The 144,179-nt window shown below is 47.5% G+C and overlaps 3 protein-coding genes across 5 annotated transcripts in view; 1 reads left to right on the top strand and 2 right to left on the bottom strand.

Moving 5' to 3' along the window:
* SSR1 (signal sequence receptor subunit 1) overlaps positions 1–7,334 on the bottom strand; it is a 20,757-nt gene extending 13,423 nt beyond the window's left edge. The window contains exons 1-3 of one of the 2 annotated variants that reach the window (XM_073567266.1): positions 7,084–7,334; positions 5,752–5,864; positions 4,855–4,948 (exon numbers count right to left, since the gene is read on the bottom strand). In XM_073567266.1, coding sequence (XP_073423367.1) covers positions 4,855–4,948; positions 5,752–5,864; positions 7,084–7,150 — 274 coding nt within the window. In that variant the 5' untranslated portion in view covers positions 7,151–7,334. The remainder of the gene's footprint in view (positions 1–4,854; positions 4,949–5,751; positions 5,865–7,083) is intronic. The other variant, XM_073567277.1, reaches the window with a different exon arrangement.
* Positions 7,335–24,687: 17,353 nt separating this feature from the next.
* On the bottom strand, positions 24,688–46,195 carry RBM22 (RNA binding motif protein 22). 2 transcript variants are annotated; one of them, XM_073567248.1, is made up of 11 exons: positions 45,834–46,195; positions 38,183–38,236; positions 37,310–37,339; positions 36,798–36,930; positions 36,073–36,173; positions 35,772–35,944; positions 35,305–35,505; positions 35,029–35,193; positions 25,610–25,698; positions 25,223–25,345; positions 24,688–25,024 (listed from the first exon to the last, which is right to left on the bottom strand). In XM_073567248.1, the coding sequence occupies exons 1-11, from the start codon at positions 45,885–45,887 to the stop codon at positions 24,897–24,899; spliced, it is 1,251 nt and encodes a 416-aa protein (XP_073423349.1). In that variant the 5' UTR covers positions 45,888–46,195; the 3' UTR covers positions 24,688–24,896. The 2 variants fall into 2 exon arrangements, with proteins under 2 accessions (XP_073423349.1, XP_073423354.1); XM_073567253.1 differs by lacking the exon at positions 45,834–46,195 and adding an exon at positions 45,683–45,793.
* A 35-nt stretch (positions 46,196–46,230) lies between these two features.
* On the top strand, positions 46,231–140,897 carry RIOK1 (RIO kinase 1). The gene is made up of 17 exons (XM_073567237.1): positions 46,231–46,368; positions 50,788–50,959; positions 51,209–51,299; positions 53,808–53,877; positions 54,112–54,154; positions 54,584–54,676; positions 65,191–65,303; positions 76,477–76,557; positions 77,663–77,749; positions 86,335–86,472; positions 93,421–93,524; positions 95,868–95,974; positions 118,514–118,579; positions 118,766–118,885; positions 119,277–119,330; positions 139,378–139,515; positions 140,512–140,897. The coding sequence occupies exons 1-17, from the start codon at positions 46,340–46,342 to the stop codon at positions 140,620–140,622; spliced, it is 1,617 nt and encodes a 538-aa protein (XP_073423338.1). The 5' UTR covers positions 46,231–46,339; the 3' UTR covers positions 140,623–140,897.
* The last annotated feature ends 3,282 nt before the right edge of the window (positions 140,898–144,179 follow it).

Genomic DNA, 144,179 nt, shown 5'->3' with positions numbered 1-144,179 from the left:
GAGGAGGGTGTCAGTCTGCAGTTGCAGAGCTACTCACGGTCCGGTGTCCTGTGGATGCTTCCAGTGAGCGCTGCTGCACAGCTTGTCCGTATCTGCAGGGCCACAGAAGAGGCGATGGAGTCCGGCTTTCAGGCTGGGGAAAATGGCGGCCGCCTGAGGGGAGCCCGGTAGAAAAAGCATGCGCTTCCTTGTGGAGACAGGGAGGAGGGCGGGGCTAACTGCAGCCAAAGATGGCACCGCCCGCTGCTGATAGGCAGGCTAGGAGGCTGAGCGCCGCCTCCGGAGCGCAGACGTCCTAGAATGGGAGGGAGTGAGCGGTGGCCGGGCTTAGAACGGGCGGGAGAGAAGCCCGCCTAAGGAAAAAGGCGGGGGGCGTGGCCACGATGCCGAACAAGGCCGCAATAGAAGCCGGGACCTGGAGTAGATGCGGCGGCCGGCGCGGAGGCAACACTGCACTGCCGCACGATCGCTCCACAATGGATACATGTCTGCCGCCTGGCTGCTGAGCAGAAACAAGATAAGTGCAGCTGGAGAGAGGAGGGGAGGGGGGCGCAGAGAGAGGCAGAGGCTGCTGAAAGGAGCCGTGATATCTGGGGACATGTCACTCAGGGCGCCCGCTCCGCAAGGTCCCCGAGCCTGCAGCATGGCTAGCCAAAAGAAAAAAAAAAAAGAGAAAGGAGCAGCCGGGGAGACATGGGAGGCAGGGAGAGGAAGGGTCCCATACTTACCTTCCATCAGCAAAAACCTGTACCTTATCAAGATCGTGTCTTCTTACGAAGGAGGTCTGCGTCTCTGCCAGACTGACAGGCTCTGGGGGGCGAGGACCAGCTGGATTGCCTGACACGCGTTCGTGCTCAGGGCTCTTGGTCCTGCCGTGGAGAGCTATGAGGATACGGGGTGGCAGTACACGCCATACTCAGTCTCTTTGTGGGACTACAGATGTGACCCTTCACTCTGTATCCCTCCGAAAACCTGAAAGAAAACGACGCACACGGAGGTAGATATGGGTCTAATGAAAGACCGTGTCCACCTCCTACTGACACTAAGCTAAACTGAGGAAATTAGTGCCGGTCGGTGGGGTGTATACAGCGAAGGAAGAGCTAACCTTTTTCTGTACATAGTGTCAGCCTCCTAGTGGCAGCAGCATACACCTATGGTTTCTGTGTCCCCCAATGAAGCGATGGAGAAATGATACCAATAAAAATGTCAACTCATCCCGCAAAAAAATAAGACCTCACATGACTCGGTAGGTCAAAATATGGAAAAATTATAGCTCTCAAAATATGGTGATGCAAAAACTATTTTTACAATAAAAAGCGTATTTTAGCGTATGACAGCTGTCAAAAATAAAAGCCTGCCATAAATCGTAAATCAAACCCCCCTTCATCACCCCCTTAGTTAGGGAAAAATAATAAATTTAAAAAAAAAAAAAAAAAAAAAAAAAAAAAGTATTTCCAATTTTCCCATTAGGGCTAGGGCTGAGATTAGGGTTAGGGGTGTGTTGGGATTAGAATTGATGGGTTTCCTCTGTTTGGGTACATCAAGGGCTCTCAAAACGCAACATGGCGTCTGATCTCAATTCCAGCCAATTCTGCGTTGAAAAAGTCAAATGGTGCTCCCTCCCTTCCAAGCTCCGACATGCGCCCAAACAGTGTTTTACCCCCACATATGGGGCATCAGTCTACTCAGGACAAATTGCAAAACAACTTTTGGGGTCCAATTTCTCCTGTTACCCTTGGGAAAATAAAAAATTGGGGGCAAAAATATCATTTTCATGGAAAAAAAAACATGATTTTTTATTTTCATGCCAGGGCGTTATAAACTTCTGTGAAGCCCTTGGGGGTTCAAAGTGCTCACCACACATCTAGATAAGTTCCTTGGAGGGTCTAGTTTCCAAAATGGGGTCACTTGTGGGGGGTTTCTACTGTTTAGGCACATCAGAGGCTCTCCAAACATGACATGACACCTGCAGACCAATCCATCAAAGTATGCATTCCAAAACATCACTACTTCCCTTCCGAGCCCCGACGTGTGCCCATACAGTAGTTTTCTCCCACATATGGGGTATCAGCGTACTCAAGACAAATTGAACAACAACTTTTGGGGTCCAATTTCTCCTGTTACCCTTGGGAAAATAAAAAAATTGGGGACTAAAAGATCATGTTTGTGGAAAAAATGATTTTTTTTAATTTTCACGCCAGGGCGTTATAAACTTCTGTGAAGCCCTTGGGGGTTCAAAGTGCTCACCACACATCTAGATAAGTTCCTTGGGGGACGGGGGTCTAGTTTCCAAAATGGTGTCATTTGTGGGGGGGGGGGTTTCCACTGTTTAGGCACATCCGGGGCTTTCCAAATGCGGCATGGCGTCCAATCCCAATTCCAGCCAAAAAAAAGTCAAATGCGCTGCTTCCCTTCCGAGCTCTGCCATGCGCCCAAATAGTGGTTTACCCCCACATGTGAGATATCAACATACTCAGGACAAATTGCACAATAACTTTTAGGGTCCTGTTACCCTTGGGAAAATAAAATTTGGGGGTGAAAAGATCACTTTTGTGAAAAAAAATGTGACTTTTTAATTTGATGGCTGGGAGGTTCAAAGCTCTCACCACATGTCTAGATACGTTCCTTGGGGGGGGGGGGGGGGGTGTCTAGTTTCCAAAATGGGGTCACTTGTGGGAGGTTTCCACTATTTAGTCACATCAGGGGCTCTCCAAACGTGACATGGCGTCCAATCTGAATTCCAGCCAATTTTGCACTGAAAAAGTCAAACTGCGCTCCTTCCCTTCTGGGCTCTGCCATGCGCCGAAACATTGGTCCCCCCCCCCCCCACATATCAGGTATCAGCGTACTCAGGACAAATTGCACAATAACTTTTGCAGTCCAATTTCTCCTGTTACCCTTGGTAAAATAAAAAAAAAAAAAAATTGGACCTGTGAAGTAATTTTTTTGTGAAAAAAAATTAAATGTTCATTTTTTTTAAACATTCAAAAAATTCCAGTGAAGCACCTGAAGGGTTAATAATCTTCTTGAATGTGCTTTTGAGCACCTTGCAGGGTGCAGTTTTTAGAATGGTTTCATTTTTGGGTATTTTCTATCATATAGACCCCTCAAAGTGACTTCAAATGTGATGTGGCCCGTAAAAATAAGACTGTGTTGTAAAAATGAGAAATCGCTGGTCAACTTTTAACCCTTATAACTTCCTAACAAAAAAACACAAACATTTTGGTTCCAAAATTGTGCTGATGTAAAGTAAACGTGTGAAATGTTATTAAGTTTTTTGTGTGCCGTATCTCTGTGATTTAAGGGCATAAAAATTCAAAGTTGGAAAATTGCGAAATTGTCAAAATTTTCGCCAAATTTCCGTTTTTTTCACAAATAATCGCAAGTTATATGAATGAAATTTTACCACTAACATGAAGTACAATATGTCACGAGAAAACAATGTCAGAATCACCGGGATCCATGGAAGCGTTCCAGAGTTATTACCTCATAAAGGGACAGTGGTCAGAAATGTAAAAATTGGCCTGGTTATGAACGTGCAAACCACCCTTGGAGGTAAAGGGGTTAAAGGCTTGTTTCTGCAAGGCAATCAGTACCATTCTTGGAGTAGATAAGTTTTCATCACTTCTTATTAGAGCAATAATGTTTATAGCACTATTACAGCAATAATAAGTTTTAGCCAGAAATAAACACACTATTGTGGTATTAATTTTATTTTTTTTTTTCTTTATGGTGCTTATCAATAAAGGTTAATTTTATATCTTCATAGATTGGACTTTTACATACAGTGATATAAAGGTTTTTTATCATTTTAAATTTCTTTACTTTTGATGGGGGAAAGATGTGGTGTTAGGAAGGGATTCAAAATGGTGTATCCCCTGGGCCACACGCTTTTAAATGGTAGCGATCCGAGCTCAGCTCGGATTGTTGCTGTTACAGGCATATGTGACTGCATAGCACAGCAGGCTCAGTCACTGAGCCAGTTCCATAAGCCCAGAACAGACATGTGCAGTACATGGATAGCAGATAGGGAAAAGGTTAAAACCAGAAGCTCTCTGCAGATAAGGAACCTCTCTCCTTCCAGTGCAGTAGTGCCAGACATAACAGGGCGCATGCCCTTTTGATCAATATTTTGTAGATAGGAATATATAAAAAAAAAAACAAAAAAAAAAAAACAAACACACACACACACACACGTCAGCTAGCAAAAAGTGAACATGCTCTGGCATAAAAGTTGATGCAACTGTGAAGCCCTACGTGTTTTTTTTTCCAGCACAGAGACTGAAATTTGTCCCAGTGATTTATTAGAAGGACATGACTGATCATATTAGTATGAAAACTATAAAAAAAATTAAAAAAAAAAAAAAAAAAAATACACAGCTTAACAAATCCCAGTGTTCCTCTGGCTTTAGTATAAAGGTGTGCCAACCACATGAGAATTCAGGAAGGGCAATAAGGCTTGTTGGGAATGCTTTTATTATGACAAAGATGTGCCATGACTGTATGATTGCTGGTGGTCACACCTTATGGTACATCAGGGAACGAAAGTCACACAGGCTGTTGTAGTACTGTGACCCCTTCCGAATTCTCTGCACAAGAGCCTTTCCAACCAGCCAGCTTTCAGGGAATTCTAGCTATGGCACAAGCTGCTGGCCTGGGTTCAGGAAAGACAGCGATATGGTCGCTATGCGATACCAGCAGCACCCCATGCCCATAATTCTCAAAAACGGCAGGGGGCTCAGAGGTCAGAGCAATCAAAGTGGTGACATATTGTTAGGGCAGTCACTCTAGAACATGTGAATACCCCTTTACCGAAATGGAAGTAATGGCTAGACAGAGGTTATAGTGACTTACCTTCGCCTTTAACAAACAAAATGGTGGTGTCAGCATTGGGAGAGGCCTTCGGTTCACCTGAACTCAAATCTTCTTCTTCCTCCTTTTCTTCTGTCTGTTAACAGAAAAAAAAAAATTTCCGATGTACACAAAAGGTTTTGCAGAAAATCCAACACAGATGCACCAAGCACTAGTTACTCTGAGACACGCACAGATATTACTGATGGAAAAAGACTGTGAGCTAAAACAGTTACTCTTTATCCAAAAATCAATACTACATGTTAGAATAAGAAACTTTCTAATTCACCTTGGAGAAATCTGCTTCTTTGTCCGCCTGAGTGGAACATTCATTCTCAATTTGCTGGTAAAATCTGTCTTTAGTGAATAAAGATTACCCCATTACTCAGATAGGAGGTGACAGTTGGTGCTCATAAAGTTCTATGGAGAACTGTAGCTGTGGTTTCAGGAGAACTTGTAGCAGAATATGTCTAGTTCCTCCTCCCCATAGACTTTTAAAGGCACCAACTGTCATCTGCTATCTCATACTTAGGAAAATCTTCACTGAATACAGATTATATCCATGAACTTAAAGTGAAAGACCAGTCGAGAAGAAAAAAGAAGCAGATTCCTATGATAAGATATAAAAATAAGCAAGTTTGTGTTATATTTACTAATGATTAAATTAAAATGATGGCTAAGATGGGGGATTGGAATTCACAATGTTGGAAGATAATTATGACATTGCATGGCTAACGGAAGGTAACGCAATTCAGTTAGTTACAACATTCTGCGCTTTTGGTGAAAAATGTAAAGTAGCTGAAAGAGGAGGTAGTAGGAGGAAACGGAGGAAAACATTCTGGGATGGTCTCCCTGCTCAGGCTACAGCCCATCCATCCTCTATTATATATGCACATTTACCAAGTCTGTCGTCTCATCTTCTTCCACTTCAGCCTCGTCATCATCATCTTCTACTACAGAGTCTTCAATGGCTTCTTCATCTTCCGTGGCATCTTGGGCAGCAACTAAGGGACCTACGACAAAAGAAAGCGGTTTACATTTGAACACTCCAAGAGTCAATAAGGAGATTGTTAAGTGAAGTTCTAAAACTCAAACAGTGACGTGGAATAGGGCCAAAAACGCATGATGTCAAGAGGGTACCAAATGTGGAGCCATCACCTGCTGCGGACTTTTTGAAGGACATCCAAAAAAGTTTGAAATAAACTGGACAGCTTTGCCAAGAGAAGACACAAACGCTGAACAAAAAAACCCACCAAGGTGACTTATGTCAGAGGCTACAAAGCATAGTCGGGCACACGGTACATTGTGGCACCTTCCTCTCTCCATCACTCATTACCTTGGGGCCCTCTGTGTGGTCACCTAGAGGACACAGAATCGGCTACTCCGGGTCACTGATCTCTGCCAAGAAACAGTAATAGAACTGCATCAGTTCTTCATGTAAAGATGAGAAGCAGAGGAGGTGGAGGGTCTCCCCTTACAGAGGTAATTATTGAGGTGGAGGGTCTCCACTAACACTTCCTGCTCTCCATGGACAACTGCTTACCATAAGGCAGGGGGCCTCTGCCGATCAGAGGATTTCATGACGCCCATTCATTTCTCTGGGAATCACACAAGGATTCCCTTTGCTTATTATAAACTCCACACTTGGGGTCTCACATCCATCTAGAGAGGACATCTGCCGGGTCAGATCTGTGTATTCCCGCAATTATAAAGACCCTAATACACAGTAGGTGGCTAAACCCGCTGATCCCGTCTGCCAGTCTAATATATGAGGGCGCCCCTGATGTCAGGGAGATAAGAACCAGGCCAGGGGCGGACACTGACGGGGAACACTAGAAGAAGGGCCGTCTGCAGCCCAATAACGCCTCACTATGCACAAGTCCACCTGCAGAAGTGGCCCCACTTGGGCCCCCGTGCGGATCCACCAGTGTTGCGTCTGCCCCCCCAGCGCCGATCCTGCAGCCACAGACGTGGCCATGGTGTGTACAGGGACCTAGGACCGGTCACATTCTGCCAGGTGCGGGCCAAGGGGCCACTGAAGTGAGGACCCCCATCACTGAAGACCCCGCTGGTACTAGAGGGGGAGGAGCCCAGAATGAATGGGCGCAGTGACACGTCAGCCACAGGCCGGAGCACCGCGCTCCTCCTGCACGGAGCCGCACCGGATGGCGACACCAGAGCAGCCGCCACACACGTCCGCGCCACTAACATCCCGCCACACACGACACGTACCTCTGCCGAGCAGGGTGGCCGGGAAAGCCAGCAGCAGTAACAGCAGCAAATGGCGCAGCGAGGTCATGGCGGAGCGCGGTGTGTGTCGCAGCTGTGGAGCCCAGAGAGACGCGGCTAGAAGCTCAGGCGGTGGAGGCTCTTTCCTTACGTCGCCGCCTCTTACACAATTATCAGCCCCCTTCACTCAATAGCGACGTGCTACGTCTCCTCCAGAAATGGGAGGGCGTGGGCGTGGCCATCTGGAGGGGCGGGCATTAGGAAGACAGACAGAACCCGCCTTTTCCGGCTATGAGGGAAGTGGACGTGGCTGTACGATCCAGACGATACTCCGCATGCGTAATGAGTAGGTGTGGCCTATTCATACAGAGACTCGCGCCAGCCAATGAGGTGCGAGCAGTGCTAGGAACTTGTATTGCCTTCTCATTAGACTGGTGTGGTTCTAATGGACTGTTGGGGCGCTCCACCACCTGTGTGAGGGCGGTATATGGGGGCGCTCCACCACCTGTGTGAGGGCGGTATATGGAGGCGCTCCACCACCTGTGTGAGGGCGTACATAGGAGCAGTATGGAGGAGCTGCACCTGTCCTGTGTGAATGCGGTACATAGGAGTATGGGGGCGCTGCACCTGTCCTGTGAGTGCGGTACATGGCGGAGTATGGGGGCGCTGCACCTGTCCTGTGAGTGCGGTACATGGCGGAGTATGGGGGCGCTGCACCTGTGAGGGCGGAACATGGAGGAGTATGGGGGCGCTGCACCTGTGAGGGCGGAACATGGAGGAGTATGGGGGCGCTGCACCTGTGAGGGCGGAACATGGAGGAGTATGGGGGCGCTGCACCTGTGAGGGCGGAACATGGAGGAGTATGGGGGCGCTGCACCTGTCCTGTGAGTGCGGTACATGGCGGAGTATGGGGGCGCTGCACCTGTCCTGTGTGAGGGCGGTATATGGGGGCGCTGCACCTGTCCTGTGTGAATGCGGTACATAGGAGTATGGGGGCGCTGCACCTGTCCTGTGTGAGGGCGGTACATAGGAGTATGGGGGCGCTGCACCTGTGAGGGCGGTACATAGGAGTATGGGGGCGCTGCACCTGTGAGGGCGGTACATAGGAGTATGGGGGCGCTGCACCTGTGAGGGCGGAACATGGAGGAGTATGGGGGCGCTGCACCTGTGAGGGCGGAACATGGAGGAGTATGGGGGCGCTGCACCTGTGAGGGCGGAACATGGAGGAGTATGGGGGCGCTGCACCTGTGAGGGCGGAACATGGAGGAGTATGGGGGCGCTGCACCTGTCCTGTGTGAATGCGGTACATAGGAGTATGGGGGCGCTGCACCTGTCCTGTGTGAGGGCGGTACATAGGAGTATGGGGGCGCTGCACCTGTGAGGGCAGAACATGGAGGAGTATGGGGGCGCTGCACCTGTCCTGTGTGAATGCGGTACATAGGAGTATGGGGGCGCTGCACCTGTCCTGTGTGAGGGCGGTACATAGGAGTATGGGGGAGCTGCACCTGTGAGGGCGGAACATGGAGGAGTATGGGGGCGCTGCACCTGTCCTGTGAGTGCGGTACATGGCGGAGTATGGGGGCGCTGCACCTGTCCTGTGTGAGGGCGGTACATAGGAGCAGTATGGGGGCGCTGCACCTGTCCTGTGTGAGGGCGGTATATGGCGGAGTATGGGGGCGCTGCACCTGTCCTGTGTGAATGCGGTACATAGGAGTATGGGGGCGCTGCACCTGTCCTGTGTGAGGGCGGTACATAGGAGTATGGGGGCGCTGCACCTGTCCTGTGTGAGGGCGGTACATAGGAGCAGTATGGGGGCGCTGCACCTGTGTGAGTGCGGTACTTGGAGGAGTATGGGGGCGCTGCACCTGTCCTGTGTGAGGGCGGTACATAGGAGTATGGGGGCGCTGCACCTGTCCTGTGTGAGTGCGGTACATGGAGGAGTACGGGGGCGCTGCACCTGTCCTGTGTGAGTGCGGTACATAGGAGCAGTATGGGGGCGCTGCACCTGTCCTGTGTGAGGGCGGTACATAGGAGCAGTATGGGGGCGCTGCACCTGTGTGAGGGTGGTACTTGGAGCAGTATGGGGGCGCTGCACCTGTCCTGTGTGAGTGCGGTACATAGGAGCAGTATGGGGGCGCAGCACCTGTGTGAATGCGGTACATGCCGGAGTATGGGGGCGCTGCACCTGTCCTGTGTGATGGCGGTATATAGGAGCAGTATGGGGGCGCTGCACCTGTCATGTGTGAGGGCGGTACATGGAGGAGTATGGGGGCGCTGCACCTGTCCTGTGTGAGGGCGGAACATGGAGGAGTATGGGGGCGCTGCACCTGTCCTGTGTGAGGGCGGTACATAGGAGCAGTATGGGGGCGCTGCACCTGTCCTGTGTGAGGGCGGTACATAGGAGCAGTATGGGGGCGCTGCACCTGTCCTGTGTGAGGGCGGTACATAGGAGCAGTATGGGGGCGCTGCACCTGTCCTGTGTGAGGGCGGTACATAGGAGCAGTATGGGGGGCGCTGCACCTGTGTGAGGGCGGTACTTAGAGCAGTATGGGGGCGCTGCACCTGTCCTGTGTGAGTGCGGTACTTGGAGGAGTATGGGGGCGCTGCACCTGTCCTGTGTGAATGCGTTACATAGGAGTATGGGGGCGCTGCACCTGTCCTGTGTGAATGCGGTACATGGAGGAGTATGGGGGCGCTGCACCTGTCCTGTGAGTGCGGTACATGGCGGAGTATGGGGGCGCTGCACCTGTGTGAGTGCGGTACATGGAGGAGTATGGGGGCGCTGCACCTGTCCTGTGTGAGGGCGGTACATGGAGGAGTATGGGGGCGCTGCACCTGTCCTGTGTGAGGGCGGTACATGGAGGAGTATGGGGGCGCTGCACCTGTCCTGTGTGAGGGCGGAACATGGAGGAGTATGGGGGCGCTGCACCTGTCCTGTGTGAGGGCGGTACATAGGAGCAGTATGGGGGCGCTGCACCTGTCCTGTGTGAGGGCGGTACATAGGAGCAGTATGGGGGCGCTGCACCTGTCCTGTGTGAGGGCGGTACATAGGAGCAGTATGGGGGCGCTGCACCTGTCCTGTGTGAGGGCGGTACATAGGAGCAGTATGGGGGCGCTGCACCTGTCCTGTGTGAGGGCGGTACATAGGAGCAGTATGGGGGGCGCTGCACCTTTGTGAGGGCGGTACTTGGAGCAGTATGGGGGCGCTGCACCTGTCCTGAGTGCGGTACTTGGAGGAGTATGGGGGCGCTGCACCTGTCCTGTGTGAATGCGGTACATGGAGGAGTATGGGGGCGCTGCACCTGTCCTGTGAGTGCGGTACATGGCGGAGTATGGGGGCGCTGCACCTGTGTGAGTGCGGTACTTGGAGGAGTATGGGGGCGCTGCACCTGTCCTGTGTGAGGGCGGTACATAGGAGTATGGGGGCGCTGCACCTGTCCTGTGAGTGCGGTACATAGGAGCAGTATGGGGGCGCTGCACCTGTCCTGTGTGAGGGTGGTACATAGGAGCAGTATGGGGGCGCTGCACCTGTGTGAGGGTGGTACTTGGAGCAGTATGGGGGCGCTGCACCTGTCCTGTGTGAGTGCGGTACATAGGAGCAGTATGGGGGCGCAGCACCTGTGTGAATGCGGTACATGGAGGAGTAGTGGGGCGCTGCACCTGTCCTGTGTGATGGCGGTACATGGAGGAGTATGGGGGCGCTGCACCTGTCCTGTGTGAGGGCGGAACATGGAGGAGTATGGGGGCGCTGCACCTGTCCTGTATGGGGGCGCTGCACCTGTCCTGTGTGAGGGCGGTACATAGGAGCAGTATGGGGGCGCTGCACCTGTCCTGTGTGAGGGCGGTACATAGGAGCAGTATGGGGGCGCTGCACCTGTCCTGTGTGAGGGCGGTACATAGGAGCAGTATGGGGGGCGCTGCACCTGTGTGAGGGCGGTACTTGGAGCAGTATGGGGGCGCTGCACCTGTCCTGTGTGAGTGCGGTACTTGGAGGAGTATGGGGGCGCTGCACCTGTCCTGCGTGAATGCGTTACATAGGAGTACGGGGGCGCTGCACCTGTCCTGTGTGAATGCGGTACATGGAGGAGTATGGGGGCGCTGCACCTGTCCTGTGTGAGTGCGGTACATGGCAGAGTATGGGGGTGCTGCACCTGTGAGTGCGGTACATAGTAGTATGGGGGTGCTGCACCTGTGTGATTGCGTGTAGGCAGAGGGAAGTATGAAATGCTCTAAAATTTCCTGGTAGACGGCTGAGCTGACTTTGGTCTTGATAAAACACAGTGGACCTACACCAGCAGATGACATGGCTTTCCAAACCATCACTAGTTGTGGAAACTTCACCCTAGATGTCAAGCAGCTTGGATTGTGTGCCTCTCCACTCTTCTTCCAGACTCTAGGATCTTGATTTCCAAGGTCTAGTGTGAAGTTTCCACAATCAGTGATGGTTTGGGGAGCCATGTCATCTGCTGGTGTAGGTACTCTGTGTTTTATCAAGGCTAAAGTCAGCGCAGCCATCTACAAGGAAATTTTAGAGCGCTTCATGCTTCCCTCTGCAGACAAGCTTTTTGGAGATGGAACTTTCCTTCTCCCGCATGACTTGGCACCTGTACACACTGCCAAAAGTACTGAAAATAGCAGTATCACTATGCTTGATTGGCCAGCAAACTCAACTGTCCTTAACCCCATAGTGAATCTGTAGGATATTGTCAAGAGGAAGATGAGACACATCAGACCCAGCAATGCAAATGAGCTGACAGCTGCTATCAAAGTAACCTGGGCTTCCATAGCACCTCAGCAGTGCTACAGGCTGATCGCCTGCATGCCATGCTGCATTGACGCAGTGATTGATGCAAAAGGAGCCCCGACCAAGTATTGAGTGCATTTACTGAACATACATTTCAGTAGGCCAACATTTCAGATTTTAAACTCATTTTTCAAGCTGGTGTTTTAAAGTATTATAATTTACTGAGATAATGACTTTTGGGTTTTCATTGGCTGTAAGCCATAATCATCAACATTAGCTGAAATAAACACTTGAAATACACTGCTCAAAAAAAATAATGGGAACACTCAAATAACACATCCTAGATCTGAGTGAATGAAATATTCTCATTGAATACTTTGTTCTGTACAAAGTTGAATGTGCTGACAACAAAATCAAACAAAAATCATCAATGGAAATCAAATTTATTAACCAATGGAGGCCTGGATTCAGAGTCAAAGTAGAATGTAATGTCCTTAAAACAAGTCAAAATGAGGCTCAGTATTGTGTGTGGCCTCCACGTGTCTGTATGACCTCCCTATTGTGCAACGCCTGGACATGCTCCTGATGAGGTGGTGGATGGTCTTCTTATTCTTGAGGGATCTCCTCCCAGACCTGGTCTAAAGCATCTGCCAACTCCTGGACAGTCTGTGGTGCAACGTGATGTTGACGGATAGAGTGAGACATGATGTCCCAGATGTGCTTAATTGGATTCAGGTCTGGGGAATGGGTGGGCCAGTCCATAGCTTCAATGCCTTCATTTTGCAGGAACTGCTGACACACTCCAGCCACATGAGGTCTGGCATTGTCCTGCATTAGAAGGAACCCAGGGCCAATCGCACCAGCATATGGTCTTACAAGGGGTCTGAGAATCTTGTCTCGGTACCTAATGGCAGTCAGAATACCTCTGGCGAGCACATGGAGGGCTGTGTAGCTCTCCAAAGAAATGCCACCCCACACCATTACTGACCCACTGCCAAACCGGTCATGCTGAAAGATGTTGCAGGCAGCAGATCCTTCACGGCATCTCCAGACTGTCACATGTGCTCAGTGTGAACCTGCTTTCATCTGTGAAGAGCACAGGGCGCCAGTGGCGAATTTGCGAATCCTGCTGTTTTGTGGCAAATGCCAAGCGTCCTGCACGGTGTTGGGCTGTGAGTACAACCTCCATCTGTGGACGTCGGACCCTCAGACCATCCTCATGGAGTCGGTTTCTAACAGTTTGTGCAGACACATGCACATTTGTGGCCTGCTGGAGGTCATTTTGCAGTGCTCCTCCTGTTCCTCCTTGCACAAAGGCGGAGGTAGTGGTCCTGCTGCTGGATTGTTGCCCTCCTACGGCCCCCTCCACGTCTCCTGGTGTACTGGCCTGTCCTGGTAGCGCCTCCAGCCTCTGTACACTACGCTGACAGACACAGCAAACCTTCTTACAAAAGCTCACATAGCTGTGCCATCCTGGATGAGCTGCACTACCTGAGCCACTTGTGTGGGTTGTAAAGTCCGTCTCATGCTACCACGAGTGTGAAAGCACAACCAACATTCAAAAGTGACCAAAACATCAGTCAGAAAGCATTGGTACTGAGATGTAGTCTGTGGTCCCCACCTGCTGAACCACTCTTTTATTGAGGGTGTCTTGATAATCTAATATATAAAGCTCAATTTGGGTGTGTATGTATGTGTGTATGTCTGGGATTGGCATCCGCACCGTCGCAGCTACAGCCACAAAATTTGGCACAGTCACACGTCTGGACCCCGAGAGCGACGTAGGCTATGTTGTGAGGCGAAATTTTAACCCCGCGCGTTCCAATTCACCAAACAATTTTGCCCCTAGGTACATAATGGGGAAAAAGTGTATGTATGTATCGGGTAACTAAGCGCGCGTCACTTAGTTACCCGCTGTGTACCTTGGATACCAGCTCCCAGCGCGAACACGCAGGTATCCAAGGTACACAGCGGGTAACTAAGCGACGCACGCACTTAGTTACCCAATATTTACCTTGGATACCAGCTCCCAGCATCTGCTTACAGCGTGCTGGCCAGCGGGAGACCAACGATAAAAAAATGGCCCAGGACATTCCTGCACAATCAGCGATACCTGGCGGGGGGGCCAGTCGCTGATGCGTGTCACAGCGAAATCGCTGGCGAGATCACTGTTGCGTCACAAAATCAGCGATCTCGTTAGCGATCTCACTGTGTGTGGCGGGGCTTTTACTCCTTTGTGTGAAGTGCTGTTAAAGATAACAAGTAAGCCTCCGCTATTTGAAAGATCTGATCAAACACTGTCATTAGGAACCCGTACTTGGTTCTGCCCTGATGATCTATATAAGCAACAGTTAAGCTGTTGTCTGACAAGATTCTTGCTTGGTGACCTTGTATGGATGAAGGGCGCTTTCTTAGGGACTGCCTTAACTCCAAGAGCTTCTTTAGGTTGGTGGAACCGGATATTTCTTCAGTCTATCATTTACCCTGGACCAGGAGGTCTCGCAGATGTGTCCTGCGTCTGTAGTAATGACCCACGCTGTCTGATTCATCCAAGGAACTCCTCTGGACATGTTTCACGGCTGTTAAGCAATTCCCTCATGTTTTGTGGCTGCCTAGCAAACATGGGCAATCCCCACATTTTGTGGCTGTCTAGCAGCCATGAAACATGCGGGCATAGGGACGCACACATATCACTTGCAATACTTGGTGCATACCCGGGCATCTTATGCAAATTTGAGTAATGAGCACTTGCACTCATCATAGGTTCTAACCTTGACTTTTTTTTAAAGTTAAGTAGCCAACCTAGTTTTGTCAAGGTATCCCTGATCTCTGCCAACTGAACTCTGCAGTGCTCGATGGATCTGCCCACTATCAGGAAATCATCAAGGTAAGGTATCACCAATTCTTCTTTCTTCCATAGGCAGGGCTGGGGCAAGGTATTTTGGTGCCCTAGGCAGAAGCAGCAAATGCCCCCCCTCCACCCTAAGCAAAGGAATGGGTCAGAGACTAAGGTAAGAGGAAACAACACACATCCCTCCTTCTATGAGTCCGGTAACATGCTTCAAGGACCTTTTCCACTAGAATTGTTACCTTTATCATTTTTTTAAGGTTAAATATAGAATCAACGTTTGCGAACCATTTACAGAATACAAGGGACGAATAGCGATATTCGTCCCTGAATCCTATATTTTAAACGTCAGACCCAAGAACAGTCATGTAGGTCAACTATAATTTTTTTTTTTTTCAATTGAAGTGTCCAGCATTTGGTGGATACCCTAATGGAAAGTAAACAGACCCCATTATAGATCAAGTGATACGTATGATGGTTTCTATGTCGGACATAAGACAAATACATCTTGCAACAAAACGGATGGTGCTTCTGGTGCCATAGCCCGGTACGGATGGTGCCGTATTCCTGTTTTGATGGTTCTGGTGCCGTATTCATTTACTGCAGGTGGCTCTGGTGATGTATACAGTGAATGATGATGGTTTTAGTAATGTAGTCATCACCAGAACCATCATAAGTACAGTTGTGGCCAAAAGTATTGACACCCCTGAAATTCTGTCAGATAATACTCAGTTTCTTCCTGAAAATTATTGCAAACACAAATTCTTTGTTATTATTATCTTCATTTAATTTGTCTTAAATGAAAAAACACAAAAAGAATTGTCCTAAAGCCAAATTGGATATAATTCCACACCGAACATAAAAGAGAGGGTGGACAAAAGTATTGGCACTGTTCGAAAAATCATGTGATGCTTCTCTAATTTGTGTAATTAACAGCACCTGTAACTTACCTGTGGCACCTAACAGGTGTTGGCAATAACTAAATCACACTTGCAGCCAGTTGACATGGATTAAAGTTGACTCAACTTCTGTCCTGTGTCCTTGTGTGTACCACATTGAGCATGGAGGAAAGAAAGAAGACCAAAGAACTGTCTGAGGACTTGAGAAACCAAATTGTGAGGAAGCATGAGCAATCTCAAGGCTACAAGTCCATCTCCAAAGACCTGAATGTTCCTGTGTCTACCGTGCGCAGTGTCATCAAGAAGTTTAAAGCCCATGGCACTGTGGCTAACCTCCCTAGATGTGGACGGAAAAGAAAAATTGACAAGAGATTTCAACGCAAGATTGTGCGGATGTTGGATAAAGAACCTCGACTAACATCCATACAAGTTCAAGCTGCCCTGCAGTCCGAGGGTACAACAGTGTCAACCTGTACTATCCGTCGGCATCTGAATGAAAAGGGACTGTATGGTAGGAGACCCAGGAAGACCCCACTTCTTACCCCGAGACATAAAAAAGCAAGGCTGGAGTTTGCCAAAACTTACCTGAAAAAGCCTAAAACGTTTTGGAAGAATGTTCTCTGGACAGATGAGATAAAAGTAGAGCTTTTTGGGCAAAGGCATCAACATAGAGTTTACAGGAGAAAAAAAGGCATTCAAAGAAAAGAACACGGTCCCTACAGTCAAACATGGTGGAGGTTCCCTGATGTTTTGGGGTTGCTTTGCTGCCTCTGGCACTGGACTGCTTGACTGTGTGCATGGCATTATGAAGTCTGAAGACTACCAACAAACTTTGCAGCATAATGTAGGGCCCAGTGTGAGAAAGCTGGGTCTCCGTCAGAGGTCATGGGTCTTCCAGCAGGACAATGACCCAAAACACACTTCAAAAAGCACTAGAAAATGGTTTGAGAGAAAGCACTGGAGACTTCTAAGGTGGCCAGCAATGAGTCCAGACCTGAATCCCATAGAACACCTGTGGAGAGATCTAAAAATGGCAGTTTGGAGAAGGCACCCTTCAAATATCAGGGACCTGGAGCAGTTTGCCAAAGAAGAATGGTCTAAAATTCCAGCAGAGTATTGTAAGAAACTCATTGATGGTTAGCGGAAGCGGTTGGTCGCAGTTATTTTGGCTAAGGCTGTGTGCACACGATGCAGATTTGCAGCGGATCCACAGCGGATTTTACCACGCAGAAACGTTGCATATCCACATTGTGATGTACAGTAGCCTTAAAATCAGTGAAAAAAAAAAAACGCTGTGCAGACGCTGCGGATTTTTTGCGCGGTTTTCCTGCAGTACAAAATCCACAGCATGTTACTTCTTTTGTGCGGTTTTCCATCTCCCCTTTCACCTAATCCGCAGGGGGAAATCCGCAGTGGAAAACCGCACAAGAACTGCAATAAAACCGCAGGAAAAATGGAAGAAATCTGCAGGAAAAATGCAGGTCATTTGACCTGCGGATTGCTTCCATTCTGCGCGGAAAAATCCGCAGGGCTAAAAAGTCCGTCTGCACTCAGCCTCAAGGTTGTGCAACCAAGTATTAGGCTGAGGGTGCCAATACTTTTGTCTGGCCCATTTTTGGAGTTTTGTGTGAAATGATCAATGTTTTGCTTTTTGCTTCATTCTCTTTTGTGTTTTTTCATTTAAGACAAATTAAATGAAGATAATACCAAAGAATTTGTGATTGCAATCATTTTCAGGAAGAAACAGTATTATCTGACAGAATTGCAGGGGTGTCAATACTTTTGGCCACAACTGTATATAAATATGAAACCAAAATCATTAGTACATAAATACACCGGAGCCATCAATAGTACATGAATCAAAACCACCAGAAACATCATAAGTAAATACAGTCAGCAAAATCAGTACATGAATACGGGACCAGAATCACACTCAGTACATGAATACGGGACCAGAATCACACTCAGTACATGAATATGCTACTATCACCAGTAATGTACGAATGTGTCTTCAGAAACACCATCAGTATATGAATACAGCTACAAAACCATCATCAGAATATAAATACAACACCAGTACCATCAGTACGTGAATACATCACCGGAACCACCATCAGTATGTTAATGCATCACCAGAGCCATCATCAGTGCAGGAATACATCACCAGAACTACTTGAATACAAGAACCAAGCTTAGTACAGCAATGTCATATCAGTCCCATATACATTTGTATCGCATAAACCTACAATTTGCAGTATGTCCTTAATAATGGTAAGGAAGTACTGAGAGTTAACAGTCAACAAACTGTGGACCATATAGGAACTACAGGACGGATGATATGTAGGCAGGATCACAGAAAAACATTTACACCCAAATATCTTATAGATAACCTCTTCCCTGATTGAATCACTCTTTCTTTTCAAAAGGGAGATCCAGCGAAGGGTGGAGGTTGCTAAAAAGTAACTTTTATTCCAAATAAATAAAAATTATGCTAATGTGTGTCCAGTACTATATCGCCCTTGTAGGGAAAAAATCAATGTGTTTCGACTTGCATTTTATTCATGATCTGACCAGAAGACATTTTGTTACAAATATATAGCATTTCAGAAGTTTCCAGTTGGTTAATTCCTAAAGTGATTTACATATATGCTGAATAGGACAATTAAAGGTGATTAAAAAACAGGTGCAACAATAAACAGAAAAACTGGCAAAGTGCCAATAAACAATTTAAATGTATATATGAGTTTTTAAAAGAATTTTGTGTGTAAAAGAGAGTCAATACTGTGTGATTAATTCATGTCTGGAGTTTAAACTGTTTAAAGTTGGCTACACTGCCACTATGTACATTTGCAAAATAAAATGTTTTGATATCAACATTGCCGTAGAACTGGTCGCATCCAAAGAATGATGTCCGATACGGGCTTTTAGTGCACACGATGTACATTCTGTATACTGTAATTTACATTCTGTGCACTCAGGTATATTACAATTAATAAAACATGTATCGTGTAAGTGATGAGTTATGTGTGGAATAGATGTGCATTTTCACAAGCTTTACCTGGGTTCCTTGGTTAGAATGGTGAATTCACTTACAAAGAGGCTGGGACACCGAATGGGAGCCCAGAGGAGGTGAACGCTTTGCTGCAAAACGTATTTTTTTTTTTTTTTTTAAATCTCTCTCTGAGTTTTTTATCTTGGTTAAGAATGGGTGCAAACTTTTTTTTTATTATGCCAGTTACCGTATGTCTTTGTATTGTGGTATAGTTGGTTGTGAATGTGATCATATGTTGATCTCTGTTGGTTGCTGCACTTGGTGTGACTTTAGTTTCTAGTAGTTTTTTCATAGTCCAAATTGAATACAATTTTGTGTGCTTTTTTTGAGAGACCATTTAAGGTAACCTTGTTTTGATAGTCCGGAGCCAGTTTTCTCAGATTCTATCAAAATTGTGCTCCTGTTGGAACAGTTTTGTTTACTTCTTATCAATTCGCCGTATTGGATATTGTTGATAATGAGGGGAGGATGACAAGATTTGGTGTGTTAGGGTACCGTTACACTTAGCGATGCACCAGCGATCCCGACGATATGGATCACTGGTGCATCGCTAAGTGGTTGCTAGTGAGCTGCCACACAGGCAGATCTCACCAGCGACATAGCAGGGGTCGGGGGTCGCTACTTAGGCCTGTTTCACACTTCCGTTTTTGTGTCCGCCAAACGGATCCGTTTCCGTTTTTTTGACGGAAACTGATGCAAACGGATCCGTTTTTAAAAAAACGGATCCGTTTTTTTGACGGATCCGCGGTAACCACTAATGGAAGTCTATGGGACAAAAAAAACGGATCCTGCAAAAAAATGGCGGATCCGTTTTTTTACGGAAACCAACGGATTTTGACGGATTTGAAAAAACGGAAGTGTGAAACAGGCCTTACCTGTCAGACGCGGCGATCCAGACGTCCTCCGCCCGCGTCGCTCGTCGGCGCCACAGGTAGCGCCCAATGAGAAATGATCCAGGACCTTCTCGCGCGACCAGCAGCTGGGGAGCCGGTCGGAGGTAAGTATCACATGTAGCAATATCGCTAGCAAAAGGTTATATTGACAGTTAGAATGAGTTAATGCAGCAAGTCAATATTTGCAGTGTTGACCCTTCTTCTTCAGGACCTCAGCAATTCTCCCTGGCATGCTCTCAATCAACTTCTGGATCAAATCCTGACTGATAGCAGTCCATTCTTGCAAAATCAATGCTTTTATTTAGTCTGAATTTGAAGGTTTTTGTTTGTCCACCCGTCTCTTGATGATTGACCACAAGTTCTCAATGGGATTAAGATCTGGGGAGTTTCCAGGCCATGGTCCCAAAATCTCTATGTTTTGTTCCCTGAGCCATTTAGTTATCACCTTTGCTTTATGGCAAGGTGCTCCATCATGTTGAAAAAGGCATTGTTGATCGCCAAACTGCTCTTGGACGGTTGGGAGAAGTTGCTCTTGGAGGACATTCTGGTACCATTCTTTATTCATGGCTGTGTTTTTAGGCAAGACTGAGAGAGAGCCCATTCCCTTGGCTGAGAAGCAACCCCACACATGAATGGTTTCAGGATGCTTGACAGTTGGCATGAGACAAGACTGGTGGTAGCGCTCACCAGGTCTTCTCCGAATAAGCCGTTTTCCAGATGTCCCAAACAATCGAAAAGGGGATTCATCAGAGAAAATGACTTTACCCCAGTCCTCAGCAGTCCACTCCCTGTACCTCTTGCAGAATATCAGTCTGTCCATGATGTTTTTTCTGGAGAGAAGTGGCTTCTTTGCTGCCCTCGAGACCAGGCCTTGCTCCAAGAGTCTCCGCCTCACAGCGCGTGCAGATGCACTCACACCTGCCTGCTGCCATTCCTGAGCAAGCTCTGCACTGCTGGTAGCCCGATCCCACAGCTGAAACACTTTTAAGAGACGGTCCTGGCGCTTGCTGGTCTTTCTTGGGCGCCCTGGAGCCTTTTTGGCAACAAGGGAACCTCTCTCCTTGAAGTTCTTGATGATGCGATAAATTGTTGACTGAGGTGCAATCTTTCTAGCTGCGATACTCTTCCCTGTTAGGCCATTTTTGTGCAGTGCAATGATGACTGCACGTGTTTCTTTAGAGATAACCATGGTTAACAGAAGAGAAACAATGATGCCAAGCACCAGCCTCCTTTTAAAGTGTCCAGTGGTGTCATTCTTACTTAATCATGACAGATTGATCTCCAGCCCTTTCCTCATCAACACCCACACCTGTGTTAATGGAGCAATCACTGAAACGATGTTAGCTGGTCCTTTAAAGGCAGGGCTGCAATGATGTTGAAATGTGTTTTGGGGGATAAAGTTCATTTTCTAGGCAAATATTGACTTTGCAAGTAATTGCTGTTAAGCTAATCACTCTTTATAACATTCTGGAGTATATGCAAATTGCCATTAGAAAAAATGAAGCAGTAGACTTTGTAAAAATTAATATTTGTGTCATTCTCAAAACTTTTGGCCATGACTGTATGCCCTAAATAAGCCTCTTATGGTATGTGGACTCCACACAGTGACTTAATGAGCTATAACCAATCCACTATCTGTCATTATCAGCTATAACCGCCACTGCATCTGCGCTTATGAACCATGGCCTATACCCTAGCTGTTCCCTCTCCGTTTTCTCTTACACTGTCACCCCACCATCCTCCTACAGGGTATGAGGTCCACCACAGCTCTCTTATATGATAGAAATGCCAAATTAGGGTAGCCCTTTTTATTGTCACATGCTTTTTCCCAAGAGGTCATCCGATACTGGGCCAAACAAGTATTCTCCATGACAAAGAATGGAAGTCTAGAGTTTGAATGTCCCCAGGCCAGCGCTTCAACCATAGAGCTCAACGGGCCACATTGGATAGAGTTGCCGAATTAGCTGCCAATCGCACTGAGTTTGTGGAAACATCAGCCATAGACGCGGCTGTCTTCTGCAACATGGCGATCGATAGCAGCTAAAATACTTTCCCTCAATATTTTACTTAGTTTTCCAACTGGTCCAGCCATACCATCAGGGGCCTGGTTGTACATCTTGCTGAAATAGCAGAAGGTTCCCAAGCTCTCTTAAGGAGACTATCTGCCTTTCTAGCAACGGGGTCTTTTAGAGTTCCCATATTGTTTTTCTTGAAGCCGCATCAATTTTAACCTTGTTCTATACAGCCCAGGAATCCTCCTTAAAGGGATATTTGTGTTTTTTAAGTGTAAGAACCCCTTCCTAGCAGGCTTTTTCCACTCCCTTTTTATGAGGGACAGAACGGTATTATTCACAGGAAAGGTTCACCGCTTCTGCTTTTCCAGCCTCCCAATATTATGACCTGTACTAATTTAGGGGCATTAGGTTCTTCTATATCCATACTGGAATTTACCACCTTAGTTTGTTTCTTCTGCCGGACCCCTTCTGACAATCAGCTCCTCAGAATCTGAAGATACAGTTCTGGATTTCATTATCTTTCCCCTGTATGGTGAATCAGCAACTTAACTGCCGCCCTAAAGATCTTATATCTGAGGTGAAGTTAGTGGATTTCTCACAGATAGTCTTCTCCATACAAGACTAACAACCTTTTCTGCCATGAGCTTGGTAACCTTGTTTTGCACAGTGCACGGTTCCCTGTGCTTGGTTGTTGCACCAAGAAACCCTAATTATAAGGTGAATATTCATGGAGATCACTTACCACTCAGGAGCAGTTTAGGTACCGCTTTAGTAGGAGGAATCATTTCTTCTGAATGATCTGGAGGCTGTGGACTCATCCATCTTGCTGTCACAGTCCACGGTCCTGGCGCTGCCAAGTGTCACAGGCTGCCACTTAGCTGCTCCTCCACTGGGCTGACTGCGTTTATTTAGCAGTCAAAATACCCTACCAAATGCAGTGCTGTCATTCGAATTTTGCACCTCTCCCGACATTCATCACTTCTGGCACTCCTGACATCACCAGTGCGCCTTCACAGACCGGAATTAAAGAGAATCTGTCACCAGCATCATGCAGGGACAGAGTCTGTGATTCCAGGTATGTATCACTTACTGGGCTGCTTGCTTCAGTTTTTATAAAGTCCGTTTTCTCTGCCGCAGATCTAGCAGTTCTCTGAATGCTGAGCTCTGTATAACCCCACCCACACCACTGATTGGCAGCTTTCTGTGTACACTGTGCATAGGGAGAAATCTGCTAATCATTGATGGCTGCAGCATTACACAGAATTGGAAGACTACATGGCACAAGACAAGTAGTCCTCTAATGATAACAGGTTTACAAAAAAAAAAAAAAAAAATTCAGGTGCCTAGGTTTTCTTCAATGGATTTAGGGAATTTTGAGGGTGCTGAATTATTTAAAAATCTCATTAATTTTGCTGAATTAGTTCTAGAGAGGATTCATCCATGAAAATAATGCATTCCCCCAATGTCACATGTGTGATAACAAACGCAATAGCTTTTGGCCTTTTCACTTTATAATGTCTTCGGTAATTAAATATCCCATAATTATTTAGCATTTCATTGTGTAAGCAAATAATGCAACTTCTTGAAGCCAGAATTCTACTGTAATTATTACTGGCTCTAGTTTGAGAGACATCTGGAAAAACCGAAGTCATTCATACTAGCACTATAAACTGTTCAGACATCGTTGGCGCCAAAATCACTGTATACCAGTGTAGTCTACTGCTGATAAAACCCTGATTTTATTAAAACTACAACAAGCAGCCCAGAATCAGTTGCTGGAATCAGTGTGTCTGCCTCTGCGTCATGCTGCCCTCAAGATTAAATAGCAAAAACATGGTGAAACATTCCCTTTAGGCTATGTGCACACGGTGCGGATTCTGCTGCAGATCCGCAGTGGATTTGGCCCTGCGGATTCGCAGCAGAACTGCAGGTGATGTACAGTACAATTATTGGCTATGTAAAACAAAATCTGCTGTGCACATGCTGCGGATTTTTCCACGCAGATTTGCTGCGGATTGAAAAAAGCAACATGTCACTTCTTTTGTGCGGTTTTGCTGCAGTTTTCCACCTGCTCCATTCTAGAAATCAGGTGGAAAACCGCACAAAAAATGCAGTAAATCCGCACAAAAAAAATGCACTAAATCCGCAGGAAAAATGCAGGTCATTTGACCTGCGGATTTAGTAAAATCTGCGCGGAAAAATCCGCAGCAGAAACCGCACCGTGTGCACATAGCCTTAATGCAAAGAAAAAAAACTTTTTTTTTTTTTTTTACTATAATTTTGCTTTGGCCTTAACTTTTTCATTGTCACAAAGGTAAGAAGAGAAAATGGGCCCAACAGTTTTTGTGCAATTTCTCCTGAGTGTAGTCAGAAACTATTTGGACACATGGCAGGCCTCAGAAGGGAAGCACCAGCATTTGATCAGTGGACAGCAAATTTTGTTGGAATAGACTGTGGACGCCAGCTCATACTTGCAGAGCCCCTTTTGAAAAATACACCTCTTAAGTCATCTAGAGTTGCAGTGAGCATTTTGAACACACAGGTGTTTCACAAAATTTTTATAGCATTGGGCTGTGAACAGGAAAAATTACATTTTTGTTCCATTAAATTTTTCTCATTAAGACGTTCCCTATCAGGGCAATCACACATGCAGGTACTTTTGTTTGTGTGTAATCATTCATTTTCTCATTATTTGTCTTATAACTTCTGCTTTTACATAGGCCTCTTTCACTGATCTCTATGGAAATGCAAATGGCTACTGCGCAAGACTATACAAGGGCAAACATTACTAAGGGTATGCTCACACCTGGAGTTTTATTACATGAATTTTAAGAGTATTTGAAGCTCATTCACTTCACTATCTGTGCTTAAAAAAAAAAATGTAATTTTTTTTAGCCTATAGACATTTACTCTGCTTCTAGGAAATGTATGTATTTGAATAGCACCATAAAGTATCTGATGAGTCACAATTTATGAATACTGTTTAATATTCTAATGCCTCCAAATATAAGCACATATAAAAAGTCAGCTCTTGCGAGAGAAAAAAAAAACATGAAAACTTCTGTTTTGATAATTTATTAAAAAAAAAAAAAAAAAAAAAAAAGGAAAAAAAAAAAGAAAAATGACAACCAAACAAGTAAAAGATTTCCAAAACACTTGATGTTTTTTCTTTTTACCAGGATGAAAACATATACATTTTGAGAGCCTGTGAGTCCCATACAAGTAATTCCACCTCCACTCCTAGAGGGATTCGTAGTGGACTGATATACATTTGGTGCACTTTATCCGCTGTGGCAGTTATGTGAAGTCTCTGTCCACTGATTTATTACAACTATTACTTTACATTGTTCCAAATATCCTCAGATTTAGACACTGCTAGGCTTGCCTGTATGTGCGCCCATACGTTGGGGATCTTGTGAAGGGTAATGAATATGACCAGGAGCACGGAGGAATGGTGGCGGAACCATTGGAGGAAACATGTGTGGGCTGAATCCTGAAAGAGAAAAATAATGTAAGCCTATTAGTACAAGACTGGCGACTTACTGACCCCAATCATGAATGGCTCCCAGCAGTGCCAATCCAAGGTCCCAGAATGTAAGAACAAGCCCATCATGAGCAGCAGTTTACAAACATACTGCACGGCATTGTCACTGGCAAACTGAGTGATCAGTGGGTGAGGAATCAAAATTACCTGGAGGTGGAGCAGCTAAGCCAGGAGGAGGCAGAGCAATGTTAACCAAAGCAGAGGATCCATTTGGAGGAAGGTTAAAATAGTTTGCAGAAGACTCCTCTTCTGTAGGTGGAGGTGGCAACACTTAAAAAAAAAAAATTACTACCTTAGTACAATTTATAATTGGATGTTTTGCATCATTTATCTTTTTTCAGACTTCAGGAAAGGGGTCAAGTTTAACCCTGACCTCATTACTTGTAGCTAGTGCAAGTATGAGGTTAAAAACAGAAAAAAGCTATAACAAAGTATTTTCAAAGTGAAATGAAATAAGAAATTTATAGGTATAGAAAAAAAAAAAAAAATGTAGGGCAGACTAGTTTTTGTAAAATAAATTACTGTTGTACATACCTCCAGGTAATCCAGGAACAGGTTCAAGTTTCAATCCAGAGTCGGCAATGCCTTCCCGCTCTCTCTCTTTCCCTCTCGCTGCTTGAGATCTGCAAAAATATACAAAATAAGCAATTTAGAGTCAGACCCACGACACTTTACATGAGACGTTATATGCAGCGCAGGTTTTAGTCTAAAAATCTATTTGTGAATTGACATGGCTTTTTTAAAAAAAACAAACAAACAAAACATAACAGATTAAAACCATGCCTTAAAAACAACATGACATCAAATACATGGTGTGTGATCAGCATTAGAGGGAATCTGCGGGCCAATTATATAATTTGGAAGGGGGTCTAATGTGTGCAATCCTAACTATAATTTAGTCACTGTTTGGATTCTACAGATCCACACTCCTGAAGTTCGCTATCTGACCACGTAATTGCGATCATGTTCCGATCACTTACGGAGCATTAACACTTCAAAATGATCATGAAAGAGCGGTGTTAGACTCATTTCACGATTATCTTGCTGTGGAAACAGGCTGACGATCAACCAATCAACGCAAAAGTGCAACTTTGTTGGTCTGTGTAAAAGGGACACTCTTCTGCTTCCCTAAAAGTTGACAGGTTCGCTTTAAGATTGGACTAGAGTGGATTAAGATAAGCAGTAAAAAAAAAATAATCAGGACAACTGCAGTGCAAGATTCTGGAAAAATAGAAGTCCCTCAGTACCAAATATAGGTACTATAGAAAACAGCAGCAATAGACTGTAAAACAGGATTTTTGGGTTGCTTACCGTAAAATCTGTTTCTCGGAGCCTTCATTGGGGGACACAGAAACCATGGGTGTATGCTGCTGCTACTAGGAGGCTGACACTATGTACAGAAAAAGGTTAGCTCCTCCTCCGCAGTATACATCCCACCAACCGGCGCTAATTTCCTCAGTTAGTGAGAAAGTAGTAGGAGAAGTAACAAAATAGAGTGAAAACAGAATAGACAACTCAACTGTAATCAACAAACAACAAAAGAACAGAAGTTGCAAAACATGGGAGGGTGATGTGTCCCCAAATGAAGGCTCCGAAAAACAGATTTTACGTTAAGCAACCCAAAAATCCTGTTTTCTCTATTGCTTCATTGGGGGACACAGAAGCCATGGGACGTCCCAAAGCAGTCCCTGGGGAGGGAGAAGCAAACTTCCATTAGGTCTGAGAACTCACCACCGCCGCCTGCAAGATCCGTCTGCCTAGGCTGGCGTCTGCCGAAGCATAGGTGTGGACCTTGTAAAATTTGGCAAACGTGTGGATCGAAGACCAGGTTGCAGCTTTGCAAAGCTGCAGCGCAGAGGCTCTGTGGCGCACCACCCAGGAGGCACCCAATGGCCAGTTAGAGTGAGCTCTAATTCCAGGAGGGGGCACTCGATGCTTGACCCGCCCGGTAGGCTTCCAAAATTGCCAATCTGATCCAGCGAGCAATAGTAGCCTTGGAGGCCGGCTGACCTTTCCACGCACCATCTGGAATGACGAAAAGTGAGTTTGTCTTCCGCAAGGGAGCCGTCCTAGCCAGGCAGACCTTCATCGCCCTGACCAGGTCTAGCTTGTTCAAGGAGTGCTCAAGAGGGTGGATTGGACCCGGACAAAAGGACGGAAGAACAATGTCCTCATTTAGGTGGAAAGTGGACACCACCTTAGGAAGGAAGGCGGGGGCCGCAGGACCACCTTATCCTGGTGGAGCACCAAGAAAGGAGGCCGACAAGAAAGGGCCGCCAATTCAGACACGCGCCGGATGGAGGTGATGGCCACTAGAAAAGTTACTTTCCAGGAGAGAAGCGAAAGGGAAACTTCCCTGAGAGGTTCAAAGAGTGAACCTTGTAGAGCCTCGAGGACCAGATTGAGATCCCATGGATCCACGGGAGTGCGGTACGGAGGTGCCACATGAGCCAGTCCCTGAAAAAAGTCTTGACTTGTGGACGGGAGGACGTCTTCTGGAAAAGAATGGAAAGCGCCGAGACTTGACCCTTTAAAGAGCCGAGGGCAAGGCCCGCATCTAGGCCTGCCTGGAGGAACGACAGGATAGAAGGGAGTGAAAAGGACATGGGCGGAATGTCATTGACCTCGCACCAAGTGAAATAGGCCTTCCACGTACGATAATAAATTCTGGAAGACGATGGCTTTCTAGCCCGGATCATGGTGATAATAACCCGATCCGGAAAACCTGACCGTTTTAGAACCGCGGTCTCAACAGCCACGCCGTTAAATTGAGCGGCAGAGAATTGGGGTGGCAGATTGGACCCTGAGATAGCAAATCTGCTCTGTCTGGAAGCTTCCAGGGGGCGTCCGCGAGAAGGTTGACGATGTCCGCGAACCAAGACCTTCTGGGCCAATCCGGAGCGATGAGGATGACTGGTACCCCTTCCGCCTTGATTTTCTTCAACAGTTTGGGAAGAAGAGGAAGGGGAGGGAACAGATAGGGGAGCTTGAACTGAGACCAGGGGATGGTCAGAGCATCAGCGCCCACTGTGAGAGGATCTCGGGCCCTGGATACGAACTGTGGGACTTTCCTGTTCAGGCGAGACGCCAGCAGATCTACGTCCGGAGTCCCCCAATGACGGCAAAGTTGATGAAAGACGTCCGGATGTAAGGACCATTCTCCCGCCATGAGACCCTCGCGGCTGAGAAAATCGGCGGCCCAGTTGTCCACGCTGGGAATGTGCACCGCGGATATGGCTGGGACTGATACCTCTGCCCAATGGAGAATCTTGGACACCTCCACTAGAGCCGAGGAACTCTGTCTCCCCCCTTGGTGGTTGACATATGCCACCGCCGTGGCATTGTCTGTCTGAATCCGGATCGGCAGACCCCTGAGAAGCCTTTCCCAGTGAATGAGAGACAGAAAAATCGCCCGTATCTCGAGAACGTTGATCGGCAGAGTTGTCTCGAGTCGACCACCGACCCTGAACAGTCTGATTGCGAAACGCCGCACCCCAGCCGAGAAGGCTGGCGTCCGTTGTCACAATCTGCCAGTGAATCGGAAGGAATGACTGGCCTAGGGAAATGAGGGGTGACGTCAGCCACCAATTGAGGGACTGTTTGACCCGAGACGAGAGGTGAATTGGACAGACCTGTTCCAACGAGACAGGATGGCCTGTTGAAGCGGTCTCGAATGAAATTGAGCAAAGGGAATTGCTTTGGCCGTCGCCATCATCTTTCCCAAGACTTTCATGGCAGACCAGAAAGAGGGATGCTGTAGGCTCTGCAGCGATCGTACATCTCGCCGCAGAGAGATCATCTTGTCTTCTGGGAGAAAGACCCTCGATCGACGGGTGTCGAACAATAAGCCTAGAAACACAAGACGTTGAGTCAGAACAAGGCAGGACTTTCTTTTGTATGCGAGCCACCCGAAACTGGACAGGGTGTCGAGAACGATGGTAAGACTTTGGAGAGTCTGATGAAAAGACAGAGCTTTGATTAGAATGTCGTCGAGGTACGGAAAGAGGACGAGACCTCTGATCCTCAGCAGGGCCATCAACGCCGCCATGATCTTTGTAAACACTCTGGGCGCGGTGGCGAGACCGAATGGCAGAGCGACAAACTGGTAGTGGTTCTGATGAATAGCGAAACGCAGGAATTTTTGATGCCCGGGAAAGATGGGAACATGCAGATAGGCATCTTGAATGTCTATTGAGCACATGAATTCCTGTGCTTCCATGGAAGCGATTACTGAACGAAGGGATTCCATCCTGAAATGCCGCAGGCGGACCCTTTTGTTCAGTAGTTTGAGGTCCAGAATGGGCCGAAACGTGCCGCCTTTTTTCGGCAATACAAACAGGTTTGAGTAAAACCCTGTGAATCGTTCTGTATCGGGAACGGGCACAATCACCCAGGAGCTGAGAAGAGAGGCGATGGATGCAAAGAAACCCGGAACTAAGGCAGGGTCTTTTGGAGGTCGGGACTCGAAGAAGCGATCCCGGGGCCGAGAAACAAACTCTATTTTGTATCCTGAGGATACAACTTCCCTGACCCAAGTGTCTTCCACCGAGGCAAGCCAGACGTCTCTGAAGAAAAGGAGTCGGCCGCCCAGTTGGGAAGGCGCCACGGAACTTTGTAGATAGTCATGCTGATGTGGACCGTCCAGTTCTGGACCTGGAGGATCTGCCCTGGGAGGAGTGAGATCGCCAGGAGGGAGTGGGCCTAAAGGAGACCTAACTATCCTGGCGTGCTTGTGGCCTTTGTTGGTTGGAAAAAGGTTCTGCCGCCGCGACACGGCGGAAGGACCGAAAGTGACGCCTTGGACGAGGTCTACGAGGCTTGGACTGAGGGAGAAGAGAACTTGTACCCCCAGTGGCGTCTTTAATAATCTGGTCCAGCTGGGATCCGAAGAGATGGGCTCCCTGAAAAGGCAGATTGGTAAGGGACTTTTTTGATGACAAATCCGCCTGCCAAGCCTACTACGTTGCTGGATGCTTGAGCTGCGCAAGACGTGGCATCTAAGGAGGCAGAGACTAAATATTCCCCTGCATGGGAGATCTGGTTGGCTAGCTCGGCCAGACGCTCTGGTTGGGCTCCATCAAGAATGCCTTGGAGGAGATCCTCCGCCCAAGTAGCTATGGCTTTTGCCACCCAAGTGGAAGCGAAGGCCGGGCTTAGCACCGTAGCAGCCGCTTCGAATGCTGACTTTGCTAAGGATTCTATGATCCTGTCGTTAGAATCCTTCAGAGACGCCACAAATGAAATCGGAAGGACCGTGTTCTTAGATAGCCTGGACACAGGAGCGTCTAGAGGGGGAAGCCGACCAGTTGTCGGTGAGCTGTTGAGAAAACGGATACAGCACGCTGAGACGCTTCCCTCTTTGAAAGCGCCTGGTCGGATTTTCTCTTTTCCTAGTAAGGAGCTTGTCAAACTCAAGAGTGAGAAGCGAAGACTCTGGAAGGTGCTTCTGCCCGCCTGAACGAAACCTCCTGAACTGAGGGTTTTGCAGGGGAGTCTGTGATCTCGAAAGTGTGTTTAATCACTGCAATGAGGTTCTGTACCGTAACCTTCATGTCCGTGGCATGGTCCGAATCCAGCTCTAAAATCTCTTCGGATGGTGCATCCGAGAATGCTTCGCCTGACTCGGGTGAGGAGGCATGGGAAAGAGACTGCTGGGAAGGACTATGTGGTGAGATGGGGTGAGGGGAGGAATCCGGAGGAGGAAGCAGGGGGACGAGCACGATAAGGCTTAGAGTTAGACATAATGAGGGACAGTCACTGAAGGAGTGCTGGAAGGTTGGGGGACAGGAGGCAGAGGAGGGTGTCAGTCTGCAGATGCAGAGCTACTCACGGTCCGGTGTCCTGTAGATGCTTCCAGCAAGCGATGCTGCCCGGCTCGTCTGGACCTGCAGGGCCACAGATAGGAGAGACGGAGTCCAGCTGACAGGCTGGGAAAATGGCGGCAGCCTGAGAGGAGCCGCGACGCCGAGCAAGGCCCAAACTGAAGCCGGGGCCTGGAGTAAATGCGGTGGCCGCCGGGAAGCGCGGGGGTAACACTGCCCTGCCGCGGCGACCGCTCCTCAAGGATCCATGCCTGAAGCCCGGCTGCTGTGGTGAAATGAGAAAAGAGCAACCGGGGAGGGGGGGCCAGGGAAAGGAGAGGCTGCTGAGAGGAGCCGTTGGGGGAAAAGCCACTCAGGGATCCCATACTTACCCTGTACCTGATCCTGTCTTCTGAGGGCAAAACCTGCGGGGGAAGATGGTACCTCAACGTCCAGAGAAGGATGTTTGCGTCTCTTCCAGACTGACAGGCTCTGGTGGGCGAGTGGGTGGGAGACGGGGGGGGGGGGGGTGAGGACTAGCTGGAACGCCTGACACGCATCCGTGCTCGGGCTCTTGGTCCTGCCGTGGAGAGCTATGAGGACACGGGGTGGCAGTACACGCCGTACTCAGTCTCTTTGTGGGACTACAGATGTGACCAATCACTCTGTATCCCTCTTGCGATCTTTGTACCTGAAAAGAAAACAACACACACTGAGGTAGAAATGGGTCTAATGAAAGACCCGTGTCCACCTCCTACTGACACTAAGCTAAACTGAGGAAATTAGTGCCGGTCGGTGGGGTGTATACTGCGGAGGAGGAGCTAACCTTTTTCTGTACATAGTGTCAGCCTCCTAGCGGCAGCAGCATACACCTATGGTTTCTGTGTCCCCCAATGAAGCGATAGAGAAAATTATTTTACAATTATTACTCTAAATACATAGAAAAGTAGCAGAGTTCGTAACATATGCTCCTTAACCCCTTTCCTACATTGGACGTAATATTCCGTCCATGTGACCGGGGCCTGGACTAGATTCGGCGGCCGGCGGGGAGAGCGGAGGCAACGCTGCACCCGCGCGATCGCTCCGCAATGGAACCATGCTTGCCGCCCGGCTGCTGAGCAAAAACAAGATAAGTGCACCCGGGGAGAGGGGAGTGGGAAGCAGGGAAGAGGCTGCTTAAAGGAGCCGTGACACCTGGTGGACATGTCACTCAGGGCGCCCGCTCCGCCAGGTACCAGGGCCTGCAGCATGGCAGGACAAATAAGAAAGAAAGGTGCAGCCAGGTAGACGTGGAAGGGCTTGATACTCCGGGGTCCTTGTGGGAGTACGGATGTGACTGTTCACTCCGTATCCCTCCAGAACCTGCAAAGAAATGACGCACGCTGAGGTAGATAAGGGTCTAATGAAAGACCAGTGTCCACCTCCTACTGACACTAAGCTAAACTGAGGAAATTAGTGCCGGTCGGTGGGGTGTATACTGCGGAGGAGGAGCTAACCTTTTTCTGTACATAGTGTCAGCCTCCTAGCGGCAGCAGCATACACCTATGGTTTCTGTGTCCCCCAATGAAGCGATAGAGAAAATTATTTTACAATTATTACTCTAAATACATAGAAAAGTAGCAGAGTGGTAACATATGCTCCTTAACCCCTTTCCTACATTGGACGTAATATTCCGTCCATGTGACCTGGGACCTAAGTACCAAGGACGGAATATTACGTCACAGGTGGAGCGCCGCTGATCGCGGCCGGGTGTCAGCTGATTATCACAGCTGACACCCGGCACATTAACCCCTGGCACACTGCGATCAAACATGATCGCAATGTACCTGGGGCATAGGAGAGAAGCGCGCAGGGAGGGGGCTCCTTCCGTACTTCCCTGCGAACCCGGAGCGACGCGATGTGCTGCTTCGCTCCAAGAGTCCTCCTCCCTGCAGGCCCCCGGATTCACTATGGCCACGGGGGCCTTCGGGGTCCTGCAGGGAGGCGTCTTTCTCACTGCCTGCTGAGAGCAGGCAGGAGGAAGCCTGCAGAGCGCCTGTCAGATCGCCGATCTGACACAGCGCTGTTCTAAGTGTCAGATCGGAGATCTGACAAATGACAGTGCTGTCCCCCCCGGGACAATATAATAAAGTAAGAAAATAAAAAAATAAAAAAAGTGTAAAAATTAAAAAAAAAAAAAAAAAAAAATTAATCACAAAATAAATTTAAAAATGTTCCCTAATAAATTGTTTTTTCTAAATAAAAAAAAACAATAAAAGTACACATATTTAGTATCGCCGCGTCCGTAATGACCCGCCCTATAAAACTATCCCACTAGTTATCCCCTTTAGCAAACCCCTAAAAAAAAACACAAAAAAAACAAAAACAAAACAAGCAATAAACAATGCTATATTATCATACCGCCGAACAAAAAGTCCAATAACGCGCGATCAAAAAGACGTATATAAATAACAATGGTACCGCTGAAAACGTCATCTTGTCCCGCAAAAAACGAGCTGCAATACAGCATCATCAGTGAAAAAATACAAAAGTTATAGCTCACAGAATAAAGTGATGCAAAAATAATTATTTTTTTTATAGAAAATTGTTTTTATTGCATAAAAGCGACAAAACATAAAGAGGTATCGCTGTAATCGTACTGACCTGAAGAATAAAACTGTTTTATCAATTTTACCGCACGCGGAACGGTGTAAACGCACCCCCCAAAAGAAATTCATGAAATGCTGGTTTTTGTTCATTCTGTGTCCCAAAAATCGGAATAAAAAGCGATCAAAAAAGTCACATGCCCGAAAACGGTACCAATAAAAACGTCAACTCGTCCCGCAAAAAATAAGACCTCACATGACTTTGCTTCCAAAATTGTGCTGATGCAAAGTAAACATGTGGGAAATGTTACTTATTAAGTTTTTTGTGTGCAATATCTCTGTGACTTAAGAGCATAAAAATTCAAATTTGGAAAACTGCGAAGTTTTCAGAATTTTCGCCAAATTTGCGTTTTTTTCAAAAATAAACGCAAGTTATATCAATGAAATTTTACCACTGACATGAAGTACAATATGTCACGAGAAAACAGTGTCAGAATCACCGGGATCCATGGAAACGTTCCAGAGTTATTACCTCATAAAGGGACAGTGGTCAAAATTTTAAAAATTGGCCCAGGCATTAACATGCAAACCACCCTTGGGAGTAAAAGGGTTAAATAGATCCCATTACTTCCTGGGAAACCTTATGAAGACATGGGGGGTATCGATGAAATCTGCAATCATTTTTCAGTGTAAATCGGCTGCTGATCACCAGAGCAAATGGATTTGGCACAGTTTTTTCCTTGAACTGTCTATTGTATCCCTGACCACCAAACCCAGATGGGATAGCAGAGAAAGGATAGGTTGCCAACCATTGTATCATTTGTGGCAAGCCCTGATGAGTGTTATGATCCTAGCATGACCCACAAAAGTGAGAGATCCAACTATACATTTTTTAATGTATGTACATATGTCATAGATCAGGTCTGGGTGTGTGGAAAAGCTACAGGAGCAGTTAACTGTTTATATAACATTGTCACTGACAGCAGCATTAAAATGCTTGTGATTGACAGGCGTAACTGGGTCACTGCAATCCCCCCAATAAATTGTAGTAGTATTTATGTTTAAAAGCTAAAAAAAAATTAAATTAAAACCAAAAACAGTAGAAAGTTCACAACCATAATCATCCGGGCCTGCAGAATCACGTTGCTGGGTCAGATTTTTATTTTTACTGCTCAGTGGACAAAGAAAAAATGAATCCCCAAAACAGACATGTAATTGCAGGGCTTTTTTTTTTTTTAAACAATATTTCACCCACTTAGAATTTTTCTCTCTTTTCCAGAGCACTATATTGTAAAATTGTTCCACAAAAAAAAAAGAAAAACCCTCATATGGATATATCAACAGTAAAATAAAGTTATGCTTCTGACTTTTCTTAAAAACAGACCTTCTGCTTCTAAGGACCGAGCACGTGTGTACAGTGGAGAGAGCTGTGCTTGTATCAGGTGAGATCCCTAGATTTACTTTCTGCAGCAATATAATGTTACTTATAATATACAAGACAATCTTCTAACTTTAGGAGCAGTGTCTCCACATGTATAGAGCAAGTATATATATCTTACTAGCTCACCTTCCCCACTTGACATTAAGGCGACGTCCATTCACAATCAGCTTATTAAATGATTTCTCCGCTGCTGTTTCCGCCGATTGCCTAGTGGCAAACTGAATAAAGGCGCACTGCTGACGTTGGACTACTGTAATTGTTCTTATTTCACCAAACTGGTAAAAGTGATTTCTGCAGAAAAGAAAAAAAATCAGGAAGTAATGTTACTGTATATAGTTGCATGCATACACCTCAGAAAATATAGATGAACACAGGCTTTAACTAATATTAAGAATGGCTTACCTAAGCTCTGATTCGCTGATGTTGTCGCCCAGTCCTCCCACATATAGAGTAGTAATGGTCTTGTCCTCTGGGGGGTCCAAACGTGGCATTGTGGAGGCCCTTTTCAATAGCTTATCTGCTACAGGGTCATTGATGCCATAATAACGGTCTTTGATATTTTGATCTGCAAGAGGGTCATCGGGATCTGTGGGTTTCTCGTGCCTATGAAAATTAAGTTTGGAAAGTAAAATAATTGAATATTTACTTATGCAAATGATTCTGACGAAGCAAGAAAAAAAAAGTGACGTCCTAAGCATTGTTTAATGGAGTAATGCCGATAATATTAAAACACGGCCCACCAGAAGCCCACTCCATCCGCCATCCAGAATGTCAAATGCAGCTACAATACTTATAAGAATTCCAGAAAAGCAGGACAAATAATTGAGGCAACCACAGCTATGCTATAACCTCTAAAAACCAATCATTACCTATATGGACACTCTTCGCCTCTTTTACATTCTCCTTTAACCCAAAAAGAGCAAATGTGGGGCCGGTTCCGTTTGTAGTATGGAGTGGTCCGGGCTAGTTTTAAAAGCATATCACTGCTTGATGCGGCTTTTCCAAGACCTCCAACAGGCCTTGTTCCATCGGAATTTGAGATCTAGAATATGTTTTATTAAAGAAAAAAAGAATGTTCCTCGTTATAATCAGGTTACATCATAGTGACAAACATCTGTAAAAGCTTTTCCTGTAAAATATAGAAATTCCTTCAGGTTTTTTGGGGCTCACCTCTCTCTCCATGTTCTGTGTGTAGTATTCTTTATTTACATCCGATCTAGGCATATCATCCTTAAAGGAAACCCCTGCATCACGCACTTGAATTGGAAGCCCTAAACAACACAATGAAGAGTAAAAACTGAAAAAGTAGCAATAAAAAGTAGAGTGCTCGGTTAAGGTGTTATCGAAGTATGTTCGTGTGTTAATAGAGTATCTTTGACGTGCTCGTATACTAAGTTTGAGTCCTCGTGGCTTCATGTCTCGCGGCTGATTGACAGCTGCGAGAAATGCAGTCACGGCGATTCGAACATATAATCCGAGTGCACGAAAGAATCTCTATTAACACACGAGCATACTTAGATAACATCTTATCCGAGCACAATCGCTCATCACTATTAATAAGCAGTAAATTGCAAAAGTTATTTTTATTTATTCTTTTACAAGCACTGTCCAACAATACCCATCTATGAAAATGGGAAAAAACTCGCTAACGCTTCGCACCATAGAGGACCCTACAGCAGCAAGTCAGGTATTTAGTTCTCAGTAAAATTGGTAAGAGCAGACCGAAAGGCCAACTTGCAGAGATTTTTTTTTGTATAGTTGCAATATTTGAGAAGAAAGTGTACTGTGTTTATCCAAAGTATGTATTAGGACAGCTTACATCTGACTGTCAATGTGTAAGCTTCCTTATGACGGAAATTAATGAAAACCTACAAACCTGCCAAATAGTTACTTACCAAATTCCAGGTCTAGAAGGCAGGTCTGGCAGACATTTTTTAACTTGCTACAGGTCTGACACACTTCTGTTTTCTTAAAGCGCATTCGCACCCCTGGGCACCATCGGAATACTGTAAATGGACGTGCACATATCTAAAGAAAAAGAATAAATAATTATGTACCCCTACAGTCAATGAACTAATGCTCTTACAGACAGTTCTTCTGAGATGGCGGCAATAATATAATGATGGCCAGGTAAGGGGCAATCATATCATACCAGACTTGGACATAGTAAGATTACCATTAAAAGAACCAGGTATTCTTTCTCTGCACCAGCGATAGTAATAGGGTCACATTTCGGTTCCAGAATGTGAATAGACCACGTGGTGTCAGTATTTAATAGTAATGCTATATATTATGTTATAGAGAATACAGTCAGTACTAACAGAGGAATATATTTGTAAAAGATTAAAGAAGCCAGCGTCCAAGCAAACCACGGTCCATAATTGTGAAGTGGAATCATTTCTCTTACCTTGCACTCTTTGCCATATTTTTCTTTGGTCTGAAATTAAAAAAAAAAAAAAAAAAAAAAGTAAATAAAACAGTCGTCGGTGTACTCCCTCTGACACCATTTATTTAAACTTTACTAAATTTGGCACAAATTACACCAACACAACTTTTTTTTAAATATAGGGACAATTCAGTCAGTATTAAATTACCCAACGCTGCCGCTACTCGCTGGCCTTGTCCCAGCAGAGACTGTTCTATAGCCCCAATTACAAGGTTACTGTTGATCCCTAGGCCACTATGACAGAGGTCTTTGGGTCAGCATTTGTAAAGCCAAAACTAAGAATGGATCGAAAACACAGATGATGTGTGAATCCTTCCATCATACTTTGTTTTTAGGGTTACACTGGAAGGGGCAAATTCATCATGATGTTTTGCCATTCTGTATGTAGCAACATTGTTCATGTGACTTGTAGTTTGCAAAAAGACTGACTTTTTTCAAAAAGTTGGCAGAGCTTTGCTGGGAGACGATGTGGGAGAACGGATGCCAAATTCACCATAATTTACATCACAAAAGTGGCCGAAATTATGACACAAGTGTACTTCTGCACCTGACTGGAGTAGATTGCTGTACTGGTGCACAGCAGCCAAAAGATGCACCAAATTCATTAAAAGTTGCATATCTGTTCATGAAGTTGGTGAATCTTACTCCAGCTTGCTATTCATTAAGATTTGGAAGCCATTCTTGATAAAATGGGGTCTTCAATCTTGTACTTAGAGCTGCCACGTGTAACAGAGCTGTGTTCTGCAGCTTGTGTATTGAAGTGACAACTGAAGAAGACAAAGCCTGGAGCCCAAATAGACAATTCAACTAGTGGCCTTTGAGGGGTTAACTTACCATCCTGATATACGGGTTTTCTCCTAGACATGTCTGACAAAGAATTGGAAAGTCCTGAAAAGACATTCATGCATCAGTAAAAGTCATATCAGTCAATGTCAGACACAGAATTATTACACAATTGTGGACAGGGAGCGGGTGCAGTTGGATAATGGGGGCACTGATGTACTGATATGTTATGCCCCAGCTGTCTGGTTGGTGGTTTCAGCACATCGTAGATAGCCTTCATTTACCAGCCTGTTCACACAATGATGGCTTAAAGGGAACCTGACAGTTCCCCCATGCCCTCCAGCATTTGTATATTTGTTGTTAAATACCCTGCCTAGCCAGCCCATTATAGTGCTTATCACCTACATACATGCTTAAAAGATTTTATAAACTTCACTTTCCTATGCTAATTAGGCCTTTGACTGGTAGACAGGACATTGTTTCTCCAAACAGCATGTTATCACGCCCCTGTGGGCACGACAACATGGTTTTCTAGGGTCAGAGTCCTCATCAGCTCTCTGCAAATCTCAGGCATGCGTAAAGGCCCATTTACATTTAGCGATGCACCAGCGATCCTGACAACGATGCGACCCGGTCAGGATCGCTGGTGCATCGCTAAGTGGTCGCTAGTGAGCTGCCACACAGGCAGATCTCACAGTGAAGTAGCGACGCAGCAGCAGTCGTTACTTACCTTTCAGACGCGGCGATCCTGACGTCCTCCCGCCCGCATTCACGCGTTGCTCGTCGGCGCCAGCAGGAAGCGCCCGACGAGAAATGGAGCTGCGCGATCAGCGACAGAAAGCGGGGGAGCCGGTCGGAGGTATCACACACAGCGATATCGCTGTGTGTAAAGGCCCCTTAAGTATTTCCTCGGCCACATCATTGCACCTCTGAAGCCAAGTGTACACTTCCCAGCTTCAGAGGCGCACTGCCAAAATGTGGAGAAACTGGAGCGGGTGTTCCAAAACACGCTTGTTTGCCGATTAGCTTCTCGTCTACATGTATCATAATTTAGGGTGCATGTACATTGGCTGCCTGGACTCCCATGCACTCAGAACGCTCGGTAATATGATCATTGTGCATTGAATATCATGATTCTCAGCAGCACATTACTGATTACACAGGACGATGTGCTGCTGAAAATGAGGATTTTTCAGTAAGCTTAAAATGCATTCCACAGAGCAAATCAGCATTTGGCTCATTCATTGGGAGATTGGCAGCTGTTCATACAGGCTAAATCAGGAAACAAGCCTTCCTAGGAACGCTCAAAACTCAGTGTATGCACCCTAAGGCTGAATTCAGACAGCCGAAAACCATATAGGCATATATTATTTACTGTGCTGTCATCATATTCTGCAGCACTTTACAGACATCATCGTCACTGTCCCCATCGGGGCTCACAATCTAGAATCTAGATTCCCCATCAATATATTTGGAGAGTGGGAGGAAACCCAAGCAATCACGAGGAGAACATACAATCTCCTTGCAGAAGTTGTCCTTGAAGGAATTGAACATAAGAGCGCTGCAAAGCGACAGTGCTAACCACTGAGCCACCATGCTGCCCATATATAGAACCTATTGAATTTAGGGCAGGAGAGCCGAGGTTGGTTAGTACACAAACTGTTTGTCACGGACCTCTGAGTTCAGCCGTTGTGATACTGAACATGCCATGATGCCAAGGGCACTTTTTATCTCTTTTTTATACTTGAAGCAACTTAAAAGCATCTGGACATGAACACCAAACAGTGGAAGTTTCTATTTAGATTGAGCTATTCCGAAGTGGAAGTAATTCGACATAACGGTATGGAGCATGCTGGACCCAGATTGTATAATTAAATCTAAGGCTGTTCTCAAATCTGTGTCCGAGGTTCCAGTTATAAAACAAAACATGGGGCAATCACTGATCCTTCTAGGATCATACGGACCACAAGGCTTTATAATGGGATTCATCAGTGCTAATCCTGCCGGTGGAGTGTGCCATACACATTACATGGCTGTAGGCCAAAAGATACTTCGTTAGACTGACAGTCATGTCAGCTGACTGTCCCATACACAGGAGCACTCGTTGGGCCAAGCAGTCCTGTGCTCTCTATGAGAAAGCCGCCATCTGACATATCCTCAGCGATTGGCAGGTCGATGTCAGACATGCCCAAAATGCATCTTTCAAGACGATCCGTCAGCCAGAACCCCCGTACACAGACTGTCAGCTACAACTATCAATATCAGCAGGTTCACCAGACTAGTGTGTATGGGTTCCTCAAGGGTCCTATACACAAATCTGTTGAGCGTTTTACCAGGAACTCCCTCGCCCGGCGCTTCCATACCCAGGAGTGTGCACTATGCTGAGCCCTTGTGTGTTCTCTATAGAGTCACTGTCAGATATCTGTAGCAGTGGCTTATCTCAGGGAGACAAAAGGACTGGCAGTCCAAAATCAGGCATGTCCAATCCTTATATCCCCTGACAACATCTCTTGAGGCCTCCACAGATTCTGGTGGCTGATGCTGCTTATATCAGGATTTGGGACAATAATAGTCCAGTCTACTGTGTATTGGAGACCCAAAACTGATGGAATCTGTAGGTGTAAAATGACTGAAGGCACAAAACTAGTGAGAGCAACACAGTAAATGTGAGTGACCGCACCCTGTGTGCCCCATACTGAATGGGGGGTCTGATGCCAGAGATGTTAGCACTGTATATAGGTGGGCCCCGAGCTCTTCAGAACGTGGGAGGCAACACTGGTCACCATTATGGGCCTTATTCTCAGGAAGGTGGCCTCCATACCAGTGATGGTGCATTACCCCCCCTCTATACTGTACACCAGGAGGCCCCTTATGCTCAGGATGGGTGTCTCCATACTAGTGATGGTGCATTACTCCCCCCTCTCAATGCTGTACACAAGAAGGCCCTTTATTCTCAGGATGGGGGTCTCCATACTAGTGATGGTGCATTACTCCCCCCTCTCAATGCTGTACACCAGGAGGCCCTTTATTCTCAGGATGGGAGTCTTTATACTAGAGATGGTGCATTACTCCCCTCCCTATGCTGTACACCAAGGGGCCCCTTACTCTCAGGATGGGGGTCTCCATACTAGAGATGGTGCATTACTCCCCTCCCTATGCTATACACCAGGAGTCCCCTTATTCTCAGGATGGGGGTCTCTATACTAGTGATGGTGCATTACTCCCCCCTCTCTATGCTGTACACCAGGAGTCCCCTTATTCTCAGGATGGGGGTCTCTATACTAGTGATGGTGCATTACTCCCCTCCCTATGCTGTACACCAAGGGGCCCCTTACTCTCAGGATGGGGGTCTCCATACTAGAGATGGTGCATTACTCCCCCCTCTATGCTGTACACCAGGAGTCCCCTTATTCTCAGGATGGGGGTCTCTATACTAGAGAGGGTGCATTACCCCCCTCTCTATGCTGTACACCAAGGGGCCCCTTACTCTCAGGATGGGGGTCTCCATACTAGTGATGGTGCATTACTCCCCCCTCTATGCTGTACACCAAGGGGCCCCTTACTCTCAGGATGGTGGTCTCTATACTAGTGATGGTGCATTACCCCCCTCTCTATGCTGTACACCAGGAGTCCCCTTACTCTCAGGATGGTGGTCTCTATACTAGTGATGGTGCATTACCCCCCTCTCTATGCTGTACACCAGGAGGCCCCTTACTCTCAGGATGGGGGTCTCTATACTAGTGATGGTGCATTACCCCCCTCTCTATGCTGTACACCAGGAGGCCCCTTACTCTCAGGATGGGGGTCTCTATACTAGTGATGGTGCATTACTCCCCTCTCTATGCTGTACACCAGGAGGCCCCTTATTCTCAGGATGGGGGTCTCTATACTAGAGATGGTGCATTACCCCCCCTCTATGCTGTACACCAGGGGGCCCCTTATTCTCAGGATGGGGGTCTCTATACTAGAGATGGTGCATTACTCCCCCCTCTATGCTGTACACCAAGGGGCCCCTTATTCTCAGGATGGGGGTCTCTATACTAGAGATGGTGCATTACTCCCCCCTCTATGCTGTACACCAAGGGGCCCCTTACTCTCAGGATGGGGGTCTCTATACTAGTGATGGTGCATTACCCCCCTCTCTATGCTGTACACCAGGAGGCCCCTTATTCTCAGGATGGGGGTCTCTATACTAGTGATGGTGCATTACCCCCCTCTCTATGCTGTACACCAGGAGGCCCCTTATTCTCAGGATGGGGGTCTCCATACTAGAGATGGTGCATTACTCCCCCCTCTATGCTGTACACCAGGAGTCCCCTTATTCTCAGGATGGGGGTCTCTATACTAGTGATGGTGCATTACTCCCCCCTCTCTATGCTGTACACCAGGGGGCCCCTTATTCTCAGGATTGGGGTCTCTATACTAGAGATGGTGCATTACCCCCCTCTCTATGCTGTACACCAAGGGGCCCCTTACTCTCAGGATGGGGGTCTCCATACTAGTGATGGTGCATTACTCCCCTCTATGCTGTACACCAAGGGGCCCCTTACTCTCAGGATGGGGGTCTCTATACTAGTGATGGTGCATTACCCCCCTCTCTATGCTGTACACCAGGAGGCCCCTTATTCTCAGGATGGGGGTCTCTATACTAGTGATGGTGCATTACTCCCCTCCCTATGCTGAACACCAAAGGGCCCCTTACTCTCAGGATGGGGGTCTCCATACTAGAGATGGTGCATTACCCCCCCTCTCTATGCTGTACACCAGGGGGCCCCTTATTCTCAGGATGGGGGTCTCTATACTAGAGATGGTGCATTACTCCCCTTATTCTCAGGATGGGGGTCTCTATACTAGAGATGGTGCATTACTCCCCCCTCTATGCTGTACACCAGGAGTCCCCTTATTCTCAGGATGGGGGTCTCTATACTAGAGATGGTGCATTACCCCCCTCTCTATGCTGTACACCAGGGGGCCCCTTATTCTCAGGATGGGGGTCTCCATACTAGAGATGGTGCATTACTCCCCCCTCTATGCTGTACACCAGGAGTCCCCTTATTCTCAGGATGGGGGTCTCTATACTAGTGATGGTGCATTACCCCCCTCTCTATGCTGTACACCAGGGGGCCCCTTATTCTCAGGATGGGGGTCTCTATACTAGAGATGGTGCATTACCCCCCTCTCTATGCTGTACACCAGGGGGCCCCTTATTCTCAGGATGGGGGTCTCTATACTAGTGATGGTGCATTACCCCCCTCTCTATGCTGTACACCAGGGGGCCCCTTATTCTCAGGATGGGGGTCTCTATACTAGAGATGGTGCATTACCCCCCTCTCTATGCTGTACACCAGGGGGCCCCTTATTCTCAGGATGGGGGTCTCCATACTAGAGATGGTGCATTACTCCCCCCTCTATGCTGTACACCAGGGGGCCCCTTATTCTCAGGATGGGGGTCTCTATACTAGAGATGGTGCATTACTCCCCCTCTATGCTGTACACCAGGGGGCCCCTTATTCTCAGGATGGGGGTCTCTATACTAGAGATGGTGCATTACTCCCCCTCTATGCTGTACACCAGGAGTCCCCTTATAATCAGGATGGGGGTCTCCATACTAGAGATGGTGCATTACTCCCCCCTCTATGCTGTACACCAGGGGGCCCCTTATTCTCAGGATGGGGGTCTCTATACTAGAGATGGTGCATTACCCCCCTCTCTATGCTGTACACCAGGAGTCCCCTTATTCTCAGGATGGGGGTCTCTATACTAGAGATGGTGCATTACTCCCCTCTCTATGCTGTACACCAGGAGTCCCCTTATTCTCAGGATGGGGGTCTCTATACTAGAGATGGTGCATTACTCCCCCCTCTATGCTGTACACCAGGAGTCCCCTTATTCTCAGGATGGGGGTCTCTATACTAGAGATGGTGCATTACCCCCCTCTCTATGCTGTACACCAGGGGGCCCCTTATTCTCAGGATGGGGGTCTCTATACTAGAGATGGTGCATTACTCCCCTCTCTATGCTGTACACCAGGAGTCCCCTTATTCTCAGGATGGGGGTCTCTATACTAGAGATGGTGCATTACCCCCCTCTCTATGCTGTACACCAGGAGTCCCCTTATTCTCAGGATGGGGGTCTCTATACTAGAGATGGTGCATTACCCCCCTCTCTATGCTGTACACCAGGAGTCCCCTTATTCTCAGGATGGGGGTCTCTATACTAGAGATGGTGCATTACTCCCCCCTCTATGCTGTACACCAGGAGTCCCCTTATTCTCAGGATGGGGGTCTCTATACTAGTGATGGTGCATTACTCCCCTCTCTATGCTGTACACCAGGAGTCCCCTTATTCTCAGGATGGGGGTCTCCATACTAGAGATGGTGCATTACTCCCCCCTCTATGCTGTACACCAGGAGTCCCCTTATTCTCAGGATGGGGGTCTCCATACTAGAGATGGTGCATTACCCCCCTCTCTATGCTGTACACCAGGGGGCCCCTTATTCTCAGGATGGGGGTCTCTATACTAGAGATGGTGCATTACTCCCCTCTCTATGCTGTACACCAGGAGTCCCCTTATTCTCAGGATGGGGGTCTCTATACTAGAGATGGTGCATTACCCCCCTCTCTATGCTGTACACCAGGGGGCCCCTTACTCTCAGGATGGGGGTCTCCATACTAGAGATGGTGCATTACCCCCCTCTCTATGCTGTACACCAGGGGACCCCTTATTCTCAGGATGGGGGTCTCTATACTAGAGATGGTGCATTACTCCCCCTCTATGCTGTACACCAGGGGGCCCCTTATTCTCAGGATGGGGGTCTCTATACTAGAGATGGTGTATTACTCCCCCCTCTATGCTGTACACCAGGAGTCCCCTTATTCTCAGGATGGGGGTCTCTATACTAGAGATGGTGCATTACCCCCCTCTCTATGCTGTACACCAGGGGGCCCCTTATTCTCAGGATGGGGGTCTCCATACTAGAGATGGTGCATTACTCCCCCCTCTATGCTGTACACCAGGAGTCCCCTTATTCTCAGGATGGGGGTCTCTATACTAGTGATGGTGCATTACCCCCCTCTCTATGCTGTACACCAGGGGGCCCCTTATTCTCAGGATGGGGGTCTCTATACTAGAGATGGTGCATTACCCCCCTCTCTATGCTGTACACCAGGGGGCCCCTTATTCTCAGGATGGGGGTCTCTATACTAGTGATGGTGCATTACCCCCCTCTCTATGCTGTACACCAGGGGGCCCCTTATTCTCAGGATGGGGGTCTCTATACTAGAGATGGTGCATTACCCCCCTCTCTATGCTGTACACCAGGAGTCCCCTTATTCTCAGGATGGGGGTCTCTATACTAGAGATGGTGCATTACTCCCCCCTCTCTATGCTGTACACCAGGGGGCCCCTTATTCTCAGGATGGGGGTCTCTATACTAGAGATGGTGCATTACTCCCCTTATTCTCAGGATGGGGGTCTCTATACTAGTGATGGTGCATTACTCCCCCCTCTATATGCTGCACACCAGGAGGCGCACACACGGATATCATTACCGGCTGCACTGGTGACTGTGAGCAGCCCTGGCCTACTACTACCACGTCCGCCCCCAGGCCTCGCCTCCTGTTCCAGGCTTCACACAGCAGCACACGCCGGTATCAGTCACCGACCCCCATGGTATACACCCGTGCCCCTCCGGTCACTCACCGCGTCCTCCCAGTTCTGCCGGTTGTAAGTATTTGACCCGAGAGACGTCGCCATTCTGTTTCGGCCCAGCCGCCGACTGCTCGGAAATCTCCCCAGTACTGAGCAGGCGCGAGCAGTGCCAGATCACGCGCAGGCGCAGCGTGTGATAGTCGCAGCTGCGCCCTGGTCGTTTGGGTGTCATTGGCGCCACCTCGTGGTCTGCTGTAGTATACACACTTTGGATTGTAGATAGTGGCCGGGCTCACACACAGCGAGATACGGCCGAGTCTCGCAGGTTAAAACCAAGCTCTGGCGCCGGCACTCCGGAGGGAGCGTGCAGCCGCACAGCAATACATAGAGCTGCACGCTGTGCTCCAGAGTGCCGGTGCCAGCTGCCCCGGAAAGTCCAGCGACGCCCTCTGCCGGCACCTCTAGTAATAGCAGCAGAGGCTTCATCCCGCAGGAAGCACGTGGGGGAAGCTCTGCCCCGCCCGGCACACGCTAGCCCAACACAGGAGAGCAGCAAGATGGCGGATGAGCCGGAGCTGTTGGACAGGTAGTGTCTGCCCCGTCCTATTCCTCCATTTATAGGTGTCAGCCCCAAGTGCGTGTGGTGTAACTTGCACTGGGAGCAGCACCGCGGTATAACGGGTCAGTGAGAGGACTCTGGGCCATGGCTGAGGCAAACATGGCAGCTCTCTGTAAGCGCCATATAGGCTTCACAGACCGTGTTACTACATGCGTGTATGGGGCCCCTGGTATATATATACAGGCCCATAGGGTAACCGGGGAATTCCCCGGTGGGCCCCTGTGCAGATCTGGGCCCTCAGCCCCACTGTATGGGCAGTACTTGGCATAATACACTTGATTCGCTCTGTACAGAAATAAAGCAGCATCTCTTCATTCATTAACCAAACTACCCAGTTTATTATATAAAGTTATAGGTACATTTTTGAATGCGGGTAGTGTAATATTTGTCTACAGGTGAAAAGTGGGCCCCCCCAAGTCAATGGTACTCAGTGGCGTAGCAACTGTTTGTGGCGGTCGAAAAATTTGCCGCCCCTTTGGTCGTTGATAATCTGGAAGCATCCGAAGAGCCCACACTACACTCAAGAACTAATTTTTAGTCTGCTACTAACTCTGCTGTTATTATTTCTACATTTCTAGACTTTCATCTTGTTGCAGTTCTCTCTCTCTCTCTCACTCATTCACACACACTCTCTCTCTCTCTAACTCTTTTTATATATATATATATATGTACTAGCTGAAGAGCCCGGCGTTGCCCGGGCATAGTAACTAACTGTAGTTAGTTATAACAAATTATAATTATCCTCCATCCCATAGTCCCGTGCCCATATACCCATCATACATATCCACAATCCCATAGGCCCGTGCCCTTATACCCATCATACATATCCTCCATCCCATAGTCCCGTGCCCATATACCCATCACACATCCTCCATCCCATAGTCCCGTGCCCATATACCCATCATACATATCCGCCATCCCATAGTCCCGTGCCCATATACCCATCATACATATCCACCATCCCATAGTTCCGTGCCCATATACCCATCACACATCCTCCATCCCATAGTCCAGTGCCCATATACCCATCATACATATCCTCCATCCCATAGTCCAGTGCCCATATACCCATCATACATATCCTCCATCCCATAGTCCCATGCTCATATACCCATCACACATCCTTCATCGCATAGTCCCGTGCCCATATACCCATCACACATCCTCCATCCCATAGTCCCATGCCCATATACCCATCATACATATCCTCCATCCCATAGTCGTGTCCATATACCCATCATACATCCTTCATCTCATAGTCCCATGCCCATATACCCATCATACATATCCTCCATCCCATAGGCCCGTGCCCATATACCCATCATACATATCCTCCAGCCAGTCCGGACGGCGTCATGGCAGCAGCTGAGGGGTGAGTGTCGGTGCCCGTTGTCGTGTGAGAGAAATGTCGCAGCTATTTTAGCGAGACTTATTTTTATGCCTGCAGAACATTTGAGTGAGAAAACCCACAGTCCCTGCCCGCTGGTTCAGCAGAAACTGTATGCTGGGACTTATAGTGCTTCAGTACTAGTATGTTGCCTGCTGATGGGATGGAGGATATGTATGATGGGTATATGGGAATGGGACTATGGGATGGAGGATATGTATGATGGGTATATGGGCACGGGACAATGGGATGGAGGATAATTATAATTTGCTATAACTAACCACAGTTAGTTACTATGCCCGGGCAGCGCCGGGCTCTTCAGCTAGTGTGTGTGTGTGTGTGTGTGTATATATATATATATATATATATATAATATAATTTCACAGGATACACAGCCACTAAGGCTGTGTGCACACGCTGCGGATTAGGTGCGGATTTTGTAAAGTCCGCAGGTGAAACCACAGGTCAAAATAGCTGCGGTTTTACCTGCGGATTGCTCTGCGGTTTTTCATCTCCTCAATGGAGGAGATGGCAAACCGCAGCGGAATCCGCAGAAAGAATTGACATGTCAATTCTTTCTGCGGATTGAAAACCGCAGATAATCCGCTCGGAAAATTCCGCAACGTCTGCATTACGGTTTTTGATTCCCATAGGGAATCATTGTACTGTACACCGCAGCAAAAACGGCTGCGGGTCCGCAGCGGCCAAAACCGCTGCGGAACTGCAGCAAAATCCGCAGCATGTGCACACAGCCTAATAGAAGCTATGAAGGCTGTATACAGACATATATACACACAGCCAAATATAATCTATAGTGTGTATATACAGCAACTGTATATATACAGAGCTATAGCTACAGTATAATGTGATATAAACCTTGTATATATACAGTATACACAAATACAGTGGGGCAAAAAAGTATTTAGTCAGTCAGCAATAGTGCAAGTTCCACCACTTAAAAAGATGAGAGGCGTCTGTAATTTACATCATAGGTAGACCTCAACTATGGGAGACAAACTTGAGAAAAAAAAATCCAGAAAATCACATTGTTTGTTTTTTTTTTCATTTTATTTGCATATTATGGTGGAAAATAAGTATTTGGTCAGAAACAAAATTTCATCTCAATACTTTGTGATATATCCTTTGTTGGCAATGACAGAGGTCAAACGTTTTCTGTAAGTCTTCACAAGGTTGCCACACACTGTTGTTGGTATGTTGGCCCATTCCTCCATGCAGATCTCCTCTAGAGCAGTGATGTTTTTGGCTTTTCGCTTGGCAACACGGACTTTCAACTCCCTCCAAAGGTTTTCTATAGGGTTGAGATCTGGAGACTGGCTAGGCCACTCCAGGACCTTGAAATGCTTCTTACGAAGCCACTCCTTCGTTGCCCTGACGGTGTGCTTTGGATCATTGTCATGTTGAAAGACCCAGCCACGTTTCATCTTCAATGCCCTTGCTGATGGAAGGAGGTTTGCACTCAAAATCTCACGATACATGGCCCCATTCATTCTTTCATGTACCCGGATCAGTCGTCCTGGCCCCTTTGCAGAGAAACAGCCCCAAAGCATGATGTTTCCACCACCATGCTTTACAGTAGGTATGGTGTTTGATGGATGCAACTCAGTATTCTTTTTCCTCCAAACACGACAAGTTGTGTTTCTACCAAACAGTTCCAGTTTGGTTTCATCAGACCATAGGACATTCTCCCAAAACTCCTCTGGATCATCCACATGCTCTCTAGCAAACTTCAGACGGGCCCGGACATGTACAGGCTTAAGCAGTGGGACACGTCTGGCACTGCAGGATCTGAGTCCATGGTGGCATAGTGTGTTACTTATGGTAGGCCTTGTTACATTGGTCCCAGCTCTCTGCAGTTCATTCACTAGGTCCCCCCGCGTGGTTCTGGGATTTTTGCTCACCGTTCTTGTGATCATTCTGACCCCACGGGGTGGGATTTTGCGTGGAGCACCAGATCGAGGGAGATTATCAGTGGTCTTGTATGTCTTCCATTTTCTAACTATTGCTTCCACAGTTGATTTCTTCACTCCAAGCTGGTTGGCTATTGCAGATTCAGTCTTCCCAGCCTGGTGCAGGGCTACAATTTTGTTTCTGGTGTCCTTTGACAGCTCTTTGGTCTTCACCATAGTGGAGTTTGGAGTCAGACTGTTTGAGGGTGTGCACAGGTGTCTTTTTATACTGATAACAAGTTTAAACAGGTGCCATTACTACAGGTAATGAGTGGAGGAAAGAGGAGACTCTTAAAGAAGAAGTTACAGGTCTGTGAGAGCCAGAAATCTTGATTGCTTGTTTCTGACCAAATACTTATTTTCCACCATAATATGCAAATAAAATGAAAAAAAAACAATGTGATTTTCTGGATTTTTTTTTTCTCAGTTTGTCTCCCATAGTTGAGGTCTACCTATGATGTAAATTACAGACGCCTCTCATCTTTTTAAGTGGTGGAACTTGCACTATTGCTGACTGACTAAATACTTTTTTGCCACACTGTATATATACACAATAATATATCATATGTTGTACTCACATACATATTACACGCTAATGTAAGCCATGCATACATATGTATACATACACAATATATATCAGTTTATACGTATATGCTGTACAGTATATACACGTTTGTATGTAAATACACACAAGTATAAATCAGTATTCATATATTCAGTACAGCACTACAGTATAAAGGAGTGTTTATGTAGTCCGTACATACTCGCGTACCTATGTGCACATGCTACTATTCAGTGCTTGCACACAAATATATATCTATCTGGCTTAATAAAGGCACAACGTTTTCTTTTTAATTGTTTTGGAGTGCTGCCATTTGCACCCTTTGCACATGTACATGTGTACAAACGTACTAATATAAACCATGTATACATATAAACAGTACAATGTATGCATACACACACTTTGGTAATGACGCTCTATGACTGATGTCACCCTTGCTTCTCCTGTTCCCTGTCCCCTCTGTATTATAGTGATGAGGGCTATGAAAAGTTCCTGCAGAGACGAGAAGAACTTGCTTCTCAACAATATGAAGAGGATAGTGAGGAAGATGTTGACGATGATGATGATGATGGCTGGTACTGGGAAAACAGCGCCACCAATATCATGAAGCATTATACATCTGTGAGAGGGAGCAACACCCAGGTAAGTTAATGGTAAATGTAATAGATTTTTCATGACACACACCTCTGATCTATATATAAAAAAAGTTTTCGGGTACAAAAACTAATATAGCCATACCAGTACTTCCATATATACAAACATGCTGAGAGGTTCCCTTTAAAAATCTGTGGGCTTATCTGGGCACAGTAACTTCCTAATAACTGTGCTCATCAGTAATTGACAGCTCTATGCATAGAAGGTCTTCAGTACACGCTTTTTATTGTTTTCCAGGCTAACAGGCAAGATTTGAAAACTGGTTCATCTAAGGTCTACACAGCAACAGACAAGGTCCTCCAGAAGTATGAAAACAAGATTAATCTAGGTATGATGTCTGTTTGTCATTCTGCGCAAGACAGCATGGTACACTCCTATCTCAGTATCCAACATGGCGGCTCTTCTACATGTCATGTGAACCGGCAGCATGCGGCTGTCACCCGTGCTGCATCTATGTGCTGTCAGTTACCAAAGTATTAACCCTTAAGTGTAGTCCTATGCTGTATTCACCTATGTATTTTCATAATATCGCAACAACAATTACCTTTCTTGGGATTGGTGGGGGGTTTTAGCAGTGGACCCCAGATAATCGGAAAGTTGTCATCTATTCATTGGATATGTGAGCTGACATCTAGCACAACTCAACGTTTCCGGGGCTCAAATCAGCTATGCAGAGGCGAGCTGAGAGTGCAGCACAGTGGTGTGGTCTCCTATGGCCTCTTTCAAACTTCAGTTTTTTACAATCAGTCACAATCCGCCAGGTTTGAAAAAAACGGATCCTCAATTTTCTTTTGAGGATCCGTTTTTTTTCTCCATTGACTTTCATTAATGGCAGATTGTGACGGATTGCTGTCCGTTGCATCCGTTTTTTTTTGAGGATCCGCCAAAAGTTGCTGTCCGTCACCATCCTCAAAGATTTCAAAACGGAGCTTGCAACGTTTTTCTTTCTGGCGGATCCTCCAGACACTCATTTAACCCGAAATTCTTTCTGGGTGCCGGACAAAAAAAAGTCTCTCTCTCTTTCTCTCTCTCTCTTTCTCTCTCTCTCTTTCTCTCTCTCTCTTTCTCTCTCTCTCTTTCTCTCTCTCTCTCTCTCTCTCTCTCTCTCTCTCTCTCTCTCTCTCCTCTCTTTCTCTCCTCTCTCTCTTTCTCTCTCTCTCTCTTCTCTCTCTCTCTCTTTCTCTCTCTCTCTCTCTTTCTCTCTCTCTCTCTTTCTCTCTCTCTCTCTTTCTCTCTCTCTCTCTCTTTCTCTCTCTCTCTCTCTTTCTCTCTCTCTCCTCTTTCTCTCCTCTCTCTCTCTTTCTCTCTCTCTCTCTCTTTCTCTCTCTCTCTCTTCTCTTCTCTCTCTCTTCTCTTTCTCTCTCTCTCTCTCTCTTCTCTCTCTCTCTCTCTCTTTCTCTCTCTCTCTCTCTCTCTTTCTCTCTCTCTCTCTCTCTTTCTCTCTCTCTCTTTCTCTCTCTCTCTCTCTCTCTTTCTCTCTCTCTCTCTCCTCTCTTTCTCTCTCTCTCTCTCTCTCTTTCTCTCTCTCTCTCTCTTTCTCTCTCTCTTTCCTTTAAAATTCTTCATTTTGCGGATCCGTAAAAAAAACGGATGGGTGGCATCCGTTGTCATCAGTTCTAAAACGGATCCAGCATCCGTCCTTTTGGCGGATTTTGACTGATGCAAAAAACTGAAGTGTGAAAGAGGCCTATGCTGTGCTGGGCCTTATTATGGATGACTTCAAAATGCAGTACATAAAGCCAGTCTCATAGTGAGACTGCTGCATTTATGATTCAATTTCTTAACCAATCCACTGTGAGACGACTTGCGTTGCTCCTCTGTGCATCCACATCTTGATGAATGTGACAAATAGTTGTAAATATAGTGAATGTGATTTACTTTCATTGGACGCCTCACTTAGATAACCATTTTCGAGTACAGGTTCTATTCATAGTTTTCACAGCACTCGTACCATTGATAGTCTATCGAGCATTCACATGTCCGTGATTGACCACTGAAAATCAGAGATGTGAAATTCGGCAATGCAATTCTATGGGTGCTTGAAAAAATCGGACTGCACTCTAATAATATCGATATCCACGGACTGTCAAAAAGGAAAAGGTGGAGAAATTTTTTTTCCCTCCACATGCGAGAGAAGCTCACTCCAGCCATAGTCATCATTTTTGTTGTATTTGAGAATATCAGATGTCTGAATGAGGCCTAACATATAGCAATTGGCCCCCTCTTCTTGTTTACTTGAGGAAACTGGAACATCCTGGGGTGATCTAGTGAATGAAAGTGTTCCCATTGTCACCCATCACAGGAGAAGTGTGCTGCTGGAAAATTTGGTTTTAAAATTAGTTTTTAAAATTTAGATAAGGCCACCCATTCAGCTCTGAAGCTGGATGCCCCAAGGGGCAGAGGGAGATAAAAAGGTGAAAGAAAGAAAGAGAAACTTTATTGGGCTTGGTCTGTGAATTAAAATGGTGTTCCCAAAATATTGGTGATCCTGAGATCAGGGCTCTGGAACTTTATGTAGAGCCCTGTCTTGACTGGAGCGGAGGTGCGCATGCATGGCCTTCACTTTACTCCTTATTTATAGCTCTGCCAGAGATAACGTAGCACTGCACATTTTCCCCCTGTCTTTTAGACATTGAATGGAGCAGCGGTCAAGCCTATGTACCTCCCCTCCATTCAGGATGGGGCTCTGCAGAACCTATTCTCACAATTAGAGCCCTGATCTAAGGATCAAGCGATCAGCAAGTTTTCCCATAATCATGTTGTTTTCTTGCAAAGCTTTAATATTTATACAGTGCATTGTGAAAAATATTGCAATTGTAGAAATAATGTTTTCTAGGTAAACTGTGTCTCTCTGACTCCGTTATGAACAAAATCACTGAGAAGTCGAGACAAAAAGAATCAGTCCAGTGAGTATACCCTCTCTATTTATTGTCTGCCTGGATGTGGCGAGTGCTGAGTGTCTCCTCTCTGCACATGAAATATTTATGGAATATCCTTTGGATAACCAGTTATCATTTATGCTCTTAGTCTCAACTTTCAGTATTCTTGGTAATAAAAAGAAGAATCACCCATGTGTTGGCTCAATGCAAAGTGTAAGAAGATACAATCTATTCATATAATCTTTACTTTTCCAACACTAGGTACCGGGTTAAAGACAAGTCTGATAGGGCTACTGTTGAACAGGTATGTTTTCTTCTGGACAGTGTGATAAATGAATACCAGTTATTTAACAAATGCCAAAGAAAAAGATGCCAGTGTGTGCTGGAGTGTATCCTGTATTTTGAGGGGACCCCTCACAGGTGCAGGTGTCTCATGTATGTATGAGATACTGTTTCTTTTGACCATCGGTTGTCGCTCTGATTGTAGTTGACCATTTCTCCTTGTGATATTGGTTTTTCTGTAGCCCTCTGAGTATGTACACAGATATTGATGTCCAAGAATAATCCTGATTCATGACATGTGCCTGTGAGACTTGCTGGCGCATATGTCAGACCCCCACTAGTTTGATTATATTTCCTAAGGATAGTTCATCAATATTTTAGTCCCAGACAAACCCTTAAATTTTATATGAAAATCACCAGTAAACTGAAAGCAATGGGCTTTATTTCTCAGGTTCTGGATCCTCGGACAAGGATGATTCTTTTTAAGATGCTTACTAGAGGAGTAATATCTGAAATCAATGGCTGTATCAGCACAGGCAAAGAAGTAAGTGTGTATGTATGTCTGCATCCATTACACAGGGTAGTGCGCTAGCCTGTATGTTATCGTCTATCATTGGAATAGAGGACAACTGTTTTCACTAAACAGCACCTTTGAGGAAGGAGCCAAGATCATACCCAAGCAGCAGTCGATCTATTTATGCTCTGCTTGCCCTCCCCATCCACCCTCAACTTCTGGAACTATACCTGTACACCTTCTTTTTGACTGGCCACGCTCCTGGACATGTCATAAAGAAACTGCAAATACATGCTGCAATCCACTGCTGTACAAGCCATGTCCCATGAATTGATCTGGGCACGGCTTGTACAGCAGTATATTGCAGAATATAATTGTAGCTTCTTTAGCACATGTCCAGAATGTGGATAGTCATAAAGAAGGTGTACAGGATAGTTCTGCAAGTTGAGAGGGGAAGGCAAAGAGGCCATAAATAGATTGACTGCTGTTTGGCAGGAGCAGGCTGCGACCTCTGATCTTGAACTCCAGGGAGGGGGGATGATGTTTTCAGGGGGCTGGCTACTACTAGAAGCAAGGAGCAGGCAACGATCCCTGATCTGTGATGTAACGTCCTTTAAGGGAGGGGGAGCAGTGAGGAGCAGCTCCAGTGTCACATTGAATTGCAAGTGCTGTGAGGATTACAAACAGCAATATTCATTCTTTATAGTTTATGAAGGCATAGGAATAAGAATAAGGTGAGAATAGAATCGTACGGTATCCTAAGAGGGAAAAAAAGGACTCTCATTACTGAATTAGGAGCTGTATTATTTGGCTCCACAGATCCTGTACTTGGGGAGTACTGAGTAGCATGATAACAAATATAAACTTCCAGCACATAAGATTGAATATCCTCGATTACAGTAAAAAAAGGATTTGGTTATATAAAGCTCAGTTTTTGGACATAAATGAAAATATTATGGAATAAAGAGTGATTATTTTTTTTTTTTTTTTGTTGCACAAAAGTCTAGGTTAATATTTAATTATGTTTCCTTGAATAAACTTTCTGGGTTCACAGAGTGAATAAAGAAAATATATTAAATCTGTGAGGGAGATGACACATGCTCAATCAAAGATCTCCAACATAGATTTACGAACGCAAAAGTTCTTAATATACTCAACCATTTAATTCACCTAGGGAACATTCCATATAGATAATGTTAACAAAATATGCAGCACTGCTGGGTAACTGGCTGAGAAAATACTCTTTCTTTATTGCCTTATTGGGGGACACAGATTACCATGGGTGTATGCTGCTGCTGCTAGGAGGCTGACACTATGCAAAAACAAGAAAATTGGCTCCTCCCCGGCAGTATACACCCACCAACAGACACCAAGTACCTCAGTTTGTGCTTAGTGTCTGTAGGAGGCGGACCGGGATCTTCCCAGATCCGCAGTTATGATTTCTTTTTCCCTTTAGGGTTTTTGGTCGAACTTTTTAATCTTTTCTCATTTATTTTTCAGGATCACCATCGGGAAACAGGGTGTAAGTACACCATATCAGGCGGCTGAGCGAGCAGTGTGGCGCACCCACATTGCAACTCTCAGTACCGCAGGCAGGACTTTTTCCCTATCACTCTCGGGTGCTATGGGCTGATGACAGGTGGCCGGTCCTTGCCAAAACACCTCCTCACCCCTCTCCCGGGACAGGGGTGAGAGGAAGACGGCGGTCGTCTGGGGTCACTTCCTTCTCTGCTAGCAAGAGGTTAACGCCGTCTTCTGCATGATGCGGGTAAGAGGACCTTTCCCAGCGGCCTGCCTCCTATGCATGGGCCCCTGTGGTCATCCTCTTCAGGGACGTCAGGTAAGACTCTGAACGATCCCTCCAGCCCTGCATGTCTCAGGGAGCACCTTCAGTTCATTACCTTTTTTGAATCTCCCGCCTCGGCCAGCCGCGCGCCTCATTCTCAGCCGCGCGCCTCATTCTCAGCCGCGCGCCTCATTCTCAGCCGCGCGCCTCATTCTCAGCCGCGCGCCTCATTCTCAGCCGCGCGCCTCATTCTCAGCCGCGCGCCTCATTCTCAGCCGCGCGCCTCATTCTCAGCCGCGCGCCTCATTCTCAGCCGCGCGCCTCATTCTCAGCCGCGCGCCTCATTCTCAGCCGCGCGCCTCATTCTCAGCCGCGCGCCTCATTCTCAGCCGCGCGCCTCATTCTCAGCCGCGCGCCTCATTCTCAGCCGCGCACCTTTCTATGCAGGGGGACACATCAGCGGTATTTCACACTCGGGGGGGGGGGGGGGGGTCTTTCAGAGCAGTGTAAGCGCAAGATCACCTTTATCGGCGCTGCGGGCATCTTATCTTCTCAGTATAGAAACTCAGTCAGGGAGGAGCCTGCGTTACTTTCAAAGGCTCCTTCCTCCCCGCTGTGAGCGCACTCATTTCCACTATCTGAGCGCGCTTTTTTCGTGCTCCTTTTAGCCCATCACAGGGCGCCTTTCTCTTTAGGGGCGTCAATCTCCCTGCTTACCGCGCCCCTCCGCTGTTTTTATCCAACCGTGCTCTGGCGCTAAGCTCCTCCCACCGAGTTCGTCAGCCAGCTTCCTCTGCAACTTTTTCTTCACTTCCTGCGCTGCTTGGGGACACCTCAGCATCCTGCTACTCGTTAGATTCTCGGTAGGCTCTGCGCTCAGGCTCAAAATTAGCTCTCCCCTGCAGTTTCCTCCCTATTTCATGCGGCCATACGGTGCAGCCTACCTATGCTCAACCCTTCAAGGACTCTCAGTTTTAGACCCACCGCTGCTCACTACGCCTGTGCACGCTGTAAAAAGAAGTGGGCATTAGGTCAGTCGTCTCCCTTCTGCCCGTCCTGCAGCCCTACAGCTATGTCGGCCTCTCAAAAGCACACCGATTTCCCCCCCCCCCCCGAGTGGGCCGTTGCAATGTCTCAGTCGGTCTCTGATCTGATTAAAGTCTCTCAGTCCCTGTTCCAGGTCCTAGAACATTTACCTCAACTATCTACAGCCACCGGTGTGCCGACCGCCTCTCACGGTGAGTCGCCCGCACCTGACCGTGACCATCAGAGAGACAGACCAAGTGGGAGTTCTAGGAAGCGGGCTCTGTCTGGCTCGTCCTCCAGCTTGCAGGGCTCTTCTGCTTCACCCAGGTTTCCTGCTCCTTCTTCAGAGGATGACCTTAGGTCAGACGACAGTTCCCAATTGGGATCTAGTTCAGAAGCTAAAACATATCTAAAACACGGAACATGGTCGATAGTCTCCTTTTGGCTATTTTCCAAACTCTTGAAATTAAGCAAGACAAGGCCCCTCCTCAGGAATGTTCTGTCCCATTTAAACGAGCAAGGCCTCCATCCCGATCCTTTCCAAACCACAAAGAGTTCGATACTACACTATCCAAACATTGGGAGCACCCTGAGCAACGCTTCTCAGGTCGCAGGTACTTAGATGTGCTGTACCCCTTTGATATGGATTTGCTCACAAAGTGGACCAAAGCTCCCGAAGTGGATCCTCCTGTTTCTCGCATAGCCTCTAAGACGGTTCTATCCCTCCCAGACGGGGCATCGCTTAAAGATCTAACAGACAGGCAGATAGAATCTCTGGCAAAATCAATCTTTGAGGCATCCGGCGCCTCCCTCTGTCCTATTTTCGCATCCGCCTGGGTGGCGAAAGTCATTTCTGCTTGGGCTAAGATTCTTCGCAGGGGCATCTTAGCGGCAGCTCCTCAGGATGAGTTGGCAGATCTGGCAGATCAAATTAATCATGCGGGTAAATACCTTTTGGCCGCCTCCTTGGATGCGGTCGGGTGCGTAGCAAGGGCTAACAGCAACGTAGTAGCCATACGCCGAGTCCTTTGGCTAAAGTCATAGAATGTGGATACCACTTCTACAAAGTCACTTACCAACCTGCAATTCCATGGTTCTAGGCTCTTTGGAGCCAAGCTGGATCAGATAATTTCCGATGCCACTGGTGGTAAAAGCACTTCTCTTCCCCAGTCTCGACCTAAACGCTTTTTTAACAAAAAAGGTTTTCGGCCGTTTAGGCCTTTTCGTCCCTTCTCTTCCACAGAGAGATCCACCCAGCAAGATCGGCCTTCCGCCTCTAGGGAGCGGGAGCAGAAAAAAACATCTTACAGACCCGCTCCCTGCTGGAGATCTAGAGGACAATACCCCAGGTCTTCAGGCGCCCGTTCCGGTAGGTTTTCCTCCAAGTGACGGGTCACCCCCACCTGGAAGTTCTTCCATGGTGGGAGGCAGACTTTCCTTTTTCATGGACGCTTGGCTGTCTGTTGTCGATGACGCTTGGGTCAGGGAAATCGTCGCATCAGGATACAAGATCGAATTTGTTCCCTCCCAAACAGACGGTTTTTCCTGTCTCGACCTCCAAGAAGCGGTCCCAGATTCCAGGGTTCCTTCAGGTCATCTCCTCCCTTCTTTCCGCCGGAGTGATCGTTCCCGTTCCTCCAAACGAACGGTTTTCAGGGTTCTACTCAAATCTTTTCGTAGTCCCGAAGAAAGACGGTTCCTTTCGTCCAATCCTGGACCTCAAATTGCTCAATCGCCATGTGAAGATTCTCCATTTCAAAATGGAGTCCCTTCGATCGGTGTTAGCCTCAATGGAACCCGGAGAATTTCTCTCCTCTGTGGACATACTGGATGCCTATCTTCACATCCCTGTTTGTTTGCAACATCAGAAATATCTTCGTTTTGCGATTTCAGGAAAATCACTACCAGTTCACGGCCCTTCCCTTCGGCCTAGCCTCCGCTCCCCATGTTTTCACGAAGGTGATGGCGACAGTCATGGCCATCCTTCGCTCCAGAGGGATCCTCATCATCCCTTATCTGGACGATCTCTTGATCAAGGGCTCGTCCCGTCAAGACTGCCTTCAGAGTCTTTAGATAACCCTGGATACTCTCGACCGCCTCGGATGGATAGTCAACAAAGAGAAGTCCATCCTGAGCCCCACTCAGCGTCTGACCTTTCTGGGTATGGAATTCGACACGAATCTAGCCCGGGTGTTTCTTCCAAGGGCAAAATTTGCGGCTGTTTCCAAGGGAATCCGAACACTCAGACGGCTAACGCCCATTCCCCTTCGATCCTGCATGAAGGTTCTGGGGAAGATGGTAGCCTCCATGGAAGCAGTGCCCTTTGCACAATTTCATCTTCGCCCCCTCCAGCTGTCCCTTCTTTCAGCCTGGGACAAGACCACCTTGTCTCTGGACCGCCCCATTCTCCTCCCTCTCAGAGTGAGGCAATCCCTGACTTGGTGGGCAATGCCAGCGTCAGTTCTACAAGGGAGGTCCGTCCTTCCACTTCAGTGGCAAGTCATCACCACCGACGCCAGCCTTCTAGAATGGGGAGCAGTTTTCCATCAGAAAACTGCCCAAGGACGCTGGAATTCACTGGAAGCTCTCCTCCCCCTCAGTCTTCTGGAGATTAGAGCAGTCTTCCTTGCCCTTCTCCACTGGCAGCCTCTCCTCGTAGGCAAGCCAGTCCGCATTCAATCGGACAACGCCACGGCTGTGGCTTACATAAACCACCAGGGGGGCACGCACGGCAGGCAAGTAATGTCAGAAGTGGCAAAGATATTGTGCTGGGTAGAAAGTTACGTTCCGGCAATCTCCGCCGTTCACATTCCAGGGGTGGGAAATTGGGCTGCCGACTTCCTGAGTCGTCAAGGCCTAGCATCAGGCGAATGGGCTCTTCATCCCACAGTCTTCAATCAGATATGCCAGCGCTGGGGCTCACCGGATGTCGATCTCATAGCATCCCGGATGAACCACAAGGTTCCGTGCTTCGTAGCCAGGTCCAGGGACCCTCTAGCCGTCGCTTGCGACGCCCTAGTAATTCCGTGGTCTCGGTTCCAACTTCCTTATCTGTTTCCGCCTCTTGTCTTGATCCCAAGAGTGGTCAAGAAGATAAAATCGGAAGGCATCCCAGTGATTCTAGTGGCTCCAGACTGGCCAAGACGACCTTGGTACGCGGAGCTGGTGAACATGCTTGCGGACGTCCCCTGGAGGCTTCCAGACCGTCCAGATCTTCTCTCGCAAGGCCCCCTTTACCACGAGAATTCTCAGTCTCTGAGCTTAACGGCATGGCCGTTGAGGCCGTGATCTTGAAAGAATCAGGTTTGTCCAACCAAGTGATTCAGACTATGATCAGAGCCAGAAAACCAGCTTCTTCCCGCATTTATCATAGGTACTGGAAGGCTTTTTTCCCGTTGGTGCGACTATAAAAAAGTTTTTCCAATGTCATTTTCCATTCCATCTATACTTGGGTTTTCTCCAGTCTGGCTTAGATGCGGGTCTGTCCCTCAGTACCCTCAAGGGCCAGGTCTCCGCTCTGTCTATCCTTTTCTAAAGAGAGCTCGCTTCGTTACCACAGGTTGAGACCTTTCTCCAAGGGGTCGCCCATGTGGCTCCTCCTGATCATTCGCCGATAGACCCGTGCGACCTCAATCTCGTTCTTAGCGCTCTCCAAAAGCCGCCGTTCGAGCCTATCCAGGACTTTCCTTTATCGCTTCTCTCATGGAAGATAACCTTTTTGATTGCCATTACATCCATCAGAAAAGTTTCTGAGTTGGCGGCATTATCATGTCGTTCCGCTTACCTGATCCTCCATCAGGATAAGGTTGTCCTCAGGCCCGTTCCTTCTTTTCTTCCAAAGGTGGTATCCTCTTTCCACATTAATGAGGATATCGTTCTCCCATCCTTTTGTCCTGCTCCTTCTCACCCTCTTGAGAAGTCACTCCACAAACTGGATGTAGTTAGAGCCTTGCGTGTCTATCTTGCCAGGACCGCTTCACTTCGTCAGTCAGATTCCTTGCTGGTCATCTCTGAAGGTCACCGGTAAGGGCTTCCGGCATCCAAATCCACGATCGCTCGCTGAATTCGTTCTACCATTCTGGAAGCGTACCGACGTCAGGAAAAATGGCCCCCTCCGGGAGTGAGAGCCCATTCTACTCGGGCTGTGGCATCTTCGTGGGCCGTTCGACACCAGGCTTCGGCTTTACAAATTTGCAGGGCCGCGACCTGGTCGTCTTTGCACACTTTTGCGAGGTTCTACAGGGTTCATACCCAGGCCTCGTCTGATGCAGTTGTTGGTAGGAAGGTTCTGCAGGCGGCAGTGGCGCACGGCCGACCTAAGCCCTTCCTGTTCTTTCGTTCCTTTATTGCTGTTCCCGCCCTTGGGACTGCTTTGGAACGTCCCATGGTAATCTGTGTCCCCCAGTAAGGCGATAAAGAAAGATGGATTTTTGGTTCTCACCGTAAAATTTCTTGGAGCCTTCATTGGGGGACACAGCACCCACCCTGTTTAAGTTGTACCGTGTTGGGTCTTTGAGTCCCTTGTTGGGTTGGTACATATGTTTAGAGTTTTTCGTTGCTTCTCCTACTGCTTTCTCTCCAACTGAGGTAGTTGGTGTCTGTTGGTGGGTGTATACTGCCGGGGAGGAGCCAATTTTCTTGTTTTTGCATAGTGTCAGCCTCCTAGCAGCAGAATACACCCATGGTAATCTGTGTCCCCCAATGAAGGCTCCAAGAAAGAGATTTTACGGTAAGAACCAAAAATCCATCTTTTATATCCAAGAAGAAGTGGAAATATGAGTTGAGTGATATTACGGAATTGGAAAAATTATGCAAGGTGATTTTTAAACCTCACAAAATAACTGTTGTTGGAAGACTTACCATATATACTCGAGTATAAGCAGAGTTTTTCAGCACATTTTTTGTGCTGAAAAAGCCCCCCTCGGCTTATACTCGAGTGAGAGTCCCAGAAGACAGGAGAGCGGGTGCAGCAGGTCACAGGAAGGAGGCAGGAGCCGTCTGCTGCGGTTAAAGCCTGTGCCCACTGCTAAAGAGATAAGAATATTCACTGCGCTCACAGTGAATATTCATTTCTCTTTTAATAGCGGGCACAATAGTCGGCTTCCAACCTCGGCCGGGCACACGTGATCACCCCGCCGCAACAGTAGGATGGCTTATTTTCTTTTGTTTTTCTAATGGGGGTCATGCATGCCTGGTTGGGGGATGAGGGAGGCAATGCATGCCAGGATGGGGGGCCATGCATGCCAGGATGGGGGATGAGAGGGGCCATGCATGCCAGGATGGGGGGCCATGCATGCCAGGATGGGGGGCCATGCATGCCAGGATGGGGGGCCATGCATGCCAGGATGGGGGGCCATGCATGCCAGGATGGGGGGACATGCATGCCAGGATGGGGGGCCATGCATGCCAGGATGGGGGGCCATGCATGCCAGGATGGGGGGATGAGGGGGTCCATGCATACCAGGATGAGGGGGGGGGGCATGCCTGCCAGGATTGGGGATGAGGGGTGCCATGCCTGCCAGGATGGGGGATGTGGGGGGGGTCATGCCTACCAGGATGAGGGGCGCCATGCCTACCAGGATAGGGGATGAGGGGGCCATGCATACACCGAGCTTATACTTTTGTGGTAAAATTAGGTGCCTCGGCTTATACTCGAGAATATACGGTAATTTGTTTGTTTGTTTTTTATTCACCATTACGTAGAACTCCGGGTTTTTCTATCTAAAATTGGCAAAAAAAACCTACTTGATTGCTATGACTATTGATGATTTTTTTTCTATCCTTTTGTTCTTCTGTTTCATTTAAAGACTCATTTACTGTCATTGTTGTACACAATGAAGACAAAGCTTTACACTAAATCCTGCAATACTTCGATATTGCAGTGTATAGTGTAAGCAATGAAACAAGCGGCAGGTTTATCTTCTCTATGGGGACCGCCCTAGTGTCTGTTATTGGCTGCGGTGCAGACTTCACTTCAACAACGCAATAGCTCTGATAGGGGGCATTCTGTCTACATGAGCAGACCCGCAGTGCTCACTGCCTGCTGCACGGTCAATGTAAAGTCGTCACCACAGCCACTAACATACACATCATCAATGGGTACAGTGAGTAAAGTGCTTCTTTTTTTTTTCTTTTATGACAAATTCTGCCCGGGGAAAAGATTTTTCTGAAAGTTGGCAGCCCCTTAAATCTTATGGTGGATTTAAAGGGATTGTCTCAAGCTCATATGTTTAGGAGTGCACCTCTCGTCCAGCTCTCTGCACATTGACAGCTCATTCTGGATTCATGGCTGAGATGCAGGCTTGAACTCCTTCCTCTCTGATGGTGCAGAGTGGAGGCAGCTTTGTTCTGAAGCCTCAGAGGAGCATAGGGGTCATAGCAAAGTGTGTGCTCCTTGCCTAGGAATCCGGCCTCCTCTGAGTTAGCCAGTTACCTTGGCAACAAGCAGTAAACTATAGAATTAAAAATCCTTGATAACACAGGGGAATTTAATAATCCTAAACTTGTTTTTACATGAACTTTGGAATTGCACCTGTTTAAGAAGATAGGATTCTTGGTTTCAACCGTTGTTTCCTGTTATCTACAGTATACTATTGTTAATATAATAGAATCTCATGGCTTTCAGTATCATCTCTATGCTGATGACGCACAGATCTACATCTCTGGACCAGATATCACCTCCCTACTAAACAGAATCCCTCAATGTCTGTCTGCTATTTCATCCTTCTTCTCCGCTAGATTTCTAAAACTTAATAGGGACAAAACAGAATTAATCATCTTTCGCCCATCTCACGTGACCCCCCCCCCCCCCCCAACGGACCTATCCATTAAAGTAAACGGCTGCCCACTCTCTCCAGTCCCACAAGCTCGCTGCCTCGGAGTTATCCTTGACACTGATCTCTCTTTCAAACCACATTTCCAAGCCCTTTCCGCTTCCTGACGACTTCAACTCAAAAATATTTCACGGATCCGTACATTTCTCAACCAAGAATATGCAAAAACCCTAGTCCATGCCCTCATCTCCCGCCTTGACTACTGCAACCTCCTGCTGTGTGGCCTCCCCTCTAACACTCTCGCACCCCTCCAATCTATTCTTAACTCTGCTGCCCGACTAATCCACCTGTCCCCCCGCTATTCCCCGGCCTCTCCCCTCTGTCAATCCCTGCACTGGCTCCCCATTACCCAAAGACTCCAGTTCAAAACCCTAACCATGACATACAAAGCCATCCACAACCTGAGTCCTCCGTACATCTGTGACCTTGTCTCCTGGTACTTATCTGCACGAAACCTCCGATCCTCACAAGATCTCCTTCTGTACTCCCCTCTTATCTCCTCTTCCCACAATCGCATACAAGATTTCTCCCGCGCATCTCCTCTACTCTGGAACTCTCTACCACAACATATCAGACTCTCGCCTACCATGGAAACCATCAAAAAGAACTTGAAGACCTACCTCTTTTGACAAGCCTACAACTTGCAGTAACCACTGATCCACCAAACCGCTGCACGACCAACTGTACCCTCGCCTACTGTATCCTCACCCATCCCGTTGTAGATTGTGAGCCCTCGCGGGCAGGGTCCTCTCTCATCCTGTACCAGTCGTGACTTGTATTGTTACTGTACTTGTATGTATTATGTATACCCCTCCTCACATGTAAAGCGCCATGGAATAAATGGCGCTATAATAATAATAAATAATAATAATAATATACTCGTTTTGCTATCATTTTAGGCAAATGTCTACCATGCTAGCACCTCCGATGGAGAAAGCCGGGCCGTTAAGATTTATAAAACCTCAATTTTGATGTTTAAGGATCGTGATAAATACGTTAGTGGAGAATTCAGGTAAGATCATTATTAACAAATACATACAAATTGTCCCTTTTAACATAATTCTACGACTGTTTTAGAACAATGAAACTAAAATAAGCCAAAGCTGGAATTCCACAGGTACGATCTGAGTCCAGTGAGGATCAAATAGCAGTATGACCCCGGTTCATCAAGAATGATGATTCTCACCAGTCTTGATGAAGTGGACATGTTTGAGCAGGCGCCCATGATTAACCCCTTAGTGACAGAGCCAATTTGGTATTTAATGACTAAGCCAATTTTTACAGTTCTGACCACTGTCAGTTTGAGATTATAGCTCTGGAACACATCAACGGATCCCACTGACTCTGAGATTGTTTTTTTCGTGACATATTGTACTTCATGATATTTGTAAAATTTCATCGATATAATTTGTTTATGGAAAAAATGGAAATTTGGCAAAAATGTTGAAAATTTTGCAATTTTCAAATTTTTGGACACTTAAATCAAAGAGTATTGTCACACAAAACAGTTAATAAATAACATCTCCCACATGTCTACTTTACATCAGCACAATTTTGGGAACATATATATATATTTTTTTGTTAGGACGTTATAAGGGTTAAAAAGTTGACCAGCAATTTTTTTCTTTTTTTTCCAACAAAACTTGCAAAACCATTTTTTTAGACACCACCTCACATTTGAAGTGAGTTTTGGGAGGTCGATATAAAAGAAAATAAACAAATGACACCATTCTAAAAACTGCACCCCTCAAGGTGTGCAAATCCACCGTCAAGAAGTTTATTAACCCTTCAGGTGCTTCACGAGAACTAAAGCAATGTGGAAGGAAAGAATGGAACATTTTATTTTTTTCACACAAAAATTACTTTGGAACCATTTTTTTTCTTTATTTTCACAAGGATATTAGGAGAAAATGGACCACAAAATTTGCTGTGCAATTTCTCCTGAGTACGTCGATACCCCATACTTGGTGAAAAGCCACTGTTTGGGAGCACACCAGGGCTCAGAAGGGAGGGAGCACCGTTTCACTTTTTGAGCACTTAATTTACTTTCTCCATCGCTTCATTGGGGGACACAGAAACCATGGTGTATGCTGCTGCCACTAGGAGGCTGACACTATGTACAGAAAAAGGTTAGCTCCTCCTCCGCAGTATACACCCCACCGACCGGCACTAATTTCCTCAGTTTAGCTTAGTGTCAGTAGGAGGTGGACACTGGTCTTTCATTAGACCCTTATCTACCTCAGCGTGCGTCATTTCTTTGCAGGTTCCGGAGGGATACGGAGTGAACAGTCACATCCGTACTCCCACAAGGACCCCGGAGTATCAAGCCCTTCCACGTCTACCTGGCTGCACCTTTTTTATTTGTCCTGCCATGCTGCAGGCCCTGGTACCTGGTGGAGCGGGCGCCCTGAGTGACATGTCCACCAGGTGTCACGGCTCCTTTAAGCAGCCTCTTCCCTGCTTCCCCCTCCCCTCCTCTCCCCGGGTGCACTTATCTTGTTTTTGCTCAGCAGCCGGGCGGCAAGCATGGTTCCATTGCGGAGCGATCGCGCGGGTGCAGCGTTGCCTCCGCTCTCCCCGCCGGCCGCCGAATCTAGTCCAGGCCCCGGCTTCTATTGCGGCCTTGTTCGGCGTCGCGGCCACGCTCCCCGCCTTTTTCCTTAGGCGGGCTTCTCTCCCACCCGTTCTAAGCCCGCCCACCGCTCACTCCCTCACATTCTAGGCCGCCTTCCTCTCTCTCCCTCCACGTCTGCGCTCCAGGGGCGACGCTCAGTCTCCTAGCCTGCCTATCAGCAGCGGTCGGTGCAATCCTTGGGTGCAGTTAGCCCCGCCCTCCCGGTCTCCACAAGGAAGCGCGTCTTTTTTTTTTTCTACCGGGCTCCCCTCAGGCGGCCGCCATTTTCCCCAGCCTGTCAGCCGGACTCCATCGCCTCTTCTGTGGCCCTGCAGATACGAACGAGCCTTGCAGCGGCGCTCGCTGGAAGCATCCACAGGACACCGGACCGTGAGTAGCTCTGCAACTGCAGACTGACGCCCTCCTCTGCCTCCTGTCCCCCAACCTTCCGGCACTGCTTCAGTGACTTTCCCTCATTATGTCTAACTCTAAGCCTGATCGTGCTCGCCCTCTGGCTTCCACCTGCACCTTAGTCAAGTTTTTTGCATGCTCTTCTTGCAAACGCAAACTTCCCTCAGGTCAGCCCACTCACCTCTGCACCGACTGCAGCAACCCCATCCAGACCGCCGCCCAGGAGCCCCCTATTGCGCCGCGTGAGAGCAAATCCCCCATTCCGGACTGGGCTTCTTCTCTATCTCAATCAGTGGCGGATCTCACCAGGGTGTCTCAGACCCTAGTGGCCGTTCTTGATAAGTTGCCCCTGGACACCTGCAGGACCCAGCAGGTCACAAGAGGTTCCATCTGAACCAGCCAGCATGAGCCGCAAAAGACCCAGGCAGGATCTCCGGCCGGAATCCTCCCCTCGCCCCATCTCACCGCATAGTCCTTCCCAGCAGTCTCGTTCCCTTGCCTCCTTACCTGAGTCAGGCGAAGCGTTCTCTGATGCGCCATCCGAGGAGATTTTAGAGCTGGATTCTGACCATACCGCGGACATGAAGGTTACGGTACAGAACCTCATTGCAGCGATTAACCACACTTTTGAGATCACAGACTCCCCTGCAAAAACCTCAGTTCAGGAGGTTTCGTTCAGACGGGCAGAAACACCTTCCAGGGTCTTCGCTCCTCATTCTGAGTTTGCCAAGCTCCTCACCAGGGAAAGGGAAAATCCGACCAGGCGCTTTCAAAGAGGGAAGCGCCTCGGCGTGCTGTATCCATTCTCTCAAGAGCTCACCGACAACTGGTCGGCTTCTCCCTCTGTAGACCCCCCCTGTGTCCAGACTATCTAACAGCACGGTCCTTCCGATTTCGGGTGTGGCGGCTTTGAAGGATTCTAACGACAGGATCATAGAATCCTTAGCAAAGTCAGCATTCGAAGCAGCTGCGACGGTGCTAAGCCCAGCTTTTGCCTCCACTTGGGTAGCAAAGGCCATAGCTACTTGGGCGGATGATCTCCGCCAAGGCATTCTTGATGGAGCCCAAACAGAGGGACTGGCCGAGCTAGCCAACCAGATCTCCCAGGCAGGGGAGTATTTGGTCTCCGCCTCCCTAGATGCCACCTCTTGCGCAGCTCAAGCGTCCAGCAACTTAGTTGCAATCCGGCGTACAATTTGGCTCAAGGTTTGGCAGGCTAATTTGTCTTCGAAATCCGGCGTACAATTTGGCTCAAGGTTTGGCAGGTGGATTTGTCTTCGAAAAGGTCCCTTACCAATCTGCCCTTTCAGGGTGCGCGTCTCTTCGGATCCCAGCTGGACCAGGTTATCAAAGACGCCACTCGGAAATCTTAATTCCCAGGTTACATCTTTCATATGGGGGAAAACCAGACCCAAACTTAAGTTGTCCACTCTACAGAGGCCTAAAAAGGGAGGGGGGGCGGCGCTACCAGATTTCTTCCTATATTATTTGGCTGGACAGGCTAAAGCCCTAAGTACGTGGATGCCAGGTAATCATCTTCCTAACTCTGAAAGTCACTTGCTTCATACTGCAAGAACCGATTGTCCAATGGGTTTCCTGGAGTTGGAGAGGCCTGGTGTCCCTCGGTTGCTGCCCTTGCTACGCTTGGCACGATTAGTATGGAGGCAAGTTAAGAGGGTGGTTGGATTTGGGGACATCATAGCTGAAATGCCCCTATGGGGAAATGTCTATTTTTCGGTATTATTAGGGCACCCATCCACTGTTTTTTGGACTCAACATAATGTCTCCTCAATAGGAGACTTGTATGATCATGAGACCTTAATGTCTTTCGAGCAGATACCGGCTAAACATGATGTCCCGAGATCTCAATTTTTTCGCTATTTACAATTAAGGTCGGGTCTTCAGTCGTGCATGAGGAGTACAGGTGAGGGCCGTGCCATTTCATCCCTACCATTGATAGGAATCCTTAACTCACAGGGTCCCCAGGGCCTTATCTTCTCTTTATATACGACATGCTGTCAGTGGGAGCAGAATCTGCCATAAATTCAGTTAAAGGGAAGTGGGAAAGACTCATCCCTAATACGCAGGGAGAGGAGTGGGAAGAGATCCTGGAGTCCCCGATCGGAGTATCACCATCAATTAATAATAGAATGATACAGCTGTATATAATCAATCATATTTGACTCCAATACGACTTTTCAAGATGGGTAGACTCCAATCATCAGAATGCTTGCGATGTCACTCACCAGATCCAGACTTTATCCACATGATATGGCAGTATCCTACTATCCTACAGTACTGGAAAGAGGTGACGCTGTTTTTGTCATCACTGGTGCAAACTCCTGTCCTTCTTGAACCACTGGTTTGTTTATTTGGGGTATGGGAGGAGGAGGTTTGGGGTCACCATGTTAGGAGTTCTCTACGTGAAACACTGTTTCTGGCATGGAAAGTATTGGCACTACGGTGGATGGGTAATTCATGTCCTTCTCTTGGAGCCTGGATTGACTTGGTAAACACTATTGTTCCATACGAACGTACATTATATCAGAACAGGGGATGCCTGGGCAAATTTGAAAAGATCTGGGGAGAGTGGAACTCTTCCCATCTCACTTTGTACAATGGAAATATGCAAATAAAGTCCGTGGAGCCTCATTTAAGAGTCTCAAACACAGGGCTAGCCAGATCTTCCTCCAGGGGTGGTTTCCGAAAGGAGCCACTCCTTGGCTGGTTCCTTCCCTGGAGGAAGATCTGGCTAGCCCTGTGTTTGAGACTCTTAAATGAGGCTCCACGGACTTTATTTGCATATTTGTATTTCCCAGGGAGCAATGCACCTAGGATTTCACTGATTGAGCGCCTTTGCCGGCTGCCGCAGTGTTTTCTTTGACTGGTCTCCCTGAGGTTAGTGATTGTTTCGTGTTGTTTGTAGAATGGAGACACTGCATGTGAGCCAATATAATACAAGGTAGTAAGCTGCGGGTTAGTAAATTGTTGATGTAGTTGTAGTTTAGTTTAGGGATTTATAATTAATCTAAATCTGTTAATGTGTATGCTCTGTACAATGTTCACAACCACAAGCAAATATGCATGTTGTGCATTACATCCTTTTCCTGTTTTGAAGTTTAATAAATGAATTTAAAAAAAAAAAAAGATGCCACTGGGGGCACAAGCTCTCTTCTCCCTCAGTCCAAGCCTCGTAGACCCCCTCCAAGGCGTCAGTTTCGGCCCTTTCGGTCTTTCCGCCGCGTCGCAACGGCAGAACCTTTTTCCAACCAACAAAGGCCACAAGCACGCCAGGATAGGAAGAAGGTCTCCTTTAGGCCCACTCCATCCTGGCGATCTCACTCCTCACAGGGCAGATCCTCCAGGTCCAGAACTGGAAGGTCCACCTCGGCATGACTATCTACAGTGTCCCGAGGCGTCTTTTTAACTGGGCGGCCGACTCCTTTTCTTCAGGGATGTCTGGCTGGCCTCGGTGGAAGACGCTTGGGTCAGGGAAGTTGTATCCTCAGGATACAAGATAGAATTTGTTTCTCGGCCCCAGGATCGCTTCTTTGAGTCCCGTCCTCCAAAAGACCCCGCCTTAGTTCCGGGCTTCTTTGCATCAATCGACTCTCTTCTCAGTTCCGGGGTGATTGTGCCCGTTCCCGAAGCAGAGCGATTCACAGGGTTCTACTCAAACCTGTTTGTAGTGCCCAAAAAAGGCGGCGCGGTTCGGCCCATTCTGGACCTCAAACTGCTGAACAAGAGGGTCTGCCTGCGTCATTTCAGAATGGAGTCCCTTCATTCAGTAATCGCTTCCATGGAGGCGCAGGAATTCATGTGTTCTATAGACATTCAAGATGCCTATCTGCATGTCCCCATCTTTCACGGGCATCAGAAATTTCTGCGTTTTGTGATTCATCAGAACCACTACCAGTTTGTCACCCTGCCATTCGGTCTCCCACCGTGCCCAGAGTGTTTACAAAGATCATGGCGGCGTTGATGGCCCTGCTGAGGATCGGAGGTCTAGTACTCTTCCCGTACCTCGACGACATTCTGATCAAAGCTCCGTCTTTTCACCAGACTCTCCAAAGCCTTACCATCGTTCTAGACACCCTGTCCAGTTTCGGGTGGCTTGTAAACAAGAGGAAGTTCTGCCTCGTTCCGACTCAACGTCTTGTGTTCCTAGGCTTATTGTTCGACACCCGTCGATCGAAGATCTTTCTCCCGGAAGAGAAGTTGATCTCTCTGCGGCGAGATGTTCGATCACTGCAGAGCCCGAAGCTTCCATCTTTCTGGTCAGCCATGAAAGTCTTGGGAAAGATGGTGGCGATGACCGAAGCGATCCCCTTTGCTCAATTTCACACGAGACCGCTTCAACAGGCCATTCTGTCTCGGTGGAACAGGTCCGTTCTCTCCCTGGATCGTCCAATTCGTCTCTCGTTCCAGGTCAAACAGTCCCTCAATTGGTGGCTGACGTCACCCCTCATTTCCCTGGGCCGATCATTCCTTCCGATTCACTGGCAGATTGTGACAACGGACGCCAGCCTTCTCGGCTGGGGAGCTGTGTTTCGAAGTCAGATGGTTCAGGGTCGGTGGTCGACTCGAGACAACTCTGCCGATCAACGTCCTCGAGATACGGGCGATTTATCTGTCTCTCATTCACTGGGAAAGGCTTCTCAGGGGTCTGCCGGTCCGCATTCAGACAGACAATGCCACGGCGGTGGCATATGTCAACCACCAAGGGGGGACACGGAGCTCCTCGTCTCTAGCGGAAGTGTCTAGGATTCTCCACTGGGCAGAGGTATCGGTCCCAGCGATATACGCAGTGCACATTCCCGGCGTGGAAAACTGGGCCTCTGATTTTCTCAGCCGCGAGGGTCTCGTGGCGGGAGAGTGGTCCTTTACATCCGGACGTCTTTCATCATCTTTGCCGTCGTTGGGGGACTCCGGACGTGGACCTGCTGGCGTCTCGCCTGAACAGGAAGGTCCCACAGTTCATATCTAGGGCCCGAGATCCTCTCGCAGTGGGCGCCGATGCTCTGACCATTCCCTGGTCGCAGTTCAAGCTCCCTTATCTGTTCCCTTCTCTTCCTCTTCTTCCCAAGCTGTTGAAGAAAATCAAGGCGGAAGGGGTACCAGTCATCCTCATCTCTCCGGATTGGCCCAGAAGGGCTTGGTTCGCGGACATCGTCAACTTTCTCGCGGACGCCCCCTGGAAGCTTCCAGACAGAGCAGATCTACTGTCTCAAGTTCCGATCTGCCACCCCAATTCTCTGGCGCTCAATTTAACGGCGTCGCTGTTGAAACCGCGGTTCTGAAGCGCTCAGGTTTTTCAGATCGGGTTATTCACACCATGATCCGGGCTAGAAAACAATCGTCTTCGAGAATTTATTATCGTACGTGGAACGCCTATTTCACTTGGTGCGAGGCCAATGACGTTCCGTCCATGTCCTTTTCTCTTCCTTCTATTCTGGCGTTCCTCCAGGCAGGCCTGGATGCGGGCCTTGCCCTCAGTTCTTTGAAGGGTCAAGTTTCGGCGCTCTCCATTCTTTTTCAGAAGACGTTGGCCTCCCGTCCGCAGGTCAAAACCTTTCTTCAAGGAGTGGCTCATATGGCACCTCCGTACCGCGCTCCCGTGGATCCATGGGATTTCAATCTGGTTCTGGAGGCTCTTCAATGGTCTCCCTTTGAACCTCTCAGGGAAGTCTCCCCGTCCCTTCTCTCCTGGGAAGTGGCATTTCTGGTGGCCATCACCTCCATCCGGCGCGTGTTGGAAAAGGCGGCCCTTTCTTGTCGCCGCCCCCCCCCCCCCCCTCTTTCCTGGTGCTCCATCAGGACAAGGTGGTCCTGTGGCCCCCGTCTGCCTTCCTAAGGTGGTGTCCACTTTCCACCTAAATGAGGACATTGTTCTCCCGTCCTTTTGTCCAGGTCCCATCCACCCTCTGGAGCGCTCCTTGTACAAGTTAGACCTGGTCAGGGCCATGAAGGTCTACTTGGCTAGGACGTCTCCCTTGCGGAAGACAGACTCTTTTCATCATTCCAGATGGTGCACGGAAAGGTCAGCCGGCCTCCAAGGCTACCATTGCTCGCTGGATCAGATCGGCAATTTTGTAAGCCTACCGGGTCAAGCATCGAGTGCTCCCTCCTGGAATTAGAGCTCACTCTACCCGGGCAGTGGGTGCCTCCTGGGCGGTGCATCACAGAGCTGCGCAGCAGCTCTACAGAGCAGCAACCTGGTCTTCGATCCACACGTTTGCCAAATTTTACAAGGTCCACACCTACGCTTCGGCGGACGCCAGCCTAGGCAGAAGGATCTTGCAGGCGGCGGTGGTGAGTCCGCTGACCTGATGGAAGTTTGTTTCCCACCCCAGGGACCTGCTTTGGGATGTCCCATGGTTTCTGTGTCCCCCAATGAAGCGATGGAGAAAACAGGATTTTTGGTTGCTTACCGTAAAATCTGTTTCTCGGAGCCTTCATTGGGGGACACAGCACCCTCCCATATTCTGCAACTCCTGTTCTTGTTTGTTTACAGTTGAGTTGTCTGTTCTGTGTTCATTCTGTTTTGTTACTTCTCCTACTGCTTTCTCACTAACTGAGGAAATTAGTGCCGGTCGGTGGGGTGTATACTGCGGAGGAGGATCTAACCTTTTTCTGTACGTAGTGTCAGCCTCCTAGTGGCAGCAGCATACACCCATGGTTTCTGTGTCCCCCAATGAAGGCTCCGAGAAACAGATTTTACGGTAAGCAGCCAAAAATCCTGTTTTAATAAATGGTGGCGCCATGTCACGTTTAGAGACCCCCTGATGTGCCTAAACAGTGGAAACCCCCCCAATTCTAACTCCAACCCTAACCCCAACACACCCCTAACCCCAACCCTAACTTTATCCCCAACTCTAACCCTAATGGAAAAATGGAAATAAATACATGTTTTTAGTTTATTATTTTTGGCTAACTAAGGGGGTAATAAAGGGGGGTTTGGTTTTACTATTTTTTTTTTTGTTTTGATCACTGTGATAGGGTTTATCAAATGAACCAATAGGAAAAACTTCCTATTGTTGCCGGGTGCTGGCCTGCAGATCTCGGCGGGCGCTTGTGGATGCGCCCACCGTTTTCTCCTAGAAGAAGAAGCCGGGGGACTTCATGGGGGGGGTTGCAGGGTCAACAGAGGTACCTGGGGGAAAGGTGGATCCGGGGATCCTATTTCTCTCTCCTCTGATGTGCGATCACATTAGAGGAGAGAGAAGTTAAATGTAAAATTGGACTTCTTTTTTTTATTTTGCGGTCACCATTATACCGTTAATAACGGTGATTGCAACACCGGGGTCGGTAAAAACCGACCCGAATCATGATCTCTGGGGTCTCGACTCTGGGGGCCCCTATACCCTTATTCCTCAGTGCCATGAAAAAGCGGCGCTGTGGCATAAGTACCATTAACTGCTGCCGTTTAGAGGTGTATCGGCGGTTAAGGGGTTAATTAAGAGTATCAGTCACTTGTATGTTGCATTTGAAAAATTTTCTTAATGTTGGTTCAAGGACTAACATTTAGGTGTGACAATTTGACTTTTTTTATGAACAATACTTAAGGGTAAACTTGTAATACAACTATTTTCAGAGTGGTTGGAAGTCATTAGGTTGTAATTTGTGTGTTGTGGGTCAGTTTTTCGCATTCTCCATACATTATGATGGAGAGGTGAATGCCCACGGCCCTCTGTATTCAAGTCTATTGCAGTCTTCAAAAAAGCCAAATGCTGCTGACACTTGTTGTTCCAGTAGGTGAGGGTCACGGGCATGTGGGTATGTCATAAATTCCTGGGGATTGATTACACCTTTTAAAGGGGTTGTCCGGTCCAGACTGATGAGTCTGCAGCCACTCTGTGCGACTGCAGACTTATGAGTCCCCCTCCCAGGCAGTGGGCGTGGTCTCGTTCTAGTGAGGCCGCACCCTCTAGTCAGCCACGCCTACTGCCTGTAAGTGTACGGAGCGAGGCCACGCCCATTGGCCGAGTGTTTATCATTTATACATGCTCTCTGGTCCCGGGTTGGAAACCGGCGAATCCTTGCAGCTCGCACTGCATCTGAGTCACACAGAGTTTGGACAACCCTTTTAAATCTGCTGGCTTACCCATGATACTGTCACTTTTTAAATGTAATCTATATTAACTAATTATATACCAGTGAGATTAATTATAAAGCCTGTGCAGATTTCACACTGTAGAGGGTTAGGCATCATATTTAATGTACCATATTTTCCGGCGTATAAGACGACCCCCCAACTTTTCCAGTTAAAATAGTAAATCATCTTAAAAGTCGGGGGGTCTTCTTATACGATTGTGTCATCTTATATGCCGGGTGTGGAGCAATCTTCATATGGCGGAGGAGTGGTCCCGATGAAGAAGGGAGGGTGAAAGTGGAGTTAACATCCCTCTTTTACCTCATTGGTGGCAGCAGTGCTGCGGGTCTCTGTGCTGTGGGGATCGGCGGCTCCTCCATCTGCAGTGTGGCGGCTCTGTGCTGGGTGTCGGCGGCTCCTCTTTGTCCAACGTGAGGGCGCTGTGCTGGGGGGTGGCTGCGGCGGCTCTCTGTCCAGCGTCGGGGCTCCTCCGGCATTTCCCCATAGCCCGGAGGCCCAGGCAGCTCCATTGCTGCAATGCGGTGGTGTCCGGGAAAATGGCCGCCGTAGCCCGCGCGAGCTCAGTTCAGATCCTGTCTCCCGAGATCTCGGGACGAGATCTGAATCTGAGCTCGCGTGGGCTCCGGCGGCCATTTTCCCAGAGGCCTCCCCATCGCAGCAATGGAGCTGCCTGGGCCTCCGGGCTAAGGGGAAATGCTGGAGGAGCCCCGACACTGAACAGAGAGCCGTCGCAGCCGCCCCCCAGCACAGCGCCCCCACGCTGGACAAACAGGAGCCGTCGCCACACCGCTGCCACCAATGAGGTAAAAGGGGATGATAACACCACCTACACCCTCCCTTCTTCATCGGGACCACTCCCCCGCCATATGCACTCGGCGTATAAGACGACCCCTGACTTTTAAGCAGATTTTCAGGGGTTAAAAAGTCTTCTTATACGCCGGAAAATACATTATTTATTTTTTTAGTTAGTTTCGTATATGCATTTGTTCATCTTAACAATGTCCTCTTCCCAAATTCTGCCTGTATTTATATACATTTTCTTTTAAGGTTTCGACATGGCTATTGCAAAGGAAACCCTCGAAAAATGGTGAAGACATGGGCAGAAAAAGAAATGAGGAATTTAATCCGGTAAATTATTGGATCTTTAGTTTTACAGAGTAAGATGTTACGTGAGCTGTGTGGTTTTGTTCTATTAGTCCACTGTTGGTGAACATTGGGCAATTCGTATAGAGATACATCTGATATTTTCTTTTCTTTTTGGTGTATGCAAGCAGTCCCTGACTTACGAACATGCGACTTAGAGTCGACCCCTGGTTACGAATGTCAGCTATTGGGAAAAAGAAAAAAATAATGTACTCTCTGGCTGCCAACTATTCCTTTCCACCGCTGCACGCCTCGTCTCCCATCTCTTCACTAGACCAGGACTTCCTGCTGTATCCAGGCCGGACCTCACTATGCTTCATAAAGTCTCGTCGTCTGCACCTGGACGTGGCTGGAAGTCCTGTTCTATAATGAAGAGGGCAGAGCTGCAACGTGTATGATATCGAAAAGAGGAGAACACGACTGTGAAAATAACTGAAAAAATACTCATCTCTCTGTCCCTCTTAATTCCAACAACAGAAAGAAGATGACCGAAGGGCAAGCAGCAGGGTGATTTAAGAAATGTGTTCGTTAAAAGAAACCCTAATGTTTTCCTTCTGGCTCTCATCTATCCACTGTTACATGCCTCATCTACAAGTCTTCCGGCCGCATCCAGGCCTCGTAGGTTTCTGCGAATCATAAGGTTGCGATGTTGATTGATTCTTTCCATTGTGTCATGCTGGATTTTCAGCCTCTTCACTATGGACCAGGACTCCTGGCTGCATCCTGGCCAGCGCTCACTGCATGTCATAAGGTCTTGTCGTCTTTGCAACCTTATGACACACAGTAGCCTCTGGGGCCTGGATGCTGCTGGAAGTCCTGGTCTGTAGTTAAGGGGACGGTGATGCAGTGAGCAACGGAAAAAGGACTGGGTGTCAAGCAGCTGTGCTGCTGGAGCAGCCAGGTGAGTGTGTTTTTTGTTTTACCAGCCCTGTTTCAACTTGCATACATGTTTGGGTTATGACCAAAATTACAGCGCAAATTTAGTTTGTAACCCAGGGACTGCCTGTATTACAAATATTGTGAAGTAGAGTTCTGATATTAAAAACATGGTGTTATTTTGTATCCATTGAATCCTTTGTTTCATGTTTAGACTGAACACTGCAGGGATTCCCTGTCCAGAGCCGATTATGCTGAGAAGTCATGTCCTTGTTATGAGATTTATTGGAAAAAATGATACGTGAGTAAGGTTTTGTCTATGAATAGATATTTTCTTCTGTTAGATTACGTTTCGCTTGCGATTAATAGGTGTGGGCGCTATAAATAATGGAATGGAGACATCTTGATATACATGCTAGCTTGCTACTGGTTTAGAACAATATACTCACTATTCGAGTATTCTTCTCCTAAAAAAATTACATGTTTTTCGTGGGGAAAGTGCTGAAAATGTGTTGTAATATGTTAAAGAATATTTAATAGTAACATTTGACTTTAATTAAAGAGTAACCAAGGTTCCATTCCTTTTCATAAATCAAGAGCATGTGAAAATAAGTACCGTATTTTTAGGACTATAAGATGCACCTTTTTCCTCCCAAAATGTGGAGGAAAATGGGGGATGCGTCTTATAGTCCGGATGTACCGACTTTGGTTGTAGTGGGAGATGCGGGAGAGGTTTTCGGCGGAGCAGCGGGTCACAGAGACAGGAGCTGGCGGCTCCGGCTAACTCCTGTGCTCGCTGCTAAAGAGAAATGAATGTTCACTGCATTCCATGCCCCTGGGCGTGGATGGCAATAATATTCATTTCTTTCTGGCATCCTGGTGTGATTGGCCCCATCCTGTTCCTGGAATGATTGGGTCCCATCCTTATCCTGGTATGATGGCCCCATCCCGGTTCTGTTATGCATTGCCCCATCAGAAAAGATTAAAAAAAAAAAAACCATTACACTTCCTTTCCTCTGCTCCCTCGCAGTGTTCTGCTCCTGTGCCGGAATACTCACCGGGACTGTTCGTCACAGAGAGTGGCGTGTATTCATTCCTCTTCAGTAGCGCGCAGTGTCCAGCTCCGGCTTCCTGCTGCTACCGGCAGTCACGTGTGCCGATGCTTAAGAGAAATGAATATCTATATTAATTTCTCTTAACTATATTAGCACATGTGACCGCCGGCAGCAGCAGCAAGTCGGCGGCTGACACTGAAGAGGAACCGCTCTCTGCGATGAACAGTCCCGGTGAGTATTCTGGCACCGGAGCAGAATGCTGCAAGGGAGCGGAGGAAGGTAAGAGTAATGTTTTGTTTTTTTTATCTTTTCTGATGGTGCAGTGCATAACAAAACCGGGATGGGGCCAATCATACCAGGATAAGAATGGGGGCCATGCACACCAGGACTGGGAATGGGGGGGGCCATGCACACCAGGACTGGGAATGGGGGGGGCCATGCACACCAGGACTGGGAATGGGGGGGCCATGCACACCAGGACTGGGAATGGGGGGGGCCATGCACACCAGGACTGGGAATGGGGGGGGGCCATGCACACCAGGACTGGGAATGGGGGGGGCCATGCACACCAGGACTGGGAATGGGGGGGGCCATGCACACCAGGACTGGGAATGGGGGGGGCCATGCACACCAGGACTGGGAATGGGGGGGGCCATGCACACCAGGACTGGGAATGGGGGGGCCATGCACACCAGGACTGGGAATGGGGGGGCCATGCACATTTGGACGAGATGGAGACCCTACATACCAGTATAGGGATGAGGGCGATCATTCCTGCCAGGATAAGGATGAGGGAGCCATGCATACCAGAGTAGGGATGAGGTGGGCCATGTGTATCAGGATGGGGATGAGGGGACCATATTTAGCAGGATAAGGGGATATTAAGTACAGAATTGACCACATTTCTTTATCGCCTTATTGGGGGACACAGAATACCATGGGTGTATGCTGCTGCTGCTGCTAGGAGGCTGACACTATGCAAAAAAAAAAAAAATTTCTCTGCTCCCTCCTCCGTTCCTGAGCGCGCTCTTTCAGCGCGCCTTTTCTAGCCCATCACAGGGCTTCTTTCTCTTTGGACTGCCAGCTTCCCCTCTCGGTCAGACCCCTCCGTCGCTGATAGCCAATCACGGCGCAGCCGCTAAGCTCCGCCCCCCTTCTTCCAGCACAAGGATTTCCTGGTTTTTCACTCCTTCCTGCGCTGCTTGGGGGACACTTTGGCGTTTCTTCTGCTGCTCACAGAATCTCGGTAGGCTCGGCTCTGGCACAGGGATTAGCTCTCCTCGGCAGTTTTTTCCCTAATTTTTGCGGCCATTCAGTGCAGTTCACTTATGCCCAACCCTTCAGGGGATCTCTGCTTCAGGCCCACCGCTACCTTTTACGCCTGTGCGCGCTGTAAAAAGAAGTGGGCATCGGGTCAGTCGTCCCCATTCTGCCCCCCCTGCAGTCCTTCCAATATGTCAGCATCTCAGGAACGCACAGAATCCCGGGCGGAGGGCACTCTTCCCTCCTCTCTCCCTCCGGAGTGGGCCGTTACAATGTCAGTCTGTTTCTGACTTGACAAAAGTATCACAGTCGCTGGTCCAGGTCTTAGAACGATTACCTCAGCTATCCTCAGCCACCTCTGCCCCGACCACCTCTCGGGGTGAGTCGTCCGCACCTGACCGCGACCTTCAGAGAGACAGACAGGGAAGGACTTCTCGGAAGCGGGCTCTGTCCACTTCGTCTTCGAGCTCGCAGGGCCCTTCCGCTCCCAGGCCTCCTTCTCCTTCCTCGGAGGACAGCCTTCAGTCAGGCGATGATTCTCATTCGGAAGCTAGCTCAGAGGGGAACAGCGTTTCTAAAACGCGGGACATGGTCGATAGTCTTCTTGCAGCTATCTTCCAAACACTAAAGCTTAAACAGGATGAGGCTCCAGCTCAGGAAAGCTTGGTTCTCCTTAGACGAACCAGACCTCCGTCTCGAACATTTCCCAATCACGACGATTTCGATACTACCTTATCCAAACACTGGGAGCGCCCTGAGCAACGTTTCTCAGGCCGCAAGTACTTGGACGTTCTGTACCCCTTTGACGCAGAACTGCTCTCTAAGTGGTCCAAGGCTCCAGAGGTAGATCCTCCAGTATCCCGGATGGCCTCTAAAACGGTGCTCTCGCTGCCCGACGGGGCATCGCTCAAAGATCCTACTGACAGGCAGATTGAATCTCTGGCTAAATCTATCTTTGAGGCATCTGGCGCCTCTCTCTGCCCTATTTTCGCATCCGCCTGGGTGGCGAAGGTCATTTCCGCTTGGGCAAAAATTCTTTGCAGAGGCATCTTAGCGTCAGCTCCTCAAGACGAGTTGGCAGATCTTGCAGATCAGATTAACCAGGCGGGAAAATACCTTTTGGCCGCCTCCTTGGACGCGGCCGGCTGCGTAGCAAGGGCTAACAGCAACATAGTAGCTGTACGCCGAGTCCTTTGGCTAAAGTCATGGAATGCGGACACGACTTCGAAAAAGTCGCTTACCAATCTGCCGTTCCATGGCTCTAGGCTCTTTGGAGCAAAGCTGGATCAGATAATTTCCGATGCCACTGGAGGTAAAAGTACTTCGCTTCCCCAGTCTCGACCAAAACGTCCCTTCAACAGAAGGGGGTTTCGACCATTCAGGCCCTTTCGTCCCTTCCCTGCCACGGAGAGAGTCACTCAACAGGATCGTCCGCCTGCCACCAGGGAGCGGGATCAGAGGAAACCTTCCTACAAACCCGCTCCTCGCTGGAGATCTAGAGGACAATATTCCAGATCTGCAGGAGCCAATTCCGGCAGATTTTCATCTAAGTGACGGGTCACCCCCACCTGGAATTTCTTCCAGGGTGGGCGGCAGACTTTCCTTTTTCGCGGATGCTTGGCTGTCCGTTGTAGACGACGCTTGGGTCAGAGAACTCGTCGCATCCGGTTACAAGATCGAATTTGCTTCACTCCCGAACAGACGGTTCTTCCGGTCTCGGCCTCCGCGACAGTGGGCCCAGGTTCCGGGTTTTCTGCAGGCCATTTCCTCCCTCCTTTCCGCCGGAGTCATTGTTCCCGTTCCCTCAGACGAACGGTTTTCCGGGTTCTACTCCAATCTCTTTGTAGTCCCGAAGAAGGACGGCTCTCTTCGTCCTATTCTGGACCTCAAATTGCTCAATCGCCACGTGAAGATTCTTCATTTCAGGATGGAGTCTCTTCGGTCGGTGATTGCTTCCATGGAGCCCGGGGAATTTCTCTGCTCGGTGGACATTCGGGATGCCTATCTGCACATTCCAATATGTGTGCAACATCAGAAGTATCTTCGATTTGCGTTTCAGGGAGACCACTTTCAGTTCACAGCTCTCCCTTTCGGCCTAGCTTCAGTGCCCCGGGTTTTCACGAAGGTGATGGCGACCGTCATGGCCATCCTTCGCTCCAGAGGGATCCTCATCATCCCTTATCTAGACGATCTTTTGATCAAGGGTTCGTCTCGCCAGGACTGTCTCCGGAGCCTTAAGATAACCCTGGACACTCTCAGCCGCCTAGGTTGGCTGGTCAACAAGGAGAAGTCCATTCTGATCCCCACCCAGCGTCTGACCTTTCTGGGTATGGAATTCGACACGGAGCAAGCCCGTGTTTTTCTTCCAAAGGAAAAATTTACAACTCTGGCCAAGGGCATCAGAACTCTCAAGAGGCCTGCTCCCATTCCCATTCGGTTCTGCATGAAGGTCCTGGGGAAGATGGTGGCCTCCATGGAAGCCGTGCCCTTTGCGCAGTTTCACCTTCGCCCCCTTCAGCTGTTTCTGCTTTCAGCCTAGGACAAGACCACGAGGTCCTTGGACCGTCCTATTCGGCTTCCTCTCAGAGTGAGGCAGTCTCTCACTTGGTGGCTACGGCCAGCGTCAGTTCTCCAAGGGAGGTCTTTCCTTCCGCCTCAGTGGCGAATCATCACCACCGATGCGAGCCTTCTAGGATGGGGAGCCGTGTTCCATCAGAAAGCGGCCCAAGGACGCTGGCAGCCACAGGAGTCTCTCCTTCCAATCAATCTTTTGGAGATCAGGGCAATTTTCCTGGCCCTTCTTCACTGGCAGCCCCTCCTCTCCGGCAAGCCGGTCCGTATTCAGTCGGACAACGCCACGGCCGTAGCGTACATAAACCATCAGGGGGGCACGCGCAGCAAACAGGTAATGTCAGAAGTGGCCAAGATACTACGCTGGGCAGAACGTTACGTTCCGACAATCTCCGCCGTCCATATTCCAGGGGTGGAAAATTGGGCAGCCGACTTTCTGAGTCGCCAGGGCCTAGCGTCCGGCGAATGGTCCCTGCACCCCGCGGTTCTCTCTCAGATATGCGACCGTTGGGGCACCCCGGATGTCAATCTCATGGCATCTCGGATGAACCACAAGGTGCCGCAGTTCGTAGCCAGGTCCAGGGACCCTTTAGCCGTCGCATGCGACGCACTGGTGACTCCGTGGTCCCAGTTTCAACTTCCGTATCTGTTCCCGCCTCTGGCATTGATCCCTCGGGTGGTCAAAAAGATAAAATCGGAAGGCGTACCAGTGATTCTAGTCGCTCCAGATTGGCCAAGACGGCCTTGGTACGCGGAACTGGTCAACATGCTCGCGGACGTTCCCTGGAGGCTTCCGGACCGTCCAGACCTTCTCTCGCAAGGCCCCCTTTACCACGAGAATTCTCAGTCTCTGAATTTGACGGCATGGCCGTTGAGACCGCAATTCTGAAGGAATCAGGTCTGTCCAGTCAGGTTATTCAAACTATGATCAGAGCCAGGAAACCAGCCTATTCCCGCATTTACTATAGGTACTGGAAGGCTTTTTTCCGTTGGTGCGATGATAAAAGAGTCTTCCCGATGTCTTTTTCTATCCCGTCGATCCTGGGGTTTCTTCAGGCTGGGTTAGACGCGGGTCTGTCCCTCAGTACGCTCAAGGGCCAGGTTTCCGCTCTCTCTATCCTCTTCCAAAGAGAGCTAGCTTCTCTACCACAGGTCAAGACCTTTCTACAAGGGGTTTCCCACGTGGCTCCTCCTCATCGTTCGCCAATAGACCCGTGGGATCTCAACCTCGTCCTTAGCGCGCTCCAGAAGGCGCCGTTCGAGCCTCTCCAGGACATTCCTTTGTCCCTTCTCTCTTGGAAGGTCACCTTTTTGATCGCCATTTCATCCATCAGAAGAGTTTCTGAATTGGCGGCCTTGTCATGTCGTTCTCCTTACCTCATTCTTCATCAGGACAAAGCCGTCCTCAGGCCCGTTCCTTCTTTTCTTCCAAAGGTGGTTTCCGCTTTCCATATCAATGAGGATATCGTCCTTCCTTCTTTTTGTCCGGCTCCATCTCATCCTCTTGAGAAGTCTCTCCACAAACTGGACGTAGTTAGAGCCCTGCGTGTCTATCTTGCCAGGACCTCTTCCTTTCGTCTGTCCGATTCCTTGCTGATCATCTCTGAAGGTCGCCAGAAGGGCCTTCCGGCTTCCAAATCCACGATCGCTCGCTGGATTCGTTCTACCATTCTGGAAGCGTATCGTCTTCAGGAAAAGCGGCCCCCTCCGGGAGTAAGAGCTCACTCCACCCGGGCTGTGGCGGCTTCGTGGGCTGCTCGTCACCAGGCCTCGGCCATGCAAATTTGCAAGGCTGCAACCTGGTCATCTTTGCACACCTTCACGAGGTTCTACAGGGTTCATACCCAGGCTTCGTCTGATGCTGTGGTTGGTAGGAAGGTTCTGCAGGCGGCGGTGGCGCACCGGCCGACCTGAGCCTTTCGGTTACTTTCGTTCCTTTTTGCTGTTCCCACCCTTGGGACTGCTTTGGGACGTCCCATGGTATTCTGTGTCCCCCAATAAGGCGATAAAGAAAGATGGATTTTTGGTTCTTACCGTAAAATCTCTTTCTTGGAGCCTTCATTGGGGGACACAGCACCCTCCCTGTTTAAGTTGTACCGTGTTGGGTCTTAGAGTCCCTTGTTGGGTTGGTACATATGTTTCGAGTTTTTCTCGTTGCTTCTCCTACTGCTTTTTCACCAACTGAGGTGCTTGGTGCCTGTCGGTGGGTGTATACTGCCGGGAGGAGCTAATTTTCTGTTTTTGCATAGTGTCAGCCTCCTAGCAGCATACACCCATGGTATTCTGTGTCCCCCAATGAAGGCTCCAAGAAAGAGATTTTACGGTAAGAACCAAAAATCCATCTTTTTTGCTTCTGTTTTTTTTTGTGCTTAATTTCCTCTTCTAAAACCTAGGTGCGTCTTATAGTCCAAAAAAAAACGGTAACTTAGTAATATTTCTTATCAGAGAAATCTGCTTTCTTCTGGACATTTCACTCTCAAAGTTCTCAATTCCCTGGTAAAATCTGTGTTCGGTGAAGAATAACTTTCCCTTCACTGAGATAGCAGATGTCAGATACTACTGATGAGATTCTACATAGAAGGGACAGAGGAGAAGGAAGGAAGGGCCTAAAGGCAAATCTCCACTCCTGTTCACATAGAATCTCATCCGTAGCAGCTGCCATCTCTTATCTCAGTAATGGGAAAGTCTGTCTTCACTGAGATACAGATTCTACTTATGAATTGAAAGTGAATGTTCAGTCTTGGCGGAGAATTAGGCCATGTTCACACGTAATTGCCACATTTTTTTTTTTTTGCGGAAAACGCAGCATTTTACTGTCCCAGCGAGCAAAGTGAATGAGATTTCTGAAATCTCATGCACATCTTACTTATTTTTTCCTTTCAGATTTGAAGCGGTTTCGTATCTGGAGCATGTCAATCCTGTTTACATTTTTCTTTTTACTCATTTTAATAACTGAGAAAATGCATGCGAAAATAAAAAATGCACGTATTTTACATAGTGTTTTTCCTGCCTCCACATCAGTATTTGCAGCAGATTTTTCTGCTGCAAATACTAGATGTGTGCACACAGACCTAAGCAGGTTCCTCTGATAAAAATGTGTACTATTGATTTATGAAATAAAATTAAAAGGATGGTTACTCTTTAATGGGTACTAAGCACTCAAGCAAACTAGGAAAAGCTCTTGGCTCAGTATTCTCCCCTGAGAGCTGAGTCAGATAGAAAATCTTTGCAATTAAAAGGGGCTCTCAGTCTACAAAAACTTTTTAGAATGATGCATACCTTTTGAAGGAAACTTGTTAGCCAACTCATGCTGCCCAAACCACAGGCCCCATGAAACAGAGCCTGGCTGAGAAATTGCCGCCTGGTATGAATGAAAACATTATTTGAAGAGTGCCAGCCAGGGGGACTGTAGGGACAGACGTGATCAACCCGGTGTCTGCCTGGGTTGAAGCAGGATTACTCTCTATTTTTTTTTTTCTCTGAAAAGTTTGGGTGTTTCAGAGACAAATATATTTAGCGGCAGTCGTGCAGCCAGGCTCTGATTCATGGTGCCCATGGTTTAGGCAGCATAAACAGACTACTTTGAAACCTGTTGTTTTAATGCATTTCATATAGCTAATACTGATTTGCATTTATGTAAAAGTTGAGATTTTTAGTTGGCTTAGATTTTAGGTATATATTTGTGTACGGGTGAGTGTATAGCCAGGGTCCATCATGGTGTTTGTAGTGGTTGGGCCTTGCTTATTCCAGTGCAATACGTGTATGTGTGGATGGTGTTTTCAGAACGTCATTAACATGTAGGGAAAAAATGCCACACAAAATTAATTTTGCTACGAATATGAAATGCCTATGCTTATGTGAAAAAGCCATGCAATACATAGAGGGGAATCCACAAGCACCATAGCATGTAGATTATGTGAGATTATTCTGTCTTATCTGAACTTGCACTATTTTATTTGTGTCATTCTCACTTTGATTTTGGTTCTTCTTTTTCAAGGCCTGCTCCATTGCTGAAAAATGTCCAGTTGTCAGACTCTAAGGCTCGGGAGATTTATTTAGACCTTATTCATTACATGAGAAACATGTACCAGGGTGCCAGACTTGTGCATGCAGATCTTAGTGAATTTAACATCCTGTAAGTAAAAGGCTTTGTGATTCTCAGTAACATGAATAGTGATGTAAAAAAATCTTTTGTACTGTCTAAAGTTGGGTGGTTGGGAGTTATGTTTGAATCTCCATGTACATTTTGTTACAACTGTTTGAGCTTTTTACAGATATCAAGTATATGACAAAAATCCGCATGAAAGATAGTGTTCACACAATGTTTTTACTGCCAAGAGAGTAGGTTTTGGCTGCAGAAGAAAAATGCTGTGTGAGCATAGCCTAAAACATACTGCAGAAGCATCTACCCTAATAATGGAGAGCTACAGGGGGGTAGTTTTATTGAAGAACCTCCCAGCGTTCCAAATAAGGGTCTGTAAGTTGGCAAGCCTAATGTTTCTTTATCGCCTTATTGGGGGACACAGAATACCATGGGTGTATGCTGCTGCTGCTAGGAGGCTGACACTATGCAAAACAAGAAAATTAGCTCCTTCCCGGCAGTATACACCCACCGACAGGCACTAGGCACCTCAGTTTGTGCTTAGTGTCTGTAGGAGGCGGACCGGGATCTTCCCAGATCCGCAATTAACCTTTCTTTCCTTTAGGTGTTCTAGTGGAACTTTTTAATTTTTTTTGTCTTTTCTTTTGCAGATTCAAGTCGGGAAACAGGGTGGAAGTTCACCCTGCTTTCCCATATCAGGCGGCTGAGCGAGCAGTGTGGCTGATCCCACATCGCAACTCTCAGTACGCTGGCAGGACTGTTTCCCATATCACCTCTTGGTGCTATGGGATGTGGACAGGTGGCTGGTCCTTGCCAAAAATCCTCCTCCTCACCCCTCTCTCGGGACAGGGCTGAGAGGAAGACGGCGATCGCAGGATTCCCCTCGTCATCAAGAGGTTCACGCCGTCTTCTGCAGGATGCGGGTACAGAGGACAGCGGCTTGCCACTACCCTTGTGGGGCCCCTGTGATCACCCTCTTCAGGGACAGCAGGTAAGTCCCTGTATGACCCCTTCAGCCCGCAGCATCTCCTGAGGCTCATCGATGGAGGAACAGCAGATCTCATTTTTAAATTTCCCGCCCTCCCCCCCGCCTGACGGGCGCCGCTCTCATCAGCCGCGCGGCTCTCCATAGATCCCAAGTGCTTAGGACAGGGTTTTCTATTCCTGTCCTCACAGCTGGGCAGGTTTTTGTTCCACAGCGTCTGCGCACAGTACCTACATTCAGGTCTATTCTTCACGGGGCTGCAGTGCCGGTTTTTTGTGCTTTCACTTTCGCTTTCGGCCCCGCTTTCAGAGCGCCTCCTCTCTCTGAGCGCGCTGTTCTCGCGCCGTTTTTAGCCCATCACAGGGCTCCTCTTCACTGCTGCTGGGGTCAGATCCAATTGCGGCTCAGCCGCTAAGCTCCGCCCACGTCATCGGACATTTCCTGGTTGTTAGGTCCTGGCTTTCTGCGCAGCTTGGGGGACACTTGAGCATTTCTGCTGCTCGCCGGAACTAGGTAGGCTCTGCTCCTTGCAAAAATATTAGCCCTCCTCCACAGTTATTGCCCAATTTTCGCAGGCCATTCAGCGCAGTCTTTTCCTTATGCCCAACCCTGCAGGGGTACTCTTGTTCAGGCCCACCGCTATTCATTACGCCTGTGCGCGCTGTAAAAAGAAGTGGGCTTCGGGTCAGCCATCTCCTTTCTGCCCGTCCTGCAGTCCTTCGGCTATGTCGGCCTCTCAGGAGCACACAGATTCCCGTGATGAGGGTACGTCCTCTCTCCCAGACTGGGCCGTGGCTATGTCCCAGTCGGTTTCCGATCTGACCAAAGTCTCTCAGTCCCTGGTCCAGGTCCTAGAACGTTTGCCTCAGCTTTCTACAGCCACCGCTGCGCCGACCACCTCTCAAGGTGAGTCGTCCGCTCCTGACCGCGACCTTCAGAGGGACAGGCCGAGTAGGATTTCTAGGAAGCGTCTCCTATCGGGCTCGTCCTCCAGTTCGTTAGGCCCATCTGCTTCACCCAGGTGTCCTTCTCTTTCTGAGGATGACCTTAGGTCAGACGACGATCGACAATCAGGGTCTAGCTCAGAAGCAGACGACATGTCTAAGACTCGAAATATGGTCGATAGTCTTCTTTCAGCTATCTTCCAAACCCTGGAGATTAAGCAGGACAGGCCCATTACTCAGGAATGTTCTATACCATTTAAACGATCTAGGCCGCCACCCAAGACTTTCCCAAACCACCAGGAGTTTGATACGACTCTAGCCAAACATTGGGAGCACCCCGAGCAACGCTTTTCGGGCCGCAGGTATTTGGATGTCCTGTACCCATTTGAGGCTGATTTGCTTTCAAAATGGACCAAAGCCCCTGAGGTGGACCCTCCCGTTTCTCGCATAGCCTCTAAGACGGTTCTGTCCCTTCCAGACGGGGCATCGCTTAAGGACCCAACAGACAGGCAGCTAGAATCTTTGGCGAAGTCTATTTTTGAGGCCTCCGGCGCTTCCCTCTGCCCTATTTTCGCCTCCTCCTGGGTGGCTACAGTCATTTCGGCTTGGGCAAAAATTCTTCGCAGGGGCATCTTAGCAGCAGCTCCCAAGGATGAGCTGGCAGACCTAGCAGATCAGATTAATCATGCAGGTAAATACCTCTTAGCCGCCTCCTTAGATGCGGCCGGGTGCGTAGCAAGGGCTAACAGCAATATGGTGGCTGTACGCCGAGTTCTTTGGTTAAAATCTTGGAATGCGGATACCACCTCTAAGAAGTCGCTCACCAATCTGCCCTTCCATGGTTCTCGGCTCTTTGGGGCCAAGCTGGATCAAATAATTTCGGATGCCACGGGGGGGAAAAAGTACTTCACTCCCCCAGTCTCGACCACGACGTTTTTTTAATAGAAAGGGTTTTCGGCCCTTTAGGCCCTTTCATCCGTTCTCGTCCACAGAGAGATCGGCCCAGCAAGAGCGTCCGTCCGCTTCCAGGGAGCGTGAGCAGAAGAAACCTTCTTACCAGCCCGCTCCCCGATGGAGATCTAGAGGACAATACTCCAGGTCGTCGGGTGCCCGTTCCGGTAGGTTTGCTTCCAAGTGACGGGGCACCCCCACCTGGAAGTGTTTCCAGGGTGGGAGGCAGACTTTCCTTTTTCGTGGACGCTTGGCTGTCGGTTGTCGACGACGCTTGGGTCAGGGAAATCATCGCTTCCGGTAACAAGATCGAATTTTCTTCACCGCCAGGCAGGCGTTTTTTCCTGTCGCGACCTCCAAGACAACGGTCCCACATTCCAGGATTCTTTCAGGCCGTCTCATCCCTTCTTTCCGCCGGAGTGATTGTTCCCGTTCCCTCAGACGAACGGTTTTCAGGGTTCTACTCAAATCTCTTCGTAGTCCCGAAGAAAGACGGCTCCCTGCGGCCAATCCTGGACCTCAAATTGCTCAATCGCCACGTGAAGATTCTTCACTTCAAAATGGAGTCTCTTCGATCGGTGATAGCCTCAATGGAGCCCGGAGAATTTCTCTGTTCTGTGGACATACGGGATGCCTACCTTCACATCCCTGTTTGCTTGCAGCATCAGAAATATCTCAGGTTTGCGATTCAGGAAAATCATTACCAGTTCACGGCTCTTCCCTTCGGCCTAGCCTCTGCCCCCCGTTTTTTCACGAAAGTGATGGCGACGGTCATGGCCATCCTTCGATCCAGAGGGATTCTCATCATTCCTTATCTGGACGACCTCTTAATCAAGGGCTCGTCCCGTCAAGACTGTCTCCTAAGTCTTCAGATAACCCTGGATACTCTCGTCCGTCTCGGATGGTTAGTCAACAGAGAAAAGTCCGTTCTCAGCCCCACTCAGCGTCTGACCTTTTTAGGCATGGAGTTCGACACGAACCTGGGCCGGGTGTTTCTTCCGAGGGAAAAATTTGCGGCTCTGTTCAAAGGGATTCGAGCCCTCAAACGGCCTACGCCCATTCCCCTTCGATTCTGCATGAAAGTTCTGGGGAAGATGGTAGCTTCCTTGGAAGCAGTGCCCTTTGCACAGTTTCACCTTCGTCCTCTTCAGCTGTCCCTCCTATCAGTCTGGGACAAGACGACGAGGTCCTTAGACCGGCCCATTCTCCTCCCTCTCAAAGTGAGGCAATCCCTCACTTGGTGGACGATGTCTACATCACTCCTCCAGGGGAGGTCCTTCCTCCGCTTCGGTGGCAAGTCATCACCACCGATGCCAGCCTCCTGGGTTGGGAAGTGGTTTTTCATCAGAAGACGGCTCAAGGACACTGGAACCCACAGGAAGCTCTTCTTCCTATCAATCTGCTCGAGATCAGAGCGATCTTTCTGGCCCTTCTTCGCTGGCAATCCCTTCTCGTCGGCAAGCCGATCCGCATTTAGTCGGACAACGCCACGGCTGTGGCGTACATAAACCATCAGGACAGCACGCGCAGCCACCAAGTCATGTCAGAAGTGGCCAGGATTCTGCGCTGGGCGGAACGTTACGTCCCAGCAATCTCCGCCGTTCACATTCCAGGGGTGGAAAACTGGGCAGCCGACTTTCTGAGTCGTCAAGGCCTAGCGTCAGGCGAATGGTCTCTCCATCCCTCAGTCTTCGATCAGATATGCAAGCGCTGGGGTTCTCCGGACGTCGACCTCATGGAATCTCGGATGAACCACAAAGTTCCGCGCTTCGTAGCCAGGTCCAGAGATCCTCTAGCCGTCGCTTGCGACGCCCTAGTAATCCCGTGGTCCCAGTTCCAACTCCCTTATCTTTTTCCACCTCTTGCCTTGATCCCAAGAGTGGTCAAGAAGATAAAATCGGAAGGCGTTCCGGTAATGCTTGTGGCTCCAGACTGGCCGAGACGGCCTTGGTATGCGGAACTGGTGAACATGCTCGCGGACGTTCCCTGGAGACTTCCGGACCGTCCGGATCTTCTCTCGCAAGGCCCACTTTACCACGAGAATTCTCAGTCTCTGAATTTAACGGCATGGCCGTTGAGGCCGCAATCCTAAGAGAATCAGGTTTGTCCAGCCAAGTGATTCAGACGATGATCAAAGCCAGGAAGCCAGCCTCTTCCCGCATTTACCACAGGTGTTGGAAGGCTTTTTTCCGTTGATGCGACGATAAAGAAGTTTTTCCAATGGCCTTTTCCATTCCGTCCATACTGGGTTTTCTCCAGTCTGGCTTAGATTCGGGTCTGTCTCTCAGTACCCTGAAGGGCCAGGTTTCTGCCTTGTCTATCCTCTTTCAAAGAGAGCTCGCTTCCTTACCGCAGGTTAAGACGTTCCTCCAAGGAGTCGCTCATGTGGCTCCTCCTCATCATTCACCAATAGAACCGTGGGATCTCAATCTCGTTCTTGGCGCTCTCCAAAAGGCGCCGTTTGAGCCCATCCAGGACATTCCTTTGTCACTTGTTTCATGGAAGGTAACCTTTTTGATCGCCATTACATCCATCAGAAGAGTTTCTGAGTTAGCGGCCTTGTCATGCCGTTCTCCTTATCTGGTGCTCCATCAGGATAGTCGTCCTCAGGCCCGTTCCTTCCTTCCTGCCAAAGGTGGTTTCCTCCTTTCACATCAACGAGGATATCGTTCTTCCATCGTTTTGTCCGGCTCCTTCTCACCCTCTTGAGAAGTCACTCCACAAGCTGGATGTTGTTAGATCCTTGAGTGTCTACCTCACTAGGACCGCTTCACTTCGTCAATCCGATTCATTGCTTGTCATTTCTGAAGGTCGGAGGAAAGGGCTTCCGGCATCCAAATCCACGATCGCTCGCTGGATTCGTTCTACCATTCAGGAAGCATACCGACTTCAGGACAAACGGCCTCCTCCGGGAGTGAGAGCTCACTCCACCCGGGCTGTGGCAGCTTCGTGGGCCGTTCGACACCAGGCTTCGGCTCTGCAACTTTGCAGGGCCGCGACCTGGTCGTCTTTGCACACTTTTGCGAGGTTCTACAGGGTTCATACCCAGGCCTCGTCTGATGCAGTTGTTGGTAGCAAGGTTCTGCAGGCGGAGGTGGTGCATCGGCCGACCTAAGCCCTTCCTGTTCTTTCGTTCCTTATTGCTGTTCCCACCCTCGGGACTGCTTTGGAACGTCCCATGGTATTCTGTGTCCCCCAATAAGGCGATAAAGAAAGATGGATTTTTGGTTCTTACCGTAAAATCTCTTTCTTGGAGCCTTCATTGGGGGACACAGCACCCTCCCTGTTTTAAATTGTAACGTGTTGGGTCTTTGAGTCCCCTGTTGTGTTGGTACATATGTTTAGAGTGTTCCGTTGCTTCTCCTACTGCTTTTTCACCAACTGAGGTGCCTAGTGCCTGTCGGTGGGTGTATACTGCCGGGGAGGAGCTAATTTTCTTGTTTTGCATAGTGTCAGCCTCCTAGCAGCAGCAGCATACACCCATGGTATTCTGTGTCCCCCAATGAAGGCTCCAAGAAAGAGATTTTACGGTAAGAACCAAAAATCCATCTTTTCTTGCCAAAGAAGATCTCATAGCTATTTAGTGTGTCTTCACAAATGGGAAATGCCAGTCCTCAATTTAGCGCGTACTGACTTCTGAGAAACAGTGACCACTTTGTAAGGGAGGGCACCTATGGGGAAATCTAATTATTGCCCCTGATTGTTCAAACCCCAAATTCTACTGTATGTATATAAGTTCTCTTTATTAAGAAAATTGATAAATGAAATCAAAGGCTGAATGTTAACTGGTATTTTCAGGTACAAAATAGGATGGTTGGCATTCCTACATGGGAACAACCTAGTAAGATTTGCTTCTTTTTTAAACAATACTGTATATTGCCAGTGTGCAGCCAGATCTCTACTGAATTGCTCATCTAATATATATTATTTCTTGTCTTAATAGAGTTGCAGGATATATGTGTATCACAAAATATAGGTTTCTTGACAAGCCATTCTAGTCATAGTATTGTTTGCGCTATTATCTCTTCTGCTTCATATATCTTCTGGTTACAAATAGAGCTTTGAATACTTTTTGAGGTGTATTACTGTAATAAATTTCAGGTACCATAATGGACAGGTATATATAATCGATGTGTCTCAGTCAGTGGAACACGATCATCCTCATGCTTTGGAATTTCTCCGGAAAGACTGTGCCAATGTGAATGGTGAGTTTTAAATATCTGTCTGCATGATTTTACACCCCAAACTATTTAAAAGATAAGTCCAACAATACCTTTACATGGCCGGTCCATTCCTCTGTTACTGAGAAATCAGCATTTTAACTGAAAGGCTTCAACTCTTCAGTCTCAATTGCATATCTCACTCAAGCTCTATTTGCCTCCCAGAGCCACCTCCTCCTGCTTAATTGACAGCCTCTGTACTGTTACTTTGGGTAAAGAATGTATCAGTAAAGAAAGAGGCGGTGCTGGACAGGGAATAAAGCTGGCGGGACATTACAAATCTACATACTTTTTGCAGTATATCATTCTTTTTGTCTACAGGTGGTTGGTGGAATTTTCTTGTAGATTGATCTGGAAGGCCTCATATATGTGATCCAAAGATCTAAAAAAAAAAAAAATCAGTCTTATACCAAAATTAATACTAAGGCCCAATGTACATGAGATTTCTGATGGGTTTCAATTAATATTTCTTTGTTGGCCGATGTCAGATATCCTTTAAAGGGAATCTGTCGGCAGGTTTTTGCTACCTCATCTTAGAGCATCGTGAAGTAGGTAAAGAGAAGCTGAATCTAACAATGTATCAGTTATATTACTGAGTGCAGCCGTTCTCACACAATCAGTGTTTTTACAATTAGAATGAAGCAGAGCTGAGAAAGCTAACCCAGCCCACGCCCAGCTCTGTATGTAGAATGTCTATAGACAGTGAATTGCTTATCACAGGAGGGGGTGTGTGGGACCAGCTAGTCACAGCAATGATATGCGACTGGTGCTAAAACAATCACTGTAAGCAAAGAAAACCTTGGACCTTGATAAGAGAGGCATCTGTGTTTTAACTTCTACCTCATGCTATTTTCAGATAACATAGCAATAACCTGCTGACAGATTCCATTTAATACATTAGGATCTTTTCTGTGTTAGAAAATATAATTTGTGGCTTTTATGAGCAGGCATAGATTGACTTTTTTTTTTCAAATCTGTTTGCAATGTGCAGGCCCCACCTACTTTTTTGATGCCATTTGTAGCTTTATTACTTTGAAGAACTGACATAAATTTGTTGTCAAACTCTCCACTGTTTATTCAGGATGCTGCCTTCACTAGCTCTCATACAGCAGCACTTTTCATTCTTGGAGTGATTTTCCCCTTCTACAGTCCATGAGGGAATCTTCTCTCCCCAGTGTAGTCATGCTGACATGATATTTTTGTTTTGTTTTTTTCTCCCTGATGCTCTCGATGCAATTTCACTTCCTCCTGGTTCTGCATTGTGGGACATTTCCCCCTCTAACTGCAAATTCTGACCTGAGAGCTCCTCCCTTTTTACGATGCTGTGTTTGGAACCAGTCCCCATTCCCCTGCAGATTCTGCTCTGGGTTCTCTTCTCTTTGTACTGATGCCATCTGTGTGTAGGATCTTTGCCCCTCCTGCAGCATATTCTCCGGAGTCCTCATCTCTCTTTAATGATGCTGCCTGTGAGTGGAATCTTTCCATATTCCTCTGCAAATTCTGCCCCAGGTTCTCTTCTCCGTACTGAAGCTCTCTATATGTTTGATCTTTGCCCCTTCCCCTATAAATTCTGCCCTAGGTTCTCTTCTCTTACTGAGTTTTTCTCATTAATGATGCCTCTGTGTGGGATTTTCCCCTTCGCCCACATATTCTGCTCTGGGTTCTCCTCTCGCTGTGCTGTTGCTGATCTTTCCACCTCCAGATTCTGTTCTGGGTTCTCTCTTTATGCTGTCTGTGTGTGGGATTTTTTAACCTCCATTTCCAGGTTCTTCCCTGAGTTCTCTTTTTTTCTCTGTGGGTGGGATCTTTCCTCCCCCGGCAGATTCTTCCCTGTGTTCTCACCTCTTTACTGATACTGTCTGCGTGTTGGGGCCTTTTCCTTCCCCCTTGCTGATTCTTCCCTGAAATCTCTTTTCTCTTTACTTATGCTCTCTGTGTGTGGGATCATTCCCCCTCTCCCTGTAGATTTGGCCCTGGGATCTCACCTTTCTTTACTTCTGCTTTGTTTTCGTGATCTTTTCCTTTTTCCTTGTTTTTGGTTCTCCGCTCTCACTACAGCCTGTGATCTCTCTTTCAGGCCCTTTGTCTTCTCTTCCTTGTTTGTGAAGCTGTGCCAACAGCAACATGGAGTCAGAAATGAGGCCAGCGATACACTGCAGTAACAGAATAGTAGCCAGTTTTAATGAAGACTTGCTTTAGAAAGATGGTTAATTTTAAGAACCAAATTAAGTTTTAATATCAGTAAAAGGTGTGCACAGTCTTTGAATATAAGCAGAAACCTTGTACCCAGTATTAAATAAAGTAACCCAACTTTCTGTTTGCTGGCAGATTTCTTTGTGAAGTATGGTGTAGCTGTGATGACCGTTCGAGAACTTTTTGAATTTGTTACGGACCCATCTATAAATCAGGATAACATGGATGATTATCTAGAGAAGGTAATCTGAATAATAATCTTTGGCCTTCTTAATTGGCTCCTATACTTTTTTGCTTATGGATCTTGCCTGTAACCGTATAAATGCATTGTGAGTGCAATAGCTGATTAACCTATCATACCTACAATGCAGCATGTCCAGGTGTGTAACAGAGAAGGTGCAACCATGTATAAGAACTTTCTGTGTTCATAATTACAGGTGCTGCATGGATGGTTGCCTATGTTCATATAGCATAAGCTCAGAAAATGACAAACTCGAGGGAGGTGATTACTAGCTTTTTTAAATAGGTCAGCATAATATTTCTGACATTTCTGATGGCAGCCTTTTAACAGAACATAGTCGGCACATTAAAACAGTGTTTTGTGCCGCATCTCCAGCCCTCTGACCTCGTCATAAATTAAGTCATTGAGGCAGGACTTCTGGCTGCCGCAAGGCTCATATATCAAGGGCTTGATTTATTATGAGCTCAGTGGGATGGAGATGTGCCAGAAGCACTCACTCCTTTGATAAAACCAGGTAGGGAAATGTTTATCTCAAAGAAAGCATCAGCTTCAAGCCACTGTTATGTTGTCTGTGTAATCACTTTCTCCCCTGGACATAAATTGTGGTATGTGACGACCATCTTCCTGCATTGTCAGACAGGGCCATTACACACTACATAGCAGGGGCACGTTTATAAGATTGTCTCAGCACAGAAACATTTTTTTAATACGTTCAGTTGTAGAACTTATTAATACTAGCTTGGCCCGTGTGAAATTTTCGCACATTGATCGTCAGGGCGCAGGCAATTTCAGAAAAAGCAAGTTGGTCAAATGTAAATGTATTTCATGAGCTGATGAACACAGACAGGTATTTATTTATGTAGCTTGGTAATACAATAAATTGGTTTGATAAGTAGAGGCCAAAAAGTCTTTCGGTTGAGGTGCCACCTGTAGGTCATTGTGTCTTTCTTCAGGTTTATTAAAATGAATGTTTAAATTTTATTTAGTGATAAAATCATGTGTGGTTTGTTTGGTTCTTTTCTTGCTGAAGGGAGCAAGTTTAGCTTTGAAATGGTGTATCATTTGTGTGTGTGTGGGGCGAAGTAATCACTGAAAAAGCAGTGCATGGTTACAAATGTGTTTGCATATGTGACTCACCTGCAATGAAGTGTGCAATCCTTCAATGTGCCTGAAATAGGCTGGGCAAGCACTTGAGCAAGCTGCAAAGACCCCAAGGCAAATGTTTGCATTTGTTTGTGATGTCTGTAAGCAGCTTTGTGGTAGTGTGCTTTGGCGTAGTGTGCTGCCACCTGCAGGTAATTTGACCTTTCAAATGGTGTATCCATTTGTTTGTGTGGGTGGAGTATGAACGGAGCAAGTGTGCAATTCAATAGGCAGTGCATGTTTAGAAATGTTTGCATATGTGCCTCACCTGCAGTGAAGTGTGCAATCCTCCAATTTGGCTAAAATAGGCTGTGCAAGTAGTTCCGCAAGCTGGAAAAGCCCCCAGGGCAAATGTTTATTTCTGTTTGTGATGTCTGTAAGCAGCTTTGTGGTAGTGTGCTTTGGGGTACTGTGGTGCCACCTGCACGGCATTTTTCCTTGCTACATGTTTATGAAAATTAATGTTTAAACTATATTTTGTGATCAAATTGTGGCTATTGTTTGGCTATTTTCTTGCTGAAGGGGGCAAGTTTACCTTTCAAATGGTGTATCATTTGTGTGTGTGTGGGTGCAGTATGAAGGGAAATACAAAGTGATCACCAAAAAACAGTGTTTAGAAATAATAGAATAGATTCTAAGATATATTTATTAAAATGTAGTTCATTCATGGTACAAACTCTTAAATGGTGGAAAGATTTTGCAGAAACTGTGCTGCCAGTAACATTAAAGGGACCCATGGACAGCATGTATAGGACGCTTGCTGAATCAATTCAGGCAGGTGTGTTTTAGGCTGGATTCAAATGAGTGTATGCAAAATCAACAGTTTTTCATCCAAAAAAAGATTATCAAGAGACACAATCCATCTGTTTCTTACATCAAAAATCTGTATGTCTATTTTGTACATCCAAGTGGCATAACGTTTTTACATGAATAATTTAGTAAGTATTGGTCAAGCATCATAATTCTAATGGATCTGTGAAAAATGCATAACAAAACGAATGTCAACCTGTATGTGATCCATTTTTGCAAACCACAGACTTACAATGAGCGAGTCTATTCCGAAATACAGGTCAAACTCATACAAGCTGCGATTTTTTTTTTTTTTTTACATGCAGACCATTGGCCCAAGTGTTTTACTGTTCATGTGAATTATCACATTAAGGCTACTTTCACACATCAGGTTTTCGGCGTCAGGCGCGATCCGGCGTCGTGCCGGAGTGCCGGATCCGGAAAATATTTCGTAAAACCGGATGTGACGGATCCGTTTTTCTGCCGGATCCGTCTTGTTCTTGACAGACAAAACCGGATCCGTCTCATCCGGTTAATCCGGTTTTTGTTCCGTTTTATGACGGATTACGCCGGATCCGGTTTTTAAAATTGACCCTTGTGGCCTTCCGAACGGGATTGGCTACTGAAAAACTATATATAGCGTGTTCCTACAGCCCTTCTTTGACAGGTTGTAGAGGAGAAAGTGCAGGTTGGAGAGAAGAGCAAGTTACTGGCGAAGATGGATGTTGTGATTGGAAATATTTTGAAGAATTTGGCGGATTTTACAGCGGAGGCGAATCGTTTGAGGGTGATTGTTCTGGAGAAGGAGAGAGCGAGACAGCAGCGCATCAGGCATCGTAGACTACGTTTGTGGATCCACCCCATCACAGCCAAGAGAATGACGCGTGGGGTCTATTCTACACTCTGCATGGACCTTAGACGAAACCCGGATACATTTTTTGGATATGTTCGGATGAAAATGGAGAATTTTGATTACTTGGTGGAGCGCATTGCACACCTCATAAGAAAAGCGGACACCAATTGCCGCTTCTCTGTTTCACCCGCAGAGCGTCTGATGGTGACTTTAAGGTAAGCCACATTTATTGGATGTGCTCGCATCAGAGCACACTTTCACTGCAATCTTGTTGGTGGTAGTTTGTATCTCCAAGTGTTATAGCTGAGTTTTGGTATGTAATGCTGTGATTTTAAACTAATTGATTGTTTTTTAATTCCCCACAGATTTCTTGCAACTGGAGAATCCCTTTCGTCACTGCATTTCCAGTACAGACTCGGGATTTCCACCATATCTGGAATAGTGAAGTACACATGCCGTGCACTGTGGGACTCCTTAGCTGAAGAGTTTTTACCAGAGCCCACAACAGAGAGGTGGATTGAAATTTCAGAAAAGTTTCAACAGATATGTCAGTTTCCCAACTGCTTGGGCGCTGTGGACGGGAAACATATCCGCATTGTAAAGCCAGCCGGATCGGGATCTGAATATTTCAATTACAAGAAATATTTTTCCATTGTCCTCATGGCCATCGCTGACGCGGAATACAAATTTATTGCTGTTGATATCGGGGCCTATGGCCGCTCCAATGACTCTCAAGTTTTCAAACTGTCTGCCATGGGGCGTAAACTGTATGGAAACACCTTCCAGTTCCCACCCCCTAGACCGCTGCCGCAAACATCTGGTCCACCTATGCCATTTGTCTGTGTAGGGGATGAAGCCTTCCAGCTGTCAGAACACCTTTTGAAACCGTACTCTAGCAGAGGATTGTCAAGAACAAAACGCATTTTTAATTACCGCCTCACAAGAGCAATAAGAATGGTTGAATGTACCTTTGGTATTCTGACAGCCAAATGGCGGGTCCTATTGACTGCGATCAACCTCAAGACAGAAACTGTGGACGAGGTGATCAAAGCTTGCGTGGTACTCCACAATTTTGTTATCTGCAAGGAACCCATTTCCATTGAGGACACCTCTGAAGAAACCACCTTGCAAGATTACCATGACATTACCACTAGAAGTTCTGTGACGATTTCAGTAATGAGGGACAATTTTTGCACTATACTTTGTCACCTCAAGGCAGAGTACACTGGCAGGATGACAGAGTGTGAAAGATTTGTGCCCTAACCAAACTTGTGTACCTTCTGTACCAACAGTATATACCTTTGCCAACCAAAGTTGGCTATCTTGTCATGGTCTTACTATTTTTACCTTTAGGCCACAGGTGTGTACCTGGTTGTGTTTTATGCAAAGTATTTCACCTTGTAACAAAAGTTGTGTACATTGTTAGGAAATCACCAACAATAAACACAACTTTTTAGGTGAAATACTTTGCTTCAAACACAACCAGGAACACAACTGTGGCAAAAAGGTAAAATGTACCCACAGTTATATACCTGGTTTTGAATAAATTTTTACCTTTGAAATACCCTGTATTTAACCTTTTTTTTAAACATAGTTCGCCGCAGAAAGAAATGACAGACAACCATTGTGAAACGATAATTTAACTTTTATTTAAAATATTTTTTTTTTGTAAAATGTTTTTAATGTGCAAAAAACCTTTTTAATAAAGGTTTTAAAACCAATAGGCATTTTTATTAAAAAAAACACTTTACAAATCTGTGTAGTGTGGGGTGGAAATACTGCTGGAGGGGCTGCGGGACACTTCGACACTGGGAGTGTGGAGAGAGGACTGGGATCGTGGTGAGGAAGGAACAGTTAGAGGTGAAGGTGTGGAAAAAGCTACAGAATGGGTGGACATGTGGGAGGCAGAAGAGGTGGTTGGCGGTGGAGTGGAGGGTTGGGCAGGGACTGTAGGAGCAGATGATGTTGATGGCAAGTTGTATGGGGAAGGAGTTTGGTACGGGGAAGGAGTTTAGTACGGGGCAGGTTGCTGGAAGTGGGGAGGTTGCTGGAAGTGGGGAGGTTGCTGGAAGTGGGGAGGTTGCTGGAAGTGGGGAGGTTGCTGGAAGTGGGGAGGTTGCTGGAAGTGGGGAGGTTGCTGGAAGTGGGGAGGTTGCTGGAAGTGGGGAGGTTGCTGGAAGTGGGGAGGTTGCTGGAAGTGGGGAGGTTGCTGGAAGTGGGGAGGTTGCTGGAAGTGGGGAGGTTGCTGGAAGTGGGGAGGTTGCTGGAAGTGGGGAGGTTGCTGGAAGTGGGGAGGTTGCTGGAAGTGGGGAGGTTGCTGGAAGTGGGGAGGTTGCTGGAAGTGGGGAGGTTGCTGGAAGTGGGGAGGTTGCTGGTGCTGGGGAGGTTGCTGGTGCTGGGGAGGTTGCTGGTGCTGGGGAGGTTGCTGGTGCTGGGGAGGTTGCTGGTGCTGGGGAGGTTGCTGGTGCTGGGGAGGTTGCTGGTGCTGGGGAGGTTGCTGGTGCTGGGGAGGTTGCTGGTGCTGGGGAGGTGGCTGGTGCTGGGGAGGTGGCTGGTGCTGGGGAGGTGGCTGGTGCTGGGGAGGTGGCTGTTATGTAATAGGTGGGGAGGATGGAAAGTGGCTGGAGGGGGTGCAGGTGGAGGAACTACTGTGGTGGGAGGAGGAGATTGGGAGGTAACGTGCTGGAGAGCACCGTGGCATGAATGCATTACATGCATCTGCTGGGTAGGAGAGAGCGTTTCCATGCTCTCCACAACAGACCTGAAAAAGGTGTGGTTTGGCGAAGATCTTGCTTCTGAATGCATGGTTTGCACAAGTGTCTTCACCTCCAGAATGCTGGAGTTGATCTGCTGAAAGCCTGCGGAGATTTGCTCCGACAAGACTTTTAGACAGTTCTGGAAAGATGCATTCAGATGCAAGAACTCTGGCGCATAACTCTTTTCCTGACCCCTCTGCCGCTGCCGCCCAGTACCCGCAGGTGTACTAGACGTGGCAGGGGCAGAAGGGTGGGGTAAAGGGAAAGCTATCTCCTCACCAGCAGCTTCATGTAATGTAGACGGCCACGATGCTCCTGTGCTGGTGGATGGGACAGATGGGTCGAATGTGTGGGAAGGTGCAGATGTACCGGGGCGGTCGAAGTGTCCCTCGGTGCCGGTCTCCTCAGGGATCGCCTCAGAAGGGTCCAATCGTGCAGGCTCCCGAGTGCTGCTCACCGTGCTGTGGAATAAAGAGAAAAAAAAAACAATTAAAATGGTGACTTCGTATGGCCCTGGCTGAAAAAAAAAGTTACATCTAAACATTTTTTTTTACATGTGCTGTGTAATATTTACCTTCTGGTGACCATTGTTTCCCGGAGGAACGACAGGGCTTGTGCGTACTTGTACTTGCTCCTGCGTCCTCCAGATCCACTCGGGGCCCGCATCTCTTTATTGAACTCCTTCTTGAAACAATCCCTCACAGACCGCCACCGCTTCACAATTCTGTCCCCTGAAACGAGAAAGGAGTGGTTAGTATACAACATCAGTGTTTCCCAAACTCCAGTCCTCATGGTCCCCAGGGGTCATGTTTTCAGGATTTCCATAGTAAATGGAAATCCTGAACACATGATCCGTGGGGACCACGAGGACTGGAGTTCGGGAAACACTGGTTTACATCAAGCAACCGGTACTGTATATACTTACGCTCTTTAATCTGAGCCCGAGCATCGAGGTCCTCCCAGCGGTCCACAAGGAGCGAACAGATTTCCTCCCAGAGTCGTCGGGTAACGATCAGGTCAGCATGGCGGCGGTCAGCCATATTCCATAGCGGCTCCCTTTCTCTGACGAGATCGATGAGGTGGTCCACATCAATCCCTCCATCCTCACCGTCAGAGTCGGGAGCACGCTGTGAAGGCTGTTAAAGAAAAAGACAAAAATAACAATTAGCCTCCACAATAGAAATGAAATAAAAAGTGCAAAAAAACAAAGCAAAAATATTTATACTTACACGCTGCTGACCGCCGCGTTGCTGTCGCCGACGACCCTGGGAGGTACTGCGAGGACCTCTTGGCAGAGCACCAGATTGGGAAGACTAGAGAAGAAAACAAAAAATGTTATGTCTTTGGATGTAGGCATTTGTTTGCTGTGTGGCGTCTGCAGAACATTGTTTTCTATGTGTTGTGTGTAGTGTGATGTTGTGTTTCTGCGTTTGATGCAAAAAACTTACCAATTGTGAGCCCACTCCAGGTGTCTGTCCACCCCTTCCTTCTTCTTCTGGGAGCTCCTCTTCATCTTGTGATTCCTATTTTGAAATAAAAGGCAATGAATAGACATATATTACAGAGATGATGGATTTTGGAAATAAAAACTTACCGTCAAACGCTGACGATGCGAGGGAGGGCTCCCAGAAGAAGATGTGCTGTCTTCCTGCTGGCCAGACTCCATGCCTGTGGGTGGTGTTACTGCTGCTGCCAGTGCTGCCACTGTTGCTGCTGCTGCATCTCTTGGGCGGCTGTTGAATAAAGAGAAACAAAGGGACAATGAATATCTTGATATTCCATGGCCCTAGTTTGGAGGAATGGGGGATTTGATAATTACCATCTCTCATCTGCTGCTGGACTCCCCTCCCGTTCAGCATGCTGCTCCATTTGGGGTGGTGGTGGTGCTGATGGTGCTGTTGCAGTGGTCTCCTGCCTTCTCCTGCGCCTGGTTGCTGTCTTGGGTGGCATGTTGGGTGTGGCTGAGGGTCCCACTGTCATGCTTTTATATATGTGTCTTGTGGTCAGAGCTACTGAGCATGCTCAGACCAAAAAAACCGGATCCGGCGCATTGCGGCGCTCATAGGCTTTCATTGTGTGAAAAAGCCGGACACGCCGGATGCGGCGTGTCCGGCTTTTTCGCCGGAGACAAAAAACGTTACAGTAGCCGTTTTTTCCAGACGCCGGATCGCGACACATTGCCGGATCCGGCGAAAACCGGATGAAACGCATGGCCATCCGGCTCGATCCGGCTCTAATGCAAGTCAATGGGGGGGAAACCGGATCCGGCATTGCATTTCGCCGGATCCGGTTTTTGTCAAAAGCGCTGGATCACGCCTGACGGCGAAAACCTGATGTGTGAAAGAGGCCTTACTTGCATTGGCCTGTGTGCTGTTCATATGATGGCAGTTTTGCATACAGAAAACACACGGATAAAGTGGCGTTTCTGAATTAAACATACTTTTAAAAGCCAAGCGGTGACGATGCATGATCGACTTCTCTCTGCTCCTCTCACTTTGGGTCTTTCACATTTGGAGATACATCTCACTCAAAGAAACAGAGAGAAGCCGCTGGGGACCTGTCACCTGTGTGTTTAGGGTTTTGAGCAGCATTTAAAACATGAAAGTAAAGCATGCCTTGTTGAAACGATACAGTCCACGTCGGATACACACTCCACTGCAGCATGTATCAGTTGTTGGGTTCCTTTTAAGTACCGTATATACTCGAGTATAAGCCCCCCCCATGTTGCCACAAAAAACTGGGAAAACTTATTGACTCGAGTATAAGCCTATGGTGGGAAATGCTCCATAGATTATTCCCCCATATGGTGTCCTCAGAAGAAGCTCCATAGATTATTCCCCCATATGGTGTCCTCAGAAGAAGCTCCATAGATTATTCCCCCATATGCTGCCCCCATAAGAAGCTCCATAGATTGTTCCCCCATATGCTGACCCCAAAAGAAGCTCCATAGATTATTCCCCTATATGCTGTCCCCATGCTGCTGCTGCCCCCATGCTGCTGCTGCATGTAAAAATAAAAAAAAAGACATACTCACCTCTCCGTCGCTGGGTGTCAGATACTCACCTGTCCTGCGTCCATGGCTGCTCACCGCTATCTGCCACGTCATCAGTCAGTGACGTTCAGACTGCAGGGGGTGCGGCGCGCACTAACCACGTCACCGCGCCCTCTGCTGTCTGAAGTCACTGACCGATGACAGACAGCAGCAAGCAGCCGTGGACGCGGGACAGGAGAGTATCACTATACTTACCCGTCCTGACGCTATGTCTTGAGTTTATACAGAAGAGATACACTCCTTCATATACTGCTGCCTTTAAGGAATTGACAAAAACTTATAAAGATCAAGTTTCATCTTGGTGGGAGGTCCAAAGTTTGGACAATTATATCAGAGCAGGAATAGTCCCACGACACTTAAGAATTACTCTTGCACCGGGTTACAGATATAAGAACCCGGGTCTTATAGCGAAGTGGGAAAAAGAAGCAACAGAAAGCTCTCTTAGACTTATGAAATTATTATTAGATGAAGAGAAGGTGACCCTAAATAAATTAAATGAGACTTTAAAAGAACAGATAGAAGTCACAAAAATTTTTTCAAGTGAACCGGATTTTGCAGCTAAAGAGTTGAGTTTGCAAAATAGCCTGGAAAGATTCCAATACCATCTGAAAGAACGGAAACATAAAATCTAAAATAGGGACCTTCTGGAATTCAGAGAAAATAAAGCCTATTCAGTATCTATAGGTCGTAATTTTAAAATACCAGAAACAGACATTTCCTCCTCTGAAGCGGAGGTGTCTGATACTGAGACAAAATCTAGGTACCAGAGGGGAAGAGGTAGAGGAAACAGAGGTGGTAATAGAGGGATTAGTAGAAGGTCCCCGCAAGGAGATTTTTTTAGATCTCAGCTACCCCCTAAGAAGTCGACAGAACACTCACAACGCCCCCTAGAACCCCAAGTACTTAATCTCTCAACACGACCATTAACAGAAATTGAAATGTGCGTTCTAAGTAAAGGGTTATCCTTTGTTCCCACAACTGACTATGACTGCTTTGAAACAATTAAAGATCTCCACCTATTCGCATGAAAATTGAAATGTCGAAAACATTTTATAAGGGAGGACAAAAAGACATCGATGGAGCTGGGCATTGATGATGAGTTATTGGCTGATGTACGCTTTCTATACCATCTGGGGGTTGTGAACCCCAATGATAGAGGAGTGGGTCCATTTACGAAATTAAAGAACGAGTACAAAAATGCCACCTCAAACGGGAGACCTAAGCTCAATCGATGTCTTTGTCAATCTGGTGTCGAACGATCTAATGAATCTGTCAAGTACCTATAAGGCTAATTTTCATAATTTTACAAATAAGGAAATGGGTAGTTTAAAAAATCTGGAGCAGGACAAGAGCATCGTAATTAAACCTTCAGACAAAGGAGGAAACGTAGTGGTGATGGACATAATGCAATATAAGTCCATATGTATGGCAATATTGAATGATGGTGAGAACTATGAAGTGGTTCAGAGGAATCCCACTAATAGCATTGTTCGCAACCTTACAAACTTGATTAATGAAGGCTTTGATGCTGATGTAATTGATGCGAACGAGAGAGATTTTCTCATTCCAGTGCATCCTGTTATGGCTACGTTTTATTGCCTTCCCAAAATTCACAAAGGCACGAATCCCCTTAAAGGGAGACCGATCGTAGCAGGTATTAACAGTATTACACAAAATCTGGGTCTATATCTGGATCAGATACTTAGACCATTTGTCCTGTTTCTAAATTCATATGTGCGTGACACTACCGACTTTCTTGGGAAACTAGATGGTGTGTGCTTAGAAACTGACATGATAATGGGAAGTATAGATGTGGAAGCACTGTACTCCTCAATCCCTCATGATGTTGGTCTTAAGGGCTGTAGATAGTTATCTACAAACAAGAGGTTGTCAATACCATAGACACAATGAGTTTGTAATGAAAGCTTTGGAATTTTGCCTAAACAACAATATCTTCTTGTTTGATAATAAGGTCTTCCACCAGCTCAGGGGTACCGCGATGGGGAGTCCCTGTGCCCCTACGTATGCAAATTTGCTCCTGGGCTGGTGGGAGGAGAATATAGTATTCAGTGACACATCTACTGAATTCAGCGAGAAGATAGTGATGTGGGTACGTTACATAGACGACGTGTTTGTCATATGGAGAGGTGCAGAGGTTGACTTTGGTCAGTTTGTTAGAGGACTGAATGATAATGAAATAGGCTTGCATTTCACCTATGAGGTCAATAAATGCAGCCTGACATTCCTAGACATCCTAGTCCAAAAGAATGATAATGGTGAGCTTATGACAAAAAACTACGGCTACAAATTCCCTCTTGAGATGGGAAAGTGGGCGAAAGAGATACGAAAAATTCTAGAACGACACTGGGCAGTGTTGTGTATGGACGTGGATGTCAAGGATACAGTGGGCCCTACCCCTCAGGTCACCTTTCGTCGAGGTAGATCATTGAGGGATAGATTGGTCCATAGCCATTTTCAGAATCCGCATAATCAGACATGGTTGGGGTCACCTCCACTGGGATGCCATAGATGTGGGAAATGTAAAGCATGTGTATCTATATCCCCTGGTAAAACTTTCACAAGTAATAACACTGGAAAAGTGTACTCTATCAGACAGTTCATTAATTGCCAAAGCACAGGGGTGGTATACAAGGCAACATGTGAATGTGGTCTGGAGTACGTAGGAAAGACCAGGAGAGAGTTTCGGAGGAGGGTAGGAGAACACATGCGTGACATCAGCAACAAAAGGGACACGTCTATTGCCAACCACATAAATAGACACCATCAGGGTAACTCCAAGGCTATTACATTTATGGGTATTGACAAAATTAAACCACCCATACGTGGGGGTAATTGGGACCAGATGATTCTTCAAAAAGAGACAAAATGGATCTTCTGGTTGCAAACTACATATCCAAAGGGCCTTAATGATCAACTATCCTTTATATCTTTCATTTAGCAAAGGGACTAATAGGGTCAGCAGTGAGGGACAGCCGACGTTGAGTGGGGACGCCATTTGCGCAGGTCTTAGGGTGCCAATCTCCGCGGTAGGTAGGGAGGAGGTAGCCTAGGAGCTGTTATAGGGAGAATTTAGTGGCACTTCATTCACTTTTCGGTGGTTGTAAGGCCCATCTGGTTAAAGTGAGTCGGTACTGTCATAGCAATAATTTTTATAACTGCCAGTTTTCCTAGAATTGATATATATTTTTGAAGGAGTTTTTTGATTTTGTAGCTGCACTAACTGAAACCCCCGATTAAATGTGGAATTAATCTCTTACATATGAATCTCTGTACATGATTTAAGTAGGGGAATATCCCTAAGAATAAAAACTCTAAAGGGATTCCTATAATCAGCATGAGATTATATGTTGCTGCTGTATGGATGACAATGATAGGCGCATATGTAGTGCAGGGCATGGGCTGTCTGATGCCGCAAGTAACTAGCGCCATTATAATATATAGAATATCAATTTCCCTTTGGAGAGGGCAGCGCTATGTGCGCATGCCCAGCTGGTGGGAGACGCGCTCTCAACGTGTGACGCGCTCTATAGAGCGAGCACGCTGACGATGCGCGCGACCCAAACACAGGATGTGAGGTGGATCAGGGACCGGAAGTGTCGGCTTCCCGAGACGCCACGGCGCTAACATTTAAAAGGAGGTATGCATGAGTGTAAGTACACATAATGTCGGATGAAGTACATAACGGCTATGCGTGATACACCATTCAGATGAACCCCAGTTGACTCCCCTGATGAGATTAGACGAAACGCGTCGGGAGATAGGGGTATCGCGCTCACCAGTCACGGGGATGGCAATCAATCAGAGAATGCCCCTGCTGTTTGGGTGAGATTGTTCCGTGTTTTACTAAATATTTTGGTGTCATAATATTGGTCTCACATTTATAAGAGACGGTTTATCTAAGATATTTATGCATACCTGGTGGATTTAGATCCGGTACTAAGGTATATGGAGGGTATGCGGGAGTATATATCTTTATTATGACACACGATACGTTTCTATCTGATACATTATTTGTGTGTTATAGAATCCGTAGCATATGCGGCAATTGAGGCTGTGTGGTTCTTGTTAATGCTGTGTAGCAGTATTGTGCCTTGTATTATATGGTACTCCTGATCAGGAGAGAGGTATGGTTATGCCTAACTTGGGAATATACTGATGGCGTGACACCTACTCTCAATAAGAGATGGCTAATGTTATGATATGTTAAGCATAGAGATTATCTTGAGATTTATGTACTCTGTCTTTGAATGAGGTTGGCCGTATTTGATTTACTCTAAGCACCCAATGAACATTTGGATACTTGGGATGCTCAGTAATGATGGGCAATACTGCATCCACTAGCTTTTTTCATTTGTGTGTTCTCCTTTGTTGTGTTTGAAGTAACTTGAGCACCTTGCACTTTATTTTATTGTATATTAATCTAATAAAAGGTATATTTTAATTATTCTATCCATTGGCTGGTTAAACATATGTCTTGAGCCCCCAGCTTCTCCGCGCTCTCTTCCTACCTTCAGCGGTCATGTGGTACCGCTCATTAAAACTCATGAATATGCGCATATTCATGAGTTTTAATGAGCGGTACCACGTGACCGCTGAAGTCAGGACGGGTAAGTATGACCTGACACCCCTGCCCCCCCTCCCCCTCCGACCCTCTTTGTATATGACTCGAATATAAGACGAGAGGGGGACTTTCAGCCCAATTTTTGGGGCTGAAAATCTCGGCTTATATTCGAGTATATACGGTAAACCAGAAAGTGGCTGTGAATTTTAGGCTGAGGATTAATAATCATACATAGACTCACTACATGCTCTGAGTGATGCATGAGATTCAAGCTCAAGGATGAGCCTGCCACACTTTGGCCAGAGCTTTGTGCTTTCCTCTCAGAATAAAATTTGCCAGCTCGCCCCTGTATATCATCCTGTAGATAATATCTGCTATGTTCACTTATTGTCTGCACCTTTAGTATATTACACAATGACTGCAGAACATCACTTATACCAGTCACATATCATATGTGCACTGTATGTAATATACTGTGCAGACATCAGAAGTATACAGGATAATGGGACTGGTCTAATATCCAATACTCTGAAGTCCTACTACAATATGAGCCATCACATTATCCTGTATACTGGATTAATATCTTATTCTGTAGTCAGGGTATCGTATACCTACCGGATAACATCCTCTGCACTGTGTATAATTTACTGTACACAGACAGCAGATGTTCTACCAGTCACATATTAGCCTGTATAGATGGTCTGATGTGTACAATCACAGTATATAAAATTAACTGTCATATACTGTATACTATTATATGCAGGACAAAGGGTGATTATATCATGCGACAGGCATCTCGTATACAAAGACCTGTTACTCTGTCTCCTCATTGGGGGACACAGAACCATGGGTGTTATGCTGCTGTCCACTAGGAGGCGACACTATGCATAATCTGAAAAAGATTAACTATGGCTCCTCCTCTGCAGTATACACCCCCTGGACGGCGTCAGCCTTCTCCAGTTTTTGCTTAGTGTCGCAAGGAGGCACACCTTTTTTTTTTCCGTTTTTCCTTTTTTCGTCCAGAATACAGATGAGGAAAAGTGGGTCTCCAGCGAGACTCCCCGGCATGGCTCCTTCCTTGGCCCCCTTTTTAGGGGTGCCTAGTTGAAGTGGAGATGGCTATACCCCATGTCACTCCTTCCCCAGTCCCTCGGGTACTGGTCCGAAGTTGAGACCCCCCTCCTTCCCCAACCCCTTTGGGGTCTGGGTTGAGGTCAAGGCGAGGATGAAGACCCCCTGACGGTGACAGGCACACCCTCCCTAATCCCCCTCAGGGGGCATTAGGTTGAGACACCTCAGGTAGGGTCGGTGAATAGGTAGCACTCTGCACCAGGGACCCCAGACCAGCTGTGGGATCCTGCTGGGGCCGGGGGAGGGTGCAGGCAGACATGGCACAGCAGAGACAGGGCTTTCTGCGCCCCTGTCTCTGCAGCAGCAACGGCTCCATAGCGCTTCAGAGGGACCCCCCCAAACAGGAACCGCTACCCCTGCTGTCCCCATCGCTAGCCAGTCGCCCATTCCGGGGGGGGGGGGGGGGGGGGGGTCTGGTGCAGATCCGATCCCCTCCCACACTACCGCGCCGCCCTGGAGCCCTCCTGGGCATCAGACCTCTACTTGAGACCGCGGCTTCGGCCTAGCTGAAGCTGCCGCCTTTTCTCCGACCCGCCACCCCGGATGACTAAAATGACACACTATAGTGTCATAGAAGGGGCGGATCGAGGCAGAAAGGGCGCGTTTCTACGTAGCCCAGCGCGCCCTTTTCAGTTCTCCGCCCCCTCCTTCCTCTCCTCAGCGTCCCGGTGGCCATTTTTTGGGCTGCAGACATACCTGACAACGGGCGCCTCCAGCAAGAAGGAGAACCACAGGGGGCACAGAACTGTGATTTGTCAGCGCTGGACCTAGGGACACACTGGTGGGGTAAGTTCACAGCTGGGTTCTCTTTACTCAGCTGTGAATCCATACTACCTATAAGGCTGTCTGTGGGTTCCCTCTGCTAGCCACCCCTGTAGGATCCCTGATAGCCAGCCTCTGTGCACTATGCCGGGCTCAACAAAGAGAACCAGGCAGGAATGTTTCTATGCATTCTGCACAGCCTGCAAAACCACGCTCCCCAGTGGCAGCACGTATCCGCACTGCCGGGATTGCATCCTGAACTCTGGGTCAGAACCCCAGGGAGTCCCTACCAACACTTCAGTGTCGGATACCACACTGGAATGGGCTACTCAGATGTCGCAGTCTGACACAGTCCATAGATAACTTAACCGCTACATTGCTGCAAGCTCTGCAGGGTCTTGTCCCGGCTATGAACGTTACCCTGCAAACGGACAGCTTGTCTCAGGAACATGCTGTTTCCGACACTCACAGACGTAAGCGGACCCACAGGTCGCGATCACCTGAGTCGTCCTATAGCACAAGGTCATCCCCCCCCCCAGGGAGAGACACCGTCATTCCAGGTCTCCTAGGCAGTCCCCTATCAGAGACAGACAATGCAGTTCACCACAGAGAACCCCCACCACAGAAGACCTCCGCCCCACATCGCCCACCAGGGAACACCTTAGCGATACACAGGATTCGGAAGGCATCTGTGACTCAGACAACGAAACGGAGAGGTCTGTGGTACCTTGTCCCCCTAGCAATACAGCGCTAGTTGAGGACATAATCTCTGCCATCCATCGGGTGCTGGAAATTTCAGAGCCAGCCCCGGAAGCCCCAGAACATATTTGTTTTGAAAGTGTTCTGAAACCACCTAAGGTCTTCCTTATTCACCATGAGTTTCAAACGATACTTACTAAGCAGTTTTCGCAGCCTGATAAAAAATTTGCCAATCGCAAATATTTGGAAGCGAAGTACCCCTTCTCACAGAAGGACACCAAACAGTGGACAGATCCACCCGAAGTGGACCCCCCGGTATCTAGACTAGCAGCACAGACCCTACTCTCACTGCCAGATAGCTCAACCCTCAGGGACGCAGCAGACCGGCAAGTAGAACGCATGGCTCGTTCCATTTTCGAACCGGCAGGGGCCTCCCTGACCCCTGCGTTCGCTTCAGTTTGGGCGGCCAAGGCCATCCTGGCTTGGGCCAAAAAACTGCAGGAGGGTCTTCAAGCTTCAAATACCGGGCTCTCGGACCAAGCAGTTCAAATAGCAGTGGTAGCAGACTACATGCTTCATGCAGGCCTAGACTCAGCAAGAGGTCTAGCGGGGATAGCGGCAAACGCCATTACGATTCGGCGTATCCTGTGGCTGCGAGAATGGAAAGCGGATGCGACCTCAAAGAAGTCCCTCACGCATCTTCCGTACCTTAGTGGAAGGCTTTTCGGCAAAAAGTTGGACACAATGATATCCAATGCCACTGGGGGTAAGAGTACCTCTCTCCCCCAACTGAAACCTAAATGCACGTTTAAACGGAGAAACCTAACACGATTCCGATCCTTTCGGAACTCTTCGGGCTGGTCCGTCTCGCGCACAGCGCAAAATCGTAACCGCTCTCCACGCAGGGACAACCCACGGACGGCGCAGAGATCGGACAGGACTTGGCAGTCGAAAGCAGGTCAAGCGAAACCCAAGGGAGGAAAACCTCAGAACTTCGCTTCATCATGACTCACAAACTCCGGAAGACATCCCACCAGTAGGCGGGCGACTTTTACTCTTTCAGCAAGTCTGGCTGCCTATTACAGAAGACAGGTGGGTCAGGGAAATAGTGTCTTCCGGATACAAGATAGAGTTCACTTCCACTCCACCGAACCGGTTCTTCCTCTCTATTCCACCAACACCATCAGACAAGGCTCGTGCCTTCCACCAAGCGGTCTCTCTCCTTCAAGCAGGAGTCGTAGTGCTGGTTCCCGTGAACGAAAGATTCCGAGGGTTCTACTCCAATCTATTTGTAGTCCCCAAGAAAGGAGGCAGCGTCCGGCCCATACTAGACCTAAAACAGCTCAACAAATATGTACGGGTCCATCATTTCCGCATGGAGTCCCTCCGGTCCATCATAACATCCATGGAGCAGGGAGAATACCTTGCCTCCATAGACATACAAGACACATATCTGCACATACCAATTGCTCCCACCCATCAAAGGTTTCTCAGGTTCGCGATCAACCAAAACCACTACCAGTTTGTCGCTCTCCCGTTCGGACTCGCCACTGCTCCAAGAACGTTTACCAAGGTCATGGCAGCCACCATGGACGTTCTACACTCCAGAGGCATTCTAGTCGTTCCGTACCTAGACGACCTTCTCATCAAGTCTTCCACCTTCAAGGACTGCGAGGTCAGTGTCTCAATCACAATAGACACACTGAGTCATCTGGGATGGTTAGTCAACCTACAAAAATCGACTACCCAGAGTCAGACTCTAACCTTCCTGGGGATGTTATTCGACACCTCCAGGGGTCTGGTGCTCCTTCCCAAGGACAAGACACTGGCCCTCCTTCTGGGAGTTCGCACACTCCTCCGCAATCCTCCCCGATCTCTCCGGTTTGCCATGAGAGTGCTGGGCAGGATCGCAGCAGCAATGGAGGCAGTGCCATTTGCCCAGTTTCACCTCAGGCCTCTTCAACTAGCCATCCTCAGATCTTGGGACAGGAACCCCTTCTCCCTCGACAGGGAGTTCCGGTTGACATCGTCAACCAGGAGGTCCCTACATTGGTGGCTCAAGCCAACTTCGCTTGCAAGAGGAAAACCCTTTCTCTCAGGTCAATGGAAGGTCCTGACCACCGATGCAAGCCTGACAGGTTGGGGAGCGGTGCACCTACATCACAGGGCACAAGGCAAGTGGTCACCAATGGAAGTGACCTTGACCATCAATATCCTCGAAATCTGGGCCATCTTCCTGGCACTGAGAGCCTTTCATCACTTGCTTGCAGCCTCTCACATACGGATACAGTCGGACAATGCCACGGCGGTGGCATATGTGAATCACCAAGGCGGGACCCGCAGCGCCCAGGCGATGAGAAAAGTGGCACATATCCTCCACAGGGCGGAAGACACAAGGTCGGTATTCTCTGCGGTCCACATTCCGGGTGTGGAAAACTGGGAAGCCGACTTCCTCAGCAGGCAAGGAATGGACTCGGGGGAGTGGTCTCTCCACCCCGAAATTTTTTTACCAGATCTGTCAACGCTGGGGAACCCCGGATGTGGACCTAATGGCATCCCATCTCAATGCCAAGGTCTCCAATTTCATGGCCAGGACACACGACCCGCGGTCGCTCAGAGCGGATGCCTTGGTCCAGGACTGGACCCAGTTCCAGCTCCTGTACATTTTTCCACCCCTCCCCCTGATCTCCAGGGTCGTGAAGAAGATCAAACAAGAGGGAGTTCCAACCATCCTGATCGTGCTGGACTGGCCCAGACGTACATGGTACGCCGACATCATACAACTTACAGCAGACGCCCCCTGGCGTCTCCCCGACCGTCACGACCTTCTGTCACAAGGTCCATTCTACCATCAGAATTCAGGGGCTCTCAACTTGACGGCATGGCCCTTGAAACCTGGATTCTAACCCAGGCAGGGTTCTCACCGGATGTCATTGCGACCATGATCAGGGCAAGGAAGCCAGCCTCCGCCAAGATTTATTATCGTACCTGGAGAGCTTTCTTTTCCTGGTGCGAATCTCACGGACAAGTCCCACTCCCTTATTCCCTCCCAAAGGTACTAGGTTTCCTTCAATCGGGCCTAGACGCCAAGCTATCCCTAGGCTCGCTTAAGAGTCAGGTGTTAGCGCTTTCAGTCCTTTTCAAAGGCGCATTGCTACCAAACCGCAAGTACGGACTTTTCTCCTGGGAGTTTCACGATTGGTTCCCCCCTACAGACATCCACTGGAAACGTGGGACCTCAACCTGGTCCTGACAGCATTGCAGGCACCACCCTTCAAACCCCCTTAAAGAAGTTTCACTCTGCATTCTGTCACAGAAAGTGGTTTTTCTAGTGGCAATCACCTTGCTACGCAGAGTGTCAGAATTGTCAGCACTTTCCAGCAGACGGCCTTTCCTAGCTTTTCACCAGGACAGGGAGGTTCTCCGTACTGTACCATCTTTCCTCCCGAAGGTTGTGTCCACCTTTCACCTAAATGAGGAAATCTCACTGCCATCCCTTGTTCCGGTTCATAGAGTGGAGAAGGCTCTGCATACGCTTGACCTCGTCGGAGCATTGCGGATTTACGTGTCCAGGACTGCACCCTTCCGGAAGTCTGATTCCCTCTTCATTCTTCTGGAAGGCGGTCGCAAGGGCCTGCCGGCTTCAAAGGCTACCCTTGCCAGGTGGATCAAGTCCACCATACATGAGGCCTACTGACTTAACAGTTCCCCTCTTCCGGCCGGTATCACGGCGTACACTACACGGTCAGTAGGGGCCTCCTGGGCCATTCGGCACCAGGCTTCGGCACAACAAGTGTGCAAGGCGGCCACTTGGACTAGCCTACACACGTTTACGAAACACTACAGTGTTCATACCCAGTCCTCAGCGGATGCGAGCCTGGGTAGACGGGTTCTGCAGGCGGAGTTTATGGTCCTGCTAGCACAATATTCGTCCATTGCTTCCCACCCAGGGACTGCTTTGGGACGTCCCATGGTTCTGTGTCCCCCAATGAGGCGACAGAGTAAAGGAGATTTTTGTGTACTCACCGTAAAATCTTTCTCTTAGCCTCTAATTGGGGGACACAGCTCCCACCCTGTTGCCCTTACGGGCCGTTGTTTACGGTTGAGTTCTCATATTGTTCTTTGAGCTTGTGCATAGTAGTCTTCTTACAGGCATGGTTATGTTATTTCTGTTATGTTCCTCCTAATGCTTTTGCACAAAACTGGAAAAGGCTGACACCGTCCAGGGGTGTATACTGCAGAGGAGGAGCCATAGTTAATCTTTTTCAGATTATGCATAGTGTCGCCTCCTAGTGGACAGCAGCATAACACCCATGGTTCTGTGTCCCCCAATTAGAGGCTAAGAGAGAGAGATTTTACGGTGAGTACACAAAAATCTCCCTTTTCTCTTCCGAATAGTCACAACAGATGGCTGCTGTTAGATGCAGCTGATGGCTGTATAACAGAGCTGGCACCCACTGTGTATGGAGCTGGCTCAGCTCCCGTGCCTGCTCAATACACCCGCACACATTGTGTGATGTACATCTGTGTCAGACACTGGTAAAGGGTTAAGAAATACTAAATGTAAAGATAAGATTGAAAATAAAACCCCTGCAATAGATATCTTTGCATTTACAGTTAAAATTATACTTGTGTCCCACTCCGTCACTCCTAATTGACCCTGATTCTAGTTTGGCTTCTGTGATCTAATACTTAGAATTGTCTCGGTACGTAATACACTACCTGACAAGTTATGTCGCTTATCCATGTTATGTAAATAAAAGCTTATAACCTGACATTAAATTCATCCACTGGTTGTATAAATTATTCTTTTGAAAGCTGAAACCCTCCGAAATGTGGTTTAGGTTAAGAAAATAATTTGGCATCAATGCAGAAATATTGATCATTTAATGGACACAGAATGGTCAGATTTTGGCAAGACAAAAATTTTGTCGCCTGATCATATAATGCACCCAATCCTAGTTTACATCCTCACCTGTGCTCAATAAACGGTTAATTAGTGAGTGTGTATAAAAAGAAACCCAACACCCCAGACATTTACTTGAGCTGCAACAACATGCCAAAAATCCCCCTGCGACCAAAGCCTGGATTATCAAGTGACTGAAGACCAGATCCACTGCAGAGGTGGCTGGCACCTTTAATGTGTCTCAGTGTCAAGTACAAAGAATTAAAAAAAGATTCGAAGAGACTGGAGATGTGTTTTATAAGTATAGGTCCGGCAGACCCCGCAAGACAACTGCTCAGGAGGAACGTTTGTTGGTTAGAAAATCCCAAGCAAGCCCCTCTTCCACTGCAGCAGAGCTCCAACAGGCCTGGTCACCTCAAGTCCCTGTGTCAACTAGAACAGTTTGTAGGATTCTGTCTTGAAATGACCTCCATAGTCTAGTCGAATCAGTGCCCAGAAGCCAGCACTAAACAAAAGGCAAATAAAAAACCGTGTGGCATTTCCAAAGTCCCCACAGCCTGCTAAACAGATGGATGCAGGAAAAGTGGCAGAAGGTGGATTTCTCTGATGAATCATCAGTAGAATTACACCACAGCCACTGCAGGAGACCTACTGGAGCCCGTATGGATCCAAAATACACCCAGAAAACAATTAAACTTGGTGGTGGAAAGATCATGGTCTGGGGGTACATTCAGTATGGGAGTGTGCGAAACATTTGCAAGGTGGAAGGCATTATCAATAGCCTAAAATATCAAGAAGTATTAGCTACCTCTTATATTCCAAATCATAAAAGGGGTCAAATTCTGCAGCAGGATGGTGCTCCATCTCATACATCCATCTCTACAGCAAAGTTCCTCCAGGCAAAAAAGATCAAGGTGCTCAAGGACTGGCCAGCCCAGTCACCAGACATTAACATCATTGAGCATGTTTGGGGTATGATGAAAGAGGATGCTTGGAAGACAAAACCAAAGAATCTAGATGAACTCTGGGAGGCATGTAAGACTGCATTCTTTGCTATTCCTGATGACTTCATTAATAAATTGTATGAATCATTGTTGAACTGCATGGATGCAGTCCTTCAAGCTCATGGAAGTCACACAAAATATTAAATATGACTAATAGCATCACCACTTCATTCACCAATGTTATGCAACATATGTTTGTGTTTTAAGTTAATTATTTGTTTGAATATCACATTACTTTCTGTGGCCGACAAAACTTTTGTCTTGCCAAAATCTAACCATTCTGTGTCCATTAAGATTAAATGATCAATATTTCTGCATTGATGCCAATTTATTAACCTAAACCACATTTCGGAGGGTTTCAGTTTTCAAAAGAATAATTTATACAACCAATGGATGAATTTAACGTCAGGTTATAAGCTTTTATTTACATAACATGGATAAGCGGCATAACTTCTGTCAGGGAGTGTAGAGGTAAATAAAGTGTGATTTTACTTATTGGTTTTTTATACGTAGTACGCACTTGAATTTCCTGTAGATCAGTGGGGATCTGGGACCTGAGAAGTGCTCAGCTGCAGTTTGAACCTGCACATAGAGAGCATAGTATATACTTTCTATTGAATTCATAGTATGGGCTGTTTGCACTCTCAGACATACGCTGTATGCTTCTGTCTGCTAAACTGTACACCTCAAGGGACTAGTGCATGATGTGTGAGGGTCTTAAAATCTGGACCCCCACCGATATGCAGGCAATTCAGGTGCTTGCTGAATATGAAAAATCATTAAAATGTAATTACTTTTTAAAATCTATAGTTAATGTTCAGATGATTCATATTTCCCTATATCATTTTACGCTAATTTTTCAGGCAATGGAAATAGCAACTCAAAGAACAGAAGAAGAAAGATCAAATCAAGATAAAGTTGATGAAGAGGCAAGTTTTTTTGTGAAATGTGACTTGTCAGTGTGTGTTGATTGTATCTACTACTAGATCTTCACAAAGTTTGTTTTGCAGTGCAAGGTTTTGGGGGTTTTTTTGGTGGTTGGAATGGGTGGGTACATGTTGTGTCAAGCAGCCAAATTGTTTATTTTTGTCACTCGTTTCTTCACAATTTTTTAGGTGTTCAAGAAGGCGTACATTCCCCGAACTCTAAATGAAGTGAAGAACTTTGAGAGGGATGTGGACTTAATGCAGAAGCTGAAAGAAGAAGACCTGTCACTGAACGCACAACAGGATAACGTGAGTAATGTAAATTCATCAACGAAGATATGATCGTTATTATAATGAGAGATTCAGGCCCCGATTCATCAAAGTGGTTATTATTCTGCCGTAAAAAGCTTTGAAAAGTCGCAACGTTTATTTAGCCACTTTTGGTATTTTCATGCCAGAGTCATCAAGCTCTGTCATATTGGGCCACTGACTCCAGCACGCGTCCTTGACCGGTGTGAACAGTGTCGGTCTTGATGAATTTTGGGTCCCAGTGGTTTTCCTGTATGAAACACATACTTATTTAAACTATATATACATGTATTACGTTAAAAGAAAATGAGTAAAGCGAACAGGTAAAATTGTAACCTGCTGGGTGGTAAGAAAAATTTTAAACTTTTTTGTTTCCTTTTTATTTTTTTAGATTCTTTATCAGACTGTGACTGGTTTGAAGAAAGATTTGTCAGGTGCCGAGACGGTAAGACTTTTGCCTTGGGAGGCCTTTTATTCAACATTAAAAGGGTCACCCCTTTCAGAGACGTTTTTCTTGTAAACTCCATTAGTGGTGAAAAACAAACTGTGCTTTACTCACCCTCCCCAGTACAAGCACTGAGTCTCTGCCGTTTCTCACAGTGTCTGCTCCTGTCTGCGGTGCTGACATGTTGCGAGCGCTGTAGACACTGAGTTCAGTGGCACTGCTGATGTTGACTCACCAAGCCATTCAGAGCCACTGAGCTCACTGCTTAACTGTCATCACCTCCGAGCTGCACCTGCACAGGTTAAGTAAAGCACAATTTGGTTTGATACTAATGGAGCTTATAGGAAGAAAAATTCTGAAAGGGGACAACCCTTTTAATATGTATGGCACTGTGGATCATAACAATATTAGTCACCAGGGAGTTCTTTGAACATGTAAATGCATGAACCTGAAGGCCATCAAGGTGATCTGTAATATTCCTGGTAATTTGAAAAATACTTATTTTAGAATGCATAATTAATCTGCCGCAGAACCCCATGCAGAAGAGGAAATGGGGAGTCAACCAACTGAGTTACACAAACAAGTTATAAAGCGGCTGAGGTGTGTAGCACAGTGTCTGCAAGAGATGTCCGCTTGTAAAAAGCCTTTACCTCTAAGGCCTGTTTCACACATCAGTTTTTCACAATCACTCTTGATCTGCCGTTTTGTGAAAAAAAACGGATCCGCCAATTTTCCTTACGGATCCATTTTTTTCCCCATTGAGTTTCATTATCGGCGGATTTTGACGGATGACTGTCCGTTGCATCCGTATTTCTGCGGATCCGCCAAAATTTTGGCGTCCGCAGAGATAACTGAATGGACCATGCAACGTTTTTTTGCAGTCCAGATACGCATTTTTACCTTTTAACCCCGAATCAAGTGTCGCTGCTGGTTGAAAATTCTCTCTCCCGCCTCCCCCCCCCCGCAACCTCCATTCCTCTCGCACGATGGGATCTCCAGCCCCATACCGCGAGATGACCGGTATTAATTTTTTTTTTTTTCCCCTGCCGCGGCGCCTTTAAATTTTTACCATCGGCGGATCCATACATCCGCTGTCCCCCGTTTCTGTCAGTCCGCCTGCGGATCCGTTTTCCGCTATTTTGGCGGATTTAGACTGACAGAAAAAGCTGAAGTGTGAAACAGGCCTAATACTGTTCAGTTGATACTGTAGCATTCTTGTCTGCAAAAGGAACAGGCCAAACGACCTGAATTACATGGTGATCTGGTTTTGCAAACTAGCCATTTGGATGCCAAAAGTTTGAATTTTTTTTTTAGTTATACAGACTAGGCGTGCCTTTTGTAATGAACTTAGTTTCTATTATAAGTCCTGTTTATACTGTCATGGTCAAAAGTTTCGAGACTGACATAGAATTTGGTTTTCAGAAACTAAAATCTGCAACTTCAAAAACTCACCAAATCCTCATTGTTGTTTCATGTAGCCTAAAGGTATTATACCTACTTAAACGCTAAAGTTCCCCAAGTACAGTTGTGGCCAAAAGTTTTAAGACTGACACATTTTGGAAATCAAATAGCTTCTGTTTCAGTTTTAAAGTGGCAATATGTATTAATGCTAGAAACTTATGAAGGGTGATCAGACGAATTGTAAAAAATTGTAATGTCATTCCTTGCCTAAAGATTTAACTTGATCACAAGAACCCCATTTCCACTGAATTTCAACCTGCCACAAAATTCATTTGTTACTTTCTCATTATCTCAGGAGAAAGTCTTAACAAGAACAAGACAGTCTATCATGCTGATTGAATTATAAGAGCGGGCTGGTTGCTTTTAAAAGGATGCTGCTGCTTGCAATTTTCATCTCCTGTTAACCATGGTTATTTCTAAGGAAACTTGCAGTCATCATTGCTTTCCATAAAAAGAGCTTTACTGGCAAGGGCATTGCTGCATGTGAGATTGCCCTTAAAGGGAATCTGTCAGCATGATTTTGATTTGTAATCCAAGAACAGCATGATGTAGGGGCAGAGAGACTGATTCCAGCAATGTGTCACTAGGGTTTGTTGTATTGAACCAGCAATCAGTATTTTTTTAGAAGGAGATTCCCTACAGATCTAGGTCTCTCATGCCTCCTACAAAACTGCTGTGTAACCCCATCCCACCACTGATGACAAGCATTCTGTTACTGTATAGTGTACAGAAAGCTGCCAATCAGTAGTGTAGGGTTTTACAGAATTCGGCATTCTGAGCACTGCTAGATCTGCTGCAGAGAAAAACAGTGATTGTGTCAAAATGACAGCATGCAGACCAGGAAGTAACACATTGCTGGAATCAGGATCTCAACCCTACATCATGCTGCTCTTGGATTACATGGCATAAACCTAATGACAGATTCCCTTTAAATCAACCATTTAATGGATCCTCAAGACCTTCAAATAGAAAGTTTTAGTTATGTGAAGTAGTCTTCAGTGCGCCAAAGAAAATCCAGCAAGTGCTACGACAGCCTCCTAAAGAGGATTGAGATATGCGATTGGTTCAACACTTGGTGCAGAACTTGCTCAGGAATGGCAGCAGTCAGGTTTCGGTGCATCTACACACACACAGGGAGGCAGACACTTTTGAAGAGTGGCCTCATGTCAAGAAGGGCAGCAAAGAAGCCACTTCTCTCCTGGAAAAACATCAAGGACAGACTGACATTCTGCAGGAAGTACAGGGATTGAACTGCAAACAATTGGGGTAAATTATTTCCTCTGATGAAGCCCCCTTCAAATTGTTTGGAATATCTGTAACAATAATTATAGAAGAAAAGGTGACCGCTGCCGTGAGTCCTATGTCATTTCAACCCGAAACTTTGTGTGGGGTTGCTTTTCATCCAAGGGAGTAGACTCGCTCAATTTTACCTAAGAGCAAGATTTTACCTAGCCAAATCATTTCTCATGCTTTGCACTGACGAGGGTCAATAGCCAGAAACACTGTGTGTGTGTGTGTGTGTGTGTGTGTGTGTGTGTGTTATACACTAAGTCATATTAGAAGACTGGTTAAGGCTAAGTGCACACGTAGCAGAAAATTTCTGCTGAAAAACCTAACTCCCTTCCCAGAAACCGTGGGGTTTTTTCTGTGCGGATTTGGGGAAAAAACACGCGGTTTTTATGCGCTTTTCCGCGCATTTTCAAACCGCATAGAAATAGCCAGAAACGCGGAAAAAGCCTCAAAATTAACGAGCATGCTCCTTTTTTTACCGCGATGCGTTTTTTTTCGCTGTAAAAAACGCATCAGTATGCACAAAAAGTGCAAAATGCATGGGAAGCTTATTTTTAGCGGTTTTATAGGAAAAAACGCTAAAAATACCGCTAAAAAAGTGCTGTGTGTGAACACAGCCTAAAGGGTTGATAATGACTTGTAGGATTGCTGCTTCCAACAGATGCCACTACAGAGTTCAGGTCCTCTTCCACTCTGAAGAGTCAATTTGCATACTAAATTTCCCAGAGGAGCATTGCGTGGCGAGTAAGCCTCCTTACAGTTGGAATGCCAGAGCCGGGTTGTCACTCTACAAGGAGAAACGTTACCCCTTAGACCTATCCTAAGAACATTGGCATGTATAAAAAATGGTATCTAAACATTCTCCAAGAGCAACTTATAGGCTAACTGCAAGTAGCAAACTTTGTGAAAACTAAAATTTGTATCAGTCTCAATACTTTTCACCACAGCTGTAGTAGAACATTAGGAAGGCAGATTACATCTGTGTCTATAAAACAGTACCTTAAAAGGAACCTGTCAGCAGGATTTTGCACAGTAACCTATACACAATGTCAGGTTGGTGCCGTTATACTGATTAAAGGGAACCGGTCACCTGTTTTGGCCACTATAAAATGCGGCCACCGCCTTTCTGGGCTTATCTACAGCATTCTATAATGCTGTAGATAAGCCCCCGGTCTCACCTGCAAGATAAGAAAAATAAGTTTTATTACACCATGTTCCAAATTATTATGCAACTGATATTTTTCTCTGATTTTCCTAAATGGTCTGCGCAAATGACAGTCAGTCTAATAAGACATCACCCATTAGAGTATACATCAAATTTTATTGACGAAACCTCCTAATGATAACAGTATAATCTCCAAAATGAATAAAAACTCAAAATGCACTGTTCCAAGTTATTAGGCACAGTAGAATTTCTAAACATTTGATATGTTTTAAAGAACTGGAAATGCTCATTTGTGGAATTTGCAGCATTAGGAGCTCACATTCACTGAACAAAAAAGCTATTTAACTCCAAAACATCCTAACAGGCCAAGTTACATGTTAACATAGGAACCCTTCTTTGATATCACCTTCACAATTCTTGCATCCGTTGTGATTTTTTGGAGAGTTTCTGCTTGTATTTCTTTGCATGAAGTCAGAATAGCCTCCCAGAGCTGCTGTTTGATGTGAGCTGCCTCCCACCCTCATAGATCTTTTGCTTGATGATACTCCAAAGGTTCTCTATAGGGTTGAGGTCAGGGGAAGATGGTGGCTACACCATGAGTTTATCTCCTTTTATGCCCATAGCAGTCAATGACTCAGAGGTATTCTTTGCAGCATGAGATGGTGCATTGTCATGCATGAAGATGATTTTGCTCCTCAAGGCACGTTTCTGCTTTTTATACCATGGAAGAAAGTTGTCAATCAGAAACTCTATATACTTTGCAGAGGTCATTTTCACACCTTCAGGAACCTTAAAGAGCCCTACCAGCTGTTTCCCCATGATTCCAGCCCAAAACATGACTCCTCCACCTCCTTGCTAACGTCGCAGCCTTGTTGGGACATGGTGACCATCCACCAACCATCCACTACTCCATCCATCTGGACCATCCAGGGTTGCTCGACACCCATCAGTAAACAAGACTGTTTGAAAATTAGTCTTCATGTATGTCTGGGCCCGCTGCAACCGTTTCTGCTTGTGAGCACTGTTTAGGGGTGGCCGAATATTAGGTTTATGCACCACAGCAAGCCTTTGAAGGATCCTACACCTTGAGGTTCGAGGGACTCCAAAGGCACCAGCAGCTTCAAATATCTGTTTGCTGGTTTGTAATTGCTTTTTAGCAGCTGCTATCTTAATCTGATGAACTTGCCTGGCAGAAACCTTCCTCATTCTGCCTTTATCAGCACAAACAGAATCAGCCACAAATCTCTTAACAGTACGATGATCACGTTAAAGTTTTTGGGAAATATCTAATGTTTTCATCCCTTGACCAAGGCATTGCACTATTTGATGCTTTTTGGCAGCAGAGCGATCCTTTTTCTTTCCCATGTTACTTGAAAACTCTGGCCTGCTTAATAGTGTGGAACATCCAGTTTTCCTTTTATTGGGCTCACATGGCAAAGTAATTATCACAGGTATCTGAGATTGATTTCCGTGATCCAAAGAACCCTGAGATACAATACCATCAATGGGTTTCATTTCATAAAAAAAAAGAAAAAAACGCTCTGACACTTAAAAACAATTTGCATAATAATTTGGAACATGGTGTATACTCACCCGGGATGGGGGGGCGCGGCGGTCCGGTCCGATGGGTGTCGCAGGTCCAGCTCCTCCCATCTTCTTGCGACGCCGCCCTCCTGCTTGCTTTGTTGCCCTCTGGCATCACGCTTCTGAGCAGACTGAATTTTCTGCCCTGTTGAGGGCAGAGCAAAATACTGCGGTGTGCAGACGCTGGGCCTCTCTGACCTTTCCTGGTACCTGCGCACTGCAGTACTTTGCTCTGCTTTCAACAAGGCAGAGAAGTACACCTGTACAGGAGTGCGATGCCGGGGAGTGACGATGCAAGTAGGAGGATGGCATCGCAAGAAGATGGGAGGCACCGGACCTAGACCTGCGACACCCATTGGACCGGACCGCCCTCCCGGGTGAGTATAATAAAACTTATTTTTCTTATCTTGCAGGTTGGATCGGGGGCTTATCTACAGCATTATAGAATGCTGTAGATAAGCCTTGAAAGGCAGTGGCCGCAACTTATAGCGGCCAAAAGAGGTGACAGATTCCTTTTAAAATAATATCTTGGTTGATGAAATCCGTCTTGTGGTTATTGTTTAATCTTTATTTCTTTATCGCTTCATTGGGGGACACAGGTTACCATGGGTGTATGCTGCTGCTAGGAGGCTGACACTATACAAAATAAGAAAAGTAGCTCCTCCCTCGGCAGTATACACCCACCGACAGGCACCAAGTACCCCAGTTTGTGCTTAGTGTCTGTAGGAGGCGGACCTGGATCTTCCCAGATCTGCAACTAGCCTTTTTCCTTTCAGGTTTTGTTGTTAATCTTTTTCCATTTCTTTTTCAGATACAGCTTCGGGGAAATGGTGTAATTTCTCACCCTGCCTTCCCATATTATGCAGCTGAGCTAGCAGTGTGGTGTTACCCACATCGCATTCCTCAGGCCGCAGGCAGGACTCTATCCCCTACCACCCTCATGGGTGCTTCTGGGTGATAACCGGTGGCTAGTCCTTGCCGATTCCCCTCCTCACCCCTCTCTCCAGAGAGGGCTGAGAGGAAGACTGTGGTCACCGGTGGTGTCCTCCCCCCTTCGCTGAAGGGGTTGATGCCGTCTTCTGCGCTGTAGGAACAGTGCGGGAAGGAAGATATTGTCTCCCAGCGTCCCTCTCCATCCATGGGCCCCTGCGGTATGCCTCCCCAATATGTTCTAAACTGGAAAGAAGACGGGTGCTCCACATAGAAGTCTACGGTACCACAACCCCTCATGGCCGCGCACTTTATTAAAAGGAATCTGTCACCCCTTTTTTGAGATATCATATAATGATATCATTCAGTTGTGTGTCACATAAGGATTCTCCTAGTACTTTTGCTTCCCCCTGACCCCGCACCCTTCATGCATAAATACCTTTTTTATATCGGTTCAGATGCATGTAAACTGCCACAGTCCGGTCTGATGGGCGGGGCTTATTCAACTGCTCCCCCCTCCCTGCCTTGCTCTACACAAGAAGAAATGCTTAGAGCAAGACGGGGGGGGGGAGCAGATGAATAAGCCACGCCCAGCGGACCGGACAGCGGCAGTTTACATACCTTTTATGTACTGGTTCAAATGTATGTAAACTGCCGCTGTCCGGTCCGCTGGGCGTGGCTTATTCACCTGCTCTCCCCCCCCCCCCCTGTCTTGCTCTACGCATTTCTTCTTGTGTAGAGCAAGGCAGGGAGGGGGGAGCAGTTGAATAAGCCCCGCCCATCGGACCGGACCGTGGCAGTTACATACATCTGAACCGATATAAAAAAGGTATTACTCTGTCGCCTCATTGGGGGACAGAGAACCATGGGTGTTATGCTGCTGTCCACTAGGAGGCGACACTATGCATAATCTGAAAAAGATTAACTTTGGCTCCTCCTCTGCAGTATACACCCCTGGACGGCGTCGGCCCTCTCCAGTTTTTGCTTAGTGTGGCAAGGAGGCACACCTTTTTTCTTTTTTCCCTTTCGTCGGAACAGATGAAGAAAAGTGGGTCTCCAGCGAGACTCCCGGCATGGCTCCTTCCTTGGCCCCCTTTTTAGGGGTGCCCAGTTGAAGTGGAGATGGCGGTTCCCCATGTCGCTCCTTCCCCAGTCCCTCGGGTACTGGTCCGAAGTTGACACCCCCCTCCTTCCCCAACCCCCTTCAGGGTCTGGGTTGAGGTTGAGGCAAGGATGAAGACCCCCTGATGGTGACAGATGCACCCTCCCTAATCCCCCGCAGGGGGCATTAGGTTGAGACGCCGCAGGTAGGGTCGGAGTACAGACAGCATTCTGCACCAGGGACCCCAGCCCAGCTGTGGGATCCTGCTGAGGCCGGGGGAGGGTGCAGGCAGACGTGGCACAGCAGAGACAGGTCTTTCTGCTCCCCTGCCTCTGCAGCAGCAGTGGCTCCATGGTGCTCCAGGGACCCCCCACTCAGGTACCGCTAGCCCTGCTGCCCCCACCGCTAGCCAGTCGCCCATTCCGGGGGGGTCCGGTGCAAATCCGACCCCCTCCCGGACTACCGCGCCGCTCTGGAGCCCTCCTGGGCATCAGGCCTCTAATCTAGACCGCGGCTTCGGCCTAGCCGAAGCCGCCGCCTTTTCCCCGCCCCTCGGATGACTAAAATGACACGCTGGAGTGTCATAGAAGGGGCGGATTGAGGCAGAAAGGGCGCGTTTTTACAAGCCCAGCGCGCCCTTTTCAGCTCTCCGCCCCCTCCTCCCTCTCCTCAGAGTCCCGGTGGCCATTTTTTTTTGGATGAGATCCAGGAGAGGAGCATCACAGCGGTCTCCGGGGGGCACAGAACTGGGATCTGTCGGCGCTGGACCTAGGGGCACACCGGTGGGGTAAGCTCACAGCTGGGTTTTCATTACTCAGCTGTGAATCCATACTTCCTAGAAGGCTCTCTGTGGGTTCCCTCTGCGTAGCCACCCCTGTACGATCCCTGATAGCCAGCCTCTGTGCACTATGCCGGGCTCAAGGAAGAGAACCAGGCAGGAATGTTTCTATGCATTCTGCACAGCCTGCAAAGCCACGCTCCCTAGTGGTAGCACGTATCCGCACTGCCGGGACTGCATCCAGAACTCTGGGTCAGAACCCCAGGGAGTCCCTACTGACGCTTCAGTGTCACAGGCCACGCCGGAATGGGCAACTCAGATGTCACAGTCTATGACACAGTCCATAGACAACCTAACTGCCGCATTGCTGCAAGCTCTGCAGAGTCGGGCCCCGGCTATGGACGTTACACAGCAAACAGACAGCTTGTCTCAGGAACATGCTGCTTCCGACTCTCACAGACGTAAGCGGACCAACAGGTCTCGATCACCTGAGTCGGCCTATAGCACAAGGTCGTCCCCCCCCCCCCCCCCCCCCAGGGAGAGACAGCGTCATTCCAGGTCTCCTAGGCAGTCCCCTGTCACAGACAGACAGTGCAATTTACCACAGAGATCCCCCACCACAGAAGACCCCTGCCCCAGGTCGCCCTCCAGGGATCACCTTAGTGAGGCACAGGATTCGGAGGGCATCTGTGACTCCGACTCAGATAACGAAACGGAGAGGTCCATGGTACCTTCTCCCCCTAGCAATACAGCGCTAGTTGAGGACATAATCTCTGCCATTCATCGGGTGCTAAAAATTCCAGAGTCGGCCCCAGAAGTCCCAGAACATAGGATTTGCTTCGAAAGTGTTCAGAAACCACCTAAGGTCTTCCCTAATCACCATGAGTTTGAGGAAATACTTACCAAACAGTTTGCGCAGCCTGAGAAAAAATTTGCTAATCGCAAATATTTGGAAGCGAAGTACTCCTTCCCACAGACAGACACCAAACAATGGACAGATCCACCTGAAGTGGACCCCCCGGTTTCTAGGCTAGCAGCGCAGACCTTACTCTCTCTGCCAGATAGCTCAACCCTCAGGGACGCAGCAGACCGGCAAGTAGAACGCATGGCTCGTTCTATTTTCGAAGCGGCAGGCGCCTCTCTGGGCCCTGCGTTTGCTTCAGTTTGGGCGCCCAAGGCCATCCTGGCTTGGGCCAAAAAACTACAGGGGGGTCTTCAAGCTTCAAATCCCGAGCTCTCAGACCAAGCGGTCCAGATAGCAGTGGTAGCAGACTACATGCTTCATGCAGCCCTGGATTCCGCAAGAGGTGTAGCGGGAATAGCATCAAACGCCATCACAATCCGACGCATCCTCTGGCTGCGAGAATGGAAAGCGGATGCGGCCTCAAAGAAGTCCCTCACGCGACTTCCGTATCTTACTGGAAGACTTTTCGGCGAAAAGCTGGACACAATGATAGCCAATGCCACTGGGGGTAAGAGTACCTCTCTCCCTCAACTAAAACCGAAACGCACGTTTAAACGAAGAAACCAGACGCGATTCCAATCCTTTCGGAATTCCTCGGGCTGGTCCGTCTCGCGCCCAGCGCAAAACCGTAACCGCTCTCCACACAGGGACAACCCACGGACGCAGCAGCAACCGGACAGGTCTTGGCAGTCGAAAGCAGGCCAAGCGAAACCCAAGGGAGGAAAACCTCAGAACTTCGCTTCATCATGACTCACGAACTCCGGAAGACACACCACCAGTAGGAGGGCGACTTTTACTCTTTCAGCAAGTCTGGCTGCCTATTACAGAAGACAGGTGGGTCAGGGAAATAGTGTCTTCCGGATACAAGATAGAGTTCAGTTCCGCTCCACCGAACCGGTTCTTCCTTTCTATTCCTCCAACACCACCAGACAAGGCTCGTGCTTTCCACCAAGCGGTCTCCTCTTTCCTTCAAGCAGGAGTTGTGGTGCCGGTTCCCGCGAACGAGAGATTCCGAGGGTTCTACTCAAATCTGTTCGTAGTCCCCAAGAAAGGAGGCAGCGTCCGACCCATACTGGGCCTAAAACAGCTCAACAATTACGTACGGGTCCGTCACTTCCGCATGGAGTCCCTCCGGTCCATCATTGCATCCATGGAGCAGGGAGAATACCTTGCCTCCATAGACATACAGGATGCGTATCTGCACATACCAATTGCACCCCGCCCACCAAAGGTTTCTCTGGTTCGCGGTCAACCAAAACCACTACCAGTTTGTCGCCCTTCCGTTCGGACTCGCCACGGCTCCAAGAACGTTCACCAAGGTCATGGCGGCCACCATGGACGTTCTGCACTCAAGAGGCATTCTAGTCATCCTGTACCTGGACGACCTCCTCATCAAGTCTCCCACTTTCAAAGACTGCGAGGTCAGTGTCTCAATCACAATAGACACACTGAGTCGCCTGGGATGGCTAGTCAACCTACAGAAATCGTCGACTATCCCAAGTCAGACTCTAACATTCCTGGGAATGTTGTTCGACACCTCCAGGGGCCTGGTGCTCCTTCCCAAGGACAAGACACTGGCCATCCGTCTGGGAGTTCGTACACTCCTTCGCAGTCCTCCTCGATCTCTCCGGTTTGCCATGAGAGTCCTCGGCCGAATGGCAGCAGCAATAGAGGCAGTGCCATTTGCCCAGTTTCACCTCAGGGTCCTTCAACTAGCCATACTCAGCTCTTGGGACAGGAATCCCTTCTCCCTCGACAGGGAGTTCAGGTTGACGTCGTCAACCAGGAGGTCCCTGCATTGGTGGCTCAAACCAACCTCGCTTACACGAGGGAAGCCCTTTCTCTCAGGACAATGGAAGATCCTGACTACCGATGCAAGCCTGACAGGCTGGGGGGCGGTGCACCTACATCACAGGGCACAAGGCAAGTGGTCACCGAGGGAAGTGACATTGCCCATCAATATTCTGGAAATCAGGGCCATCCTCTTGGCACTGAGAGCCTTTCATCACTTGCTTGCAGCCTCGCACATACGGATACAGTCGGACAATGCCACGGCTGTGGCATACGTGAACCACCAAGGCGGGACCCGCAGCGCCCAGGCGATGAGAGAAGTGGCGCATATCCTCCGCTGTGCTGAAGTCACGAGGTCGGTACTTTCTGCGGTCCACATTCCGGGTGTAGAAAACTGGGAAGCCGACTTCCTCAGCAGGCAAGGAATGGACTCGGGGGAGTGGTCTCTCCATCCCGAGATTTTTTACCAGATCTGTCAACGCTGGGGAACCCCGGAGGTGGACCTAATGGCATCCCATCTCAATACCAAGGTCCCCAATTTCATGGCCAGGACACACGACCCGCGGTCGCTCGGAGCGGATGCCCTGGTCCAGGACTGGTCCCAGTTCCGACTCCTATACATTTTTCCACCCCTCCCCCTAATCTCCAGGGTCGTGAGGAAGATCAAGCAAGAGGGAGTTCCAACCATCCTCATCGCGCCAGACTGGCCCAGATGTACATGGTACGCCGACATCGTTCAACTTACAGCAGATGTCCCCTGGCGTCTACCCGACCGTCACGACCTTCTGTCTCAAGGTCCGTTTTTCCATCAGAATTCAGGGGCTCTCAATTTGACGGCATGGCCCTTGAAACCTGGATTCTAACCCAGGCAGGTTTTTCACCGGCAGTCATTGCGACTATGATCAGGGCAAGGAAGCCTGCCTTCGCCAAGATCTATTATCGTACCTGGAGAGCTTTCTTTTCTTGGTGCGAATCTCATGGACAAGTCCCACTCCCTTATTCCCTCCCGAAGGTACTAGGTTTTCTTCAATCGGGTCTAGACGCCAAGCTCTCCTTAGGCTCGCTTAAGAGTCAGGTGTCGGCGCTTTCAGTCCTTTTAAAAGCGCATTGCTAATAAACCGCAAGTAAGGACTTTCATCCAGGGAGTTTCCCGATTGGTTCCTCCCTACAGACGTCCGCTGGATACATGGGACCTCAATCTGGTCCTGACAGCATTGCAAGCTCCACCCTTCGAACCTCTTAGAGGAGTTCCACTCTCCATTCTGTCTCAGAAAGTGGTTTTTCTAGTGGCGATCACCTCGTTACGCAGAGTGTCGGAATTGTCAGCACTTTCCTGCAGACGGCCTTTCCTAGCCTTTCACCAGGACAAGGTGGTTCTCCGCACGGTACCATCCTTCCTTCCGAAGGTTGTGTCCAACTTTCACCTCAATGAGGAGATTTCACTGCCATCCCTTTGCCCGGTTATGGTTCATAGAGTGGAGAAGGCTCTGCATACGCTTGACCTCGTCAGAGCATTGCGGATTTACGTGTCCAGGACTGCACCTTTCCGGAAGTCTGATTCCCTCTTCATTCTTCCAGAGGGTAGTCGCAAGGGACTGACGGCTTCCAAGGCTACCCTTGCCAGGTGGATCAAGTCCACCATACATGAGGCCTACCGACCTAACAGTTCCCCTCTTCCGGTCGGTATCACGGCACACTCTACGCGGGCAGTAGGGGCTCCTGGGCCATTCGGCACCAGGCTTCGGCACAAGAAGTGTGTAAGGCGGAGTTGGACTAGCCTACACACGTTTACGAAACACTACAGTGTTCATACCCAGTCCTCAGCGGATGCGAGCCTGGGTAGACTGGTTCTGCAGGCGGCAGTGCCCCAAATTTAGGGACCTGCTAGCACAATATTCGTCCATTGCTTCCCACCCAGGGACTGCTTTGGGACATCCCATGGTTCTGTGTCCCCCAATGAGGCGACAGAGTAAAGGAGATTTTTGTGTACTCACCGTAAAATCTTTCTCTTAGCCTCTAATTGGGGGACACAGCTCCCACCCTGTTGCCCTTATGGGCTGTTGTTTACGGTTGAGTTCTCATATTGTTCTTTGAGCTCGTACATAGTAGCCTTCTTACAGGCATGGTTATGTTATTTGGTTATGTTCCTCCTAATGCTTTTGCACAAAACTGGAGAGGGCTGGCGCCGTCCAGGGGTGTATACTGCAGAGGAGGAGCCATAGTTAATCTTTTTCAGATTATGCATAGTGTCGCCTCCTAGTGGACAGCAGCATAACACCCATGGTTCTGTGTCCCCCAATTAGAGGCTAAGAGAAAGAGATTTTACGGTGAGTACACAAAAATCTCCTTTTATGCATGAAAGGTGTGGGGTCAGGGGGAAGCAAAAGTACTAAGAGAATCCTTATGTGACACACAATTGAATGATATCATTATATGATATCTCAAAAAAGGGGTGACATATTCCCTTTAATAGCAGCTTCATAGTTTACTCAGCGCCTGGGCCCTGCGGTGTCCCCAATCTCTAGTACATAGCGCTGTTCCTCTGTCTGGCGCCGGCATCACTTTCATTTTCACAGGGGTTTTCCCTGTTCAGCAAGCGCTTTTTTTTTTTTTTTTGGCCCTTATTTTTTCCCTCCATAGTCAGGCCTGGAAGCCCGCATGATGCACTCCCCTCTCCCTCAGTATCGTGCCAGTCGTACACTAGCCATGCCCACCGCTAAGGTCCTTCACTGCTCCAGCGTCATAACGCTGCCCAGCACCTCGTGCACTACCCTGGCAGCCCACGGACTTACTAATGGGGGGACACAGTCACGTCCTGCTTGCTGCGGATCGCTGGTATCGGGTAGGCTCTATTCTTCTCCCTGGGCCACTTTATAGCGGTCCCCTGCAGTATCTTTACTTCACTAGAGAGTTACTCGCTCCCCTGCAATATCTTTACCTCACGATAATGTTACTCGCTCCCCTGCAGTATCTTTACCTCACTAGAGTGTTACTCTCTACATATGCCCAACTCCACAAGGGGTCCCCTTGCTAGGCATACCATAACTCATACGCCTGTGCACGCTGTAAAAAAAAAAAGTGGACGTCAGGTCGGTCGTCTCTGCCCGTCCTGCAGTACCTCCACCATGTCTGCCCCACAGGAGCACACTGACTCCCAGGATGAGAGCACTCCCGCTCCACCGAAGTGGGCCGTTGCAATGTCTGTCGTCCACAGACCTGACTGAAGTGGTATCCCAGTCCCTGGTCCAGGTCTTAACACGACTTCCACAGCCGTCTACAGCCACCAGTGCTCCGACCGCCTCTCATGACGAGCCGTCAACATCTGACCGCGACCTCCAAAGGGACAGGCTGGGTCGGAATTCAAGGAAGCGGGCTCTGTCTGGCTCTTCTTCCAGCTCACCAGGACCCTCTGCTACATCCAGGCTGCTTTCCTCGTCCCAGCTCCCCTCCTCGGAGGAGGACCTTGGGTCAGATATAGATTCACGGACCAGATATGACTCTTCCACAGCTATGTACAGCCACCAGTGCTCCGACCGCCTCTCACGGCGAGTCACCAGCACCTGACCATCCTACAAACGGACAGACCGGGTAGGAGTTGAAGGAAGAGGGCTCTGTCTGGCTCTTCTTCCAGCTCTCCAAGACCTCCGCATCATCCAGGCTGCTCTCTTCGTCCCAAATCCCCTCTCTGAGGAGGATCTTGGGTCAAATATAGATTCACGGTCCGGGTATGACTCAGACACAGCCCTCACGTACATGGTAGATAGCCTTATGTCGGCTATTATCCAAACACTCATGCTAAAGGAGGATGAGAGACTTCCTCCTGACCCGAACCTTTCCAGATCAATAAGAGTTCCAGGCTAACTTGAGCAAACACTGGGAACATCTAGAAAAGCATTCTTCAGGACAAAATCAGTGCTCCTCATAAAGTGGGCTGAGTCCCCTAAGGTGGATTCGCCGGTTTTCTCGCCCTTCTTCCAAGACAGTTCTATCGCTACCAGACAGTGCGTCACTGAAGGATTCGACAGACAGTCAGATCGAATCACTGTCCAAATTTATTTTTGAGGCCACTGGCGTCCTCTCTCTGTCCCAACTTCGCCTCAACTTAGGTGGCGAAAGCCATGTCAGCCTGGGCAAAGATACTCTGTAAGGGTATCTTAGCATCACCTCCTCAAGTTGAGCTAGCTGAATTAGGGACGAAATTGATCATGCCGCCAAATACCTTCTAGCTGCCTCAGTGATGCAGCCGGGTGTTCTGCAAGAGCAAACAGTAACATCATGGCCATACGCCGCATCCTTTGGTTGAAAACATGGAATGCGGACACCATCTCTAAGAAGTCCTTTTTTAACAGGAAGGTTCCCCAGCTGTTTTAGGTTCTCTCAACCTTTCCATTCTTTGGAAAGTTCCCCACAGCAGGACCGTCCTTCTACCTCCGGAGAAGGGAGGAGACCATCATTCAAACCCTCGCCCCACTGGCAACCAAGGGCAGGACCCCCAAGCCCTCAGGTTCCCGCTCCAGCAGATTTTCTTCCAAGTGTTGGGTCACCCCCACCTGGAGGTCTTTCCAGGGTGGGAGGCAGACTTCTTTCCTTCAGGGATGAGTGGCTGTCGGTTGTTGATGGCGCCTGGGTAAGGGAAATCATCGCTTCCGGTTACAAGATAAAATTTCTTCACTCCCAGTGAGACATTTTTCTGTCTCGCCTACCAATACAGCCATCTCAGACACCAGTTTTTCCTCCATGCTGTCTCTTCCCTCCTATCCAATTCGGGAGGCGTATCTCCACATCCTTATTTGTGTACAGTACCAAAGGTTCCTTCGATTTGCTTTCCTTTAGGATCACTATCAATTCACGGCTCTTTCCTTCGGCCTCAGGGTCCTCACAGAGGTCATGGCAACTATCATAGCCATCCTTTGCCCCAGGGGGATTCTAATATTTCTTTACCTGGACGATCTGCTAATCAAAGGCCGTCCCGCCGAGATTGCGTTCAGAATCTACAGATTACTCTGGGCACTCTGACCCGCCTCGGCTGGATAATCCTCAGTGACTATTTTCCCTGGGCATGGAGTTCCACATGAACCTTACGAGGGACAAGTTTTCCTCTCTCACAAAAGGAATCCGAACCCTGAAACGCACAAACCTCAATCCCCTTTGGCCCTGCATCAGGTTCCTAGGGTAGATGATGGCCACCATGGTAGCCGTCCCCTTTGTCCGCTTCAACACCCGTTCTTTTCTCCTGTCCCTACTCTCTGCCTGGGACAAGGCTTCAGTCTCTATGGACCGACCCATACTCTAGCCTCTCAAGGTGAGGCCGTGGGGGACGTTGCCTTCGTCAGTCCTGCACGGGAGATTTTCTCCCTCTTCAGCAGCAGGTGATCAGCACCGACGCCAGTCTTTTCGAATGGGGTGCGGTATACCATCGAAAACAGCGCAAGGGCACTGAATCCGTCAAGAAGCCATTCTGGAAATCAAAAATGGAAGTTTCTGTAGTGTAGTGGTTATCACGTTTTCCCTTACACGAGAAAGGTCGGCAGAAGCACACAATCTTCCTTGCCATCTTCCGTGGGCAAGCCCTTCTTGCGGGCAAACCAGTCCGCATTAATTCGGACAACGCCGCAGCTGTGGCGTACATAACCCACTAGGCGGAACTCGCAGCAAACGGGTAATGACGGGAAATGGCAAGGATCCTACGTTTGTCAGAACGTTATGTCCTGGCTATCTCAGCCGTTCAATCCCGGGGGTGGGAAAGTGGGCGGCCAACTTCCTAAGCCACCAGAGCCTAGCATCAGGCGAGCGGTCTTTCCACCCCACGATCTTCAGCTCGATCTGTCATCGGCAGGGTACTCTGGATGTTGACCTCACGGCGTCTTGAATGAACCACAAGGTTCCTCGGTTTGTAGCCAGGGACCCTCTGGCCGTCGGTTGCCACGCACTGGTGATTCTGTGGTCCCAGTTTCGACTCTCATCTGTTTCCGCCTGCCTTGACCATCAGAGTGATTAAAAAAAAAAATAAAATAAATCAGAAGGCATTCAAGTCATTCTGATTTCACGAGACTGACCAAGACATTAGTATGCGGAGCTGGTAGGCATGCTCTCGGACGTCTCCAGGAGGCTCCCAGACCGTCCAGATCTTCTCTCGCAAGGCCCCCTCGGCCACCAGAGTTCTCAGTCTCTGAGTTTAACACAGCAGTTGAGGCCGCGGTTCTAAGGGAATCTGGTTTTTATCCACCACGTCATTTAAGCCATGATCAGAGCTAGTAAACCAGCCTCCTCCCGAATTTACCATAGGTACTGGAAAGCTTTTTTCTGATGGTGCGACGTCAACAAAGTTTGCCCAATATCTTTCTCCCTTCCATCCATTCTTGGCTTTCTTCAATCTGGTCTACACTCAGGCCTGTCCTTTAGTACCCTACAGGCCAGGTCTCGGCTTTGTCGATTCTTTCCCAGAGGGATCTGGAATCTATGCCACAGGTTAAGGCCTCACTCCAGGGAGTTGCCCTTTTGGCCCCACCCCACCTTCCTCCGATGGATCCGTGTCATCTTAACCTCGTCCTAAGCGTTCCCCAAAGCGTGCCTTTCGAGCCCATTCAGAACTTTCCAAATTCCCTCCTTTCATGGAAAGTGACCCTCCTAGTTACCATTACGTCCATTAGGAGAGTTTCTGACCTTGCGTCCTTATCTTGTCTTTCCTTCCCAAGGTAGTCTCTTCTTTCCACATCAACGAGGACATCTTCCTTTCCTCCTTTTTGTCCTTCTCCTGCGCACCCACTGGGGAAGTCTCTCCACAAGCTGGATGCGGTCAGAGCTATTTGAGTCTATCTTTCTGCAACAAGTCTCTCTTCGTCAATTCGACTTCCTGCTTCTCATCTCTGAATGTCGCTGGAAGGAGCTCCCAGCTTCCAATTCCACAATCGCTTGTTGGATTCGTTCTGCGATACTGGAAGCATAACGTGCTCAGGACAAATGGCTCCCTTTGGGAGTGAGAACCCACTCCACCCGAACTGTAGGGGCTTCTTGGGCTGTCTGTCACCAAGCTTCGACTGTACAGATGTTCAGGGCCGAGACCTGGTCGTCCTTGCGAGGTTCTACAGGGTTCATACCCAGGCCTCGTCCGATGCAAGTTTAAGTAGAAAGGTACCGCAGGTGTCGGTATCCAACCGACCTAAGACCTTTCTTCACGTTGCTTAAGTTCTTTTTCCCACCCTTGGGACTGCTTTGGGACGTCCCATGGTAACCTGTGTCCCCCAATGAAGCGATAAAGAAAGGATTGGTACTCACTGTAAAATCTTTGTTGGAGCCTTCATTGGGGGACACAGCACCCTTCCTGTTTAAGATGTACCATGTTGGGCCTACAAGCCTCTTGTTGGGTTAGTACATATTTTGTGAGTTCATGTTACTTCTCTTACTGCTTCTTTCACCAACTGAGGTACGTGGTGCCTGTCGGTGGGTGTATACTGCCGAGGGAGGAGCTACTTTTCTTATTTTGCATAGTGTCAGCCTCCTAGCAGCAGCAGCATACACCCATGGTAACCTGTTTCCCCCTATGAAGGCTCCAAGAAATAGATTTTCCGGTGAGTACCAAAAATCCTTCTTTTCAGTTTTGTGTTAATGAGATTCTCGTGTTCTAAGGCGGGGTTGGTGTTTGTGTGCTCTGATTTAGATATATAAAGTCCTCTCAGTGAGCGAAACAAAATAGGAATCTTGTGGGTATGATACCTTTTAATGGCTAACAAATAATAGTGAATGATGTTACAGAGCAAGCTTTCGGGACTGCTTACGTCCCTTCATCAGGCTGATATGAAGGGACATAAGCAGTCCTGAAAGCTTGCTTTGTTACATCATTCACTATTTGTTAGCCATTATAAGGTATCATACCCACAAGATTCCTATTTTGTTTCTCTCACTGAGAACATTTTATATATTTTTTTCTACTGGCTAACACGGTACCAAACCACTTTTTTTCGTTTTTCTGATTTAGATATTCATAATGCAGTCTGCTGACTGGTCACTGATCTCTCACTGACCTGCCCCCTACTGCGCGGGTGGCGCCATCTTGGAGGAGGATTTTTTTTTCTTCTCCAGTAAGATGGCGCTGCAGGCGCATGTGTAGTAGCAGCTGTCAGATCACAGCTACACCGATAGCAGCTACTGCGCAGGCGCATCGGGCTCCATTTTCAAGAAGGGTTTTTTTTTCTTCTTTTTCTCTAGCTGAATAACTTGAATAAAATGTATTATTGGCACATAAAACATGCGATTTTGCTGCAAAACAGATGCCACGGCCGGCACCTGCCTGCAGAAGGTTTTTTTTTCGTTTACTTATGTACATATATTCATTATGCAAACTAGGGGGCAGGTCATTGAGGGATCGGTGACCTGTTAGCAGTCTGCATTATGAATAGCTAATCAGAGCATACACCAACCCCGCTTTAGGTCACCAGAATCTCATTAACACAAAACTGAAAATAAAGATTAAATAACAATAAGACGAATTTCATCAACCAGGGTATCATTTTATTCAGTCTCCACTGTATATAAATAAGGTTTCTTCAAATATTTTTTTATATTAGCCTGATGAAGGGAGGTAAGCAGTCCCGAAAGCTTGCTTTGTAATATCATTCAATATTATTAGTTAGCCATTAAAAGGTATCATACCCACAAGATTCCTATTTTGTTTCTCTCACTGAGAGCACTTTATATATTTTATTCAGTATAAAGACGCCGATCTGACACTCTGTGTAGGTCACTGTGCACAGTCCTGCTGACAGGTTCCCTTTATTATGTTGATGGGGAGGGATGGTAAAACCAATTATATAGATTCCCTGCACTTGTAATTTAAGGAACTGAGAAAGTGTGTTCTTGCCCTTATGAATGAAGAGGATTTGGGGAAAGGATATTCACCATGTACATGGTCTGCTCATTTCTCATTTGTAATAAATAATAACTGGTGATTCTCATAGCCTTTTGTATTACATCTTGTTTGTCCAGGTACCAGCTTTGCTCCAAAAAAGTGATGAACAACATGATGAATCAGGTTCTGATGCCGATAGTGGTGAGGAGTCCGGGTCAGATGTCGATGATGATCATCCCAAAGATCAAGACCCTGCGTCCGAAATAGATAAAAAGGTTTGTTGGTTGCCATGTTTATTCCTTAAAATGTTAATGTGTCTTTTGTGTTGGCTACCTTGACAGAAATGGGTCTTTTAAAGCCAGATCAGCTTGTAATCTGCCCCAACTAACCGCAGTTCCTATCTTCACTTTTTATTTATTTTTCAAATGCCTAATTATGGACCAACAATGTAAGACTAGTGGTGACATTAGGCGGCAGTGAGAGAGACCATGTTATCCTGCAGTTCTTGGATTACTTTGTAACAAGAATGGTCTTCGCTTGGCACATTTGCCTCTAGCTTACTGAGGACCTCTTTGTGTAAGGATTATTTTCAGGCTGTATATACTTTATGTGAAGCGTTGCATTTCGTGCTGTGTTCTTTGATTCCACTGTTGAAGATATGCTTGGAATTTTTGTACGCTTACATACAATTTTAAACACTTGGTGATTGAAACAGTTTTTGCTTTTTCCAACTCACAAGAGTCATAACTTTTTTTTTTTTTGTTTGTTTTTTCGTCGACGTAGTGGAAAAAAAAATCAAAATGGAGTGTAATGGTAAATATACTGTATATAAACACACTTTTGTCACTGTTTTTCGGTTTTGTTTTTCATAGTGACTTTACAACATGAGCCTTAGTGTGCACACTGCTCACTGTCAGGATTCTCTGGTGTTGCCAGTGAGTGGGGTTAGTCATGTGACCGCAAGTATGCGATTTGCATATATGCGGTCACGTACTGACTAGACGTGCTCAGCCTCACTCAATAAAAATGAACTGAGTGAGGCCAAGCAGTCCCAAGCGCTCACTTTACATGCAGTGCCACTGAACGGTGCCTGAATGCAGAGTGAAAGCTCCCTTAGGTTTATTTCTTTGTATATTCCACTGTTTTCTGCCTTGAATTTGCTGATTCCGTTTTATGCCTCTCTGCCAAGTCTTTTGTTTCTTTGGCTACCAGTTTGTTTTCCTGTGACATTGAATGTGTTGCTGTCAGCATTTTATGCTTCTTTTCAATAGGAAAGGAAAAAAATGGTCAAAGATGCACAGAGGGAGAAAAGGAAAAACAAGATCCCGAAACATGTGAAGAAGAGGAAAGAAAAGACAGCGAAAGCAAAAAAAGGCAAATAGACTGTGTGCTAATGTACAGCGGGGGGGACTAATTTGGTATGATTCATCCATCTTACAGATGAGCTGGCGGAATACACTGTGTGTATAGGAACACAATAACAAACATTATGTTTTAGCAGGTAATAAAACATTTTGCCAGGTTGCATACTGGCTTCTTTCAGTATAAATTAAACAATAAAAGCAAAGTTTTCTAACTTTTCGATATACTGTACATATGAGTGTAAACAGTTACGGTACATAATAAATGAGAATTGCTCGTTTCTCTTTTAAAGGTGGATGCTTTGCAATTTTTCTTTTCATATTAATAATTGATCAACTCTTTTTTAATATAAAATTAAATGTACTGCTTTAACATTTTGTTTATTTTTTTTCTCCAGTGGCTGCCATTTTTATATGCTGGCGTGTAAGTGTCACTAACACCACAAATACGGCAGCCCCTGGGCATAGGAGACTGCAGTAAGTGTCTGGTCAGATCTCCTTCATTGCAGCTGCCTCCAGCCCCGCGGGTAGCTCGTCCAGTTTACAGCTATGAGGGATTCAGACGCCATTTTATTGTAGTCCAGAGCAGTGCTCTAAGATACAGTTTCCCTCTGTCACCGCTCAGTGTTCAGCGAGAGTGGTGACAAGAGGTGCTGGAAGGCAAGTGAGGGGTAGTCGGTAGCCTGATGTACTACTAGCAGGTTATCGAGCTGCTCTTACCACTGGAACTGATCAGTGCGGTTCTCTCTCTGTCCTATAATGTGTAAACTCTTATGATCAACGGGGCTCTCTTTTCTCTCAGTCCTATAGTGTGTAAACTCTTATGGTCAGAGGGGTTCTCTCTTTTCTCGCTCTCTCCTGTAGTGTATAAATTCATATGCTCAGCAAGTTTCTCTCTTTTCTCTCTCCTGTTGTATGTAAACTGTTATGGTCAGTGGGGTTCTCTTTTCTCTCGCTTTCATGTAGTGTAGAAATTCATATGGTCAGCAGGGTGTTCTCTTTTCTCTCCTATAGTGTATAAACTCTTATGGTCAGCGGGGTTCTCTTTCTCCTGGTCAGCGGGGTTCTCTCTTTTCTCGCTCTTTCCTGTAGTGTATAAACTCTTATGGTCAGCAGGGTGTTGTCTTTTCTCGCTCTCTCCTATAGTGTGTAAACTCTTATGATCAGCGGGGTTTAGTTATGAGCGAGTATACTTATTGCTCGGGTTTCCCCAAGTATGCTCGGAGACGTGGCATGCCAGTATACTCTGAGGACACCCGAGCATACTTGGGGAAACCAGAGCCAACGGGTATACTCGCTCATCACTAACTGGGTTCTCTTTTCTTTCTCCTGGTCATCGGGGTTCTCTCTTTTCTCGCTCTTTCCTGTAGTGCAGGGGTTGGGAACCTCAGGCCCCAGGGCCATTTACGGCCCTCGATGACCTTTTATCAGGCCCCCTGAGCAGATTCTCAGGGACTGCATTCTTGGGCAGGGAGCTGTATTTTGATTGCCACAAGCTCATTAATTTCTGCTTGTTCTGTTAGCACACACACGCGCAGTGTTCACTACCGAGCATTGAAGGGCATGCAATGAAAGTCAGGATGTACTTTATGGGCGGAGTTTGTACGGCCCCCGTAGGATGGTATAAATATCCAAATGGCCCTTGGCAGAAAAAAGATTCCTCACCCCTGCTGTAGTGTATAAACTCTTATGGTCAGCGGGGTTCTCTTTTCTCTTTCTCTCCTGGTCAGTGGGCTTCTCTTTTCCCTCTCCTATAGTGTGTAAACTCTTGTGGTCAGTGAGGTTCCCTCTTTTCTCTCTCTCTCCTGTAGTGTATTAACTCTTACAGTCAGCTAGGTGCTCTCTTTTCTCTCTCTTCTATAGTGTGTAAACTTATGGTCATCTCTTTCTCTGTCCTCCTCTCTGTCTCTTCTTTCTTGTGTAGAATGTAAGCTTTTATGGTAAACATGGTCACTCTCTCCTTTCTCCCATGTGTATTTTGAGTGATTACAAGCATTCCAATATTCGGCTTTGCACAAATGTATTCACCTCTAAATATTTTTTTTTTAAAATTTGGTGAAGTCGGAAAATTCAAATTTCAAAAGAGCCGCTCATCTCTACCAAGAGAACATGACAATGGACATGTTTCAATCCAACATGCCTGATCATTCTTTCTCCCAATATTGTGACAATTAGATGATTGTTGGATCCTGCCAATGTTCCAGTAATGTGATGTTTGTGTAATGTACTTCATGAGCTGGTAATACACGCACAGCCTCAACCAACAATGTATAAATGGAGAAATAATTCATAGAATTCTAATTTTCATTTATCTTAAGGTCTGTAATCCTTTACAAATGTCTATTAACAGTATGCTGTATTTCCCAATAGTTTGTACTGGTAACAGTCCACACTTAGTACTCCTGTTTCTTATCAAAGTCCCTTTTACTTTGAGTTTAGACTTCTTTAATTAAATTGTTAGAAATTCTAGAAAGGTTAGACAGATAATCATCCACAATCTGGGATTCACTCCAATTTATGAAGAGCTGTTGAATTATGGAAGTGAGAGACTGCAAAATACCAATATCAAGCAGTGCAGAGATGAAAGGCCAAGCACAGCTGTTCCTGCCGGCTGTGCAGTGCGGTTTGTTCACTTATGGTTAATAATAATAATACATTTTATTTCTATAGCACCGACATATTCCGCAGCACTTTACATTTCGGAGGGGATTTGTATAGACAATAGACATTACAGCATAGCAATAATCACATAGATTATAACAAATACCAAGAGGAATGAGGGCCCTGCTCGCAAGCTTACAGTCTGAGGAAAGAGGTAGACACGAAAGGTGGGTGGTAACAGTTGCCCTGATTGTATGGACCAGCCATAATGTTAAGTGTGTAACAGTACAGACACAGAGGGCTAATGGATGCATAAAGCATGTGGGAACATGGATGCATAAAGCTTGTGGGAACATGATGCGGGGAACCTGGTTATGGTAAAACTTTTGACTGTGCCACCCAGGGATAGATTAGGTTAATGTGTTGAGGTGGTAGGCCAGTCTGAATAAAGGCGTTTTCAGGGCAGGCTAATCGTATTGACCTGGGAAGTGCATTCCAAAGAATTGGCGCAGCACGTGTAAAGTCTTGGAGACGGGAATGGGAGGTACTGATTATTGAGGATGCTAACCTCAGGTCATCAGCAGAACGGAGGGCGCGGATAGGGTGGTATACTGAAACAAGGGAGGCGATGTAGGGTGGTGCTGAGCCATGGAGGGCTTTGTGGGTGAGGGTAATAAGTTTATACTGAATTCTGGAGTGGATGGGTAGCCAGTGTAATGACTGGCACAAGGTAGAGGCATCGGTGTAACGATTGGTGAGGAATATGATCCTGGCTGCAGCATTCAAGACAGATTGGAGAGGGGAGAGTTTGGTAAGAGGGAGACCGATTAGAAGAGAGTTACAATAGTCAAGACGAGAATGAATAAGAGAAACAGAGTTTTTGCAGACTCCAAAGTAAGAAAAGGTCGAATTCTAGAAATGTTTTTGAGGTGCAGATGACAAGAGCGAGCCAGTGATTGAATGTGGGGGGGCAAAGG

Source organism: Dendrobates tinctorius, unplaced genomic scaffold, assembly GCF_039654945.1.
Source record: "Dendrobates tinctorius isolate UK_male_01 unplaced genomic scaffold, ASM3965494v1 ptg000004l, whole genome shotgun sequence".
Taxonomy (NCBI): domain Eukaryota; kingdom Metazoa; phylum Chordata; class Amphibia; order Anura; family Dendrobatidae; genus Dendrobates; species Dendrobates tinctorius.
Note: the sequence above shows the minus strand (reverse complement) of the source record. Positions and strands in the feature narration are given on the sequence as shown.

What these genes read in the sequence shown, in the direction of transcription:
- RBM22 (XM_073567248.1), bottom strand. Translation starts at nt 45,887, where the DNA reads ATGGCGACGTCTCTCGGGTCAAATACTTACAACCGGCAGAACTGGGAG. An exon ending in TGTTCCTGGATTACCTGGAG is followed by an intron (nt 25,346 to 25,609) that starts GTATGTACAACA and finishes TTTTTTTTTAAG; the next exon opens with TGTTGCCACCTCCACCTACA. An exon ending in CTTAGCTGCTCCACCTCCAG is followed by an intron (nt 25,025 to 25,222) that starts GTAATTTTGATT and finishes TTTCTCTTTCAG; the next exon opens with GATTCAGCCCACACATGTTT.
- RIOK1 (XM_073567237.1), top strand. Translation starts at nt 46,340, where the DNA reads ATGGCGGATGAGCCGGAGCTGTTGGACAG. An exon ending in ATAGGGCTACTGTTGAACAG is followed by an intron (nt 54,155 to 54,583) that starts GTATGTTTTCTT and finishes TTTATTTCTCAG; the next exon opens with GTTCTGGATCCTCGGACAAG. An exon ending in ATTTGTCAGGTGCCGAGACG is followed by an intron (nt 119,331 to 139,377) that starts GTAAGACTTTTG and finishes TTGTTTGTCCAG; the next exon opens with GTACCAGCTTTGCTCCAAAA.